This window comes from Anser cygnoides, chromosome 19 (assembly GCF_040182565.1).
Source record: "Anser cygnoides isolate HZ-2024a breed goose chromosome 19, Taihu_goose_T2T_genome, whole genome shotgun sequence".
Classification (NCBI taxonomy): domain Eukaryota; kingdom Metazoa; phylum Chordata; class Aves; order Anseriformes; family Anatidae; genus Anser; species Anser cygnoides.
Genome location: NC_089891.1, coordinates 63559 through 185454, shown reverse-complemented (window position 1 = coordinate 185454; position 121896 = coordinate 63559). Strand labels below are relative to the sequence as shown.

General features: G+C 44.8%; 1 protein-coding gene across 4 annotated transcripts; it reads left to right on the top strand.

The window, feature by feature from the left end:
- Positions 1–224: 224 nt before the first annotated feature.
- On the top strand, positions 225–117543 carry GAS7 (growth arrest specific 7). 4 transcript variants are annotated; one of them, XM_048054954.2, is made up of 14 exons: positions 225–508; positions 43304–43424; positions 62632–62703; positions 64833–64918; positions 69070–69123; positions 79124–79213; positions 81288–81403; positions 86389–86463; positions 89838–89916; positions 93109–93237; positions 99618–99741; positions 103185–103264; positions 106379–106477; positions 107200–117543. In XM_048054954.2, the coding sequence occupies exons 1-14, from the start codon at positions 326–328 to the stop codon at positions 107311–107313; spliced, it is 1422 nt and encodes a 473-aa protein (XP_047910911.1). In that variant the 5' UTR covers positions 225–325; the 3' UTR covers positions 107314–117543. The 4 variants fall into 4 exon arrangements, with proteins under 4 accessions (XP_047910911.1, XP_047910910.1, XP_047910913.1 ...); XM_048054953.2 differs by having other exon boundaries at positions 226–508; positions 43301–43424; XM_048054956.2 differs by lacking the exon at positions 225–508 and adding an exon at positions 37674–38620.
- Positions 117544–121896: the final 4353 nt, after the last annotated feature.

Below are 121896 nucleotides of genomic sequence, written 5' to 3'. Positions count from 1 at the left end.
CTCTCCCTTCCCCCTCTTTTAGCCGCCTCCTCTTCCCTCCCCCCCCCCCCCCGCCTCTCCCCCTCCGCGTCCTGCAAGCCGGTAGCGCCCGGGGCCGCCGGGCGCTGGGGCTTCCCCGCTCTCGCCCGTGCTCGGCGGCCGCCGCGCCCTGGGAGCAGAACGGGGCGGGCGCGGGGCGCGGCCAGCGCGGGCCCTCCCGCAGCCCTGCGCGCCGTGGGGCGGGCGGCGGCGCCCCGAGCGGGCGCTGAGCGACGGCGGGGGCCGGGGCCGCGCGGCGGGCGGCGGGCTGCGGGCTGCGGCGGGGCGCGGCCGCCTGGCTGGCAGCATGTCGGGCTCGCGCTGCCAGACGCTGTACCCCTTCTCCGGGGAGCGGCACCGGCAAGGTCTCCGCTTCGCCGCGGGGGAGCTGATCACGGTGCTGCAGGTGCCGGACGGCGGCTGGTGGGAAGGGCAGAAGGAGGACGGGCTGCGCGGCTGGTTCCCGGCCAGCTACGTGCAGCTTCTGGAGGTAGGAGGAGGGCCGCGAGCTGCGCCGACAGGGCGGCGGGGGAGCGCGGGCAGGGGAGGGGGGAGCGCCGGCGGCCGGGAGGGAGCCGCTCGGCGGGCAGGGCCGGGCCGGGCGGGCCGGGACCCGGAGCGGTCCTGCAGCGGTGCCATCGCCGCTCCGCACTCTGCGCGCCGGGCACTGCCCGGGGCTGAGCCGCTGGCCGGCTGAGCCCCGAACGGCAGCTCGGCTCACTGGGGAGTGCCAGCAGTGCACGGGGCAGACGCACGGCAGCACACCGGCGCTTCCGTCGGGGACCCACCTCGGCATCAGTCAGCCCTGTGCCCAGGGAAGGAAAAGAGCCCTGGCCACCCAAGAGTCGGAGTGTGCTTGGTGCTGATAAGGACCAGAGAAGGAGGAGCCTGCCCAGTCCTGCTGCGGCAGCAAGAACCTTTGGTACCCACAGTTGTAGCCACAGAGTGGCAGAGTTCAGGCTCTACGTTGAGCTGCAGGCTCCTCTGGACACTTCATTCACAATTGCTAAACAGCAGCAGAATTCAGTGGTAGAGGTGATGCAGCTCCTGTTAGTCATGCAGGATGGACCAAATGCTGGGCAACTTCCTCTCCCCTTCCCCATCCCTCTCCCTCTCCTTTTTATTTTTTTTCACTAAACATATCTTGGGTTTATGGTGTGGAAGATTCAGATGTGTCCCTTCTGTTGCCACAGCTCCCCAGCTGGCTGGTGATACCTTGCTGTCAGTATGTGTGGCATTGCCCCAGAGAGCCTCAGAGATCCTCACTCAAAGGTCATAATATTTCCATCAGGATGCTGATCAGCTCATTTAGCGTCTGCGCTCTTCAGGGCCATGACATCTAGGGCACCAGCTGTATTCCCACAGAACTGCTTGCTTCTGAGTTTATTATTTTCTTTCCTTTGGAAACCAGACACAATTTGGGTGTGAAATACACATCCACAAAGAGTGCCTTCACAATCTTGCATTTCTGAAAGTGAATTTTGAAACAACTTGTACCAAAGCAAGAATCTGCTATGAGCCCATCAGCTCTTCCCTTGATGACCATGCCCTGGTTGCCCAGGGAAGCGGTTGAGTCACCATCCGTGTAGGTCTTTAAAAGACGTTTAAATGTAGAGCTTAGTGATATGGTTTAGTGGAGGACTGTTAGTGTTAGGTCAGAGGTTGGACTGGGTGATCTTGGAGGTCTCTTCCAACCTAGATGATTCTGTGTGTGATTCTGTGTGGTGTCATTTGGAACTTAACCTAGGATGTGAGTATGTGTTCCTGCAGTGACAGTGCCGATGTGGTTAGCAGTGCAGGGCTTTGCAAGTCGGCCTCTGTTTGTCGTCCAGATTTGTAAGGAGAAATATATAATTTGCAGGATAGCCTGCTTTGCTTATATGCAAGGAAGACACTATCTGTCCCAGGCTTTTCATGCTCACCTTCTGGGAAATCCAGAGCGTCAGGACACACAGCCCTCAGCAGAACCAGGCCCACCGAGGTGCATGTTTTGTGAGCAGAAGGTTCTTTGTAGTAGGACAATATTTTGCCTGCAAATTTGCAATTGCCTTTCTGATTCTCTGGTCCAAATCAATAAAATATCCCTGGTATTTCAATGAAGTTTCTGTTTCTCATTCTTACCTGGAAGGACAGAAAAGGGGATGCAAAATTTCCACCCTCAATGCTAGAAGAGTGAGGCCAGAGACTTTTCACTGCCGCTGAAGCATTTGGGATTTTTTTTTGCTATAGTTTAGGAGTGTGGGAGTCCTTTTGTTTGTCAGTTTTGCCACCTACAAGATCATTTACTGAGATATGTGAATGTTTGTGGTCTTTTACATTGCCAAATATTTACACATCTAACCAGGAATTTAGACATTGTTTGAGGCAAAGTGTATCATGAGATGAGACAAACTTTGCTCAACAAAGGCAGTGGGAAGTCATACACAACGGTTGGTTTTATATCACCTCCCTCTTTCAAACTCCTCTCTTCCCACTTAATTCTGTGTGTGTTATGCTGTGCTCAGAATGGTGCTTAGAGCTCCCAGTTGTGCCTCTCTGACCCTAGGTTCGGGTATGACTGAAAACTTTGTTGCTGCCTGATGGTCCGTGCAGCCCAAACTCCCATCTCTTGAATAAACCTTCAGAAGGAAGGTAAGAAAGACGACAAGTGCTGAGAGGTGTTTACTCTGGCATGTTTTCTTTTCCTCCAGAGGTTGTTCCTAATAAGGTCTATGGACCAGTGTTAATAGGTAAAGAATTCATAGAATCATAGAATCATTAGGGTTGGAAAAGACCTCCAAGATCATATGGTCCAACCTTCCCACTACCACCAATATCACCAACTAAACCATGTCCCTAAGCACCACATCCAACCTTTCCTTGAACACCCCCAGGGATGGCAATGCCACCACTTCCCTGGCAACCCATCCCAATGCCTGACTACTCTTTCTGAGAAGAAATGTCACCTAATTTCCAAGGTAAACCTCCCGTGGCGCAACTTGACGCCATTCCCTCTAGTCCTATCACTAGTTATCTGCTAGAAGATAATTACTTTTTAGGTAGAAGATAACTACCTTTCAGGTAGTTGTAGAGAGCAATAACGTCTCCCCTGAGCCTCCTCTTCTCCAGACTAAACAACCCCAGTTCCCTCAGCCGCTCCTCACAGGACTTGTGTTCAAGGCCCTTCACCAGCTTCGTAGCCTTTCTCTGGACACATTCCATGGCCCCGATGTCCTTCTTGTACTGAGGGGCAAGAGCTAATTAACTAAATTTATGGGACCACAGGTAGCTAGCACACATTGCAGTTAAGTGGATGTGTGAGAATGAGAAAATTCTGTTAGTGTGTCACTCTCGTGGCTCTGTGCAAGTAGCCTTTCCCTGATGTTTAGGTGTGTGGTTAGCTTGCTCAAGGACCTGATCTAACTGAAAGACACCACGACAGAAATACCCTCCTTTTCCATTCTCTGATCCAAGCTGCCACTCAACCACATAGACACTGGAACTGGCACCAGGGAGGTGAGGAAAACACACAGCCAGATGGAGCCATGAACATGATTCTCCTTTCAGTACCAACCTGCACTCATGTTGTCTTTGAGTGCTCCAGCCCTGCAGCTTTTGGTAAGGTTCAACACTATGTTGTGAGGTAAATTTTTTAGCTACACACTTCTGTTGAAAGAGGAAGATACAATCCTTCCCTTGGCTCTGCCCTCATTTCCCCATTCCTTGTTGTTCACTCTAGTGGGTACCTGTACTCCTCTCTCTGTAGACCCATAACTCATTACCCTTAAGGATAACTGGCTGAATATTCTGCCACAGCAGTGAATGAACATGGCTCGTGGCATTGTCCAAGGCCAGGGCTGGCAGGGTTTGCCCTGCATGGCACATACTGCTTCTCCTTGCAGCAAAGTCTGTCAGGTGGCTGGCTGCTACCCAAAGGAGATGTCCTTTTTCTGAAGCCTTTGTTACTTTAAGGTTGTCACTGTACACAGATGGGTAAGCTGGATTTTCTCATTCACACTACTTCACATTTACCAACAGTGAAATTTCCCTTAAAGTCTGCTCTTTGTTTTGTTCCTGAGCTGAAAGAGGAAAGGGAGAAAGGAATGAAGGAAAGCAGCTGAAAGGGGAGTCTCTTCTAGGGTTGAGTGGTTAGTTTTTCATCCAGCCTGCAGCATGCAGGTTCCTTCTGAACAAATGAGGAGGAAGGACTGTTCCCAGTGTTAACTCTGACTTGGGAGGAACTGTACTGCATCAGCAGCACCTATCTCTCTTCTTGGCCAGCAGAGCTGTGGAGCTGCCAGTGTTGATCACGAGGAGCGTCTGCATGCTTCTGCATTGCTCTGGCTGTCTTACCCAGGATTTGAGGATAGGTCATGCAGCTCCTCTTTGTATGCTTACTCACACTGAATGGTAGTGCTAGACTCTTGCAATGAAAAATGGGTATCTGTGCCTGGTTGTTAACCAGGACTGGTTTTAATGGCAAATGAGGAGTTGGACAGCTCTGAGAAAACCATGAAGGTGGCCTGTGGGAAACAAACTCCAGTGCTAGAGATGGGCATTCCTGAGGAATGCCTTTGCCTCATGGGTTCTCCTGCTGGCAAAAATGTATTTTCAATTCATTCATCACAGGAGATCAAGGAAAGGACTGAAACTGTAGTAAATGTGACGCAAGAGAGGCAAAGGGAGGTCAAGAGGTTTGGCAGTCTTCGGTTCCTACTACCATGGTTGCTGCAAGCCCGCAGTGGTGGATTAGAAGGAAGTGATGTCTGGGAGGTCCCTGTTATGGCAATGGTAGAAGCAATGAGAGCTGGAGGATGAGTGGAATGTGTGCGGGGGATAATTAGGATAAAAGATGTCTATAAGCTCTGGAGAGGATACAGCTGTAATAGATCAAAAGGGATCCAATGGAAAGCATGTCCTACAAGGAGAAGCTGAGGACACTTAGTTTGTCTAGTTTGGAGAAAAGGAAGCTCAGAGGTGATCTTGTTCTCCGCAAGACTCAGAGGAGGGGAGACGGAGGTGCCAGGCTCTGCTCCCTGGTAACCAATAATAGGATATGAAGGAACGGCTCAAAGCTGTGCCAGGGGAGGTTCAGACTGGATGTTAGGAAAAATTTCTGTATTTTGAAGGTGATCAAAGACTGGAATGGGCTTCCTAGCAAGGTGGTTGATGCCTCATGCTTGTCAGTGTTCAAAAGGCATTTGTATAATGCCCTTAATCATATGTTTCAACTTTTGGTCAGCCCTGAAGTGGTCTGGCAGTTGGCCTTGATGTTTGTAGGTCTCTTCCACAAGAAGAGAACACGGGAAGGGACTAGCTCTGTAATGGGATTCCAGGTGGACTCCTTTAGGCCTGGTCTTTTGGTAGCAGTCAGGGAAGCTGCCTTGGTCTTGTCAGAATTGCTGAGCTGAAACGTATGTCTGGAGATCACCTGGTCCTGCTTCACTGGTGAGGTTCTGAATACATGCAAGGATGGAGACTACACAGCCTTTCTGGGCAATCTCTTGTAGTGTTTATGTTTAAATGTGATTTTCAGTGTTTTAACTTGTGCCCACTGCATCTTGTACTTTCAGTGGATATCAATGAGCAGAGACTGTATCTGGTTTATTTTTTAGTGCCCCACATAGATTTTTATACACATTGATCCCTCTCGAGCCTTCTTTTCTTGAGGCTAAATAGTCCCAGTTCTGTATGACAGATGCTCCAATCCCTTAAACATCATTGTGGCCCTTTGCTGGAGTCTTTCCAGTATGTCCCTGTCTTTCTTGTACTGGAAAGCCAAGTACTGTTTCTTGCACTGTTGTACTCTTGGAGATAGTAGGTTAATGGAGAAACAGGACCCAGCTTTTTTTTCTCAACAAGAGAATCAGTTCACACCAGAGAAGTCTGAAAAGGTGCTGCTAAATTCATATGGATTAGCTCTGACTGAGCTTGATTTGTGTTCAAGTAACATCCTTCTTCATACTTGAGAGCTTGGGAAAGAGGGATATTGTTGTCTGTGATTCATATCTGATGGAGTAGATATGCCATCAGCTCCAATCTTCACCCTGCCTTTGGTGATTTATAGCTATGAAAGCAACGAGACTTGACAGTCCAGGGACTGTCACCTACTTCTTCTGGCTATTCCCTCATTCTTGTGCACTTTTTTTTTTGGTTTAACCTTTTGACCATTTGAGCAGAACCATGGAGAAACTGTATCAGACTGCTGCACTGTCCTGGTTTCAGCTAGGATAGGGTTAATTTTCCTCCTAGTCGCTGGTAGGTGCTGTTTTGGATTAGGATGAGAAGAGTGTTGATAACACCCTGATGTTTTAATTGTTGCAGAGCAGTGCTTACACTAAGCCAATGACTTTTCAGCTTCTCGCTCTGTCCTGCCAGCGGGCAGTCTGGGGGTGCAGCAGGAGCTGGGAGGGGACAGACCCAGGACAGCTGACCCAAACTGGCCAAAGGGGTATTCCATACCATCTGACGTCATGCTAAACAATATATAGGGGTGGCTGGCTGAGGTGGGGGGACTGGCTGCTCAGGGACAGGCTGGGCATCAGTCAGCATTGTGCATCACTTGTTTTGTACACATTATTATTATTAGTAGTACTATTATCATTATTATTAGTATTTTCCTTTTCTGTCCTAATAAACTGTCTCTATCTCAACCCACAGGCTTCATTTTCCTGATTCTCTCCCCCATTCTAGAGAGGGAGAGGGGAGGGTGAGTGAACGGCTGTGTGGTGCTTAGCTGCCGGCTGGGTTAAACCACAACATGCACTCATGGGGTGAACAATTTTCCTTACCATGCTGATGCAAAAAGGAATCTGTGCAGCTACAGGCCTTGTGTAGTGCTTCAGACCAGCTCCATCACAGCAAACACAGGTGCAGTGCAGGTGGAATGTGGTGTACGATACAGTGAATGACAATTCCAGGATTCCTTTACAGCTGAAAGCAACAAAATACTTCCTAAACAGAGGCTCCTTGCCCCATCTGCATGAGGTATGCTTAGCATGATGATGTGTGTAGACAGGTCTCCGCACAGCTCTAGACCTGAGAGCAATTTAGGACAAGCTTCAAGTGTGTCCCAGTTTGTCATAGCCTGTGTTGGTGCGGGATACCATAAATGTCAAGAAGGAGAAGGTGAGGTTAGAGCTCTGGAGCATGTACTCCAGAAGGTGTTTTGCACTCAGGCCCTCTGGGGGGATGCTGGCTGTTGCATCTGCCTTTTCTAGAGATGTGACTTTTAGAGAGGTGGGGACATGTGTCATTCAGTCACATTTGCAAGTGGTTTGTTTTAAAATCTATTTTGGGTACTGCTTTTTGTGTTTGTGGTTGGCTAGAAATCACTTATATAAGCAGCAGCAGTAGCAACATATGCAAATTTGCTGATAATTGTCAGCAGTTTTTATAGCTTCAGCCATCCCACAGATGTAAGTCTTCATGTGAAGCACAGTTTGTGCTTCCAGCATGGATGGAGGTGGCTCTGGAATCTAACTGAGCTAGCTGGACTGAGTAGGATTGAGAGCTGCCACTGATCTTGTCTGCACTTTCACACTTTACTGGAACCATGTTACATTTTGGAAGGAAAGAATCACGTGTTTTCCCTGATGCGTGGTGCATCTGCAGGCATCGGACAGTATTATGCATTACTTCCACTGCTGTGTAATATTCAGGAGGAAACTCATCTTACCTGTGACACACAGACATGGAAAAGTGCAAACAGCTGAGACAGGAGGTTGTGGCACCTTTATCTGCAGGAAGCATGGCATGGCAGGAACTGCTTTATTCGTTGTACGCAGGTAGTCATGAAAAACAAGTATGAAAGGAGTTAATAGAGACGATAATGCTTTTAATTTATTTTATAATGGCAGAGAAATTGTAGAGAATTTCCATGCTGAGATATATCTTGCTGTAAACTGGTATCATCCAAGGAGACAGTGTGCTTAAGGAGAAATGAGAATCTGCAAGTTGATTAGCAAAGAAAATTCTACTTCATGACAAAATGCAACTTTGAAACATTCCTGTGAAACAGAATTTTGATGAAATCTTTATTCTTAGAGAGAAAAGATTATGTTTTTATTTCGCTTTCTTCAGTTTGATGTTGGAGTGTATTTTGAACAAAAACACCCCAAAACATTTTGTCAGAAGGTTTCCCGCCAGTGCTAGGAATGAGCATTGCTGTAGCCAGTGCTGCAGTGTGGTGGCTGTGCTGCACGTTGCCACAGCGAGGGCTGGTGTGAGCAGCTGCAGGAGCTGTTCTCTGCTGCAGTGGGAGTTACATAATGTGTGTGATACAGCTAGAAGAGAGATGTTGGCAGCTTTTGTAGTAGAGCTTTTACTTGATGACCATACAAATAAGGGTGAGGCTGCGTATGCAAAGTACCTGCCTGTCTCTGAGTACCAGAGGCCTGGGCTTTTTATATGTGGCGTCTATACTTCCTGCATGCGGCGATGGTGCTTTGTTTTCTTAGCAGGTCTTTCTACATCCTTTGGCTTAGTTACCTGACATTCCCTCATTCCTCCGTCTCTCCCCTCAAAAGGTCAACATAAAAAGTCACAGAGAGCAACAAGGACATAGGGTGATATGTGATGATCTTGGGTAATTTGTGGCTGCTATCACTGCTTTTTTTGGAGGGTACTCTGCGGAATAAGTAGTAGTTCTCTTACGTAGTCCTGTGTGATGGGAGAGGAATCTGACCTTTAATTTAGGGTGATAAGGGTGTGAGTGCTGAACCCTTCTGTGGTTATCAAGTGGCTAGCAAGTGAGCATGGCATCATGCTCAAAAAACCCACACAGTGTTCCGCTTCTGTTGCTTCACACTTAACAGTTAAGTTCCTTGGCTGAGCAAGTGCCAGGCTGGAACTGGTACTCTTGTCTCCTGCTGGCTCTGCCCAGGGATGCCTGTGGTACCTGCTTGTGCTTTCTGACTGCCCTGCTGCCACTGAAAGATGGTGCTGGGGAGAGGCAGTAAGCATGGCTGAAGAGGGGTTGGCATTTCCCCATGTCTACCTCTTCCAGGCAAAGAAAGATAATTTTGGTTCTTCCAGGGCAGGGATGATTCAATTAGCCAGCATGTTTCTGTAGTCAGTGATACATGCAGCTCTGACCACACAGGCATTTTAGTTTCAAAGTGTCATTTCTGATTTCTGACATCTGTGACTTTCTGTGGCTGTAACTTTTCAGACTTGAAACTTCTGGTCATTGGACCATTGACATTTCCGAAAAACGTGAACAAAACAAAACAATTATTTTCTCATGTTAAAAGAGTAAAGAAATAATGTTTTGTTACCAGAACATTACTTTTTGATCAAGGTTTTTGAGGTATTTTAAAGCCTTGTGAGAATGTGCAGGTCCTAATCCCTAGCTCTTAAGTGTCATCTATTATATGTGTTGTGAAAATTTTCTTTGACTGTCAAAGTTATAGTTAGAATTTAAAAACTGTATAGTACCATAAATACTCAAAAACCTCTGAAAGGAAGGGTCTTGTTGATAGGTGTGGGATTTTTGTGAGCTCTTTTGCCCTCTGCACGAAGGGATCATGTAGAAGCTGAACTCATGGATGCTGTGACTGTAGCGTGTGAGAACAATCAAATCTCTTGCCTTGCAGAAATTGCACAGAACAGAAGTTGTAAAAGTGTTTTTCTTTATCCTTTTCTAGAAGATGGAAACAGGTCACAGAAGGCTTATTCCGCTCATGTCTTTCACCCACGGATTACAAAGGGTGTCTGAAACCTCTCACTGCTGATATCTGCCTGGCAGATGTTGAAGATGAAATGAATTGCCACTCACCTGCATTTTAGGGGTGGATATAGAGTGAAGATGAAAAACATAGATCATTTTAAGACTCAGTTAAAGACTGCTTAGTTCACTGAAGAATTCCCTGTTCATACTGTGCTCTGGGACACACATCCTGTGGAAAACCAAGAGATTTCTGTAGTGATAGTCTCGTTTTCTGGTGTGGATGCAAAATGCATGTTCGATGTCCTGAGGGCTGCACTGCAAACAGCATCCACTGAATATATTACACAGTATGTTACACTGAATACTTTTTAAAGGAATAATGGGAATACGTTGGATACTCACTATTTTCTAAAAAGAACTTTATTTTGATTTCCAAATTGGTAAATTCAGCCCTGAAACCAAGACCAGAAGATACTTGCAGATTTGGATTTTTTCTGCTCATTTCACTTTTGCATGTGTGGTGACTGGGTAGAATTAACTGGTCTTTTTAATAACTGGGTTTTTATCCATGGTTGCTTATTCACAGATTCACAGATTTCTCTAGGTTGGAAGAGACCTCAAGATCATCGAGTCCAACCTCCGACCTAACACTAAGTACTCCACTAAACCATATCCCTAAGTTCTACATCTAAACGTCTTTTAAAGACCTCCAGGGATGGTGACTCCACCACCTCCCTGGGCAGCCCGTTCCAATGCTTAATAACCCGTTCGGTAAAGAAGTACTTCCTAACATCCAACCTAAAACTCCCCTGTCGCAACTTTAGCCCATTCCCCCTCGTCCTGTCACCAGGCACGTAGGAGAACAGACCAACCCCCACCTTGCTACAGCCTCCTTTCAGGTAACTGTAGAGAGCGATGAGGTCGCCCCTGAGCCTCCTCTTCTCCAGGCTGAACAAGCCCAGCTCCCTCAGCCGCTCCTCGTAAGACTTGTTCTCCAGACCCCTCACCAGCTTGGTCGCCCTTCTCTGGACTCGCTCGAGCACGTCCATGTCCTTCCTGTAGCGAGGGGCCCAAAACTGAACACAGTACTCGAGGTGCGGCCTCACCAGAGCCGAGTACAGGGGCACATGTATGTTCCATGGAGCACGTTCTTATCATCAATACACCTTGTTTCTGTGTTTCCAGAGTCTTAAATGTCTGAGTATGTACTAGGGATTTGTTTTCATTCTTTCACTGAATACCGACCCTATGTAAAATCACAAAGATAGGGCATTCTTCTGTTTTGGAGAAGTCCAGTAATAATAGTAACAAACAAGTATGTGATTCTGCAGCATTGCGTATAGTGTCTGTATTTGGAAGCGTTCGGGACTCTTGCAGTTGTTTTCACCATGGCCACATTGTAACTCAGGGCAGCAAGGGTGATACTTCTAATATTCCGTATGTTCATCCAGTTTGTGCCATCAGTGGAGCATGGGGAGCCAGCCTAACGAGGGTAGCAGGCAAGCAGCACTGCTAACTTGTGTCTTAGAATATTTGACATAAGGCACTGATATTTTTGTCCTTGATTTCTGGCACTTCCAGGGAACACTTGTTCTGTGAATTTTTTTCGGAATCCAACATTTATGGGATGTGTCTCACTGTGCATACATGGTAGATTTGCTGGAAGCCTCCCAAAAGCTTGGGTCTTGTTGTGGTGGCTGATCCCTACTGTGCACATTTCCAGTAATGGTTCAAGGCTCTGCATCTGGGCAGAATTTGCAGACAGAGAAGAAGTACCTGTTGGGGAAATCTGAAAAAAGCGTAATGGACTTGACGGTCCCCATACTGTGCTCTGCACATAGTCATCAGCTTATGTCAGTTTAAAATGTCTTTGGCCATATGTAATTACAAATTGTACTCCCTTGTGTTGGTATGATCCACTTATGATCTAGTGCAGAACAGTGTAAAATCAAGGCCAACAGTTTCTTCAGTTAGTTTTTCAAGAGCGGGGTGCTTCTGCAAGTGTCTCTATTGAAAAATTAAAAAAAAAATAGTTTGGCTGGATTTTTTATTTCATGCCACTGTGTAAACCTTTACTTATTAAGAGGACCTCTTGTAAAGGACTGGTGTGTGGCAGGAAACCTGGGCCATCAGCTGTGCAGATCTGCACTGTATGTGCAGTGTAGGCAGGCAGGCCAAGCCCATGCAGCATGTGGCTGCAGGCAGAGCAGGGGGTTTAGGCATGGGAGTGCACCTCTACAGTGAGAGCCCTTACATACATGCCATACCAGCAAAAGTGCACTTCTGGCTGGTAAAACTTATTCTGGCTGGGAGGCAGGGCAGGCTGTACACCAGGTGCTACAGATTTGACACTGCATGCTGGCTGCCAGAGGACTTTCTCTGTGCACACTGTGGTAACCATTTGGGGGAAGCACTCCTTGTTCCTGCTAGTAATCCAGTTTTCCACATCACTCTATCAAAATAGCTTTTGTATTAGTCTAGTACATTTGTGGTTAGCCTTTTTGCTGGTAAACTCTTAAAGGAGGATGCCATGGGTTACTCAAGAACTATCACTCTGTATTTTGTAGAACATATACAGCAGTGGAACAGGCCAGCACCTTTTAACATATGCCTTTCTTAATGCTTGGAAACAGTCTATGTTGCTGGTATGGGCCCCTTTGCAATGAATCTAGGCTGACTGACAGGTGGCTTTCAGAGACCTTTGGTCTCTGATCTTTGAACTCCTAGGCAGGTGCAGACCCAGAGGTCAAAAATATTTCCTTGGCATTTTTGGACAGCTGTCAGGCACTTTGTCCTGTATTTGGTAAGAACAGACTCTTTGCAGATTCTTCTTGAGCCACAGATACTTGCACTGTGATGCTGACAGCAAAAGCACTGTAGCCTTCTAGTGCTGGTCTGGGCACCAAATTTCTTTACTGCACGTATCTCCCAGGGCTTTCCCAGCCCAATGACAACTTTAAATAGCCCTTTGCACCTTTGCTGCTGCAGTTTCCAGGGTGTCTGGTGGAAACGGAATACATTCAACATCAGTTGTTTTGTCTTGTATCGCTATGTGTACACCTATTGATCAGTTCCATGCCTTTTTCTTTTGCTCTGTGTTATCTTTTTCCATGGGGAAAAAGAAAGCTCAATGAAAGGTAATTAAAACTTAAAAGTTTGTGAAGACCTGTGATGGTCAAGATGTGGAAGGAAGACGTGAGTGAGCTTTCCACGGCATTACCACAGAGTGCCTGCTCCCAGGTAAGGAAAACACGCAGCTGATCTGAAAGCTGCAGGGGGACTTCCTGGCCCAGCTGCAACCTCACTTGCCTCTCCTACATCAAATGCAGAGCTAGACAGCATTGCTAGTAAGAGTGCTGCTAGAAGACGGGTGATGCTGCAAGGTACATTACATATAAAAATGTGGAAGCTGCCTCTGGGCTGTACGCCTCACATGCAATTGTTAAGTTATCCCATTAGCACTGCATCTTAGCCTTGGAAGTGTCCTCTCACACTCAATGAGTCCAGGAATGGATAAAAGGGAGAAAAGCTTGAGAGTGAGGAGGGAGGCGCATCACAACATAATTAAGAGTCCCAAGCTGGTTTTACTTTTTCCCATATTTGTCCCTATCCTTTATTTAAAACTCTTGTAAATATTCCTTACATTTCAGAGACACGTCTGTTAACTCAGAGTTACATTTCATCTCTTACTAAGCCTACTTTGTGCTTTCTGGCATTTCAGCATTGCTCATTGCCTCTGTTAGCCTTCTTACACTGATTCAATCAGAGACATGATCAAGCAGTGCTGGAACTGTTAAGGAAAAAGCAGTAATTGAATGGAAAGCAAGAATGAAGTTAAAATGAGGCTTCTACTCTCACGAGAGCACACGGTGCTGCCAAAGGACCAGCTTCTGTGGAAGAGGGAGAAGCAAGGATCTTTGAGCTGATGGACACTGTTTGGAACAGGAATTATGTGTGTAGGACTCCAGTTATTACTCCCGTATATAATACTTAGCATTTCTCACTAGTGTAGTTTGCTTGCTATGATGTTACTTCTTTATTGTACTTATCAAAGTTCTTCAGGCTTTTGACTGGAGTAGCTTCATGTATCACTTGCAAATATTTACAACACACTTCTCACTCTCCTTTTCTTGAATTAGTTGAGAAATTAGCTGCATCATCAGACCTTTGTGGTTCCATTGCTAGACTTTTGAGTTAAGAAGACTACCTCTTCTTTTTTTCTGCTCCTTGCTCTCTGGCTTATCAATTTTTTATTTTGCACAGTAGTTTTCTTGCTCCTTGACTGCTTCTTTTCTTCTGAAAGTTTCACAGAAGGAATGAATTTTCACAAGCATACTTCTGATAGGTGGTCTAACAGAAGATGCCGGCTCTCCCAAGAGTACCTAACAGATAGTCTTATGCCATCATGGCTATAACATTACTATCAAGCATATTCTTTCATTCTGCTTTTTTTATTCTGATAATGTATAGGCACTTTCAGAATGTTCTTTTAAATTGACTGGTTGGATCTGCTTTGTTTTCCTGATCCTTTCTAATTCACTTATTTAGCGCTTCATTCAGCTTTCCAAAACAAAATTCTGCAGTTGCTGTGTGCTCACGTGCTCCTCCTCCTTGAGCCAAATGCCACAAAGCCACAAAGTCAGATCTACAATGATAATCTGATGTATGACAAAAGTAGTTGCAAAGGAAACTTCCTTCAGTTGCTGTAGAGGTGAGACTTGGCTGTAGAACAGGAAGCGTCACAAGCTGTCAAGGTTCTGGTAGTGGGGGTGAAGGAATAATTAGCATGGAAGAGTTTGGGAGAAAGAATGGAGATGCAGAGTAACAGAGGTTGCAGGGGGGTGACAAAGAACGAAGGATTAAAACAGTTTGAATTTGATAACGGTATGGCAACATGCCGTGCAGAAATTGCACAGAAGAGGAATTATATTTCCAAGGGGCAGGCAAATGCTTAACTTGGAAAACAATAGCTAGAAACTGGATTGATGAATGTAGTGTATTCTGCAGTCCCAGAGAAATCTGTGTCCTGTCTGCAGAATTCTGTTTAAAAATCCTGCTGAGGGCTGTGTGTGTAGCACATGGCTGAGTAGTTCCAGCACTGCCCTTGTAATGAGCTGCCTGAGCAGCAGATTTGCTTCTCCTCTGCCAGCTGCTGTATAATAGGGCTAATTCATTACCCAAGGCCAAGTAATCACTCTCAATAGCTAGATTTAAAGGAGAGCCTATGACTTATCTCATTGTGCTGTGAACTGATGATTATCACAATGATATCTGGCACCAAATGAAGACCGGAGTTGAACTGCAGTGTGTTACGGGATGAAGAATGGAACTTCAGGTATTTCCAAAATGAAATCATATTTAAATGATCTATGGGTCCTTTTTGGAATATCGTTTTGAAATGAAACTGAGTTTGTGTCGGCTCCCATCTCAGCTGCATTGCCCCAGGGTTTGCTGGATTCCCGCACTCTTGCTTCCTCCTCTGCCCCTAACCAGCAGGATTTACCAAGTCTGAAAATGGATCATTGGTGAGGTACAAAGCCCTCCCTCAGTGCTGGCCAGAGACATTATTATGGTCTCTACCTCAGCTAACTGGGTTCTTCTGGTGTATGTCTTCATGGCTGTGCTAGAAGCTGGTGGGTAGCTGGTGAAAATCACCATTCCCAGCATCCTGTGATTGGTGTAGCTGTCCAGTGTATACGAAGCAGGGTGCTGCACAGCTTGTCACTGGAGGAGGTAGGAGACAACATGGCATCTTCCAACATCTCTCTCATTTATGACCACCTGTTCTGGCATCTTCTCATCTTTGAGGTGGGACCTGACATGTCTCAGATGTGGGAATCTCTGCTGGAGCATGACAGGAGATCTTCTGACCATATCGGAGCACCATAAACAGGAAATGCACAGCTAAAAACAACCTACTGACTGCAAGCAGTCTGTGAAAGGTGAAAGAAGCTGAGGGCTCAGCTGCTACACTCACTGTGACTCAGGGAAATTTATGTGAAGTACGTACTCACTGAAAGCTACAATTTTTGCAGTACTTTTTCCTCTAGTAGGCTGGAGAACTTGATCACAGAGGTCCATTCAGTGATGCCCAGCAAAGTTCTTCACATCACAGCCTCATAGGCTTGCACCTGTGCACTGCTCCTTCTGGGTGTCCAAGTGAGTACCACTCCAGTATGACCAGTATGAGCAGGGGAACTGCCACCTTCCATGTGGCCATGACCCAGTGTTGCCCAGGCTCCCTTCTCCAGGCCAAGAGCTGCTCCACACGTCTTCTGGGTTGAGAGAGTGTTAGTTTACAGCCACGTGGAGATCATTTCAGATACTCAGATCACCTTGTTAGATCATTCCAATGGGTGTCATATGGGAAGCTGCCCCCATCTTGGCAGTTCTGTCCTGCTGGTTGTCGATTTGCCAGCAGACAGGTTATGTGGAGAGCTGGGCTGGCTCAGGCAGCAGGTGGATTCTGCCATAGCCTCAGCTGTACAGAGCTCTTCTCGGGAAGGGTTGTTCTTCGTCCCCATTTTCTTTTATTTTGGTTGACCTCAGTGGACTCTGCATGAGTCTTGGAGTCTCTGAAGCCAATGTGTCTTTCTTGTTTCTGAGAGTTAAATATGAATAGGCCTGTTCTTGCTGTCTTTCAGTTTTCCTGCAGTACTGGAGGAGGTGCTGGTGCTGACATGAACAGGTGATCAGGGAGGGCCAACTGAGGGCCATGCACTGGGTCTTGCGCAAAGCAGCAGTTCCTCAACCATATGCTTGCATCTGAAAAAATGGTGATTTTTGGAACATAGGTAATGCGGCTGGCTGGCTGTATTAAATGGAGTGGCTTTTTGTTGGGCAAGTTATGGATCTCTGGAAATTGTTCTTTTGGGACATTAGGATCAGAAGTTCTAGTTGCTTTGCTTGAAGTGATGGAGGATCCAGTGTTTGCTTGTGATTAGAGGGGAGAAAGTTTAAAAGTCTCTTTTCCCCTCCTGATGGAAGGGAAGTGCTTTGGGGAAGTTGATTCGAATTGCTGTGCCCGGGCTCTTCCCTTGCTGTGGTGGGATGGAAGGTTTCCTCCTCACCTATCCTCATGCAATCTTCTGCTGTTTTTTTTGTTTGGTTTTTTTTTTTTTCCTCTTAAAACTTCATGCTTTACCCTCCATGCATCTTTTCCTCCAGTGCTGAGAAAACTTAAGGAAAGAGCTGTAGCACCTTCATCATTCCCCAAAAGCTGTCGTGCCCTGAAAAAAAAAAAGTACTAAAGCTGTACCGGGTACTCTGATGCCAGCTTTCCAGCTACATTCCACTGGGCGTACTAACTCATAGCCTCTGCCAGCAGTGTTTTCAACGCTGTCTTTATGCCTTCTTTGTTGCGTAGGTGAGCCAACTGGAGAGCAAGGTCAGGCAGGAGGTGCAGGTGATATCAACAGACAGCCTTATTTTCCACCATTTAGGGGCCAGTGAATAATAAAGGATGTGTGTCTGAGGTCAGGGCATCTATCTCATGGGAGGGCATATTTTTGCATAGGAATTTTAATCTGCCAAACCTGCCCCATTCCCACATACCAACACAGAGCTAGATGTGCTGTGTCTGCTTTGCTGCTTGCCCTGGACTGACAGGGTTTTTGTTTGCTGCTTTTGGGTGTTTGAGAGTAAACAAATTGCAAGTCCTGTGTCAGTGCAAATGTTCCAGCAGCAGCACTACATCTGTCCCCTGGTCCTTTTAGACCCCTGATAATCCAAACTATTGTCTCTCTTGTGTGTTATCTGAATAGCAAAGTTATCACCCATTGTCTTCAGTGGCTTGTTGACCACGGGGCTGGTCACATCCCATGCTACTCTTTAGAGCTACTGGTAGAAAAGTTTAACTGAGGAGATTTGCAGTCCAAACAGTTTCTTCAGTTTCAGTGTGCAGAGACAAATTTATAATTTTATTTCTATGATAGCACGTCATTGTCCTAAGTTATAACAGTGTGCCTGGGTAGCCTCACCTTACCCCATACTCCATATAACTCTGCATTTCATTCCCACATCAGCAGGAGGAAATTGCTCTACAAGAGTGGCTGCAATGGAGAGACTGGCCCTGCAAGGATTTGCAGCTGCCATGCATGCACGCAGCAGGCACTGCCTAAATCTTAGCAGAGTTTGGAGCAAGTTTTCTCCCAAATGCCTGTGCTTGGGGGAGGGGGCTATGTGTATGCACAGGCCTTTCTGCATTACCCTACAGCTTTTGCAGTGGGATCTTTCATCAGAGGTCCAGTTTGTTCTCTCGATAACTGTAGGAAAAACTGTGCAGTCACATGGCCACACCTGCAAGCAGTGAGACCAGTATTGCAAACTGCAGGACATGGTTATACTCAGCACTGCTGGAGCCTTGCCAGTCTGTAAGGGTGCCATAAACGAACCTCTCTCTCTCTCAAAAAAAAAAAAAGCCAATCTGGTCTGTGTTGATTTAGCTTGTGTTGAAGATATCTACTACAGAGGTGCTGAGACAAGAGCCACTTTCAAAAAATGAGCATGGGGACCAAAGCCAAGAGTTTTTGAATGACTGGTGATCTGTGGTACCTTGCTATTGTGTGCTCATTGGGTCCTTCTCTTGTGTCCCCAGCATTCAAGACCTTTCAGTCTCTCTGAGACACGCATTGTGTATGGCAGAACCAAAGTCAGAGTCATTAGACCTCTTTTTTGAAAATAAAAGTGGTGCTGGCCAGTAACCTTTGCCTTGCTCTGTGTGGTGGAGGGCTTGTGTGTTCCTGTGTTGCTTATTTAACAGTGCAGCTCTCAGCAGCTATTGGTGCTATCTGACAGGGTGTCTGACATCTGTATCCCAGTGGAGAAATGCAACATGAGCATTGTCAGGACTGTTTGGCTTCGATGCAACAGACAGCTGTCATGAACAGTTCTACCTGCCATGCAGGGCACATAGCAAATGGTCATGGTCATGGTTTATCATTGTCACCTACCCTTTTTTCAGATGGTATGCAGTCTGAAGGGCAGCTTGTTATGGCTTGAGAAAGCAATGCATCTAAAACCCTTATAAATACTTCCTTTTATTTTAACAAATAAGATTACAGCTTAGACTCTAATAGAGTCTGTACACCCAAGCTGTGTTATTCTGCTCTGCAAGGAGCAGCAATTGTTTCTTCTTGTCATGTAACTTATGACTGCCTCAATTGTCTTATCAGAATATTTCCAAGGAATTAGTTGATCATTACAACACAGGACACATTTTTTCCTCGGTTGAAAGCTTTTTCCTTTATTTATGATGTTATCTTCCTTGGCAATTTCTACATTTTATTCTCAAGGTGAGAAATTAATTTCTAAATTTGTAAGCCTTCCTTTTTCTTTGGTGTTGGTTCTTTTTTTTTTTTTTTTTTTTTTTCCTCTGCTTGGCATCAGCTCCAGAAGTAGGAAGGCAGCTTCTTCAGTTGAAAGAAATAAATATATCACTCCAGGAAAGAGCAAGCCAAATCTGAAAGCTGTTCCTGTAAAACTAATTTTGATCTCAGCCCTGCCTCCTGTCTAAAGATTTTTCTCTTTCAGTGGAGACCATGAAATGTCACATTCATTATTTTTGTTCAGAGCATGCTGAAAACATCTTTCAGCTCTAGAGACTCCCTCTTAGGAGCGTGTTCTAAGGGATGAGAACCACAAGTTACAGCAAAGTTTCAGTTCTCTGTATTTTTAAGCAATATTATTCTGAAGAACAACAATATTGAGTGTGCTGCTATGGTGTAGTAGGCTGTGATTAATTAGACACAGATTCAATATCTTTGTGTGTGCAAAACTACTAGAGTGAGGCCAAAACCAGGATAACCTTCCAGGTTTCCCTCAGATAATGCAGGCTTTGTTTTTCTTTGCATGGTGAGATCCTGCAGCTGTGCAGGATTCACGAGGGAAATTCCATCTGTAATCAGACCAACTATTCTCTCTTAATCCAGTCAATTACAGAAATTTGGGATGGACCACGTAAAGGTTCTGTGGCAGGAGCACCACTGCACCAGTGAAGGTGGGTAGAGACAAACCTATGAGGTCTGTAGGAAGGTGGCATGTATACAGTCGTACACAGACACACAGATCCTGCTGATCTTGGGTTGTCCATAAACTCTCAGTGTTTTGGTTCAGCAACAGGCCCTGCAATATTCAGTCCAATGTGAGGGATGTTTAGGCTCAGACAATCAGTATTCAGTTGACTTCAGGTGCTTTAGCCTGGGTGGCTTAGCAAGGGTGGAGAGCTGGCCTAGACTGGCCTCCCCTTCAATCCTCTTCTGCCTCGTTAATCCCAGCCGGCATTTGGTAGCAGGTCTGTGCTACCTCCCTGTATGAGCTGGTCCAGGTCTCTCAGCAGAAAGTGGCTCACTGTTTTCCCAGGGTTGCTTTTTAGCTACGTGTGCTCACAGGACCACTGAGCACCAGAGCCCATTCAAAGTGAATGTCAAGAGTGGGGATGGGAGCAGAGCAGGACACAGCGCTCAGGACAACTCACTGCTCCCTGGTACTTTACCGTGTGGTTGCAGATGCTGGGTTTCCAGGGTTGCTGAGATCCCTTCCTTGTCTCTCTGTGACTGGAGTGGTTGGGGGTGAATCAGTTTGAGCACACAAATTGCAAAGTGTTACAGATGTTACCAGAGCCAGATGTCCACCTGATCACTAGCATATAGGTGTGGTGCTCAAGCAGGTTAAACTCAATCATGTAAGGGAGGCATACAGCCTTTGTGTGCAGATGTTGCAAGACATGCTGGCTTCTCCAAAGGGGTTTGAGTGTTGATTTATGCTTAGCACAAAGCTGCCCAATATTCACCAGTGGGAAAGGACAAGTCCTGGGGCTGGTGTGCACTAGAGCTCCTCCTACCAGCTGTGGTGTCTGATGTGAGGCTGTGCAAGAGGGCCATATGCATTTGATGTCCATTGTTGAGGGGGCCTCATGGCTTGTTAAAAGCTGTAGGGAGAAGAGACTTGAACAACCACCTCTTGCAGCATGTGAGCAGCTTGTGTGCAGGAAGTGGGAGATGTGGCTTCTCTTATTCAGAGTGGGTTCAAGCTTGCACTTCTCAGTTCCTTGAGGAGCACGTTAGCTGCCAGGCTGTGCCATGAACATCCTTCTGCCTGCTGGGGAAGGCTGGCCGAGTGCAGTCAGCAGGCAGGAGCCTGCTGCAGGCGACACAAGTAGGGCGAGCATGGGGAATCCAGAGGGATGGCAGGTTTCTCATAAGCTTTGAGAATTGTTTCTGCTGTGATGGTCCATTGTAAGTAGACAGGTGAGTGGTCCTGGAGGAGAAGCTTCTCAGTTGGGAAACTTCTTAGTAACATGTAGACAGTGAAGAACAACTTCATCTTTGCTTGAAAGAGACAAAATGGAGTTACTCAGACTTCTTAGGAGCCAACTAATAAAGAGGTACTTCTGGGGTTGTGTTTTTTCAAACAGACTGTCTGGAAGGAGCTTGGTCCTCCATTTCTCCCTAGTGGTTACAGGAGCACAGCTGTAGGCACCTATATTCACTCAGATAAACTCTACAGTGCTGAACTCAGGCAGGAAGTTTCACCAGCTCTGAGTATTGACCTCCCTGTGCTCAGAACCGGCTCTATGACTCTCTCTATGAGAATCTACACTGAAATGTAATTTTCTTGTCTTGCCAAACTGTTCTTCCTATTGCTAACTCAGAGTGCAGGAGCCTGGAGGAGTTGTTACCAATCTGTGGTTTGAATTCAGCATCTGTTCTGTGTTGTCATGCTTCTTTCCTAGGCATGAGGCCAAGGCTGGTGTTTGTTGTCCAGGAGGTTGTGGGACCTGCCTGTACATGAAAGGCTTTGCTAAGGCTTCCAGTTCCTTTCTTCATAGACATGGCTGTTGCAACAGTACATGAAAATGCATTTTTTTAATTTTTTTTTTTTTTTACAGGGCAGAAAGTATCTCTCAGTATGAATTGTAGCACTTTTTGTTGAACCTAAGTGCTTTGTATTCCTGCCTGTGTCTCCCTGAACCCAACACAAGTATTCAGGTGGCTGGGTGCAGCACCACAGATGTCACAAAGGGGTTGGTCCGTGGACTTCATAGAATAGAATAGTTCAGTTGTGAAGGGACATACAAAGATTATCAAGTCAAACTGCCTGACCACTTCAGGGCTAATCAAAAGTTAAAGCATGTTATTGAGGGCATTATCCAAATGCCTCTTGAACACTGACAGGCATGGGGCATCAACCACCTCCCCAGGAATCCTGTGCCTGTGTCTGACCACCCTCACAGTAAAGACATTTTTCCTAATATCGAGTCTGAACCTCTTCTGGCACTGCTTTGTGCCATTCCCGCATAACCTGTCAAGGAGAAGAGACTGGCACCTTCGTCTCCATCTCTCCTCCTTAGGGAGTTGTAGTGGTCACCTACTTAGCCCCCTTTTCTCCAGACTAGACAAACCAAGTGTCCTCAGCCTCTCATCATAGGACATTCCTTCCAATCCTTTTACCAGCTTTGTTTCCATCCTCTGGACACTCCCAAGTATCTTAACATCACTTCTATATTGTGGAGCCCAGAACTGTACAGAATATTCAAGGTGAGACCACAACAATGCACCTTCATGCAGGGCTTCAGGAGTGAAGTGAAGTGGTGCAGATGGTGAGGCACACTGGCATGGGCAAGCTGCTGGCAGAGGTGATGTCCTAGAAGCTTGCTTTTTTGTGTTTCCAGGAGGGCGTTTCCATTGCTCCTAGATTAGCTGTATCAAAAACTGTGCTACAATAATCTTTTCTTTTTCTGCTCTCCACAGGGTAGTAGCTTGCTATCAGGAAACTTTTGGCCCTGTATGTCACATCGATTCTAAGTTCAAAATAGAGTATTTTTCACTGAAACACATGATTTCAGGCCTTAAGAATCCCATCTGAAGCAGTGAGATATAATTGCAAGACTCATTAGATCTTTCATGCTTTGTCTACATTAAGCTTTTGCAATCCCCAGCTTCACGCTACCTCAACTGCAAATATGACTGTGGTTCATGTGCAAAAGTTACTAGCAGTTCATGTGAAAAGGGTTGATAGTCTAGGAATTACTACTCGTTGAGGTAATTTTGTCCAGGTTACATGAGAGCAAAGGTGGTGCTGAGAAAAGGTTAAGGTGATGTGAGAGTAAGGCTGGAGAGTGGGTGCCTTGCTGGGGTGCTGGGCTGGACAAGGAAACAGGCAACTCTGTATTTCAGCCTCGTACAGAAACCCTCAGATGTTGCAAGCATGTATGTGCTGTGCAGCCTAAGGGCTTTGGCAGAGACCACTTTGTACAAATCCAAGGTCATTGATCTGCAAAATTCTTTGAATAATACAGCACAGGCTTGGATCTGGGATCATACCAACCTCAATCTGAGTTTTTACCAGGTCTCTTTAAACAAGGGCCTTGTATCTATCTCTCTCACTCAAGTACATTCATTTTTACTGGCATTTTTAAAGGCCATTATTTAAGTGGGGTGGGGAAGGTCTACTGGATCACTCCGGAAGCTTTTCTGCTTCATGATTCAGACTGGATTGAAGAAATCCTCTCACATTTGGCTTGTGGACGCAGAATTGACTGAACGCAAATGAAAAATGACTGATCTCAGAAGTTATTGATAAATAAAACTGAACCTAGGCCTTTCACATCCCTTTGTAAATGTCCTGGTTTGTGTCTCTGCAGGGAGATATTACTGGTTTGATGGTCGTTAAAAGTCTTGTACTTTTTCTTAAATATCAGGATTAAGGAGAGGTAAATCCCATATGCTGGTGGTCTCTGGGGCCTTATTCCTAATTGCTGTCAGTCTAAATGGTTGATTTTACAGTTGAATCCATTTTATTCCTCATAAATTATTCCCCAGAGGACAGAAATGAGGTACTGTTAAGCAGTTTCTCAATAATCACACCACTTAAGCATCAGAGTCCTGTGGAAGAAAATGATTTGTGATAATGTTATTAAAGTCCGTGTTATGCATGCAGTCAAAAAAGATTACATAGTCCCCACCCTAGTTCTTTAACTTTCAGCTCCAAGTTCTAGCATTTTCTAAGTAGCATTTTCTTATATTAGATTTTGTTTTCTTTTCAGTACGTAATCTCATACTTGAGATAATATTTCCATTTTAAAAACAACTGCATATATTCCAAGTCACCTCAGGCAACGTCAGCATAGTGTCATCATTGAAAACAGCTACTCAGGGAACATATGTATATCTCATACTGTAGTCACAGGCTCACTCCTCTGCTTCATTCAAGTCTCAATAATACCTTCATTATTTCTGAAAAACAGTTATCTGGTCTTTTTTTAAGGATGTCCAAACTTGAGTATTCTCTACAGGCTGAACCTGCAATTTAAATCCATTTTTATCCTACTTATGATTAAGAGGAAAATAAACCATTATTTTTCTTTTTTCAGCAGCTTTGTGACTTATCTGAGACACTCCACTCTTGCTTGTTCCGTCTCTATATTAAAAATCTTTTGCTCTTCCTTTCAGGTCATTTTTTCCAGATCTCTGATTTTTACTCTCTTTTGGACTACCCAATTTGTTCATATCTTAAAGAGTGAAGCTCAGAACTTGGCACATAATCCAGTTTACCAGGTTCATGTCTCTAAAGCTGCTGTTTTCTCTTCCATCCCAATAAGATGTTTGTCTTTCGAGTAGAGTGTACCACTGTTGGCACCTCTGCAGTCCCACTTTTACCTTGGGGCTAGTGTTCACACACATAATCAGGTTGGTTTAACAGATATAACTGTGACAAAGTGGTGTAAGCTTTTAATTAAATCCTTATTTCCTTCTCAGAGTTCTTTAAAAAATGTTAAATAATTTATTCCATTTTTTTGTTCTAGAAATTGGAATTAGACTGGCTGTTCCATGACTCCATCTCCTTCTTTTCCAATTTCTTCAAGTGAGACACTCTGTTTTGCCTTTTCTGTGTTGCCAGAACTTTCCCTCCCTGATCTTCCACAGATTCCCAGAGATGATTAGCAAAGGCTCTCATACTTATGAGCCAGTTTTTTAAAAGTCTTAGGATGAATTATTCAGTATCAGTATTCTGTGTCTTCCTTCCCTGTTGCAGGCGAAGATTTTAACTCTTTGTTGCTAGTATTAACTGTGACAACCACTTGATCACAGATGATTTTTTCATTAGCAGATGACTTTGTTGTTGAAGATACTGAACACGATCATCCATGGGTAGCTTTCGTTCTCTGCTGTACAGCAAGTGGTTCCTTTACTTGGTCTTCCTCTTAATACTACTGCATTTATAGAACATTTCCTGTTACTGTTAATGCTTTTTTTTCTTTTTCTGATTTTATCTAATATTACATCCACATTTCTTTAGTTGTTGTAAGAGTAACTGTCAGCTTATTTTCCATCTAAAAGCAGTCTCAGAGGTTCCTTTCCTTACATGCATAGCACCAAGCACAAAGGGTTCCCAGTCCCAGGAATTCTGGTGCTACCATATAATAACCAGTAAATACCAGTGCTGCAGTAAAATGCACTGTGGACAAAAGAGGAAGATGTATATTGAAATTCTGAAATCCTTAAACAAGAATAACTTGCTGGATGTAGAACAACTAAGTAGATAGATTTGCTTTGCCTGCTTTGCGAGCCAGTGAGGCTTGGTGATAAATCTTGAGTAAGCAATGCATTGTAGTGTCTGGACATTGTGGAAATGCATCCTTGCTGAAGGATAGTCTTGGGGGTAAGAGGCCAGCCTTCTTCCAAATGTGTATATTCAGTTCATGATTCTGCAGTGAGCTTTATATGCAATGGCAATTGTCAGCCATTTTTTTCTAACAAGTTCCTCTATCCTTTTTGCTGCATAAATTAGATTGAGGTGAAGCAAAAATGCATCCTCATAGACATATGATTGGAGGCTTGAAGTATGGAAAAGTCCAGAAGGGAATGGGGTGTCTAGAGGGAAATATGGCAATTTTAAAATGAGGAGATAATTAATTTCCTCTAAATCAGCATTAGTAGAGAAGGGGAATGACTGAGCAAAGGGGGAGTGGGGGGGAGGTGGCTCAGTGATGCTCATGATGTTCTTCTGAGGCTGTTCTCAGTTACAGGGTGGGGCAAATTACAATTCATCAATGACTTTTTCCAGGGATTTCCCTCCCACTGGCTCTTTTATGCACTGTTTTCTTGTACTTGCATTTTTCCAAGATGAATATCATCTTGTTATTTCCTGTCCATATTGCTGCCTGCTCCACTTTTCTGTGTGCGTCTGTTCTGGCTGCAGCTGATCAGCTCCGATTGACGGCTCTCACTGTTCTGGACCTGCTTGGCTGCAGCAGCTTCCTGGTGCTTTCTTTTAGGTCTGCCTTTGTCATCCTTGGTATCTGCAGCCCTTCCCCCTGTCTGCAGTGTGCTGGGTTAAATTTTATTCTCATAAATGGGCCATCCCAGGACTAAATGAGTTTTTACAAGTGTGGTTACCCAGGTATTCTTCTCAGATGAAATGCTTGTACTGTGCAGTTTCATTAAAAAGAGGTCTGAGCTCCCTTTGGTGTGCGAACAGATGGGAGCAGTAGCTCTGAGGACAAGAAACTCTGTGGTTTCTCAAATGCTTCAAGGTATGCTGCTAACTACGAAGTAAACATGAACAGACCCTTTCATGTCAGCATTAGTGGTATGTCAGAGATAAGAGGCATCCATGTTGTCAAAGGTTGCCCAGTCTATTAAGATTGTGGCTCACTTTATAGCCCTGTGTATGTGGCATGTGGGAGAGACCCAGGTGTCCTCTTCCAAATCAGAAAGGCCAATCTACACAGGAGAGACGGAGGGGGACAGCAGCCACAGAGCACACTGCACTGCCGAGGCCTCTGCGCATCAGCCCAGTCCTTGCTAGAGCTGCAGAGGCCAAGTCTGTGTGGTGGGGCTGGGGGGGGATGTGTGGCTCTTGCCCGGCAGCCAGATCCTGTGCTGCTTTATGTGTAAAGGGACATCTTCAGAGGCAGCTGATGCTGCTGTGTTACTTGCACGTCACATTTGCACTTTTTCCAATATGTGTATTGGGAAAGAAGCTTTTAGGTGAATATAACATCCTCTGATGCCAGTCAGCCTCTCCACCTGTGCTGGTGTGTCCAGACTGCCTCACGGGAGGTGGAAAGGCAGCCAAGCAGAGGTGCTTGTGGTCATGCTCAGCACATCCTGCCATGAGCACCCTCTGATGTTACTGAGACTGGTGGGGAAGGAGGGCTTTGCTCTAGTGACATCTTTGTTCTCCACTGGGGTGGAAAGTCCCATGCTTGCCCCTCTTCAAGAAGGGTCTCCTTAAAAAAACACTGGGAATGCTGCAAAGGCGCATGCCACCAGGGCTGTCCTTGCAGGAAGTGCCTGCTGAGCCTGGCAGGACACCCTTATCCCAGCTGCAAGGGGCAGCAGGTGTTGTCTACCTCACCATGGAGCCCCAAAGCCCCAGCCCTCCCCTTACTGCCCTTGTCCCCTGGCATGCGGCCACCACAGGCCCCTCACACCAGCCCTGCTCCCAGCCAACTCCCACCCAGACTGGCACAGCTCCATGCGGTGTCTCCCCTCCTAAGTGGCCTCTGGCTGGCTGCAGCGGCTTGGTGGCAGGCAGGCCGTGGGGTCATGGCGGAATCATGGCTCTGACTGGGGGCACTGGCTGGGGCTGCTGCAGCCTGGCTTGGCCTTGGCAAGTGCTGGGAATGGCCTTCTCTTCTTGCTTTTTGTTTGTTTGCTCATTTATGAAGAATTATACCATTCGATAGCAGCAAAAAATAACAGCTAAATGTCATGTCTGTCTTCATATGCTTTACTGCAGTTACCGGCAACAACAGTTACATTCCCTTCGCCTGAGAGGGATTATGAGGGAGTGCACAGAAATGTGCATCTGGCAGCACTTTGTATCTTGTCTATTCAATTGTTTTTTCTGCATCTGAGTTTCCCTAAGTTTTGGTTATGGAAGGCCATCTAATGCAGGGAATAGCAGGTAGGAACTGCATAAGAGATTTCCTCTGCAAGGAAGCACCATTCAAAAGAAGTTAAGGACAATTGTAAATAAAAAGTCCTGTCCAGGCTGCATGCAAAAGTAGCTGGGGCTCTGTTTGGGGATCCTGACCTACCACAGCACCAGGGAGAAGCAAATTTCATTTTAAAGTGCAGGAAAATGTAGCAGCAATATGCCCAAGTCTTAATAGCTGTGCTTAAGGCCTGGGGCCAGGAACAGAATCTGAATCAACTATTCCAATTTTGTTTTAATTGCATAGATTTTGAGATAATATTTATAATAAAAACATCTTATTAGAGATGCAGATCAACATAAGGTTCTCTGGGACCTGGTCCCAACATTCTTCCTAACAGTGGGCGGGTTTTTAAAGTCTTTTAAAAAGTAATTAAAGAAAAATATCAACAACTAACCAACATTATCCTTTGGACAATCTCAGAATATCGTTTCATTAACTTCTTTTGAGAAGGAGAATGCACCAGCTCTGGAAATCTCAGCAGAAACTCTACTATGTTGTTTTTACTTCCTTTTCTATCTTGCAGATAGGTTATTCATGTGTTCCAGAATATTTTTGTAAATATCCATTCCTGGCAAATAACAGCAGCAGGGGTAGATGGTCCCGTGCCTTAGCTTTGCTGTGTGTGTATGTGTGCACATGGGAGAGCGTTTAGCTCTAGCACATAATCTTAGAGAGGATCCCTTCCTAAAAGAACAGACACTAGTTCTTAGTTGTTAAGAAGTTTATTTTGTCTGGGAAACTGCAGAGCACAGCAGTAGAGTCATGCTTGTTAAAAAACAAAACAAAACAAAAAAAACCAGCGTTGTCTGAGAAATGAAGCACATAAAGCCATGCCCTGACACAACCCCTTTGTAAGTGGTGTATGTTTGTCATGTTACGTTGTATAAGTACATTGTACCCTTGAGAGAACAAATTTCTTGCACAATGATTTGTAGATTTTTCATAGATTTTTCATTATTATTTTGTTTTTACTCATAATTTTTTCTTTTTGCACCTTGTGCATTGCTGGAGTGGAAGAGTGTTCCAGCTTCTGTGCAATCCACACAAAAGCAAGCGACTCTTCATTGCTAATAGCTACTGTGGTGACACTACATTCATGTTGTACTCCTGTGAGATGCTGGAAGCCTGTAATCTGACTTGGAGAGGGGATGTTTTGCTGCTGGGGGCAGTTTTTTTATTGTGTTACTGCAGTAGCTGATACTGGGTTTTGTTCACCTGACTGCTGTGCTCAGGGTCAGATGGAGTGCTGCAGGAGGAGGGGATGCTTACAATTCCTAGGATCTATGGAGCTGTAACAGAGCTGATGGACAGGTCAGCAACCAGCTGGGCAGCCCACAGGGAACTGGCAGGAGGCAGGGGCTGCCCTCCTGCTTGGGCCTCAAGGTGGGGGGTTTCTAGGTGCAGAAAGTCAGGTGGAGGCGGTGGAGGTTTCTCTACCACATCTTCTTTCTGTTTTTGTTTCTGTTCAAGTTCTGTGTTTTTTTTTTTCTTCCTATTTAAACAGTTACTTCTTCTCATTTGTCTTCAGATAAAACAAGGCATCTATTTTCAGAAGTAGTGTGGCATTGTTTGGGGACAGTCATAGGAGGTAGTATGGCACATCCTTACCAAGGCCATGGTGGCTTGGGGCTGCCTTCTAGTTCTAAGTGCATGCATTTTGCAGTTCATCACAACATCTTGTGAAATATCTGACTATGGAACTGCATCTAATCTGAACTCATCCATGCTTTTTGGCTCTGATTGGACAGACTGGGCATATCCCTGCATGCAGGTGAGCGTGGGAGACTCAGAGCTTCGTTCTGGGCTGATGAGAGTGTGTTCTGTCAGTGCATATGGAAGAGGGAGCTTAGCCAGGCTGAACTTCCCTGCAACGTAAGGACTGCAGGTCCTGTATAAAAACATTTGGCATCATTCCCAGATATTTTTTCAAAACCAGCTGTACTCACAGGATCCTAGGAGCACAGAAAGCAGTTGTGCTGCCATGTCCTTTGCTGGTGCTCAAGCCTGTTGTGGATATTTCTCTGCCTGCCTTTTCTGTGCTGCAGAATTAGGGCATAGGGCATTGCTGATACCAGAACTCTGCAGGGCTGTGAGAGTCACGGGCACGCTGAGTTAAGCAGTGCAGGGAGAGGGGACAGACTGTAAATTTAAATCGTTCTGGGAAATTTATTATTTTTTTTTTAACTGCTTCTAGTCTCCATCCCCAGTGTAGAGCACCTGGAGCATGCAGTGTTGAGCTGCCTCTTGAGCGTCAGATTGTCTTCCTGGTATGGCATGCTCTGCAGTTACTCAGAGGGGGATCTGTCATTTCCAACTGTAGACAAGCAACAACACTGCAGCTGGCCTGACCTGGCCTTGTGACTGTCTAGGCATATGCGGGGTGACTCTTACAGTACAAGGTTGTGTCCAACAATGGGCCTGTTGTCCCTGGCTGCCCAGGACAACAAAGTCCTTCAGAGCACTTGGCCCTGGTGCTCTGCCTTGTACGAAATGCTTATGTCAGGGATGGAGCTGGAATATCCCTCTGGAGCACAGCAAGTGGAGGAGGGTGCCACGTGCTGAGCCACGCTGGGCTTCTGGCTCCTCCTGGGCTGCCCATGTCATGTCCAGCCCAGAGCTCATGAAATGCTGGCGATGCCTTAGCCCCAGGCTTTCATCTTTTCCTACCCATTCCCACACTGAAAACTGTGGTGCAATAACCCTTTCCTGGGGAACTCTTAGAATCTAGGCAAGCCAGCTCATGCCAGCCAGTGGCAGAGCTCTGTCTCAATTCCTACTGAGATAATAGGCCTGCATTTCAGTAAGCTCACGTCAAAGTTTGTAAGCCAATTGTATGTGGGAGCATGCAGAGCTTTGGCATAGAGATGGGACCCTGTCAGCTGCCATCAGCTCTGTATCTCTTGAGAAATCAGCTTTGTCCCAGCTGGACACATCCTGTTATTTTGACAGCATGGTGGGAAGACATCATGGCTTAATTTCCTAATAACAGAAAGGTAGCAACACAGAGCGCTCAATATGCTGCATGTTGGTGACCCAAGCTGGCTGTGTACTAACATATAAACTGTTTACAGACCTCCATAGCCCATATTGGCTCTGCTAGCTAGCAAATTAGATGCCAGGTATTAACTCTGAACAGCAAAAAACAATACTGCTGAAAACAAGAGGAGCGGGAGAGTACTAACTACTTTATTTCTATTTGGGAAGAAGAAAAAGGAGTAGAGATGTTTCAGATAAACTCCTTGACTGTTATGGGATAACAGACTGCTCGGAGGGATTGCTTCACATTTGAGGGAGGCAGTTTGACACAGCTGTGTTTGGGAGTGAGTGCGAGGTACCACCTCAGTCCTTCCTGGCATTTTTGCTCTTGCCTTTAATTTCTGCATGGCATGTATGTGTATTGACTTCCTGTGGAGCCTCGTGGGGATGCCAAGATCTTTCTGTTTTCTCTTCAGAACCTGGTGCCTTTGAATGGACATGGTGTGTGAAGTCTTTTCTTAAACTTGTTGCTGCAGAGCTGGGCTTCTGCAGGATGGAATGAATGCAAGGTGATGGTCCTCCATTTTCCTGGGGCAGTAACAGGGGTCAGGCACATGTGAGGTATCTCTCTTCATCATTGCTCAGCTTTGTTTTGAACTGGGATTATTCCACCTCAGCTAACTGTCCTCCACATCATCAGCTGGAAACCCCACACCAGAGGCTGGGAAGTTTATGTGCACTCTGTCAGGGGCTGCTGAGTCTGTTTGACCAACAGAGGTGAGGCTGCCAAAGCTACATACCTCTAGGTGCAGGCAGCAGTGAGGCTAAGCAGTAGGTATACAACACTAATGGACACATACAGTATTTAAATACGTATACATATAGCCAGCCGCACAGATCCAGACAGACAGAAACATTCAGCACTCACACAAACAGCACCAATAATCTCATCCTTTCCCCCATGTAGCTGAACAAGATAAAGGTCTATTAGTAGGGAATACATACATATATGTAATGTGAAGCCTTCCTGTAACTGGCCTGAGGCAGTCTGTCCAGGAGCTGGCAGTCTACTTGGGAGATGAGCCATGGATCCTTTCAACTCACACACAGAGACACACACGAGCAAATGGGTCTCAGCCAATTCCCAGAACTTAGGGTCTGTGGAAGAGACCAGGACTGGACCTTTTGGTCCCTCTAGTAGCCAACTCAAATAGCCTCTGGTCTCTCCAGTAGCTCGTCCAGACTTACGGCTGTTTTGATACCTGGGTAGTTTAGCTTGATAAGCACACACATGATACAGTGGTACTCCCATGTCTTCAGTTGCTGGCGCTCCAGATGTACTTGCCCTTGTGACTCATGGTCCCCACTCCAGTTGCTGGCATTAATTTGTACATGCACACTGAATGGAGAGCCCCATGTCCAGGATAACAGTTAGGAAAGGAGATTAATAAAAAGACAGGACAGACTACAGTGATCAGATGCAGGGCATGAACAGACAAATGTAGTGACTGGTCACCTGTTTACATGCAGCTAACACCTTTCATCCTCTTACGCCTCTATTTTCCTGCACTAGTTCCTCCCCAAACCACCTGAATTCCCCCCTTCACCTACCTTTGTTTCTTCTCCTAAATATCCCAAGTCTTGCACAATCCCAACAATCCCAAGGTATGCTTCGCTTGCATCCCATAATGAATCCTGTACCCCTGTAGGCAGTACCACTTTGTAAGATGTTCTACAGAGCGTTTCCCTTTACTCACTGTGATAGTTTTCACTCCAGACAATGGGGCTTATTGCTGTCCTGTACAGGGGAGGAGCCGTGCAAGGGTGCTCTGTTTGTCTTATTTGGTTGTTGGGGTTCCCCACCTGTCATTGTCCCTCCGTTGCTGTTGCTGTTCCTCTCTGCCCCCTTGTGTGTGTGTAACTGAACCCTTCATCACAGCAGTCTGCCTGGTAGACACCTCCTTGGCCATTTGTGTGTTCAGCCTCCCCAGGCCGCACCACCCAGGAGTGCCAGCTCTTGCTGCTGCCTGTGGTGACCACCCGCAGCTTCTTTCCCATCCTGCTTCATTGTGGCCATCACCTTTTCATGCACAGCTCAGCTCAATAACACTAACCAGGAGGAAGTACTCAAAGAGAACAGGACATATTTGTCCATTAAATGAGTTTTCATCCATTAGCACAAGAAAGAAAAACAGTAGACCATTTATTTTCCTAGGGGTGATTTTTGAGCTCTCTGTGGGTATATTCATTATAGCTGTAGGAATACATGAGCAACGGTAGCTGTGGTTACCATGCTCTGGACAGGCTTTCTCATTCAATGCAGACACCATTCCTATCTGGCTGTTCAGTGCCTGCCATGAGGGTGGTACTTCGTTTCCCCTTTCTTGGTTGCTAGTTCAGTACCAGGACTCTACAACTTTGTCAAATAGTGCTAAATACTGTCACAGAGTGGTGCTCACAGTGGCTGTGAGCACACTGAAAAGGAAGCATAGGAAAGTGATTAACTTGCTTGGGAGTGTGATGAGAGCTCAGGCAGAGCAGCCAGCAGCCAGGCTGTCATCCTTTGCAAACTGTGCTCACCCTCCTGCCACACCTGCTGTTCTCCAGATCAGAAGCCATCACAAACCTTTTATTCTCTTCTGTGCTAGCTACCCTCCCTAAATCTGGGCCCCACTCCCATGCTCTTTTCCCACACTGAATCTCCCCCATGCCCCATCTTTCTTATCCTTCCTACTTCTTACATCTACCTAGGGAGGTTCAGGTTGGAGATTAGGAGAAATTTATTCTCAGAAAGGGTAGTCAAGCATTGGAACGGGTTGCTCAGGGAGGTGGTGGAGTCACTGTCCCTGGGAGTGTTTAAGGAATGGTTGGACTTGGTAGTTAGGGACATGGTTTAATGGGTGACATTGGTGGTAGGGGGATGGTTGGACCAGATGATCTTGGATGTCTTTTCCAACCTTAATGATCCTAATCTTAATGATACCCAGCTTCATTCTCTTCAGTCAGCAAATTTATAGTTGTTGCCAAGTACCTTCTTGAACTGCTGCTTTGCAGGGGAGTGACCCCTGTGTGCAGCAGGATCTGGACCAGACTTGGTGCCATGGGTCTCATGAGACAGGCTCAGCTGCAGCTCACTGCTGTGGCTTCTTCTGGTTTGGCCTCTTATGTGACTTTGTGCACCAGATGCACGTTGAGAAGGAAGGGAGAAGACTGAGCTGCACTGGAGTGACTTGGCTTTATCAACTCTGGCTTGACAGCCCCTGTTTTGAAAGTGTCTAGGAGGGGTTCATGGACCATAGCATTTCACTTCCCACCTGTTTTGGTCTCTCACATAGCACCAAGCCACAAAACATCACGCAGCCTGTGTGCCCAGGTCATATATCCTTCAGAAACAGTTTGCTTTTCTCAAGTGTAGGGTATTGGCAGAGGCGAGTATACCAGTCCCAGAAGACAAATTGCCTGCAAGCACAGTGCTCTTCAGTGGATCTTAGCTTAAAGCAGAGTTCTGGGCACAACTGTACCACATCCAGGGACCGGGGTGGGAGAGGAGAGGAATTCTGGCAGCTGTGGGTCTGGCTGGGAGAGCAAGCCCACAGTGAGGAAGATAGTACTGGACTTCAGAGCCAAATGGGAAATGGGTGTGCAGAGCTTTAGGAGAGTTCACCCAGAGCGGAAAGCTGTCCACAGGAACTCACTCCGTGGTCCTCCAGTGGAGTGTCACAGTTGTATGGGGTTGGTGGGAAGGTGATGGAGAGCTCATCTGAGGAAACAGCAGCTGCACAGAGATGCTGATATTTTTTAGGAGGACAAGGGATGAAGAAGAGTTTAGGGTGGCATGGAGGAGAGTTATCAGGGCAAGGGATTTTTTTGAGAAGAGAAAAATGAGAGCTGTCCTGTTAGACTGACATGTGGGGTATGTACACGGCTCCAATCTAGTGACACAAGAAACACTGAGATGCCCTAGCACTTGGTACAGGCAAAAGGACTTTTTCTCTTCGAAAGTGGGTGGTGTTACAGAAGGTGACCAAGGATGAGGCATGGTATCCTGTTGTGGTTTAACCCGGCTGGCAGCTAAACACCACACAGCCGTTCGCTCACCCTCCCCCCTCCCTCTCTGGGATGGGGGAGAGAAACGGGAAAGTGAAGCCGGTGAGTTGAGATAAAGACAGTTTATTAAGACAGGAATATAATAATATAAGGAATATAAGGAATATAATAATAACAATAATAATAATAATAGTGATAATGATAATAGTATTAACAATAATAATGTGTAAGAAAACAAGTGATGCACAATGCAATTGCTCACCACCCGCTGACCGATGCCCAGCCTATCCCCGAGCAGCCGGCCCCCCCCACCCCGGCCAGCCACCCCTATATATTGTTTAGCATGACGCCAGATGGTATGGAATACCCCTTTGGCCAGTTTGGGTCAGCTGTCCTGGGTCTGTCCCCTCCCAGCTCCTGCTGCACCCCCAGCCTGCTCGCTGGCAGGACAGAGCGAGAAGCCGAAAAGTCCTTGGCATGGTGTAAACACTGCTCTGCAACAACTAAAACATCAGCGTGTTATCAGCGCTCTTCTCATCCTAATCCAAAACATAGCGCCCTACCAGCTACTATGAGGGAAAATTAACTCTGTCCTAACTGGAACCAGGACAGATATCCACCCCTTATTCCATACCATTTATGTCATGCTCAGGTTACACTCTGTCCAATACATTCTAATTAATCACCATTTTCATCTATGATATGTAGCAATTATGGTAGTGATGACATACAGTATTATATAATAATTAACATACTACAATTCAACTCATGGGCTATTCTCACCCAGTATCAAATCCCCTTGAGGTACACACCGGACTTCCCCATTCTTTTGCATTACCCACCAAGTGCATCCAGGTCCCTGAGCAAAAGCAATTCCACGAATGGGTTTGCCTTTTCCTGTGGCAGGAGTAGCCCAGACTGTTTTACCCAGCATGTTTCTTACGTGCACTACAGGAACTTTATCCCCTTCTACAGTGCGTAACAGGTTTGATTGGGCAGGTCCAGCTCGGTTGGCAGATCCCCTGGTATTGACTAACCAGGTGGCCTTTGCCAAATGTGTATCCCAATTTTTGAATGTCCCAGCACCCATTGCTTTCAGTGTAGTCTTCAACAGTCCGTTATATCGTTCAACTTTTCCAGAGGCTGGTGCATGATAGGGGATGTGATACACCCACTCAATACCATGTTCTTCATGACATATCCAAAGAAGAAGAGGGCCATCAGCTGGGCTGCAGGGTCGGGGGGGGGGTGTGTGGGCGGGGAGGCAGTGGCCATGTCTGCACTGCAATCTCTCTTGAGTTTCTGCTGCAGAAACGGTGTCTGCAGGACCACCCAGGGAGGGCAACTTATCCCCAGTAGCCCTGTGCTGTTAGATTCAGCTGAACTAGGAGTTGTGTTGGTTGCCATAACAACTGGGAGAGCTCATATGACCCGTTCCACTTTCTAAATATAAATCTGTTTCACACAGTGTACGTGACACCATGGAAACCAAATGTTGAGCAAGAAAGATTGCATAAAAATGAACAAAACACGGGATGACTCAACGTACTAGAGAGAGAGATTGTGGGTAATGCTGGAGGGATTCAGAGGTGCACCGGATATTTCCCTTTACCAGGGCATGAGTTAGTGTGTCTGTGCCTGTGCCGAGCCTGAGGAGGCTGTATGGGGCACTTCCTAGTGCTGGGATCTTCATGTCCAACTCAGGATAGATACAGATCTCAATGTAAGCATTGCTGCTGCTGAGTGTTTTCTGTGGACTTGTCACACTAGCAGTCCTGTTTACAGCATCAGTTGCCTTCAAACACAGACCCTAGCTCTTTGGCTTCACCATATCGACCTTATTTCTGCTTCACACCCTCGAGTAGACACATACATTTGCCAAGTTTGGTATTTATGAAAACTGCAGTTAGACAGAAGTATCAGCTCACTAGTGTCATTACAGGGCAAGCTTTTCCCCCCAGAGGACAGGGGACTGTTGAGATGCACGCTTATGTTGTGGCAGCTTTTCTCTGCTGTGTACCTGCATTGCTTCTTGCAGTTTCCACTGGATTTTTTCTGTCTATTCTCCGTTACCAGTGGTACTCCAACACCAGGCAGGACATTGCAGGGGAGCTGCTTAACATGGCTTTGTAGCTTTTCTTTCTACTTTGACACTGCAGCAGAAGTGCAGTGTGACTCCAAGCAAGTGGCGACAGCAGGTAACACTGCATTTAATTCTTACCTTTCTCAAAGCTAGAGTCATCCTCTTGATTTGCTTTGAGGCTGGGTGCTCTGTTGTAATAAGACCATAAAATCATAGAATAATTTAAATTGAAAGGGACTTTTAGAGGCCTTTGGTCCAGCCCTTTTGGAGGTCTTTGATCAGATTGCTCAGGGCCCGCATTTGTGGTTTTGGGATTGTTTTGTCTTACCTTGGGTTGTGTGTTTGGGAGAACCACTGGGCTGTACTCTGCCAGAGTGCAAACACATCTCCAGAGAGCTCAGGGTTTTAAGTGCACAGATGTTTCCTCCCTTGGATCCGTCTCTGAAGGGGAAAGGGGATTTCCTGCAGTTTGAAAATGGGAAGTGATTTTCCTCTGTTAAGCAAGGCTGAACTCAGGGGGTCACTCAGCATAGGATGGACTGATGTGTATGGGCCCTTCATTCTCTGTTTCCTCTCTTAGCTGCATAAAACCCCTCTTCATTTTCTTCTTTTCCACTACTGGGAGTGGATCAGATTGCCCCACAGTCTGCAAAGGAACAGGGTGAGTTGTGCTGCTGCTAACTTGATCAAGAAGAGAAAGAAAAGTAAAACAAAGCAGTCAGAAAGTCAGAAGAGCTGGGCAGAGGAGGCATTGCCACTGCCAGTGTATCATTGCCTCCCTGCTGGACCTGCATGCCCTCTTCTGAGCTGGCAGACCTAAACAGCAAGTAGCTAGGGCTTCCACATGCAGGCCATGACTGGTGGTCTTTTTTGTGTGGAGCCTCTGGGATGTCTAACCCACTTCTCATTCTCTTCAGGAATGCTTCTAAGCAATATGTGTGTAACAGCAGAGAAAGCCATGAAACAGTGTGTTTCATGGTCAAGACTGCAGCTTCTGAGTAGGTTGTGATGCTTTGGGGTGGCTGCTCTGACATCCCTAATCCGATGCCTGTGAATGCTGCGGGAATGTGTAGTGGACAGATTCATGTGCTGTGCCTTAAAAAGCACATCCTTCTGCCTCTTTGTCAGTGCTGTAGTCCTGGGTTAGGTGGGTTGACCCAATAGATCTGCTCTTATTTCTTATGCTCACCTTTGCTAGCTCTCTGGTACGTGCTTTGGTGTTGAATAGCTCCAGTGCCCACTCTGCTTTGGGCTTCCTTTTGTATTTGCTGCAAATTTCTGGTTCCTCTTTGTTGTGCATACACCAGAAGACTCCTGTCCCTGTGCTTCTGCAGACAACAAATGAAAACCATTGCTTCCATTGCTTGTCGTGAGGCGTGGGCGGGTGGCTCTTGTCTACCATTGCATGTATCCCTGCTGTATGGACTTCTGATTCTAGAAAATCTTGTAGGAGGGAAGTGCTTGTGTTCTTGGTTTTTAATGTTTTGAGAGATACTGGGTCTCTTTTCTAGGCTCCAAATACAGATGCAGAAGGATTTTACTGGGTTCACACATTCCCCTCTCTACTCACATTGTTCACATTTCCTGTTTCCTCTATGGTGTGTTGCAGACATCCTTTTCAGGTCCAAATCTGCCTGTCCACCACCATGTAGAGGCTGGTGACACTCCCAGAAATGACACTGAGGGGAGTGGCCTAAGTGTTTCTCTTAGCTCAAATGCACTGTGGGAGTTGCAAGATTTGAAAGCCAGAAGGGATTGCTGGTCCACTCAGCCGGAGCTTCTGCACAGCCACCTCAAGGGGATTCAGGGTTCCATCTTTTTTCTCTGATTGGAATAGAGCAGATCTAGAAAGAGGCACTTAATCTTGATGGAGGAACTACAAGAAGTGAACAGCCTCCTGGTAAGCCATTCCAGTTGACAATTATCTTAATGACCGAAAGATTCTTTTCAATCTGAGCCTGTCTAGTTGCAAGTTCCAGTAATTATCAGCTGTTCTGTCTTCGTCTGCAGGTTCATAACGCTCTCTGCTAAAAATGAAACCTCTTCTCTGTGTAGATTGTCCTCTATTATGATTTACAGTTCTCTTAAACTAACATGGCAATAATTCTCCTAAAAATAGTAACAAGAGATCAAAGTAATAGCACAGTCCTGCCAAGCTGTTCAAGGAAGAGGCGTGCAAGCACATGTGCCTCTCTTCTTGTGATACGTGGACGGGGCACAGGGTGTGTTCTGGTGGAAGCTGGGCTTGGGGAGGTTTGAAGTGTGTCTGTGCTGTGCATTGCCAGCTTTGGAGTTGGGCTCTTGAACGCCATCTGCTGGTCACCTCCTGTTTCTGTTCTGCCTTGTGGCCTCGCCTGTCTGGTCTCCTCGGGCTGGAACAGGATTGTCTCTCATTACATACAGGTTAGTCTGAACTCCTCCCATGTGGGTTTGTAAATATGGTCCAAATTTAGCTGTGCTGATGCTGGAAAAAGGGAATGCAGAGGGTCTGGATAGGACAGGATTGTGTCTGCCAAGCAAAACAGAGTGAGAAACTCTGTACTGTGACACTGATCTCCTCTTTTGGCAGAGCAGGGACAGTGTGCTGCCCCCATGGACTTCACAGCACACTCATTTCTAAAAGGAGTGTGCCAAAACTATAAACTACGATGCATTTTATAGGCCAGCCCCATATGCCACAGCCCCACACAATGTAGCCCAGATCTCTCCTAGAGTGTGGGGTGGTGAGGAGTAGAGGACGAAACCGAGTTTTGTTTCTTCATTCCTTCCTTGTGCCATTTTCAGTTCCTTTTTACCCCATAGAGTATCACATTGGAGCAGAGCCACCACAGGAGTGGGATTGCGTGCATGAGAGGACTGCTCTGGGAGGAGTTAGGGACTCTAATACAGAAGTGGTCCGTGTATCCAGAGGTTCTTCTGGTGGGGTAAATACTGCACAATAGTGAGCTACTGTTTGGAATCATATTGCTCCCTAAAACAGATGAAAGAGATCCACATATCCGTAGTTCATATACATCCAAGCAGACCAATGTTCCATTGTTTACTAGAACTGCTGCATTTGGCAGTGCTGGAGTTTTCCTTATATTCAGTCCTCTTGACCATCATTCACAGGGACTATTGTGCACTCAGCACTTAAGCATTTGCAGAATCAGAAGCAATGGTAGAGACAGTAACTCCAAAATAGAATTAGTAACTGTGAAACATAATGCTTGTGTGCTTTTTTGATGTGACTTTATCTTCTAGGCTGTGGAATTTCAATTTTATTCCGTATGCTTTTTTAAACAGCAATGGGGGTCATTAATTCTGTGATGGAGAGAGTTCAGGAGCTGCCCCTGGAGCATTACTCTGTGCTGTCCCTTGGAATGTGTTGGGAGAGAGAGGTTTTGTGGTTCAAAAAAATAGTCAGGAACTATCTTTCTTTCCCTTCTGTTTTGACCTTCCCTGCATATGTTCATTGACCTTGAACCTCTGAATGTCCTTCAGCCCTGGCTTTCTCACCAAACCTACCCATGCTTTGAATAAGGACTGCGTATGGGTAAGGTGCAAGTACAGCCCCTCAGGAGGTAGTCCTGGAGACAGAAATCAGCCAGATGTCTTCTTAGACGTTAATACAGTTACTACACTGGTAAGACACACTCTTTCCAAGAGTCCTTTTTAATTCCCAACGTTCCCATTAGGTAAGGGTGTGCAAAGGGGTGTCTGAGAGAGACATGAGATGAAAAAGCTCCTCTGTATGGCAGGAAAGAGCACACAAACTGAGAAGGACCCAAAGTCAGCTTGCACAAAAATGCTTTTGTTTGTAAGATTTGTGTGAGAAGAGTACGTGGTCGGTGCCATAGACACAGCCACTCGTCTGCATCATCTATGTGAGCAGTGGGATGCTTCCAGAGACATTGTGCCTGGGGAGCCTGCAGTGAATTATTTTCAGTCTTGATTGAGAACTAAATCAAACAAAAGATGTTGCTGGACATTGAGTCCATACTGCAGGTACCGTAGCTGTGTGAGCAAGTCCTTTTGGTGGTGCCAGTAAATGGCTGTAAGGAACTGGAAATAAGTATGTGTTTGTTGGAATTGTTAGAAGTCTCATTCCTTAGTGAAAAAGACAATTCTGTAAACACCCATCATGTTGGAGAAGAACTCAAGATACCTCAGAGATAAAACAGGGATACCAATTTTTCTGTCATATCCATGAACTTTAGTGTTTTCATATATTCATATTCATATATTCATATTCATATACATATATTTAGTGTTTTCAATAGGATTTAGAGCTTTCACAGAAAGCTTTACGAAACATGGAAGTGTTTCCATGGCATGTATGGAGGGATCCAGTCCCTATGGTCACAGTAGAATAGGCATGGCTGTGCTAGTTTCATTAAGATGGGAATTTCATTTAGTACATTTCTAGGCAATAGTATAACAACAATAAGAACATGTGCCTTTGGACCGGCTAATGTGTGAGAGGTTTTTCCCTTGCAACCTAAGCTGATATCAGCAAAAAGTAAATATCAAATAGCAACATAAACTGTGAAAGCTTCTGCTTTCTCACATATAAAGCAGGGTGATAACAGATACAGATACAGAGATGTAAATTGATTTAATTGAACCTCAGAGAGCAGAAGAGCAGGAGATAGGATTAGATGACAAAGATCTTACCACTGTCCTAGCCATAGGTATGCAGAATAGACATGTGAGTCATACACCTTATATAGAGTCCCTTAGTATCTGCCTAGCTAACTTGTCAAATTCATCTTGGGTCAGCTGATTCTCCCAGGCTGTATCTTTGCTTAGGAGAGGAGCTAAAATCTGAATCAGCATAGGCACAATCTGTGCTGCAGTGTGGAGGTAGTGGTTGGACCTGGGTCCATACAGCTGCCTTGCAGCCTGTGACCTGCCTGTGCAAGAATGCCTGATGAGGCATAAATGGAAGACCATTCTTTAGTTCGCTGCTCCTTCAGAGCCATTGTAATCAGTTTTCTCAAACTGAAAAGAAACAGAAAACAGACATTTGGCTCCAAAACCATTAAATGTCCTGTTTATTCTGGGTTGGAGCAGATTTGAAATTTCACTCAGAATATGAATTTGTAGAAGGACACAACATGTTTTTTTGTTTTGTTTGTTTATTTGTTTCTTTTTCTGATAGTAATATTCATATGTCTGTCAATGTTTGAATGTTGTGTGCAGAAGCTGAAGGTCTGCCTGCCCTCTGAATGTGGCTGCTTGTGAGTTTAGTGCAGTCATTTCTGACCTGTCCTCCACAATATCAGAAGGCATATCCTGGAAGGAGATTTGCTTCCATGGAATAAATGATTGCATTTCACACATTTTTCCTTGCTTTCTTATATTTCTTTGTTTAAGGGCAATGCAAATAAACAAACAAACAAACAAAAATCAGTATATGCCTGGTTTGCCTTAGGGATTAGGGGAAGACAGGGTGAAGCTCTCTAGATGTGAGCCAGGAGGAAGCTGTTGGGTTCATAGCTGCAGCCCTACGAGGCTGCAACTGGCAGTCTTTGACCACGTATCTTATTTTCCCAGCTTGGCCCTATTCAGTGTCCCTGGTTGAAGGGACCAGACAGGGCTTCAAGCCATCTTTGTGATGAAACCCTCTTTGCTATTCTCACAGCTGCTGTAACTCCCTAGCTTCCAAGGAACCACTGGAGCCGCTTGGAAGAAGTGATATCACCAGGTGATACAATGTGGTGCAGACAGTTACTTGCACTTCAGCTTCACCTCTTTCTTTTCCTTGCAGCCTGAACCCCAGCACACTGAGGCTTGCAACTGAATTGGTGAAGAGATGTACAGCTGAGGTGGCACTTGAACCCTCATAGCAGTTCTGTGTGTGCCTGGAGAGCAGGTGACAGCATGATGCTTATCTCCTGCTGTTCCTAATGGTCTGGATCACTCATGGTGATCTGGGTCCTAACAATCAGGATGATAGTCACTGGATGATGTGGATCCAGATTACATCTGGATCAGTAATGTATGCACTGATAATTACATCCATTATCAGTATATAATCATCATACTGATAAATGTACTTCAGCATGTTGTTCCTATAGGCAACAGGCATCTGCAGTGTTTCATCTTCACAATGTCTGAAGGTGATGATGCCCCTGTAAATTAAATTGGGACAGCACCTTTATGACCAGCACTTTGACCTGCCAGTATGTCTACATGAAATGAATGAGAGTGCCACATGCATGTCTTTCTTTCTCAGGCACTTGATTATTTTCTGCTTCAAGTTTTATTGTTTAACAAGAATGCTTTTCTTGGACAGGTCCGGGTGCTCATGGAACATCAAATACAGAGGGGTTTCATTTCCCTCCCAAAGGATGTTCTGTGTACCCAACGTTCCACGGGAAGATTTCTAGGATATAAATCATGTTCTGGATGAAACTAGGACAGATAAGGAGAGAAATGGACTAAAAGTCTTTGGGTGTTTTGCAGTCTCTAGAATGCTAAACCATATGGTCTCTGTCCCGATGTGTGTCTGGTTAGACTTTAAATTACCTAGATATTGACTTAAAAGATCGTGTTTTTTCTTTTTTTTTTTTTTTTTTTTTTTTTTGGTCCTCAGCAGAAACCCAGAAAGGCAACTACTCAGCCAGGAGAAGATACCTTGAATGGCCATCTTCCCCCAGGCTGGCAGAGCTATATGTCTCCCCAGGGCCGCAGGTACTATGTGAACACCTTCACAAATGGTAAGTGGAGGCTCCAGTAGATGTGTCACACTACCTGCAGAGATCTGCTGCAGGAAGTTGTCTCTCAAGTTAATTTTGATGGCTAGCTACACCTAGTGAGTCAAAGAAATGAATATATGACCCTGCCACCATATGAAGGAAAATAATGTAACTACATCTAGTGTTCTGGTCCTCTCTCATGTTAATTCTGACCATTAGAAGATATGTGAAGCTTTTATAAAAGATAGGTAATGTAAAGTAGGAACAACTCTGCCGTAAATGATTCAGAATATAAAATACTGTAATGATTTAATTTTTATCACATTCTTTATTTCTCTTTCCTTCAGCTGCAGATATGTGTATCTATATATGTACACATATGTAGAGTTATTTAATAGAATGTCACATATCACCTTTAGAGAAAAACATAAATAGTTAATTGAAAAGTTGCTCGAGTCAGAGTCACCTTCCCTGTGGAGATAAAAGAAAAGGCTGTGCAGTGGGATATCAAAGATACACTTTTCAGTTTATATTTCAGTCTTTAATTCACTGTCTTGCTAGTAGAGTAACAGACTTAACTCACAATCTTATAAACTGCTCAAGAACTGTTAGACTTGTACCACTTTTGGCTTACACTGTCTACCTTCTCTGGTCATGAGCTTATAACAGCATTGCAAAACAGGGACTTGTGACCAGCAAAACCAGATTTCTGAAGCAGAAAGAATGACAGAATGACAGGGGAGGAGAGGACGGCAAGAGTTCGCTGTGTTCATAATATAGTCAAATCCATCAGGAATCACCATTGACGTTCCTCTTTCTGACTCACTGTGAGGGCAAGGAAGAGCAATGGGCTGTCACAGTGAGCCTCATGGTCCGTTCAGTGACTGATCTATTTAGCTGAAGAAGCCTTTGGCTTACAAGTCTGCGAAGTCATTATTTACCTTGGTTTTATGCACTGACATCTCACAGGGCCCTGCAGAAGTCACATTACCATTAAACACTCATATATAATTACCGTAAAACACCTTCACTTTGAAGCACGGTGTGCTTTGGTTCATTGACATGCATGAACCTGCATGTCTGCATGGCTCCCCTGCATGGCTGGGGAGGTCAGTAGGAGTTAGATACCCTGTCCCCATTGCAATTCAGAGGTGGATAAGGTGGTGATTAAGCTCAGTCCTGAGCCAGCATGGCAATGGACGCTTACTCACATGCATTGGCTTGAGGTCAGAAAAAGCAGTAAGAAGCAGAGCCTGGTTTTCATGCAATAAACACTCTTGTCACAGTAACGCTATCCCAGAAAAGCAGATGGCCTGAACTGTTTCCACGTAGTCTCAGACAGCTTTTTACTATCCTCACAAAAGTTACAGGTGATATAGGAAGAGACAATAGCCACAGCCTGCTTCAGAAGTCGAGGGCTGGAAATCAAGTTTTCACTAAGAAGTCAGGGTAGCCCTGGCAGAAGCAGACCAAGGAGGTGGTAGAATCTTCATCCTTGGATGTTTTCAGATGGCTAGACAAGGTTGTGGCTGACATTATCTGTTGTTGGCAGTGATACTGCTCAGAGTGAACAGCTGGGCTAGAGACTTCTCGCTTCCAACCTGTCCTGCTATTTGCAAATTCCTGTCTCACCTACTGCAATGGGATTGCTAGGCAGCAAGGAATATGGCTTTCAGAGTAACAGAATAGAAGAGAGGATAGAAGGGAGATTTCTGTGTACATGCCCTACAGCATGTACAGGGGCACTGTACATCACCCTTCCATCACTCCAGTTTAGCTGGTGTTCTTGGCCAGCTCAGTTCCTTTCAGTTTGCTCAGTTAGAATATGCTGCTGCCTGTGTGGATGTTAATGTTTGCTCGTTTTGGCAGTTTGATGATCTTGCCTGGGAGTTTTTTTTTGCTCTAGCTGGGCTATATTGCATTGTCAGATTCACATTGACAATGTCTGTGCTTCCTCAAGGTGAATTATTTGCCAAGAAAGTGTCCCCTGTGGTGTCATTTAGGCCTCAGACAAAGCAGAAGATGGATGCAATCTCTAGAACTTTCTGTTGAAGCATGTGATGAAGCCTCATCCAGCCTTGGATTAAGCAGCTGTCAGTACAGTGTTTTGATTAAATCTGACTAATTGGCTCTGACCTTTGTCCCTCCAAAACTGGTAGTGCAGGACTGTCCATAGACCGATTGTCCAGTCTCATGTTGTATATGCACTTTCTTCCTTGACTGTGCTGCAGAGTTGGAGCTGCTGAGCCATGTAGTCAACACAAAGTCACATTTGGCATGTGAGGCTTGTTTAACAGTGGGATTGTACCTTAACACTCAGAAAGTATTCTTTGGCTTTGAGCCAAAGCATAAGTAAAAGAGAATATGCTACAAAACTGCAGTCCCCATCTTTGCTGTGTGGCAGATCTGTATTGGCATAGTTAATGTTTGTAACAAGTTTCATAGACTGGACATCTCACTGACTACACCTGCTCACTTGTCTTAACTGCTTGTTTGTCCTGTAACTGCTGCAGCTGCTGCTGGCAGTATCCAGATAAAGACTGACAATATTTGTAATGGCAACATGGTGCCAGCATACATTTCTGTCACAGTTTCATGTACCTCCTTCCTGCTTTGCCTTCTTGGCACCATTGTTTCAGCAGTAGGATCTAGGTCTCTTTTCCACCAAGGTCTTTTCTTTTGTGTAGAGGCACTCCTAAATTGGTCTCCCTTTATTGTAGCTATTACCAAATGATGAACGTATGCTGGAGTGTTTGAGAGAGACATCACTGTTAAGTTTCACAAGTACAGTAACTTAGAGGCTAGTAGCTATATTTCTAGGAAGTAGACGTTCCTGGTTGGCTTTCAGTTTCATCCATATGGTTAAAGGTGTTTTTCTCACCATTACCAACAATGGCAGCAGATGCAAAACACTTGGCTAGTGAGGTTGTAACCATTTTTCAGATCTCCCAGGAACCAGTTGTCTTTTTATTAAGATGAACAATAAGAAAGTGTTTCAAGACCTCTTCAAAATTCTTCACAAATTTTTATGCAGGCTTTCTTGTGAAGGGATCTCATTAATAGATACAGCAAGGTATAAGGTATGCTTAGGAAGCTGTGTACCACCCTGCCAGGAGAGGACAGTATTCCAGAGTGATAAGGAAATGAGAGAGAAATTTCTGGGTTATTTTTACTCTAAGTGGTTTAATTGTGGTTTTCCTTTCTTTTTTACTTCTGTCTTTCACAGGCATCTGTAACTGCTTTGTTGAAACTAGATATTGTGAATAAAGTATTACATTAGAATTGTATGTTAACATAGCTGCACTGGAAGGTGAGTTTTAGACAAATGGATGACACCAAGGCATTGTTTATTGAAGGTTACAGCAGATGTTTCAGTCAGGAGGATCTCAATTAGTACACTTTCTACTCAGCCCTCTCAGAGCCTTCTGTTGCATGGTAAAGAGCTGGCACCAAAGGTATGGATCCTCTGACATGCAAAACACTATGACATATACTTGGATTATAAAGGTTTATAGGGGCCTTGTTACACTGCAGTGTACTGAAAAATTAGTTTTTTTCTCCTCTATTTGTAGCCTTCTGTCAGAGAGGACTTCAGTTTTCAGTCCCAAAGTGAAGGCTCTGACTTCAGAGCAGTGTAGGTGTGTCCCTGTGTATGTCTCATGTCTACTGATATCAGGTTTCACAAAGCTTCTTGTTCAACAGGAAGAAACATGAAATTGTCCTGGGAAGGCCTCTGCAGTCGCTATCTGTGGTTCACCAAAGGTTCACTCCCTAGCTCCTCTGAAATGTCCTGTGGAGTTTCTTTCATGTATAGAATCTGGATCAGGATCAGAATCACCCCGTCATATCAAGGGTGTCTTCTCCAGGTGCTGAAGCACCAAAATTGTCTAAAGAGACTGTACAACTTTAGCTTTGTTACATTGGGTTGTACTTTATGTAGACTTTTCTTTTTTCTTTCTTTAATCTTTAAATCCACAAAGGGATTTCTATATCGCAACCCTGGTCTGAACTCCACTTGGTGAGAGAGTAAATGATTTCAGAGAAATGACAGGGTGTTCTCCTAGCTTACAGCAGGTATCTCTGACTGCTGTGAAAACTGAAGTTTGTGTTTTCTCTTAATTAACTTATAATATCCCTCCTACCACAGGTTCTGTGTTATTTCTCTGTGCCTCTCCTACCCACTGAGGCTGAGCTAGGCAGTGAAGCTGAAACAGAGGGAAGAGGTTATCTACTTCAGCTCAGTCATGCAGAAATTTGAGAGGAGAAACTAATAATAACTAGAAAAAGCAAACAGCTGCTCAGTGGACAGAGTGAAAGATGCTTTCACAGGTAGTGATATCAAGGAAAAGCAGCCAGAAAGTGAATGGAAGGATGGGCAGCCTCATCCCCATGACAGAGCATCCAGGAACATCCTCAGCTCTCCTCAGCTTGAGAGTCCTGCTAGCAGTTCGTTTGACTATTGCCCATGTTCCATACACACCCTGGGGAGCCTGCGCAGCCAATTCCATCCAAGGATGCAGCTGCTTGGCCTCTGGCTACAGCATACTGCTGCAGGAGCTATCTTTAATCCCATCTCTGCCAGAGTCCAGAGATACCCAGACTTGGCCTACAACAAAACTCAGCCAAATGCTAGTGTTACACAGTGGCTTTTTTTGTTTGTTTGCTTTATTTTCTTCAAGGCTGATGTTAGGTAAAAAATGTTAACATTGCATTTTTGGTTGAAAGGCACTCTGCTGGGTCTCCTGTAGCCTGATGCCCATGAAGAGCCCAAAGCTTCTGCTTTGTTTATATACATATCCCTTATGCATTCCTATCATGCACACTCCCTCTGTTTGTCCTTTCCATTATATTGTCTCTCATGCATGAGGTAGAATACAGTCACTTAACTCAGCCATATGCTAACCATATGTGGAAGCTCCAGGCACTGAGTTCACTGTCTATTCATTTAAATATTTTATTTGGACATCCCCTGAGTGGCATGTCCTTCTCTACAGCACTCCATCTGTCCTATGTGCTCAACCAGTTGCCCAGTGAGTCACTAGGAGGCATATCCTGAAGTGGAGTAGGTTGGGACTATTCACGAAATTCAGGGCTGTGGCTGAGCCCTGGGATGGGTAAGAGCACAAAACTTCCATGACACGCTATGTTGAGGAGTTGCAGAGGGAATCATCACCTTACAGAAGGTGAATGCTGGCAAAAGCAGGCTTTCTTGGCAAGGTTACAGCAGTTTTAGCACTTCCATCATCAACAAGAAGTGATCAGATGAGGCATGCACCCTCTCAGGTGGATTGGGGGATTGTGGCTAAACATTTATGCATCCTCAAGGCAGGGCAGGGCTGTGAGCAAAGACTCCATTTGCAGCAGGGCCGCTCTTTTACAGAGAGTCTTAAAAATAGCAAAGACAAATTGGAAGCTGGCTAGAGGGAAAGCAAATTAAGGGGAAAGGGGTCATAAATAACTATGAAGGTAGTGCAGAACTGTTTGGCAGATCATACTCAAAGAGCAGTTCTCAATGGTCCCTTGTCAAAGGGAAGTTTGCACAGAAGGAAATCCTGCAGGGAATTCCCTAGGCTTCTCTCTAGTCAGTATTTCCAGAAATGAATGGCATGTTGACATTGAGAGTACTTATTCAAATGTTAACTTTAAATGAAGCTGGGAGAGAACATCGTGTTCTGCACAGAACAAGCTCAGAATTCAGAATCATCCTGCAACTGAGGATACATGCTGAAAGTGTAAGAAGCTGTTCGATAAAGATGTGCGTAAGATTGGAGATTTCATCAGAAATAATTAAGTGACAAAGGCTGGCAGTGGAGCAGCTCACAGACAAAGATGTAGGAGCTCTTGAGGATCTGAAATCAAATCAGCAGGGTTGTGCTATTAGAAAAGCAGACAGCATTTTCCATTGTATAAAATAGGAGTGTTGTTTGTGAGGCATGAAAGTATTCCTTCAACTTTACAAGGAAATTATGAAGCCTCAGCTGGAATATTTTATCTTGTTTGAGCTCCACACTTCAGGAAAAATGTAAGCCAGTTGGATAAAGTCCAGAAAAGAGTGTCGAGAATGATGAGAGATGTGGAAAATGTGGCCTGTGGGCACATGTGAAGAGATTGGGTCTATTTGCCCTAAGAAACTGAAGATATGAATGAGGACATGGAAGTAGGCTGTTTTGCAGTGCTTGTGGTGACAAGAGGATACAGTAATGTGTCAGTTGCAATGAGGACAACCCTAACTCTTCCTGGCTCTCTTAAGCTAGTGGAGTGTGGGAGCAGGGAGTTGCCTGGGATCAGTGTCACTGCAGATCTGTAAAAGTAGGTGGCACAAAACTGTGAAAAGTCATGCTGGCCTTGGTTTGGAGTACAGCAGGGACCAAATGACTTCTTAAAATCCCTGTCAGGCCGTTTTTTTCAGTCTGTAAAGCCTAACCTAAATGAAAATATTAATGTAGAGGATGACAAATGCCTGGTACTCACATGGGAGTTGTTTTTTATTCAATATTGTTGGGTTTCCAAGATTTTTAAATACGTCATATATAACTACACTATTGGCATACAACTGCTGTTTTGCTTTTCCTGCTCCTCTAATTCAGAAATAACCTTAATATAAGTTGAGAAGAACATCTGCTGTGCTTCATGTCATGTGTCCTTATGTGTACATGTGCTGAATATTCCCACTACGGTTTGGGGCAGATCCTCATCCTCCCTGGACAGTCCTGCCCTCCTGCTCCCTTAAAAAAGGCAGGATTAGTCAGTGGTCCTGCATCCAGGACAGCAGCACCGGTGGGCTCCACACCTTGCAGTTGATCTGCTGGGATGGGTGCACAGACAGAATCCTGGAGGGAACATAGGCTTTGAAGAAGGTCAGGGAGTAAAAGCTATACAAATTTTGGTGCAGTGAGGTTCTATACTGCTCCTCACCCTGAATCCTTTGTGTAGTTCTGCTCCTTCCTCCTGAAGATAGGAAGTGTTGGATGGCCAGTCCAGTTCGACAAATTGCCTTTCCAAACATGACCAGTACTGCACCACCCCTGCTGCTCCAACTGGCTGTCACCATTTGTGTCCTTCCTCACAAAATGCAGGGCCCTTTGTTAGATTAAATAGGCTTTTTGCTCTTGGTGCTTGAGCTATTCAGACAAGGGAACTCAAGATATGCATTCCCAAACCTGGGAGCCAATGGGATTTTAGGGGGAAGTAACATGATGATTCTTTCGAGCCTTCAAAATACAGCAGAACCTGCCACTATTATTCCGTCAGCTGCTTACAACATTTAGTGCCCTTCTACATTGTGATTATTGGTCTTGTGTCTTATCTGACCATACTAGCGTTTCCACTGAGAGTGATCTGATTTTCATTGTCTTTGCATGATAAACACAAGGAAATTGGTACTTAACTGGAAAGAAATAGAATTTATGAGACAGTGTCCTTACCCAGAAAAATATGTTAGAAAAAAACTGTAATGAAAGAAGTGGGGCAACTCTTTATCAAACAAACAGATCTGCACAGGTAAATGAGCTAGCCGACAGACAACATATTCTTGTCTATCTCCACCTGCTGGCCAAATCAGATAAACATTCCACATTTATCATTCTTTGAAGCTGATTGGACTCAAATCCTGAAGCCATTCTAAAAGCGTCCAACCTGTAAAGGTCTGCATAATGAAAAAATTTGTTTTCACAATATAGCCTGCTGTAGGAAGGTTGAATACATTACATTTGGAATGCTGGGCATCTATTTTGTGCAATGTCTACAGCCATCATAGCTTGTAATGTCAAAACATAAGGAAAAGTAGAGAGATGACTAACCACTCTAAAACTCCTGGAAAGCTGTGATGGTCCTTATTTTGCAGACTTTGCATCATTCCTGTGAGGAATCATGCTGTCTGGAAGTATGATCAAGATATCTTTACTGGGATTTGGGGGGTTAAGCATATGTACCAGCTTTCTGTTTAGAATTTGACACAACCAAACAAGGATGATAAACTGAAGGAAGTGTGTGCAAAGGACACTCATCAAAGTCCACAGCACTGGCTGGGCTCAAGGAGTGCTTACTGTAGTGCCCTTAGATAAGTTTCACCATCCCCATCACTGTCTGAGTGGGGCAGGATTTGATTCACCTGTCTGAAGGTACTGTGCATGGGTGGACATCACTGGATCTTCTAATCTCACTGTTTATCAATGAAAAGAAATAATTACTTTCACCTCTCAGTTATCTTCATGTTGTAGGCATCTAAAATAGCTAACATGAGCTACACCCTAAAAGTGACTGGAAGGCCAGACAAACACCTCTGCAGATCAGACCAGGGAAAACATTCATAGGGGAGCAGGAAGCCTTACAGGTTTAGGGAATTGAAGTAGCAGAAATATCAGAAATATGACCTCTCAGGGTAGCAATGATTGAGAAAAAAAAATATGTCTGCAGAAACTTTCATTGCATAAGTACTAAGAACAACCTAGAAGGTCACACGGAGGCTGGAAGGAAGTTAGTGGAAAGGCAATGCAGACTTTATAAGTACAGCTTCAGAGATTATCTCTGGGAGGAGAACACCTTCCCTGTAGCACACTTTGCCTCATTCAGTGTAGCCACAGCGTATAGCTTATAGCAGGACAGAGGAACAGTTTAGTGTTCCTCTAAAGAGCTGTAAGCCCTGCTGAAGGCTTTTCTGTGTACTAGAAACTGCTAGGTATGATCTGGAAAACACGTATCTGTGTATGCAATACTCAAAGGTTTGATGCAGCAGAGGGAGGGGAAAAGTTTTTTTCTGCCGCTGGAGCAATGAATGGGAGAGAAATGGTTACTGTGAGAAATAACTGTCTAAAGGTGAGAAAGTCCATCCCAGGCCTGCAGCATTGGATGTTCTTCGGCACTATGTCCCCTGTGCCCTTGGACAATAGTATTCTGCCTTGGATTATTTTACCTATCAAGTTTTAGACTTTAAAATCTCCTGTGTTTGGCTATCCCCATGCTTACAGTCTTCCAGTTTCTTCAACCTTAGCCTTACTACTCACAGCCACACAGTCCCTTGCACCTTCTGCAAGCCCTCTATGACGTGCACTCAGTCCATGTTGTCCGACATTCACCACACATTCCAAGGTAAGAGGAAATGGCTATTAGAAGCCAATTGATTATAAGCAGCCCCAGACCCTCATCCCCCTGTCTTGAAGCTCCTGCTGCACTGTAGTGAAAATTTGGGCAGGGGCATTGGTGCTTGTGACTCTGGATGGAAAGGGCAGGGTGTGCAACCCACCCTTTGCTGGCCTGGTCCTTCTCAGCATCAGGGAAGGGGTTGTCGGGATATGTGCTTCTGCTTTCTGGGGATGTAGGAGGGTGTTGGCAGCCACAGGTGAGGGCAGTTAAGTGGGAAGGGAGTCATCACAGCCCACATGGGTGGGTTTAGGAGTCCTCTTTGCAGACAAGGGGAGAAAAAGGGTAGGAGGAGTGGAGACAGTGGCAATCATCCTTGTACTCAACTCCCAAATTTCTGAACCAACCAGACACCCCTCAGCACTCCAATTCCCTTATTTGCTTTAGAAGAAAACCAGAACATGGGAGTTCTTGTTATTTCTTCCTCATCAGAACTGTACTGCTCTTTCTATTATTTTTACCTCACCAAATAGTGGTGGTCTCCATCCCTGGGGAGTCAGCTCTCCATCTGCACTCCCGTTGGTCTCGAAGTTCAGCTCCCGTGTTGACCTGTTGGGAGAAACATGAAATAAGGCCTCCAGAAACTGCCAGTTATCTTATGGCCTTCATATTTCATGTGAACTGGTTCAAGTCCTGGCTTGATAAACATTCCATTGCTCTATGCAGTCTCTTCTATCTCTGCCTGTGACTAAGGTGAGGAGTTGTTATTGTGCGTTATCTTACTGAATGGGGAACTGCTATTGTGTGTTATCTTACTGAAGAGAAGCCACTAAGTGTTTAAGTGAAGTGCTGTAGACCCCTGCTGGGTCCTCAGGACCTGTGTCCATTTTATCAGTTCAGCTGAGATTGCTAGTTGCTCCTGTGTACAGGGATGTCCCATCTGTTCCCTTCCTAAGACAGGTACCATTGCAGCAACTCAGCTAGAAGCTCTGTTGTTGTGCTGGTATTACAGGAAATAAATGTTTCCAGGCTGGTCTGGGTTGCAAAATCACAGTGTGTGAAGCTTTCAAAACTTTTCATGTATATGAGCTGATGGGAGGACTGTGAATAGGAGGATATCCTGTCTGAGACAGAGTGCAAAATGGACAGGGTGCTGGTGTTTACATTCAATGTTGAGCGCTTCTGAACAACCTGTGGGTGATTTGGAGGCAGGTGCAGGTAAGATGAAAAGATATCTGCCCTGAATATCTCCTACCTGACAGTCCCCATCAAAGAACTACATTTATTTACATGCTGCTGTTTCACAGAGTTGGCGGGTGGCTTCTAATTGGCATTTTTCACAACCCAAAGCAAGAAAACTAGCACTGTGGTTTGTTTTTTGGCTGCATTTCTACACAGTGGTTCAAATTTAGTTCAGGCAGTGTTAGGACTGCTTTCACCTTCATGCAGTTTTATTAGGGCTGAGCCTCTTCCCTTTCCTAGGGCTACACTGGCATCATCTGAAAGAAATGGGTATTTATATAGTAATTCCCTAGTATGACATTTTCTTATCAATAATAATTGCAGTTCTGTGTTGTGATTTCAAATGAGAGAAGATGTGAGTCCATGCAGAGGGAGAAGTGATGGGGAAGGACAGGAAAGCAAAGGAGTCAAGAAGTTAAGCAGCAGTCAGGATAGGAGGGTGGAGATGATAACTGGTCTCTGAAAGGTGTAAGGAATAGTGTGCTTCACATAGCCTCTTAAAACCATCTTCTTTGCATAGATAATATTTATCCATCATTAAAAAAAAAGTGGAGAGAGCAATCTCCTTTGCTTTAACGTTCAGTTAATCCTCTTTTTGATATGAGAGTGTAGTAAGGCATTGGCTGAATGGTGCTGGCAGAGCAGATGAGACTGCATATAACCTGGATTGTAACAGAATGTGGAGGAATTTCTAGGCTGCATGGCATGGGTGGTCTTGGTGTGTTTTTTGAATGGAGAGCCTTAGAATTAGATTGCCATGCCGAGTTTGAATGCACTGTGTGCCTGGAGTGCACAGTTACTATGTCATTAGCCATATGGTTGCTCAGTGTCTTTGGGAGTGGTTTACTACTGTGTGTGGGTGGTAGATTTAGCTGGAAAATATTTGACTATGCAGAAGAAATTCTCAGATGTGCTGCAGCTGTGATACCTCTTGCATTAGTCAAACAATAGTACTCCATCTACATTGTCCATCACATTAAAGATGACTTACATAGTTATGACACAAGTGTTTGTGTGGCTTGCTGCCGTCTTGCCTTCTCAGCTGAGGTCAGCCTTACATGGTGTGTTCTTATTTCCAGGCTTTTATTGTCTACAATGTTTTGTTCCTCCCATTTACTGAACAGCTTTTTCTTCCTGGAAAGCAAGAAGTCTGCTTTCATATTATCTTGATCCTGATTAAGGCCCATTTATTCTCATCATCACAAAAATCACCACTAAAATGCCACCTGCAACACCAAGTTCTAGGACATGGACTTTCAAGCAGTCTGAAAAGTGTAGCGGCAAGTAGTTATTTCCTTGAAAAGAATCTTGAGAAGTCCAACACTTCAGAGGCTCAGGAAAGTTTTCTCTGTCTGCCTGAAAAAATAGATACTACCTAGTATTCTTCTGGTACCACCAGCCATCTTTTACCACTGACTTGACTAACCCGCCTTGGAATCTACAGCTGGAATGTCCATGGCTCTTTGTCCTTCTTGCACCTTGTCCATGGACCATTGTCATGAATGGTGCCTGGCATAACATACACAGATAAGAGATAGTAACAGTGGCTGCGGTCATGTTTTATGCGGTACCATTGCCATTAGGACACTTGTTTGGTTAGAGAATACCCACAGAAACTCAAAGGGGCTTCTGCATGTTTTGAGGTTCTCCATCCTAAAATATATAATTCACTACATCTGTGTCTCCTAGCTTCTATGCAATGCCAGAGCTGAAAGCACTGTAACATTAGGATGTCACAAGCTCAACTATCCTTTTCTAAGACACATAATTTTAAAGAATTGTAAGCGCATAATGCAGGTTAAATTAAGAAGCACCAGGTGTAAAGGAAGCCTCCCTGCTGCACTATAATAAGCTAGACCTTAATCAAGAACATGAAAGCAATTTTAATAATGCTGCATTTCACTGGGTAATTGGAGTGTGACAACAGACTAAACAGGAGAAGTTTCTGACCTGCAATCATACAATTATGTTTGCATTTTCACTGATTTTGTTGTGAGAGGGGGAGAGAAGTGGGTAAGTGCAGACAGTGACCATTCTCTAGAGGAAGTGCATGCGAGATCTATGCTGACGGCCTGAGCACAGCCTGGAAAGAATCCAGCTAAGGGTGACTCTAAAGCTATTAGTTGGTTGGTTGGTCATTTTGTAACTTCCAACCTTTACCAAATCTTGAACTCTTTATTTTGACAGAGTAAACAAGAATTATTTTATCTTTGCTTGGTTAGAAAGCAACTGCAAAGCAAGCTGAAAACATGTCGTTTCTTTGAGGGAGATGGCCCAGAAATTCACTTAGATAGGCATATTCCTGGAGCTTCTGCCTAGTATACCTTGTTGTGTACCTCAGCACATCAGCCTGAAACTCAATAAAGTCAGGTGCAATTCATTACAGGGGCTCTTTCCTGTAAGACAACAAGTACTACAACACCGGAAAACAGTGAGGATGTTCACCATTCACAGACAAATTTTAGTTCTTTTCAATTGCTGATTGCCAGACCTGAAGTAAGAGATCAGTGGATGGAAGGAACATAACCACAACCTTCTTCAGTATTTCCTCTGCCTAAATATTTTTCCAGCTCTCTGAGAGAGTTAGGGAGCTTGGATGGATTTAGTCTGTAGGTTGGGCTTTTTCTTTTGTATCTCACCAGCCATAGTCAACACCTACTCCAGCTAAACTTAAGAACTGCAGCTGAGACAGTAAGTCCTCTATGGAGACGACTAAGAGATGTCAAGCATTTCTATTATGTCTTTTCTCTTACAGATAAAACCTCCTAGTGACAGTTTCCCTGTGATACAGAATGCCCTAGCTAAAGGGTGGTGTAGTAACCCTACCCTGGTAAAGTGGCCTAAAACCTAGGAAAGCAAAGTGTGTCTCAGTAAATGCTGGAAACAGCATTATTATCACTACCACTCTTGCAACATAGGGTCACTTTTGTCTGGCATATTGTTTGCAAAAGGAGGTGCATGGTACTCAGTGTTCATTTTAAAAGATATTTTGAAAGATGAAATAAGGACTGTTGTCAGCGACTTCTCCCATGCTGCTGAGATAGTAACAAGCACCTCCCCTGTCAACACATAGACATAAAATTTCAAGAACTCTTCCATGGTGCCTGTCTCCATGGCAAAATTTAGGGCTGGAGAATAAAAACTATATTGCAGCCTCAGTCTCTTTGGAGGCTGCAGGATAGGATGGAGCTGGATTTCAGTTCTGACATGGCAACTCCTGCTGAAATAGTTCATGTACTACAGAGTGCTCTGCTTTCAGCACTTAAGAGATTGAATCTCATGTTTCATGCAGGTGCAGGGAGATTTGCATCTGTCAGTTCTGCGTGCTTTTCCTGTCTCTAATTTAAAATAAGTATGAGGATGGAAGTAAAGATCAGGGCCTTGGGAGGCCCGTGGGCTAATGTTACTTTGCAGTGCAATGAGAAGACACCATGTTGTTGACAAACTCATGCACATGCTGGCTGGTTGGGCCTTTTAAGCTGATGTTACTGTAGCCCTATAGCGTTCAGTACTGCAGGGCTCACTGGGCCAAAATGGTGGAGCACAAGAGAAGAAGCAGCTGCTGTGATAAATCAGGAGATTCCTTATGCTGTAGTCTGCAGGAGGTCAGTGAGGGAGAGACAGGATGAACTGATGCAGAGGTCAGACCTTCTTGTTTAAACTAAACAAAATCTCCTTGTGCTACGTGCCCTGTATGGAACCGGAGGAAAATATTTTCACTGTACTTACATTCACCTATTCCTTCTGTTTTACTCCAGTCTCAGGGCATTGTGAGTGATTTCCCCTCCTCACATGCACAAGCCTACCGATTCCCCCTGCCTTTCTTTAGGGCTGTTTTCCCCCACAATATCAAGGAATGAAGTGCCATTAAACTCTTTCTGATTCATCACAAATGTGGGAAAGATTTTAGCAAGAAAGGGGAGGTAAGATGCAAAAGCACTGCCATCAGTTTGTTTCTTTCTGCCTAGGTGAGGTGTGCTTCCAGAAAGCCAGATAGAGTGTGTCAGCTTCAAGCAGCCTGGAGGTTTGGACAGTGGAGTGCAGTATTATGCAGTTAAAGGAAACCTGTTTACAAAGTAGGCCTGTTTGCACTCCCTTTGACTCACAAGTCCAACCAAGTTTTGCACTTTGGGGAGCCACAGACAGGCAGAAAACCTTGCAGAAAGCCTATAAAGATGCAGTGGAGCAGCAAGGAAAGAATAGGAGGTCTGCAAACTGTCTACACAGACAGGAGATTCCTACATGCCACCAGCGAGTGCAAAGTGAATGCAAAAAAGATGGGGTAAGACTGGGCAGTCTGTTTTACCTTACCACAAATATCACTTCTAATTCTGCATCTTATCAGGAACTGTGTGAGAAGCTTGCAGGGTTTCTTCTTGTGGCATTGAGGAGGGACAGGAGAAAATTTCACTTGCTGTTCTTCAGCCACGTCAGAGTGACCTGTGCAACTTATCACGGAATCACAGAGTGGCTTGGGCTGGAAAGGGCATTAAAGATCATCTAGTTCCAAACCCTCTGCCATGGGCAGGGACACCTCCCACCAGGCCAGGTTGCTCAAAGCCCCATCCAACCTGGCCTTGAGCATTTCCAGGGATGGGGCATCCACAGCTTCTCTAGGTAACTTGTTCCAGTGCCTCACCACCCTCAGAGTACAGAATTTCCTCCTTATATCTAATGCAAACCTACCCTCTTTTAGTTTAAAGCCATTACCCCTTGTCCTATCACTACACTACCTGTCAAAGAATCCCTCCCCAGCTTTTCTGTAGGCGAGATCCTGCACAGCTTTACAATATTTGAGCCAGACACTGTATTTGGAGCTGCTCAGCAGTACAGTTTTCTTGCTATTAACTAGAACAAACTCAAAACCTATCTATAAAGATGTGAGATAGCACCAGCAGTTGGGTGACACCTTGTACCTGATACAGAACCTAAAGACAAGGGAAAGTTTCTGCACAGTAAACAGACCCAGAGGTCCTCTAGCTTACTCTGTCCCATTCTCATAGTTTGGCCAATGGAACTATGGAACATGTAGCTCCTAAAATGCACTACAACATAACACCATGCAGAGATACTAAACCTATTCCTGAAAGCAATGTGAACACATTCAGGGAGTATTATGCAAACTTAAGGCTTTTGATTAATGTTTGGCTTATGCCGCATTTTCAAACTGTAAATCAGCTGCTTTGACCTCAGAGGATTAATGGAGAAGGGACACAAAATGCCCTCTTCAGCTGTTACACTTTGATCCAAAAATCACCCACACTGGGGCCTCTTCAGAAGTTGTGTTTCCTGACTAACATAAAGACCCAGAGCATGTGTCTCTTTGAAGGCCTGACACATCATGCCATTTCTCATTCTGCCAAACAGATGCAAATTGAGCTTTTTTCCAAAAAACAGGTTTCCACTTTCATTTGGGAGAAAATGCTTAACCACATCTGTGAAAACCATCTTTTGTTTTGTTGTCATGCATACCTTGGGTCTTGGAACTATTTTTGCTCTTACTATATCATTTCTGTGTAGACACAGCTTATGTGTCAGGATTGAAGGGAGGGCAGGGACAGGTGACATAGTGGGGGTCTGCTACAGGCCACCTGTCAGGAAGACCAAGAGGAAGATGCCCGCTACTGATAGATAGGAGCAGCCTCATGTGCACAAGCTCTGGTCCTCATGGGGGAATTCAATCAACCTGATTATCTGTTGGGGGAACAGCACAGCAGGGCATAAGCAATCCAGGAGATTCCTGGATTGCACTGTTGATAATTTTCTTCTCCAAGTGATAGAGGAGCCTATAAGGGGAGGTGCTATGCTGGACCATCTTCCAGCAAGGAGGAATGTAAATCTCAAGGGCAGACTTGGCTACAGTGACCATGAAAAGGTGAAGTTCCAGATCCTTAGGGCAGTGAGGAGGGTGCACAGCAAAATCACTATCCTGGACTTCAGGAGAGCAAACTTTGGCCTGTTCAGGGTTCTGCTTGTTAGAGTAGCATGGGACAAAGTCCTGGGGGGAAGAGGGGCCCAGGAAAGCTGGTTGATGTTTGAAGGTCACCTCATCCAAGCTCAAGAGTGATGTGTCCCAGCAAAGAGGAGCTCAGGCAAAAATGCCAGGAGGCCTGCATGGATGAACAAGGAGCTCCTGGACAAAGTCAAACACAAAAAGGAAGCCTACAGGTGGTGTAATCAAGAACAGGTAACCTTGGATGAATAGAGATGTTCTCCGAGCAACTAGTGATCATGTTTGGAAAGCTAAAGCCCTGATAGAATTAAATCTGGCCAGGGACATAAAGGGCAACAAGAAAGACTTCTACTAAGTATGCAGTGATAAAAGGAAGACTAGGGAAAATATGGGCCCACTCCAGAAGGAAATGGAAGACCTGGTCACCCAGGATATGGAGAAGGCTTAGGTGACTTTTTTGTCTTCACCAGCAAGTGCTCTAGCCACACTATCCAAGTTGCAGGGACTGGGAGAATGAAGAACTGCCCACTGTAGGAGAAGATCAGGTCTGAAACAATCCAAGGAACCTGAATGTGCACAAGTCCATAGGACCTGATGCGATGCATATGAGGCTCCTGAGAAAACTAGCAGATGAAGTTGCTAAGCCACCATCCATCATAATTGAAAAGTTGTGGCAGTCTGTTGAAGTTCCCAGTGACTGGAAAAGGGGAAACATAACCCCCATTTTTAAAAACAGAAAAAAGGAAGGTCTGGGGAATTACAGGCCAGTTAGTCTCACATCTATTCCTGGCAAGATCATGGAGCAGATCCTCCTGGAAACCATGCTAATTCACATGGAAAACAGAGAGGTGAGTGATGACAGCCAGCATGACTTCACTAAGGACAAATCATGCCTGACAAATTTGGTGGCCTTCTATGATGGAGTTACAGCTTAGGTGGATAGGGGAAGAGCAGCTAATGTCATCTACTTTGATTTGTGCAAAGCATTTGGCACTGACCTGCATTACATCCTTATTTGTAAATTGAAGAGACATAGATTTGATGTATGGACCATTCAGTGGGTAAAGAACTGTCTGGATGGTTATACTCAAACGAGTTGCGGTCAACAGCTCAATGTCCAGGTGAAGACTGGTGACAAGTGGTGTTCTCAGGGGTCAGTGTTAGGACTGGCATGATTTAACATCTTGGTGACATGGACAGTGGGATTGAGTGCACCCTCAGCAAGTTTGCCAATGACACCAAGCCGTGTGGTACAGTCAACACACTGGAGGGAAGGGATGCCATCCAGAGGGACCTGGACAAGCTTGAGAGTTGGGCCTACATGAACCTCATGCAGTTCAACAAGGCCAAGTGCAAGGTCCTGCACCTGGGTTGGGGCAATCCCAAGCACAAATACAGGCTGGGTAGAGAATGGGCTGAGAGCGGCCCTGAGGAGAAGGACTTGGGGGTGTTGGTTGATGAAAAGCTTTACATGAGTTCTGAGGCTTGGGAAGAAGGGGAGAGAGTGCAAAGCAAGAAGCAGGGTGTGTGTCTTCAAGGATGTGAGCATGATAGGTTTGGGAGGATGGCACCTTCTCCCATCTGGGAGCTGCAGTTCCTGAAGTAAGGAATTTGGGATCCCCTTTCCTGAAATGAAGAACCTGAAGCAACCCTTGAATACATCTGCATGTGTATGTATGTGAATGAATGTATATATGAAGAGAGAGGAAATGGTTCTTCCTTCTTTACCCAGTAGCCCTCTTACAGTTCTTGAAGAATATGTTGCCATCTTTTTTGCTGCTCAAATAAGCACTTACTTAGGATAGGAAGCCATATGTGCCACCCATACAAGTGCTGACTGACTGCCCCTATGCTGTTACACACAAGGGCTCTCTCAGCATCTCCTGTCCTGTTGCCACTTGCCCATTTCCATCCAGAATATTGAGAGATGTAGGATTTCAAGCTTTGGCAGGGATGGCTGTTGGTTGGGTTCTGAGAATCACAGTTTGAAACGAAGTGGTCAATGCAGTGCTTTGACTTGATTACACTAACTTGCTTATTTTCTTAGTTAATTGATAGGCAGTAGTATTTATTTTTGTTTGATACCAATATATGTATTTCTTTTCTAAAGGAATGTTGCTGTCTTGGGCTTTTGAGCTAGACTTTTAAAGAAGTTGCTGTTCTAACTCCACTATCTGCCATTTGCAACTTCTGTGAAATTTTGCAATTAAATCCTCTATGCTTTGCATGTGGCCAAAGATAATTTTGCATTTGATGAGAAAATTAGCAGAATGGTTAAACTAGAGGAGAATAAGAAGGAAAAAGCAGCAGCAGCAGTCTTTTGAGTATCAAAAGTGGTATGACATAGAACCAAACAGAAAAAGAAAATTTTGCAAGGGAAATAGCTTTTTTGAGGGGAAAAAAAGTGCTCTGGTCTGTGTTTACATCGCTAAAACTATGTCTTTGAGTTGCATTCCACGCGGAGAGCAGGTTGAAAGGCAATGCCACCGTTTGGTCTTTGTACCCAGGATAAGAGACATGGCTGGCTGTGCTGCAGTTGCTGTGGCTGGGCAGGTCTCCTTGTCTGCACGGGGCTGCAGACAGGATCCTGGGCTTGATTTAACTATACCTGGAAATGCTTTCTGCATGGATTGTGATCTCTGCTTGCAGCTGTAGCTTGCTGTCTTGCTGAGTGTGGCCCTGGAGTAGACCTGCACTGGAAGAACTGGTGATGCTACTCTGAATCTATTTCCACTGATTCTAGCAGGCTGCCAAGTGAGTGGGGGCTGGGAAGCAAGGCAGGAAGGTAAGGGAAGAGATGGCGAGTGCAGAGAGGTGCAAACACCTTACTCATGGGGTGAGAACCTGGATCAGAGAACAATGAGAGTCAGACCCATTTGTACGTGTCATAGACATGTAACTCTGCTGGGTGTGCTAGGCCTCCATCATCCTTACATTGCTGTTTCCCTTCAACAGAGACAACCTGGGAGCGGCCGAGCAGCGTGCCTGGGACTCCAAAGAGCCCTGTGACACAGAAGAGTCCTGCAGGTACTGTTTGTTGCCATGCCTGACCACTGCCTTGGGTGAATCTCTTTCTCTACAAGTTAGCAAAGCAAATGAAAATGCTGTGATTGAATGGGATTTATATTTAATGTACACAATTGTGTGGCAGAGCAAATGTGGTGAGGCTTTCCCTTCTGACACATTTCCCTGCTGTTTCCTAACTGACACATCTTCCGGCCTGTCTGAAATGCCTGCTCTGAGCTGAGGTGGCTCCTTCCTTGGAGCAATGAGGCAGGTTGGTGGCCCAGCAAGGCACTGGAGCTGCAGGCTTCAGGAAAGAAGGACAGACTGCCTTTTCCAGTCCTGCTTTCTGCAGGCTCTTGAGAAGCAGCAGGCTGCAGGGAAACCTGAGACGGCTGTAGCTCCTTCACACAGGGAACATGGGCACAAGGAAGTCTTGTAGCATGTGGTAACTACATTTCTGTCAGCTGATAGTAATGCAGTCTAAAGAACGTTTTTTGCCAAAATTTTTCAAACTGATGCCTGTCTTTACTGGCCGAGCCAAGTGGGAAGCATGCTTTAAGGATGCACATTTTGTTGTAACCAAAGGATTCGTAACTTGGCTGTGTATCTTCATTTAAGCCTACTATGAACATTATTCTTTGCTCACTATTTTCCAAAAGTAAAGCACCCTACAGCTGTGTACGTAAATCATAAACATCTTACAAAGCTTGCTTTCTTGAAATAAACAGCCCATCTCCATTAAACCAGTGCTTTTACATAGACTAATTCTTCAAACACATAATTTTACCAGACTTGGCTATGGGAACCGTTTGAGTTTTGGTCCATTGATTGTGGTCCATCCATCACTCGGTGGGTAAGGAATTGGCTGGATGGTCATACTCAAAGAGTTGCGGTCAACAGCTCAATGTCCAAGTGGAGATCAGTAACAAGTGGTGTTCCTCAGAGGTCAATGTTGGGACTGGTACTGTTTAACATTTTTGTGGGTGACATGGACAGTGGGATTGAGTGCACCCTCAGCAGGTTTGCCAATGACACCAAGCTGTGCAATGCAGCTGACACACTGGAGGGGAGGGATTCCATTCAAAGGGACCAGGACAGACTTGAGAGTTGGGCCTGTGCAAATCTCATGAAGTTCAGCAAGGCCAAGTGTAAGGTCCTGTACCTAGGCCAAGGCAATTCCAAGCACAAATACAGGCTGGGTGGAAAACGGATTAAGAGCAGCCCTGAGGAGAAGGACTTGGGGATGTTGGTTGATGACAAGGTTGACATGAGCTGGCAGTGCGTGCTTGCAACCCAGAAAGCCGACTGCATCCTGGGCTACATCAAAAGAAGCATGGCCAGCAGGGTAAGGAAGGTGATTTTCCCCTTCTACTCTGCTCTCATAAGACCCCACCTGAAGCCCTGCATTCAGCTCTGGGATCCCCCAGCACAAGACTCTGGGACCCCCAGCACAAGAAGGACATGGAAGTATTAGGAGAGTCCAGAGGAGAGCCACAAAGATGATCAAGCGGCTGGAGAACCTCTCCTACAAAGACAGGCTGAGGGAGTTGGGGCTGTTCAGCCTGGAAAAGAAATGGCTCCGAGGAGACCCTATAGCAACTTTCCAACACCTAGAGGGAGCCTACAGGAAGGCTTTGGAGGGACTCTTTGTCAGGGAGTATAGTGAAAGGACAAGAAATAATAGCTTTAAACTAAAAGAGGGTAGGTTTACATTAGGTATAAGGAGGAAATTCTTTACTCTGAGGGTGGTGAAGCACTGGTACAGGTTGCCCAGAGATGTTGTGGCTGCCCCATCCCTGGCAGTGCCCAAGGCCAGGCTGGATGGGGCTTTGAACAACCTGGCCTGGTGGGAGGTGTTCCTGTCCATGGTAGGGGTTTGGAACTAGATGATCTTTAATGCCCCTTCCAGCCCAAACCAGTCTATGATTCTATGACTTGGGGCCTCTTTTTCTTGACTCTTCCAACTCAGTTAACTCCTGTCATAACTGCTGATAAAAGCCTGCTGCAAGATGCTGAGAGGAGAATGGGCCTGTGTGCTGATCTTCAGTAGAGTACACACATTTATATTCAATTACATGATCAGTTTTTAAAATGTGTAGTTATGCATTTGCTACCTACAGCAAGCCTGCTCACTCTTCATGTTCTTACAGTGAATGGCTACCACATTTCTGGGACGCCAGTACACCAACTAGACTCTGGTCATATGAGCCTCCGGAAAGCCAGTGGGGACCCCCAGGTAAGTTTTGGGGGAAAAAATTCAAGGAGTGGTACAAAGACATGTGGGTGTCTGCTTAAGTAGTTTAGGAGTCTGTCAGAGTAGGATATTTAGAGTAGAGGCATTTTCTCTAAAAAACTGTCAGATCAGTCAGATTCATTACATCTAGAAAAGTCAGTCTTCGTGTCTAACTGCCAAAACAATACAAAATGCCAAAATACTTTGAATTTTTGTGCCCTATCACTCCTTTCTGAAAAATCCCTCAGGCCACTTCAGTCACTGTTAACAACCCTCCAAAATTTCCTGCCCTTCTAGCCTAAAATGTGGGCCTGCCTCTCTAGATGTGCAGATCTGTCCTTGTCTTTATCTCAGTGTATTTTCTTGCAGCTTGTGGTGGTTTTACTCGGGTGGGTAGCCAAGTTCCACCACAGCTGCTCTCTCACTCCCCCTCCTCAAAGAGGAAGGGGAAGAAAATATGATGCAAAAGGGCTCAAGGGCTGAAATAAGGACGGGGAGATCACCCAGTAATTACGATGGACAAAACAGACTCAGCATAGGGAGATAGTAAGATTTATTGCCTATTACTAACAAGCTAGAGAAGTGAGAAACAAAGGAAAGAAACTAAAAACACCTTCCCCCAATCAGCCCTCTTCCACCTCCTCCTCCCAAGCAGCACAGGGGAATGGGGGTTGTGGTTAGTCTATAGCGCTTTGTCTCCGCCGTTCCTTCTCGGTCACTCTCATCCCCTGTGCTGTGGGGTCCCTCCCACGGGATGCAGTCCTTGCCGAACTGATGCGGCGTGGGCTTCCCACAGGCAGCAGCTCTTCAAGAACTGCTCCAGATATGGGTCCGTACCATGGGGTCCATCCCTCAGGAGCAAACTGCTCCAACCTGGGTCCCCCACTGGCAGCAGCTCCTGCCAGCTCACCTGCTCCTGCATGGGCTCCTCTCCACAGGCTGCAGGTCCAGCCTGGAATCTGCTCTGGCGGGGGTCCTCCACAGGCCGCAGCCTCCGTCAGTGCAGGTCCACCTGCTCCACCGTGGTCTTTTCCATGGGCTGCAGCATGGAACCCTGCTCCACCGTGGTACTCCATGGGCTGCAGGGGGACAGCATGCTTCACCATGGTCCTCATTGCAGGGGACTTTCTGCTCCGGTGCCTGGAGCACCTCTTCACTGACCTTGGTGCCTGCAAGACTGTTTCTCACTCCTCTCACTCTCCCAGCTGCTGTGAAGCAGCATTTTTTTCCCTGTCTTAAATATGCTCTCAGAGGTGCAAACAACATCGCTTATTGGCTTGGCTCTGGTCAGCAGCGGGGCCTTTACCTAATATGGGGCAGCTTCTAGATTCTTCTCACAGAAGCCACCCTTATGGCCCCCTGCTACCAAAACCTTGGCACGTAAACCCACTACACAGCTCCAGCCTTCCCTCCCAAAGACATTATTCACAAAGAATTTGTCTGAAATGTTTTTCTCAATTACTTCATCCATTTCTGTGTGTCCTTTCACAGGCCCTCCTCTGCGCCTTACATAGCCTGTGCAACACCCATCTCATCACCTCAGGCTAGTGTTCAAGATGCTGAGTCGACAGCCACTCTCCTCTGCCTGTTTGTCTAAACTTTTACTAAATATCCTTGCACTTTTCATTGCACCACCTCTTGTCTCCAGGAGAGTATTCCCTGCATTTCGTCATATGCCACAGGCCCCTCTTCCAGCTCCAGCCCTGAAACTCTTCATTCTCAGCCAAAACTGCAACAGTTGAATAGGTACTAGGTAGCACTTTTGTGCTTCCCTGCCTGCTGGCTCTTTTTCCCTGGTAGTACAGGACCTGAGTTCTCTTTTTCATTTCTCTGTTAACTGCTAGGTTCTCCTGTAGTGCAACTATTTAAATACTGACAGTGAAATGCACGTTTTGTGTGCAGTTACCATGCCGAACTGGATTGCCTGTTGCTCTTAGTGTCCCTCTGTTTTCTTGATCTAAATTTTGTGTTGTCTGCTCACTGTCCCCCTTTGCCTTCACCCTCTTTCTTGTCCATGGCCTGCTAGGTACTGGCCTTCACTGTTGCCCCATCACACCACGGGTGCTCTTTCAGCTGAGCCAGTATTTCTGGTTTTACTTTCCTAGTGGATTCATGACATCTCCTGTGATATAGTCTGTCATTTCAGGTTCCCTGTTCTTTCCACATCCATTACAAACATTTCACATTTAATTCCTACACTGCTTCTTCTCTGAGCAGTTTACACAGACTAGAGACAGAGCACATGGAAACCTAAACGAGCTCAAAACCATTTTAAAAGCTGACATAGTGCATTACTGTACAACCCTGTCCACACGCCTGCTGTGTCTCCCTCAGAGAGCCCAAATAAATTTGCAAGGTGTGACTTCTCTTTAAAAAAAGCAATATTAATCCTTGTGCAACAAATCTCATTTCTCAAGATATCTGCTATACATGTATCTTGGTACACAGGTCAGATTAACTGACTCCCCCAAAACCTTATTTCTAACATTTGCCTCTTTTATGGTGCTGAGTCTCACTCAAGTTCACCTGTTTGCCTAAAGTCATCTTTTTGCTCAGATTCACATTTGAGGTACACATGGAGTCTATTTTCATGCACTGCTTTGCTTAGCTGACTCAACCATCACACTGACAAAAATTCTTTTCATGCTTTCTTTCATTCACTTCAGAAGCCTCCATGATACTTTATTTACATTGCTCTTACATTACCAGCTTTCCCAAACTGAAGTCCTGGCCTCATTTGTGCTTTGAACTTTTAACTAGTTTTGCATCTGTAACTAGCTGCTGGTTGCATTAATACTAAGAGAAGCTTATGTCCACACCCATGTGGGAGCCTGCTGTTCCTGGGAGCTGTGGATGCTTTTGCAGAAGAGTCCTTAGTAAGGAAAACATCTGACCATATTGCTGTTGGTTGCAAGAAGGTGTTTTTCTAGTGCTGTTCTCTAGGCCTTTAGACTCTTCTACAGACTGGCCTGTTCCTCTCCTACCTCTGTCTTGGGCCATCCCAAGCTGCTCTGCCTTGACTGCCTCCTTGCCTGTTCTTGGCACAGGCTTTCTCCTGCTGGAGAGCAGCTTCCAGACATTCTCCAGGGCGCTTAGACCCGGGCAGCAGCCATCATGCAAGCAAATGCTGGCAAGATCCCTAGGGCAAGCTGAGCTACATTTCTTGGAAACAGGTCAAGGGGGAAAAAGCCACAACTGAGAACAAAACAGAACTGTACTGTGCTGGGCACAGGGCCAGGCATCGCTTACAGCTTCCTAGAGAGCAGCTAAATGCTGCTGGTTCAGGTTGTCACAACCAGCACAAATGGAGCAGCAGAACTGCCTGGCTGGTGTGTTGCAGGCCAGCAGCAGGCCGGTGTGAAACCTCACATATTCAGCCCTGGTCACTTCGCTGTTGACGTGACTTCAGCTGGACATTAAATTTCAAGTTGTAGCTCAAAGGAAATGCTATGTTCAGGGGCTTCAGCACAGCCCTGGCCCAAGCTAGCTCAGATACATTCCCCTCTACCCCACTAAGAGTATCCCCAGTCGTCCCCATAGTCTTCATAGCGGGTGGCAATCCCCAGAACACAGGAGCAATGGGAGGGGGCCAGAGCAGTGTGGGGGCCACAGCACAGGACCACGATGGTGGCGGCAGCTCACGTGGGCTCGCACGCAGTGGAGCGGATCCTGCCGCCTCCGAGCAGACAGCCCGGCTGTGACACACACCATGCTGCTCTCACGCCCAGGCGGCGGGGCTGCGCGCACGGCGAGCAGCACGGCGTGCACTGCGTGCGCTGTGCTGGGCGCGCCCGCGTTGCCGCCGCAGCGCCGACTCTGCCCCCGGCCGCTCCCTCCGGAGCGGCGCGGCGGGGGCGAGAGGCGGAGCGCCGGAACGGTGTCGCCCCGAGGGCTTGGGCGGGAGGCGGTGGGGCCGGCGGCCCGCCTCAGTGGCTGGCAGCGGGCTCCGCCGCCCGGCCCGGCCCGGCCCGGCCCGGCCCGCCATTGGCCGCGGCGAAGGGGCGCGGCCCTGCCGGACGGCAGCGCCGCCTCCAGCTCCTGTGCCGTGCCGTACCGTGCCATGGAGTCGGCCTAGCGCCCACCTCGCACGGCTCGCGCCCGCCATGCTAGGCTCCGAGAGCGCCCTTGACGATGCGCCCCACTTTTCTCCACAGACCCCGGGGTCCCCGGCGGCGCCGCGGAGGCAGAGCAAGGAAAGCAGCCTGACGGTGAGTGCCGCCGCGCCGGGGTGGGCTGCCGGCCCCCTGGGGTGGCCGCGAGTCGCCTTGCTGAGCGCTCGGAGGCGGACGGGGCCGAGGGGTCTGCGCTGCGCGCCGCCGTCGACGGGCGCCACGCCCTCGGGGTGAGGGAGGGGCGGGTCGGTGGCGGCCGCCTCGTCAGCCGGGGCCGGAGCGCTTGGGGCTGATCCCGGGGCAGCGCGGCAGGAACGCGTCGAGGGCACCTGCGCCTGGCGCCGTGCCCGGCTGTGCCTTCCTAGCCCAGGGGTGCTAGGCGCTCCGGCGTCGTGGCCGTAGGGCGAGCGGAGGCGAAGAGCCAGGCTGCCGGAGGTGGCCGGTGGAAGGACGGGTCGTGTTGCAGGGAGGAAGTTCCGGATGGACTTCAGGAGCAGATTCTTCGCCACGAGTAGTTTTGCTGTGTTTAAGTACTAAGTCAGGGCCCTGAGAAGTCTTGGGATTTCCACCGAAAGGGTGGAACTCCACCTAGAACGGTCCTTGTGGGTCCCTTCCAATTCAGGAAGTTCTGTTCAGTTGTTTTCATCCTTGGAGATTTTCAGAGTGCACATTCCTGCGTGATTTTTCCCTTCGATTCTAGTGATTCTGGGATGACCAGGAGGTAAGAAAATAACTGAAAAAGGGAACAGGCATTCTCTAAAGATTCTGGCTGTGAATCAGGTGTCCTGAGAAAATTTACTATGCTTTTAACCGTTCTTCCCCTCTCCCTGAAATAGCCTGAATAGTTGGAGAAGCACTGAAAGGATAGAAAAATGCGGGAGATGGGTCGTTGCCCTGCTAGAGAACAATTTTTGTCATTTCAAAGGCATCAAAGGTATTTTTCTATGCCATAGCAGCTGAAGATTTCTGATACAGGCTAAGATTTTAGGTATCAGTATGAAATTACTGAAACATTGCTTTTCATAATAATAATTAAATATAGTTGGTTCAGTTAAGATGTTCTCAGTATCGGGTTTATAAATCTTAATATATTTTGTATGAGTGATGACCTCATCTGGAACACAGTGTGCAATTCTGGACTCCTCAGTACATGACAGATGTTTAAAAACAGGAAGGATATCAAACTAATGGAAGTGGCTGGAAGTACAATGGTTTATTTAAAAGGATATAATAAAGATAAATAAGAAGGTAAATGAATTGCTGTGATAAAGGAGAGGGAATAAGCATGCTTGTAATTGTGAGCATTGCCAAGGTATAAAATCCAAGACAACAAAAGGAATGTTATAATTTTAATGTTTAATGTTATATATTATGGTTAACTGTTACTACAGGAAGGAGGCTATTGTCTGCATTGTTACATACAGCTTGTTGATTTGTCCCTTGGTGAGTATGATTCCCTGGGTTTCTGGTGACAGGAGCAAGGGTTTGGAAGGAGCATGCTCAGGTTTCCCCTTCTAAGTGCAGCGCAGGTCAGTCATTGCCACATAGCAACATTTTTCAGGAAAAAAAACAGATACGCTGTTGAGGATTCTTTTTATCAAAATCAGTTGTTAAACATTAGAAGATGTACTGTTAATTAGAGTATTGAGAGTGTGGTATGTCATGAAGTGAATATGAATCTGTTGGTTTGGGCAGATTGGCAAATGTCGTGGGGAATCTGCTGATCTGCTGTAGGGTCTCCAGGTGGCTGGGATTGGGAATGTGTCTGAGCCACCTAATGTACTCTCAGCCTCCTCCCTGTCAGGGTGAGAGGGGTAGGAGCAAACCACAAGCTGAATATCTTGGCCAGAGGGTTGGGACGTGGCTTTCGGGTAGATTGCACTGTAATGCAAGAGCAACATAAAAGCGAGAGTGCCTGTGTTTCTGAAATACTTGCTGCTTACAGGGTGAAGACTTAGGCTTTTCACTGTCATGTTTGTTGGCCTGTGTGCCATCTGGTAGCATCTACAAAGCAATAAAGTGTTGTGTGTTATGTAAGGATCCCTGTGTGTGCCTTTCTCCAACAGAAGTCCAAAGCTTTCGAGTATAATGAATCAGAGAGGCCAAAAACAATCTAATTTTAACAGCTGATTACTCCAAGCCATTGCCTGCATCAAGGAAGCATTGTTAAAAACAGCATTCTCATATGGACTGTAGAGCAATGTAAATTCCCTCCCCCCCTCCGTTATGTTTGTTCTGCACTGCTCCAGCTGACTTTGGGATACTCTGGTTAGCAGAGCTTCAGGGTATGTTCCTGACTGGTTCAATGTTTTTTCTTGGTCTGTAGCAGTGCTCAGGCAGAACCTCTTCTTGCAAAGAGGAGTTTGGTCATTAACTTCGGAGTTCTCAATCCAGCAAACTCCACCTAAACAGAAACCCTGTGATAGGTAAGTTGCAAACATCAGATAATGACACTTGATCAGCAGCTGTAGCCTCGCAGAGGAGTGGGACTTAGTTACTGACTTTCTAGGAATGCAAGTGCCTTCTCTACATTCAGAGTGCAGTTTGGGAGAATGACTTATTCTTGCTTCTGGAAATCCTGAAGGCAGGTGTGGTCCGGAGTGTTTCAACAAGATGAAGGATATGATGATTTTGGTAAACAGCTATTACCAACACTAAGAGTCTGTTTTCTCTGGAAAGGAAGCCCCTGATGAGTTGTATCATAGACTGTTATGAAACTGACATTTGCATAAATTGTTGATGCTCACTTAGGAAGCAGAAGTGCAGGTCTGTGGTTTGCATTGATTTTGCAGTGACTTTCAAGGTTCAGTCGTTAGTTTTAGCCGGGATGGTTTGCTGTCTGCCTTCTGAAGAGATAACCCTCTGGACAAGAATTACCTGTGAAAGCTGAGGTTCATGTAGCGGAGGTGAGGGAGAGTTAAATGGAAAAGGTAGAATGGGATACCATGTCCTGGGAGAATAGAGTTGTGTTTCATTTAAAAAACTTTCTGAATATATCTGATGATGCAGTGATTTAGCATCAGGCAAAAGACCATCAGTGGGACTGATCTGGTGAACCAGTGTTTTTTTTCATCCGTCTTTCCTTTTAGAAACAACAAAAGGAATATTTCAGAGAGAGGTTTGTGAGGGGAATGAGATGTGGGGATGAGAGCTAATGGCCTTGTCCTGCTCCGCGCCTGCCCAGTCATCCCTGTCCTGCTGAGATACATTGTGAAGTTTTAGAAATGTTTGGAAATTCAAGTCGAAGACTTCTTGTTTAAGTGTAGGAAAATCTGGTGATGAAAGGAAAGAAAGAGTCATAAGATTTTCTAGACAATTGTTTATTGTTTTAGTAATATTTCTAGAGTTTTGAAAATTGTCATGCTTCCTCAGGGACTTAATGTAGGAAAGTGTAAGTTAACTTTACTGCACAAATAATCTTTTTTCTTTGCTTGTTTTTTTTAGGATTTCAAAAGCTTCTGCATTGTACTTCTTAAATTCTGACACCAGTTTCCTTCTGGATGTGGTACTAAACGTAACTGATGTTTTCCAGCCAATTCAGCATCATTTCTATATAGTTAAGCATAAACTTCTGAGCAGTGAAGAATGTTTGATTTACTAAGAAAACTTTGAATCGGAGAATGCTCTTTGAGAAAGACATGAATTTAACCCTACTTTCATCACCTGTTGATCTGTACTCACTATTTCTCTTCCTGCCGTGTACATGGAAGTAGTGTGGTGCATTCAGTCCATATCAGTGGGACACCTTCACCTCTCCGAGTGTGGGAATTTCTGGTGATTTTATTTATTTATTCAGCATATCAGTGACGTAACAGTCTTAGTAAGTAGCTTCCAACTGACACAGGTTTAGTTTTTGTCAGGCATGTGCCATTTTTAGCAGGAAATATGAATTTCCATTGCAGTTTCCTTTCTCAACTAGCATTGTATGTGCTTCTTGCCATCTGTCACATCTGTGTCTTGATGTGCACAGAGGGGTGATGCCCAGTCATCTGGTGAAGGTTGCAAAATACAATTAGGAGGTGCATTCCACGCTGCTCCTTTTCATCTCTTGTGACAATGTTGTGCCCTAGAAATCTGCCTTGAAAGCATTATTGTCTTGATGGCAAGCATTGGTCCTTTGCCAGTAGAAATAAATGATCTTGGTCCACACAAAACTTCATTCAGTAGCATATTTCCATGGGGGACATTCCTTGACATTCTCTGCAGTAAGAGGATAATCTGATAGATGGAAACCAGAATAGATTCTTTCACCATTGCAGTATTGATGCTCATGACTGGAGATGTGAATTGTTGCCAGTGTCTCTAAAACCTCCAGACAATCTTTTCACCTCTTTTGCTTTCTGCTGCTGCCTATTTTTAACTTGAGGCACAACCTAAGTAACTGTAGCATGGCAACCCGCTCTTAGGAGGCGGTACCTTGTCCTGGAGACTCATGAGGAGTGTTGTGTAAGCACATGCTGTAGCTGTGTGCAGGGCAGCGTTTCATGCACACTGTGTCTGTCACCAAAGTTTTATTCAGTGAGTGCGAGATGCAATATCAAAGCCAGAAAGTGTTTAAAACTGTGCCTCCCATCCCATTCCTCAACATGGTTACATATAACATTTTCGTTGCTAGCAATATTTTACATTCTTTGTCTTTTGCTACCGGATGACCTGCTGTCTTTCATACTTACACCAAGCAGTTCACCTCTATAACAGAGCAGTTGTGTGTAGGTTTTGAGGTCATTTTACGTTTTAAGGCAAAAATATGATATATCGTTTTATTTGAGAAATGGTCAGCAGGGAAGTATGCTAAGGTACAAGAGCAGCCTGTGATTAGCAATAACATGGAATTTGGCAATCTGTGAAGTCAAGCAGAGACATAATGTTGTCTGCAAAGTATGTTGTCCTTGTGTGTCTTTTTGGTACTGATCCAGGCTGGTGCTTGTTAGACACTGTCTGAAGCTAGTGATTTGCTTAGGGTCTTTGGCTGCTATTTTTAAGACCTTTGCACTGATCTATCTGAAACTTCCTGATGGGGTGAGAGTTGCTGACCTCTCCTTGCAGGGTGTTGAACTAGTGTACGCTGGCAGCCCCTTGCACCTGAACTTTCCAGTGCCCAAGATCTTCTCAGCAAACCTCTACTTGGGCTGGCCACAAACAGAGGGGAGTTGTGGGCTCCTCTCTGTGGCTGGGCTATTTCCAGGGGATGGTGGACTCCGCTTGCAGGCTTTTAGAACTGGTCCGTGGATGGAGAAGGGAAGGTAACTCAGCCTACCTAACCAAAAAAACAGGACAAGATAGGCTTGCAGTGCTGTCTTGAGATGACTGAGCTGACAAGGAACAGGAAAATGTTAGCTGAGGCAGGTTTACTCAGTAAACCATTCCTCAGAGATAGGCTTAGTGCTGGAGGCTATGTGGTGAGAGAGATCAGCATGGGATAATGCAGGTGCCCCTCACTGCACCATTCGCTCTGAACTGAGCCAGAGTTTTATGATCTGTGACACTTTGGGTGGCGGAGTGTGAAGGAACTGTGTGTTTTCACCTGCTCCTATTGTCCAGGGTAGATGGATGTTGGTAACATGTGGCCTGGGTCCTGAGCCTGCTTTGAAATAAGAATTGGCATGCTCTGTAAAGAATGAATGACCCTTCTGAAGAAGGAGGTTGGAGAAAGATGTTGGATTGTGTACAGGACAGCCACTGAAACTTTGGTGCAGGCAAACAGTGGAAGAGTCAATGTGGATTTGCAGGAACAGTTTTGTATCAGCTAAAGGCATTGCTGCATTGATATGGTGTGGTGGGTTTATACAGAGTCAGCTCTTCATAACAGGGTGCTGTGTCCTTTTTGATCCCTTTTGAATAGTCCAAAGGCAGATTCACGACCTATAAGCATTAGGTTTAGGTCTGCCTGTGCAGCTGTGATAGCCCTGCCCAAATCCTTTCTTGGTTTTCCCTTGAATATTAAGTAATTCGAATTACTTACAGAGTCGAAGGGGGAAGGGGCTAAAACCAGGCACGCCGGTGAAGACCTAAGGGAAGGTACGCTAGAATCAGAGGGGCTGGGTGCCAGTGAGGTCCTTCGGGCAGATCCACAAGGTGCTGAGTGTAAGGAGACGCACCTGAAGTGCTTCTACACGAACGCACGCAGTATGAGGAATAAAATGGATGAGCTAGAAGTCCTGGCCCAGTCCTGCAACTACGATATCATCGGCATAAGCGAAACCTGGTGGGATGAGTCCTGTGACTGGGGTGTTGCGATAGATGGTTACAGGCTCTTCAGGAGGGACAGGCAGGGTAGGCGAGGTGGTGGGGTGGCGATATATGTGAAGCAGGGGCTGGACTGTGTGGAACTTCAGGTCGGCGATGGCAAAGTTGAGAGCCTCTGGGTAAGGATCAAGGGACGAACGAATAAAGGGGATGTCGTTGTGGGAGTCTATTACAGACTGCCTGGCCAGGACGATAGCGCCGATAAATTATTCTTTACAGAACTAAGAGAGGCCTCGAGATTAACTCCCCTTGTCCTTATGGGGGACTTCAACTTGCCAGACGTTAACTGGGAGTGCCACACGGCTGACACGAGCAAGTCCAGGAGGTTCATGAAGCACCTAGATGATAACTTCTTGGTGCAGGTGCTAACGGAGCCAACTAGGAAAGGTGCCCTCCTAGACCTGTTGCTAGAAAACAGAGAGGGTCTGGTGGGAGATGTGGTGATTGGTGGCCGCCTTGGTCAAAGCGACCATGAAGTGGTTGAGTTCAAAATTTACGGTGACAGAAGGAAAAGTGCCACCAAAACCTCATCCCTAGATATGGGGAAAGCGGACTTCAGGCTGCTCAGGGAACTAGTCAGCAAGGTCCCCTGGGAAACTGCTCTTGAAGGCCTCGATGTCCACCAGTGCTGGTCATTCTTTAAACGATGCCTCCTAGAAGCACAAGATCAAGCAATTCCTAAATATCGCAAGTCAGGCAGGTGGGGCAGGAGGCCGGCATGGCTGACCAGGAACATTCTAATGGAGATCAGGCGGAAACAGAGAGTGTTTCGCTACTGGAAGGAGGGCCAGGTGTCATGGAAAGAATACAGGGATGCTGTTCGTGTTTGTAGGCAGAAAATTCGTGTGGCCAAAGCACACCTAGAGTTGAAGCTGGCTGTGTCTGTGAGAGAAAATAAAAAGGGCTTTTTCAGATATGTGAATGGAAAAAGGAGAACTAAAGAATACATAGGGCCGCTCCTTGATAGGGAAGGTCTCCTCACAGACAATGACACAGGCAAAGCAGAGACGCTTAACGCCTTCTTTGCCTCTGTCTTCAATGCCGATGATGGGCTTCGGGACCCAGGGTGCCCTGAGCTAGAGGACCGGGACGGTGGGGATGACAAACTCCCAACCGACCCTGAACGTGTGCGGGATTTGCTACTCCACCTGGATCCCTACAAGTCCATGGGTCCGGATGGGATTCATCCCCGGGTGCTGAAAGAGCTGGCGGACGTCATCGCGGAACCTCTCTCAATTATTTTTCAACGATCCTGGGAATTTGGAGAGGTCCCGGTAGACTGGAAGCTGGCAAATGTTGTGCCGATTTACAAGAAGGGTCAGAAAGAAGACCCTAGCAATTACAGGCCTGTCAGTCTCACGTCAGTGCCTGGTAAAATCATGGAGAAGATGGTTCTCGAACTTATTGAGGTGCACCTGGGGGACAAAGCAGTCATTGGTCCCAGCCAGCATGGGTTTGTGAAGGGCAGGTCCTGCCTAACTAACCTGATTTCCTTTTATGATAAGATCACCCGTATGATGGACCAAGGGAAACCAGCTGATGTGATTTTTTTGGACTTCAGCAAGGCTTTTGACACGGTTTCCCATAGGATCCTACTGGACAAAATGTCCACCATACAGCTAAATAAAAACATCATACGATGGGTGAGCAATTGGCTAACGGGCAGGGCCCAAAGGGTTATGGTAAATGGGGCTGCGTCAGGCTGGCGGGCGGTCACCAGTGGGGTCCCTCAAGGCTCCATTTTAGGGCCGGTACTTTTCAATATTTTTATAAACGATCTGGATGTAGGAATAGAAGGTATTTTGAGCAAGTTTGCTGATGACACCAAACTTGGAGGAGTTGTGGACTCGAATGAGGGTGGAAAGTCCTTGCAGAGGGATCTGGATAGGTTGGAGAGCTGGGCGATCACCAACCGCATGAAGTTCAATAAGAGCAAGTGCCGGGTCCTGCACCTGGGACGGGGAAACCCTGGCTGCACGTACAGACTGGGCGATGAGACGCTAGAGAGCAGCCTAGAAGAGAGGGATCTGGGGGTCGTGGTAGACAGCAAGTTGAATATGAGCCAGCAGTGTGCCCTGGCGGCCAGGAGGGCCAACCGTGTCCTGGGGTGCATCAAGCACGGCATCGCTAGTAGGTCAAGGGAGGTGATTGTCCCGCTCTACTCTGCGCTGGTGCGGCCTCACCTCGAGTACTGTGTGCAGTTCTGGGCATCACAGTATAAAAAGGACATGAAACTGTTGGAGAGTGTACAGAGGAGGGCTACGAAGATGGTGAAAGGCCTGGAGGGGAAGACGTACGAGGAACGGCTGAGGTCACTGGGCCTGTTCAGCCTGGAGAAGAGGAGGCTGAGGGGAGACCTCATCATAGTCTACAACTTCCTCGTAAGGGGGTGTCGAGAGGCAGGAGACCTTTTCTCCATTAACACCAGTGACAGGACCCGCGGGAACGGGGTTAAGCTGAGGCAGGGGAAATTTAGGCTCGACATCAGGAGGGGGTTCTTCACAGAGAGGGTGGTTGCACACTGGAACAGGCTCCCCAGGGAAGTGGTCACTGCACCGAGCCTGTCTGAATTTAAGAAGAGATTGGACTGTGCACTTAGTCACATGGTCTGAACTTTTGGGTAGACCTGTGCGGTATCAAGAGTTGGACTTGATGATCCTTAAGGGTCCCTTCCAACTCAGGATATTCTATGATTTTATGATTCTATGATAATCCCCCCCCCCCCCCCCCCCCCCAAAAAAAAAAAAAAAAAAACAACCAGCAAACAACAGACAGTTACATTTGTGATACTTTTCCATCCCTAATTTTGGTTGATTTTTTGATTAATATACAAGTATCATTAGTGTCCAGTGAACCTGATGGTACAGTAAGAGGGCCCAGCAGGAGTTTTACAGGAGCGTTATTTAGTGACAGTGAGACCTGACTCTTGCTGGTGCTTCACTTGAAAAGGGCTTAGTTGCGTCCAGAGTTTTCTGCAGCATGTTCTGCCCTAGCTGTCACGTTCTTTGCTTACACTGTGCTTTTATCAGGCTACATTTTCTGCTGTGATAACTTAATGAGCACTTTTACATTTTTGTGCCTTTGTTTAATGTCTGCATGATGGGTTCTGTCTCAAAAATTGCTGTGCGCTTCTGTGCACTGAAGCTTAACTGATTTAAAAGTTTCTATTCCTTTCTCCAGGAGCACCACTTTTATCTGTAAAGGTTTCTGATACAGATTGAAGGGCTGTGTGCTGAAAAAATAACACCTTTTTTGTAATCCTGTAGGAAACTAACGTAACCAAAATTGCTGATGAGATTCCACCAGGGAGGTGGTGGAGTCACTGTTCATGGGGGTGTTTAAGGAAGGGTTGGACATGGTACTTAGGGACGTGATTTTGTGGCTGATACTGGTGATAGGTAGATGGTTGGATCAGATGATCTTGGAGGTTTTTACCAACCTTAATAATTTTATGATTCTATGCTATGCCAGTAGCAGTGCTTTCAGTACTCTTCTTTGTTTATATTATTTCTTGTGTTCAGAGCATGCTCAGGGTGTTTCACATCAGGCATTTTTCCACAGCTTTGTAAGAGATCTAGGAGAACTTTGTGTATGGCACTTCTGAATCAGGCAGGTTTTCCTCTTATGAAACAAGTAGTTTGTCCTTTGAGCCAACGCTAATGCTTGCTCACAGGAGCTTTCTGGGAATACTTAGCTGCTGTTTCCATGCAACAACCAATTTTTCTTCACTGACATGTTCAGTGTAGTTTTTTTGATTGGTGTGCATGTATATAATCTTTCATTTGCATATTTCTCATCAGCAGCTAAATTTTATTACCTTCTAACTCTCTTCTGCTTTCCTTTCTTACAGATAAACTGTGTGACTTTCCCCCACCCTGATGTAATGCCAGAGCAGCAGTTGCTGAAACCTTCTGAGTGGAGCTACTGTGATTATTTCTGGGTAAGTGGGCAGCCAGCCACATGCCATTTTGTCATTTTTGAGCTTCAGAAAAAGTGGAACAAATAGCTTGATTTCTGGTACAACGTGAAGGAGAATTTGGGCTGAACTGCAGCGTGCTAGGGCAGTGCAAGGGAGACTGAAGAAGCCAGTGAAGATCACATGGAAGCCATTTAACCAGGCTCAGACATGTGGACAGTTATTTGAAGAGTGTCCAGAAAGGCAGCATGAGCTGTCAGGAGATAGTTTTGGTCGGGAAATGGGTAGTATGTACGGCAAACCTACACATCTCAAAATACCTCAGCCAAAAGAGCTGTGCAGCAGGAGGGGGGATGACGGACAGGGAACATTATTTCATTGTTTTCAGAGCACAACAGCTATGAATGCACATGGAGGCTAGAGGTATCCCATTTACAAATTCTATGCAAAATTTTTAAGCTCCATCTAACTGGATGTGGAGGCAGATGATAAATTACTTTTTTAAAGGATGAGATGTGTTGTGTGTATGTGCCAAGGTTTTGGTAGTGGCCGGACTGCAGGGCTGGCCTCTGTGAGAAGAGACCAGAAGCTGCCCCTGTGTTAGGTAAGAGCCAGTTCATGAACTTTTTTATGAATTTTGCATGTGTTTTCAGTTATCAGTCACTGTAGTGTTTCCATTGCTTAAAAAAATCGGTTTCAATTTTGAAACAGTGTAGTTATAACTGCAGCAACATTCCCCTTGTAAGTGCTCAGTGTTGTGTGAGGCATGCACAGCAGATTATGACTAATGGCAGTAACTTGCTAAAATACACTAGCATGCTTTACAAATGGTCACGTAACCAAATCATTAAGTGCTTCTTCAGTTTCTTCCAGTGTTCTGATCCCAATAAGCAACAAAGTTAGAAATGGCTTATAAGCTGATTTTTTGTGTCTTTCAGAAGATACCACCCTGCTTGGTTCTTTCCATTTAAGTTTGATAACTGCTTCGTTGCTTGGTTTAGTTCAAATCCTACCCTCAGTGGAACTCGAGTGAAAGTTGCCTTTCTTCTTTATCCTCCCATAAATCTGCTCCCAAGTCTTTCTTTTCAATCAGCCTTGTGATCCATGATCTGGCCATGACTTGCCTTCCTTCAGTCTACTCCATTCTTCCAGTCTCAGGCTTGTAACAGTGTGTTGCCCAGTGCCTGGTGTTGTGGCCATACATCCTAAAGTCTCATGCTTTGACTAATGTGGCTTTTTTCTTGGTGCAAATATACAGTGCCCAAAGGTATTGGAGCAAAAAATGTAATCCTCGCAGAAGTGTTCTGGGGGTCTGTTAGAAGAGGGTGGAAATGAAATTCTGAAATATGGAAAAACGGAGATAGGAGACAGTTAGTCCTTGCAGCAGTGCTGAAGTTGGTGGAGCAAGGAATTAAAAGGGCCATGTACGGGGAAAAAAAAAAACAACACGGTGAAAGATGGGATGGACTGTGGTAAGCTATTGAACAAGTTAGTGTTTTGCCTTGCTTTACAGCAAATCTGTGCAGACTTGGTGTTGTTTTTTTGTGTGTTTTGAGTGCAAATTGGCATAGAATTTTACAGTCTATTATAGGTAACTTAAGACTGCATTACCCCTGAATTGGGCAGCAGAGTCCTCCCCTTTCCTGTGTCAGTTCCCTTGTACTGGCTCCAGAACCCATTTTTAATTTGCAGGGTGTTGAGTTGTCAGGGCTTATGCTTGCCAGAGTCAGCCCAGGAGAATTAGCAGGTATGAAAGGCCATGGGCAGAAGGGAAGGCAATACTGCTGCTTTGGCCACCACAGCCTTAAAATAACTAGCTAGCTTAAAATAACTGTAAAACCTCTTTTTTTTTTTTTTTTTTTTTTTTAAGGGGGAATTAGAGGAGAGGGAAGGAGAAAGTATTGGAATATTCCTCCAAGAGGGACTGAGGCGTTGTGATGAGAATTTTTGTCACAGGAGGTCCTTTCTGCAAAAGGCTCTTCAGACACCACTGCTGTGTGCTCCTACTCCTCAGAGAGAAGTCAGATTGCCACTGGGAACTGTGTGTCTGTGCTTTTGTGCCCCATATCTTTTGTCTGAGCTTCCTTTTTCCTTCCAGGCTGATAAGAAGGATTCACAAGGGAACAATACAGTGTCGGGATTTGAAATTCTTCTTCAAAAACAACTTAAAGGGAAACAAACACAGAAGGAAATGGCAGAGTTTGTTCGAGAAAGGTAATTAGCACTTTGCTATCAAATTGACTATTTCTGGCAATGTTTTTTTCATAATGTGGATATTCTTCATATACATCAGTCACAGAGCTTAAACTGGTAAAACTGTAAAAGTTATGCTACCAATTCATAAAGCACATAAAACACTAATGTCTATCAACACATTTATGGGCTGAGGCCTACTGTAAGAAGTTCAACAAGGCCAAGTGCCAAGTCCTGCACGTGTGGCACGACAACCCCAAGCAGTGTTACAGGCTGGGAGATGAGTGGTTAGAAAGCTGCCTGGCAGAGAAGGACGTGGGAGTATTGGTTGATGGTCGGCTGAATATGAGCCAGCAGTGTGCTCAGGTGGCCAAGAAGGCCAACAGCATCCTGGCTTGTATAAGAAGCAGTGTGGCCAGCAGGTCTAGGGAGGTGATTGTCCCCCTGTACTCGGCTCTGGTGAGGTCGCACCTTGAGTGCTGTGTTCAGCTTTGGGCCCCTCACTACAAGAAGGACACAGAGGTGCTCGAGTGAGTCCAGAGAAGGGCAACGAAGCTGGTGAAGGGTCTAGAGAACAAGTCTTACGAGGAGCGGCTGAGGGAGCTGGGATTGCTTAACCTGGAGAAGAGGAAGCTCAGGGGTGACCTTATCACTCTCTATAGGTACCTTAAAGGAGGCTGTAAAGAGGTGGGGGTTGGTCTATTCTCCCATGTGCCTGGTGGTAGGACGAGGAGGAATGGGCTAAAGTTGTGCCAGGGGAGGTTTAGGTTGGATATTAGGAAAAACTTCTTTACTGAAAGGGTTGTTAGGCATTGGAATGGGCTGCACGGGGAAGTGGTTGAGTCACCATCCCTGGAGGTCTTTAAAAGACATTTAGATGTAGCCCTTAGTGATATGGTTTAGTGGAGGACTTGTTAGTGTTAGGTCAGAGGTTGGACTGGGTGATCTTGGAGGTCTCTTCCAACCTAGATGATTCTGTGATTCTGTGAACACTGTGTCTTCCCCAGCTCTCACTTGTGTCTCAGCTGTCTCAGTCATACTGCATATAGTCCTTCCATTTAGATGGAGGGAACAAAGAAAATGAAAGCTGCAGAGTTGAGAGTAAACCAGGATATGGGAAAAACAGAGTAGAGGTGATACTTAGAAATAAAATATTTTGTCTAAAAAATAGAGAAGCACCAGTGATGAGTGGAGTTCTTCAGGGGTCAGTACTGGGTTGCAGTTTAACATCTTTGTAGGTGACATAACCAATGGGATTAAGTGCACCCTCAGCATGTTTGCCGATGACACCAATCTGTGCGGTACAGTCAACATGCTAGAGAGAAGGGTTGCCCTTCAGAAGGACCTGGACAAGCTTGAGAGCTGGGCCTGCATGAACTTCATGCAGTTCAACAAGGCCAAGTGCAAGATCCTGCACCTGGGTTGGGGCAATTCCAAGCACAAATACAGGCTGGGTAGAGAATGGACTGAGAGCAGCCCTGAGGAGAAGGGTCTGGGGATGTTGGTGGGTGAGAAGTTCAACGTGAGCTGGCAGCGTGCTCTTGCAGCCCAGAAAGCCAACCATATCCTGGGCTGCATCAAAAGCAGCATGGCCAGGAGGTCAAGGGAGATGATTCTGCCCCTCTACTCTGCTCTTGTAAGACCCTACCTAGAGTGCTGCGTTCAGCTCTGGGGCTCCCAACATAAGAACATGAAGCTGTTGGATCAAGTCCAGAGGAAGGCCACGAAGATCAGGAGGAGGCCGGAGAACCTCTCCTGTGTGTGAGCACACAATGTACTTAAAAAAAAAAAAAAAAAAGAAAAAAGGCGCAGCTGGAACTAATAAAGTTAAGACAATATGGATCAAAATGCACTTAGAAATTGTGATGCTTCTGACTACACAGGAGTGAAATTCTGAAAGCTTTTGAACAAGTTCGTGGAAACAAGAAACTATTTTTTCCTGTGTGAAACTAGAATAATTTTATAACAACCGTGGGACTTCCCAGAGACAGGATCACGGTGTTCAGGACTCCCTGTATATCCGTTGTGTTGGTGTTTCACAGTAATCACAATGCAGTGTTTGGAAGGTAGGCATTTTGGTCAAGTTCAGGAAGCATTTTTTTCCCTTTTTGAGGTATACTTTTGTCTTGTGTTTGTCTTTTGCTGAAGCTAAGGTGCTCAAGATGTTTTTGCCGCAAAAGGTGAAGGGACACCAGGCTGAGGGTCATTTTTGGCTGGGGTTGTTGAACAGTAGCCTTTTTACTGTGATTTGAAGAACTACTGACTCCAACAACTTGTTCCTTCCTGCTTGTCAAGGCAGCCTGTCCTTTCAGTAGTGCCAAATGACAAATTTGTTTATGCCCTGAGATTTCAGTCCTTCATTTAGTTTAGCCACACAGTTATGCCTTTTTTTTTTTCGTATAAATGAAATGTTGGTTGTGCTTGGGAGGAATATTAAATAATCTACACTTCAGGTAGTTTATGTGCTTGTTGAGGATTTCTCATGCTCACGTGTCAGTACTAAGTAATTCTCTGGAGATTCAGAAGGTGCTTCCCCCTTTGCCCCAGAGTGAGATTGATGGGACTTCTGGAGGCTTTTGCTTCCCTTAGTAATGGGCTGTTGCCCGTTCCAGGCTCCACAGGGAATAAATATTTCTTAGAAAGTGCCCACCTTTGCAGGGAGCTAGATGCCCTTCATCTCTCATAGCTTTCCTCTGGCACATTGCAACTGTATTTATTGGTGTTGGTACAACAGATGCAGGAAGCAGCATTGGTGGGGTGGGGTGAGGGAGAGCTGCAGGCTGGAACAGGGCAGCTGGGGACCAGGCTCGGGGATCAACCAGCTTGGAAACAAGGTCATTCTTAGGGGTTCTTTCAGTACCTGAAGGGTAGTACAAGAAAGCTGGAGAAGGACTTCTTACCAGGGAGTGTAGTGATATAGAACAACGAGTAATGGCTTTAAACTAAAAGAGGGTAGATTTAGATTAGATATTAAGAAGAAATTTTTCACAATGAGGGTGTTGAGGCACTGGAACAGGTTGCCCAGAGAAGCTGTGGATGCCACATCCCTGGAAGTATATAAGGCCAGGTTGGATGGGGCTTCGAGCAACCTGGTGTAGTGGCAGGTGTCCCTGCCCATGGCTGCTGGGTTTGGAACTTGATGATCTTTAAGGTCCCTTACAGCCTAAACCATTCTATGTTTTGATGCAAAATTAGTGGATTTTGTTTGTTTGTTTGTTTTTTAAATGGATGTTTTCTTTCGTGAGGTGTTTTAAATGAATGTGAGAAAAGTACTGGCAGATAGTCACGTGGGTGAGGGGAGACAAGCAGTGTTGAGGCTTGGTTACTGTGTTGCTGCTGGCAGACCTGACTTGTTCTGCTAGTTCTTCAGCCAGACCAAAGACCTGTGGATGTTGACCAAGGTTTGGGCAGTTAGTCATTGACAGAGACTGTGAACTGATACCTCTGAGTGACAGAGGCGATTTCTGTGTCATGTTCTTGTAGAATTGGCCTTGAGCTGCTGGCTGGTTTTGTTCTCACAGGATGAGGAGTAAAAGACTCAATGTGCTGGGTGAGGTCAGTAGTAGTGCTGTGCTGTAATGCTGCAGAGAGCGGGTAAATACCTTAGGCCTCAGCCAGCTGCATCTTGGGATAACATTCAGACCATATTTTCATCATCCCAGAGTATCAGACACATCTTAGCTGGCCAGAGGGACTCTTCTTGTCTTGAATGTATTATGCGTAGCAGTGTTTGTTTGACTAGCTACTGCAGAATGGTATGCCAAAAATATCCCACCTTCTGTTTCCCTTTTCCTCTGTCTATTTGTAGCTCAGCACAGAATCAGGAACTGTTCCTGATTGGTTGCCACACTGCTCACTGTCAGAGATGCTAAACAGAGCAAACTTTTTTTGAAAATCAGAAAGCAGTTCTCACTAGTTAGGAGAACCTTGCAAATGTTTGACTCAGCAAAAATGTCAGGGGAGCTTGAGCTGGGTTTCAAGCAAGATGCACATCACCTCTGAACCAGTGGCTGTTCTTCCCCTCCCTGCTGTGCAATAAGCATTTACCCCCATTACCTCACTCAACATCTACTCTAGTTCTTCTCCCTGCAGCCAATCCCATAGCAGTCACGTGCCAACAGCTACTGTCTTTGTCACCCCCACTGCTGGCAAGCTCAGCTCCTCTTACTGGAATGATGATGCTGAGTGAATGCAGAGAAGGACCAGGATCCTGCTGCAGCTACGGTTGGGATAGTTGAAGGGCGGGGGCTGCAATCCTGCACGTAGTATGCAGAAGCCTCTGCCATGTCTTCACCAGCTTTGTCATCTGAAACAGGGAGAAGGAAACATTCTGTGTTCCTAGGGAAGGTGCGGTCCAGCACCCCAGATTCAGGGACCATGGGGAACATGGAGTAGCCATTTATGTGCTGAATACTCGATGCCATGTCTCCACTTGGTTTCCTCCTCTTTAATCAGGTAGAGTTGATCTCTATCCTTTTCTGCTGGTGAATTTCTGAATATTTGTTCATCCTTACCCTCCCTAGGTCACATCTTTATTCTCGTGGGAGACCAGCCTCCAGTGGTTGAGTCTAGCCTGATTATCAGTGATGTGGCATTGCTCACATAAAATTTTTCTGTATAGCTGCATTCCCTCATCTTTGCTTCAATGATGTGTAACCTCAGGTTTAGCAGCACACCGAAACACATGCTTTGCAAGTGAGCCCAGTTTTGCAGACAGTCCGTGTTATACAGTGGAAGCACTTGCTCCTTGTTGTTTGCACTCCAGAACTGTAGATTTTTCTCTTTTTATCATGTATGCTGTCCTGCATATATCCATGCTCTTGCTGCTGTATTTTTAGCGTATGAAAGGGGGAGAGAGGGATCCTAAGACTAGTGCTGAAGACTGCAAGGAAAATTCCTGTTACAAGATTCCTTGAAATGCAGAGATTTTCCTTAAATTATGTGTGTGGGTTTCTGCATTAATGCTTGCTTACTGCTGTCTTTGTATTTTCTCTCTCTCTGTGTAGGATAAAGATTGAGGAGGAATATGCTAAAAATCTGTCCAAACTGTCTCAGAATTCCTTGGCTGCTCAGGAAGAAGGGTAAGTTTGTCTCTGTGACTTTTGTAGAAGACAAGAATTTCTAACATAAGTCATTCCTCCCACACAGGTACATGCATTTTTCCTGAGCTCTCCTATTCAGTAGAGGTATATCTAGCGTAGCATCCCGTGTGTGTTGGGGAAGACAGAATTGTTTTGGAGTATTTTTCTTTTGAAGATACTCATGGTAAATTTTTAGGAATACCTATATAGAACCTTGCATTTCCACTGGTGTGTTTAATGCTATCCTTGTTTAAACCAGCAGTCGTTCCTCTAGGGATTAGCATGTGTACATGCTAAATTAATTTGGATATGGAGGAGTATATGTAATATATAAATATACATACTGCTGAAAGCATGTTCACTGCAGAAAATGGAAGGATCAAAGAGGCCTTGGTGAGGAATACAGTGGGATGTCTCTGGCACCAGTGCTCCTTTCACTAACAAAGGCTGAAGAACAAACCACAGTGTAACTTCGGAAGTTATTGAGAAGATAATAGACAATGCATTTTGGCTGGATTGCAATTCTTTGGTAATAATGAAAAAACGATAGTACTCCTGAAGGATTAAAATAGTTAGCTGTGTCTATTCCAATGTAAGCCCTCTCAGTACTGAAAGCCAAGGCTGGAAATAACTATGCTCACCCTAGTTCAGACACAGCGTGTTTCTTCTGGGAGTGAGGCTTCATGGCTTGTTTGCTCTGCTTCCAATAGCCAAGGACAAAAAAGAAAAGAGGCCAGCCAGGGTGGTACTCGTTTAAGCATCTCCACTGACCATGGTTTCTGTTCTTTCTCTTTTAGGGGCAGGTGTCAGCCGGCTCCTAACAAAGCTAACACTGCTTTCTTCCACATCCTCCTCGTACTATCTACTACCCTCAACAGGAGAGAGGTGGAAGGCCTGAGAAAGCAGAAGGGGGAGAAGAAGCAGGAGACAGGAGATGAAAAGAGAGAGGGAATGAGAACTGAAGCTTAGAAATGTTAAAGTAGGGAATTGAAGGGGGTGAGGAGCAGAGCACCCCTGGCAGTGCTCAGAGCTCCCTTTAGATGTACAGGGAGCCAGGAACACCGCTTGGTGGTGCTCTGCCTGGAAGGGTGGCAAGATGAGGGAATGGAAACAAGTCCTCCTGGAATTTCTCCTCTTGGTGCTGTGCTGGCCATCATGGTTAGGTCCAGAAAGAGGTTAGTGAGAAGATCCTGGGAATTGGTGAGACCCAGAAAGGGGAAAATTTCCATTTAAAAAAGTGAGGTAGGAATACCAGCAAACAAGAGGACTTGAAGGAGTCAAACATGGGACTTAAACCCAGCATTCTCAAAATACACGTTTACCAGGGTCTCCCTCTCATTCTTGAAAAGGTGTGAGTCAGGGGACCTCATGAACTGCTCTGTGAACGCAACAGTTTCTGCTGCTGTAATACTCCACAGAGCATTTTTTACCTTTGCTGTCCAGCCATCTGTGGAATTAACTGTGGAATTAACTTAAAATATGGGCTCTATTCCAGGATCCTCTACCCTCCTCTGGTGGTAATAGCACCCACCATCGTTTATGTGAATGGGACATGAGGGTGAGGAGTAGGGTTGATCTGTGTTGGTGTGATCGTTCCGGCCAGGCTGCTGTGAGTATAGTGCTGTTGCATAGGCACGTAAAGCAATAAAATCCACAGTCATTTAACTCATTGTAGTTGCTTAAGAGACAGAAGATGCTTAGCATGCTGAAATGCCTTCTTTATTTTAATAGATGAACTACCATCATGCAGCTCAAATACCTAATACCAGTAACAAATAGACAATGGGAGGGGACTTCGGGATTTAACTAGGGAAGGAGAAGAGTTGGGAGTACTTACCTAAGTGAAGCATTCTCAGAGTGTTCAGCTGCAATGGACACCATGCTAGACTCAACTTAGAGGAGGAACAATGACAGAGATTACAGATCATTAATTTGAAATTTCTGATGAAACATTTTTTTAGGCTACAAAGAAGAGGCAAATATGACTGTCTCTGGAAAGAGGTTTATGGGATAGAGAGGAGATGGGAGATTGTAGATCAGTTGGCTTTATATAACCTCAAGAAAATGATTGAATAAGCAGTCAAGCTTTCTAGAAGCACTTAATGGAAAACAAAATGATGAGCAATTATTTTGGATGGATACAGAAGAAACTGTGCCAAAGCAACCTAAGTCCCTTTAGTGACAGAATAACAGGCCATGTGGAAGAAGGAGTCAGCATCATAGCTCTTAATTTAGTGTAGCTTTTGACAATGGGAGATTCTTGTAGGCAGGCAAGAAAAATGTGGGCTAAATAAAGGCTGAGGTGCAAAACTAGGTATGAAATCCTACTTGCTACTTACAAACAGAAAGTAGCTGTGGAGTGAGAGACCACAAGGTTTGTCCCAAGCCCAGATTCTTTTTTCCATATTTTCATTAATGACCTATCATAGAAGAAAGAATGGGTTTATTGAAATCAGAGATGATGAGACAAAGCTACGAGGGACGATGTAAAATTTGAAGAAAAGATTGCAGTTCAGAGTAATTTTGAAAAACTAGAGAAATTAACTGAGAGAAATTGAGATGCATTTCAGTAAGGACAAAGTACCAAGTTTTTATACTTTCACATGATGTGAAAGATACAGTTACATAACAGTTTGTGGGAGAAGGATCTGGTTATAGTGAATCACAAGCTTATTCATCAACAGCTTCATGCTGTTGTCTGAAAAAGAAATCATATTGAGATATGCAAAAGAAAGAGTGTCTCATAGAAAATATTTTATTACCAATTTAGCAACTGGAAGACCTCTGCTGGAAGTCAATGTATTTTTTGTTATGACACATTAAGAGGAATCTAGGCTGCTGGAGATGGTCTAGAGGACCATCGTCTGGAAAATAACTTGTCTGAAGGAAAAAGAAGGTGGAGAGAGAGACCCAATAGTTTTCAAATACTTCTTCACAGAGAAGTAATATAACCAGTTCATCAAATCTAAGATATAAAACAGAAGAGGCAATGGAAAAACTGCATTAGTGAAGATCTTAGGTCTTTTCCAACCTTAATGATTCTGTGATTCTATCTATGTTAAGTATTAAAAAATAGAAATCTTGTTGTGGCAAGGATAAGATAGTGGAGTATCTTGCTTAAAGAGACTGGCATCTCTGTAACTCATTACGAACAGTGTTTTCAGAGATCTTCCACATACAGTCCAAATACAATTCTTCCTTGGTCACAGAGATCAGTTATCTTCTCAGATTTCTGCTTTCACTTTTCCATGATTTTGCAGAGCATGATATGCTACAAAGCTTTGGTATGTCATATGAAGCTGTATGATTAGTCTTGCTGGGACGATATACAGAAAACAGGACACTGATCGTTGTTGCACTGTGGTTTTTTTCAGCACACTGGGAGAGGCTTGGGCTCAGCTAAAGAAGAGTCTTGCTGATGAAGCAGAGGTTCATCTCAAATTTTCTTCTAAGGTAAGTAATTAGTTCTTCCTTTTGCAAAAATCTTTGCCCTGTAATTGATACGTGTGTCCCCTTCAGTGGGTGTTTCTCTAGTAGGGAAAATACTTAATGCATATGGTACAAATTCTGAAGAACTAAAAAGCTGGTGAATGAGCTTTTTGAAACTGTCCATTTTTTCCTGTCAAAATCGTAGCTCATTTAATCCACCTGATAAGTAAGCTAAAACACTTCTAGCCTTAGTTTTTCATTAAAAGAAAAAAAAAGATTCTAAACGTTATTCACTTAGATATCAAAGTTCCAGCCTGTTTAAGTAAAATTTCCTAGAGCTTGTACAGATTACTTCTGTAGAGGGAGAAATTTAAAAAAAAAAAAAAAAAATTGGTTTCTCACAAGAATCTATTGCACCTGTCTGCAAGGAAGAGAAGCAGGATTCTGACTTCATGTTATTAGTGTTTCTGAAAACTGTGGTGAGAATTTAAACTTAGTGTTATTTTTAGATCTTCTTTCAAATGATGCCCAGGGAGATTTCTTGTACAAATTATTGTATTTCATCTGTTTTTTTTTCTACCATGTGACATATTCTTGCATCATGTTACATTGTGTTAACCTCTGTGGGTGATCATGTTCAATATCGATGCAGATATCTAAGCACAACAGCCATGTTCTGGAGGAAAATTATAGCTCTGCAGTGTTTGTAAGCGATTATGCAGATGTTACTCAGGCAACCAGCTGCTGCTGGTAATCCACTGCTCTGCTTCAAACTTCTACTTCAAGGTTGTAATTAGTGAAATACTTTTTGCTTCCTGTTGGCCTACTGAATTGATTTCCAATGGGAAGAAGTGTACCCTCGGTGTTGTGTGCATGTTTCTGCTTAAGTCTCTCCCATAGTGGTGCAGAGATATAAGGTCTCTGCCCTATACCTGATAACTTCTTTTAGCAAACGTTTTGAGATTTCAAGTTCTTCGTAGCATCTTAGCCATTTAGTGATAAGTAGATGTCAATTTTGTCTATATACAATAAGGCTTTAATTCTCATCATCTTAGGAAACCAGTTCATGTTTTTTTGTTTGTTTTTCATCCACTGCATGCATTATAAAGTCTTTTAGCAAAATATTTTAACAGAAAAGAATAAATATGGTCAACTATAATGCAACACCTAAAAGCCTCAGCCAGTCTGTGTGATAGCGTATGGTATGGCTTTACAAGACAGAAGTTCAAGTAGCACAATTAATGATGCCAGAAGGAAGATGACAGCCATCACTGAAAAGCCTCTGTGACTTCCTGCACACAAAAATGGAGAAAGCTGTTTTGTTCACATTTTGAGCCTCTTGGTGATGCATTTCCCATTTTTTTAAGGATATCAAAATTTCCAGTCCCATTATAAAATGCGTGAAATAAACAAATGTCTTTATTTTTTGTTGGGCAAGGAGAGCTACCACTGAAATGTACTCCTGTTTGGTGTCTCTAGCTCTGGGGAGTTTTATGAGGGTCTTTACAGCAATGCCTGCTTAGTCAAGTCAAGTCAAGTTGCCATCTCTCTTACTGAGGATGACTGACTCATCTTGGGTTGTTTACCGAGGTTAATTCATTTATTGGTAGGGGAATCCGAAGGGCTTTCAGAGAGTTTAGCCTGTTTGAAAACAGGCATCTCTATCAATTGTGATACGTTGCCTCTGGAGTTCATAGAAACTATCCTGAACTTCTCTCTGTGCCATTTCTTACTTTCATTGAGCACTGGAAATGCTTCTGGCACAGCTGTAGGTTTGTACCTCAATATTGAGAGAGCCTTTTCACAACTTTGTGGTTCAGGATGGTGGTACAGATCTCTGTAAGCTTGTCTGGGGTCATCCTGATGAGAGTGTCATAAAAATAGCATCTAGAGTTTTCTAGTCCAGCTTCCCAGTGAGAGCTGGCCTATCACCCGCAGTGGATCAAGTCAGCTACATCTTTGTCTAGCAAAGTCTTGAATATCCCTAAGGACAGAAATTTCAAAATGTCTCTGTTCAGCCTGTTCCAGTGCCCCACTACCATTCTTGCGATACTTTTTCGTAAATGATATTCAACCTGAACCTTCCAAAGATCAATTTATGGCCATTGTCTGTTTTGTCTGTCATTGTCTGACATTGCCTGGCCCTACAAAGAAGAATTTGTCTCTTACCTTTGCAGCTGAACTTCGTGTAGTTGTAGGTGATAATAGATTACCTCGGTGCTGCTCTCCACCTGCATTATCAAGCCTAGCTTTACTAACCTCTCTAGGATGTGGTGTGAGGCCTTGGCTGTCTTTGTAGAATCTCCCCACTAAAAGGCTTTACTGAGCTTGAATGAAGGAAGTTTCCTTCTCCATTAAAATAGCACTGCAGAAAGGCTAAAAATACTTGGTTTCGGGGACTGTTTAATATTGCTCCACTGTGGGCCATGTGAGGTGATTATGGACTCACTTGTGTTGAAAGAGCCCAGCATCTGCATTGAAGGGACAATAGAAAAAAGTAGTGGGTTGCTTCTGGGGAGGTGAAATATCTTTATCCCTTCAGAGCGCATTTCGAAGAAGTCAAAGAGCAGTGGGATACAGACTCTGTCGGAGTTGAGTATTACTGACTATAAAGCCCTGATTGTAAGAGACAAGTACTTGCAGTCATGTAGGAAGTCTTCCTGAGTCCATTTCACAGTGATTTCTTGCCATTACTTCGAGGGGTTCAGCTAGGCTCCTTTATACTTAGCATAAATAAATAAAATGTATCTTTAATGCATCTGTTTAAACTGTACAAGAAATGCAGGTGTGTAACTTCAATGTGTTGAGTAACCTTACTGCAGTCAGGTTTAGCAGGTTTTACTTGTGTACTTTCTGGGAGGTAAGTTGCATCAGTTAGGTCAGAGTTGGAGCACCTCAGTACTGTGATAATTGTCTGAAGTTTGATCTTATGTCTAAGAAGAGGGATACAGTTTAACAGGGGAGGAAGACAAAATTTCTACCTTTCTGCTTCCTTCAGTAAATACTCACTTAGCAGAGCTGCCTTGTGAGGAGCTGATGTTTGCAGCAGCATCACTCCAAGTTGTCTTGGGCACAAGAAGTGTTGCAGTAAACCACTGCCTGTGTCTGCAGCATTTGTATTCTTAACTCTGTCGTGAGCTCTTCTCAGCAGAAGAGCCAGGAATTACTGCCCAGCTCCTCATTATCACCATTTCTTCTTTATGTTTTCTTTTTCAGCTTCAGAGTGAGGTAGAAAAACCCCTGCTCAACTTCAGAGAGAACTTTAAGAAAGACATGAAGAAGTGTGACCACCATATTGCAGACTTACGGAAGCAACTGGCCAGCCGCTATGCAGCAGTTGAAAAGGTGGGAATAGAACAAACTGGAGAGTTTGAGATACTGCTGTCTGGGACAGAAAAACAACTGCAAGTGGAAAGTTTCTATTTTACGATGAAAAACCACAGATTTCTGCTGAGTGCTTTCTGCAGTTGGTTATTCTTTACTGGGCTGCAGGCATAGTTTGGTGTTTTGGGAAAGTGGGTGCTGCAGACAGTGCTAATGTGTTACTGCCAAAGTAACTTTTTGTTGCATCTTCTCCTTTCCAATTTGGGATAATATATTTCTAATACATTTGATGAAAATACTCTTGGCTCATGTGCATCCAGAAGTCATATGTATTGCCCACAAAATGTTAAAGGCATTGCACTAGAACAGCAGCAGGGTCAGGCTAAAAGCTTGTATGGCTCAATATCCTCTTGTACAATGGCCAGAAGCAGATGGCCAAGGAAGGGTAGCCTTAAACCTGGCACGATAATTTGCAAACCTCCTACTTCCAGTTTTATGTGCCTCACAGCAAACAGCAGCACCCTGGTTTCAGGGACTATTTTAATATGATCATCCAGTAGTAGCTGAGGTCATGACTAAAAGAAACTTTTGTCTACAAATAGTTCTGTCTTCTCAGTAGTTGGCAGGAAACAGATACCTGTGGCTCAGCTGCCAAGACACTTACCCCAAATGGTGTGGCTGTTTGTTACAGTATCCTCAACCAGTATACTCTTGGGTATGACCTGGAGAGGAAAATGTCTCTCTCAGTTAATGCAGGAGGTTGTTTGGATTTCCATTAAGGACCAGAGTGCACATGAGAAAATTTGCTCAGGGGCAGAAGTGTGGCAGGATACACAAGATTATTAGACTGTATGTATGCACGGAATGCATTTTGCTGTAAAATTCTTAGTTATTTACCATCACATCTGCAATGAAACACAGTCCTCGGTAGGATACTGAAACGAATGAATCAGAAATAGGAGTCTAGAGAAGGAAGAAAAGAAAAATGCTGTGTCAGCAGTTTGCCTGAAGCACACAGCTTCTCACCATATTGCTTTCCTGCAGCTCCACCTTTCGACCTACCAAGCTAAGACCAATGTCTATAAGTGAATTGAAAAATTCAAGTAACACCTCAAAAGCATTGTAAGTTACAGGAAAACTCCAAGGTGCTAACAATATATAGTTATCCAAATTTAGTTTTAGATGCTGGAGAAAGAACAAATAAGACCTATTTTATAACAAGTGAAATAGTCTGGACAAAGCAATTTTTTTTTTTAAATATATTTAGGCACCCTCACCAAATGGGGTGACAGCATGCATATATGGTAATTATAATTCAGATGCTTCACTAATTTGCTGGTATAATTTCAGTAATTATACTGATAAATCAGGTTTTAAAAGCCTGAAGAACTTTAAAGTAAGGTAATTAAATTATCAGTTGTAAACAGGTCTCAGGTTATTGATTTCTATGTTATGAACTGCTGTAGTCACGAACCTGAACTAGTTTTTCTAAAATAAGTCTAAGATTACCTATTGCTAAAATTTCTGATAAATATATATTGAAACCAGAGGGTAGTTGAAAATAAATTCTACAGTGTACTTGAAATTCTTTCAACACCCACTTGCCGAGGCGACCGGCTCCGGGGCAGACGCGTGCTGCAGCGGAGCGCGGGATCGGGACAGGCAGGGCTATTTTTCGGGCATCGAGCCTACGTGAGGGAGCCGCCAGGCACCGGCAGCCCTCGTGAGGGAGGCTGACGAGGCGTAGGCGGGGCCAGCAGCGACAGCGTCAGCTCCTCCCCCCGGCCGTTCAAAGGCAGTCCTTAGGGAGCGCGAGCGACCAGGAGCGCGGCGAACAGGGCCAGCAAACAGGGAGTGACGCGGTGGGAGTGACGCGGCAGTTAGCGAGGCAGTTGGCGCAGGCAGGGCGGGCAGGGAGGGTGGAGCGCTCACACCCGCCCTTAGGGACAATTCCTCTAACGGCACTCTCCTGTCAGCTGGGCTACAATGGTCTCCACCAGGCACGGTGCCTTCTCTAGGAAGTCAGTGCACACCCAGACCGACTGCCCGTCCAAACATGCGGCAGTTCAGGTCTCCGGATGCGGGGAGTGCCTGAGCCTCTTGCTGCCATCGGCGGGAGGCAGGGAGACTGCTTGCGTGAGGTGCGAGCAGGTGGACGACCTGGTCCGCATGGTGGCGGAACTCAAGGAAGAGGTGCAGAGACTGAGGGATATCAGGGAGTGCGAGCGGGAGATAGACTGGTGGAGCAACTCCCTGCAGGACCGGAGGGAGAGGGACCAGGGTGAGACGCCCCAAAGGGGGGTGGACCCCCTGCCCTGTTGCCATCGGGCAGAGGGAGGGGACCTGCGAGTTGAGGAGGAATGGAGACAGGTCCCTGCTCGACCTCGCAGGAGATGCCCTCCCCTGCCGGCACCGCCTTCCCAGGTGCCCTTGAACAATAGGTTTGAGGCCCTGGGGCTCGAGAGACCCGTGGGTGAGGATGAGGTAGGAAGCCTACCCGGGAGGATGCCTGAGGTGAGGAAGTTGACTCCACGCCTCAGGACTGCCTCCACCAAGAAAGAAAGAAGGGTGATTGTTGTGGGCGGCTCCCTCCTCAGGGGAACGGAGGGCCCTATTTGTCGGCCTGACCCCACACATAGGGAAGTCTGCTGCCTCCCTGGGGCCAGGGTCAGAGACGTTACCAGGAAGCTTCCAAACCTGGTTCGCCCCTCTGACTATTACCCGCTTTTGATAGTCCAGGCTGGCAGCGATGATGTTGAAAAGAGAAGCCTCAGGGCCATCAAACAGGACTATAGGGGGCTGGGACGATTGGTGGAGGGAGCGGGAGTGCAGGTGGTGTTTTCGTCTATCCCTACGGGGGAAGGGAGAGGCACGGAGAGGACGCGGAAAGCTCATGTGGTTAATAGGTGGCTCAGAGGCTGGTGCCAGCATAGAAATTTTGGGTTTTTTCACCATGGGGAGCTTTACTCGGCACCCGGCCTGATGGCCCCAGACGGGTCTCTATCTCCAAGGGGAAAACGGATCCTAGGCCAGGAGCTGGCGGGGCTCATAGAGAGAGCTTTAAACTAGGTAAGAAGGGGGACGGGGCTCAAACAAGGCCTGTTGGAGCTGTGCCGGGGGAAACAATGGCTAGGCCGGGGAAGAAGGCGATGGCCCAGCTGAAGTGCATCTACACTAATGCACACAGCATGGGTAACAAACAGGAGGAGCTGGAAGCCATCGTGCAGCAGGCAGGCTACGACTTGGTTGCCATCACGGAGACGTGGTGGGACCGCTCCCACGACTGGAGTGCTGCAATGCCTGGCTATCGGCTCTTCAGGAGGGACAGGCAGCACAAAAGGGGTGGTGGCGTGGCTCTCTACATTAGAGAATCTTTTGATGTTGTGGAACTCCAGGCTGGGAATGATAAGGTTGAATCCCTGTGGGTTAGGATCCGTGGGAAGGCCGGCAAGGCTAGCATCCTGGTGGGGGTCTGCTATAGACCGCCGAACCAGGATGCGGAGACGGATGAGGAGTTTTATAGGCAACTGGCAGAAGTTGCAAAATCGTCGGCGCTTGTCCTCGTGGGGGACTTCAACTTCCCGGACATATCCTGGAAACACAACACGGCACAGAGAAAGCAGTCTAGGAGGTTTCTGGAGAGCGTGGGAGATAGCTTCCTGACGCAGCTGGTCAGTGAACCTACCAGGGGTGGTGCCCCGCTAGACCTTCTCTTCACAAACAGAGAAGGACTGGTGGGAGATGTGGTGGTCGGAAGCTGTCTGGGGCAGAGTGACCACGAAATGGTAGAGTTCTCTATTCTTGGCGAGGCCAGGAAGGGGACCAGTAAAACTGCTGTCTTGGACTTCCGGAGGGCTGACTTTGAGCTGCTCAGGACGCTGGTTGGCCGAGTCCCTTGGGAGGCGGTTCTGAAGGGCAGAGGAGTCCAGGAAGGCTGGGCGCTCCTCAAGAAGGAAATCGTGATGGCACAGGAGCGGTCCGTCCCCACGTGCCCAAAGATGAGCCGGCGTGGAAGAAGACCGGCCTGGCTCAACAGAGAGTTGCGGCTGGAGCTTAGCAGAAAAAAGAGGGTTTATAATCTTTGGAAAAAAGGGCGGGCCACTGAGGAGGACTACAAGGATGTAGCGAGGCTGTGCAGGGAGAAAATTAGAAAGGCCAAAGCTCATCTGGAGCTCAATCTGGCTACTGCCGTTAAAGACAACAAAAAATCCTTTTACAAATACATCAACGCGAAACGGAGGACTAGGGAGAATCTCCATCCTTTACTGGATGCGAGGGGAAACCTAGTTACTAAGGATGAGGAAAAGGCTGAGGTGCTTAATGCCGCCTTTGCCTCAGTCTTTAGCGGCAATACCGGTTGTTCTCCGGACACCCAGTGCCCTGAGCTGGTGGAAGGGGATGGGGAGCAGGATGTGGCCTTCGCTATCCATGAGGAAATGGTTGGCGACCTGCTACGGAGCTTGGATGTGCGCAAGTCGATGGGGCCTGATGGGATCCACCCGAGGGTACTGCGAGAACTGGCGGAGGAGCTGGCCGAGCCGCTTTCCATCATTTATCGGCAGTCCTGGCTATCGGGGGAGGTCCCGGTTGACTGGCGGCTAGCCAATGTGACGCCCATCTATAAGAAGGGCCGGAGGGCAGACCCGGGGAACTATAGGCCTGTCAGTTTGACCTCAGTGCCGGGGAAGCTCATGGAGCAGATTATCTTGAGGGTCATCACGCGGCACTTGCAGGGCAAGCAGGCGATCAGGCCCAGTCAGCATGGGTTTATGAAAGGCAGGTCCTGCTTGACGAACCTGATCTCCTTCTATGACCAAGTGACGCGCTTGGTGGATGAGGGAAAGGCTGTGGACGTGGTCTACCTTGACCTCAGTAAGGCTTTTGACACCGTTCCCCACAACATTCTCCTCAAGAAACTGGCTGCTCGTGGCTTGGACTGGCGTACGCTTCGCTGGGTTAGAAACTGGCTGGATGGCCGGGCCCAGAGAGTTGTGGTGAATGGAGTCAAATCTGGTTGGAGGCCGGTCACTAGTGGAGTCCCCCAGGGCTCGGTACTGGGGCCGGTCCTCTTTAATATCTTTATCGATGATCTGGATGAGGGCGTCCAGTGCACCCTCAGTAAGTTTGCAGATGACACCAAGCTAAGTGCGTGTGTCGATCTGCTCGAGGGCAGGAAGGCTCTGCAGGAGGATCTGGATAGGCTGGAGCGATGGGCTGAGGTCAACTGCATGAAGTTCAACAAGGCCAAGTGCCGGGTCCTGCACCTGGGCTGCAACAACCCCAAGCAGAGCTACAGGCTGGGAGATGAGTGGCTGGAAAGCTGCCTGGCCGAGAAGGACCTGGGAGTATTGGTGGATAGTCGGCTGAATATGAGCCAGCAGTGTGCTCAGGTGGCCAAGAAGGCCAACGGCATCCTGGCCTGTATAAGAAGCAGTGTGGCCAGCAGGTCGAGGGAAGTGATTGTGCCCCTGTACTCGGCTCTGGTGAGGCCGCACCTCGAGTACTGTGTTCAGTTTTGGGCCCCTCGCTACAGAAAGGACATGGACGTGCTCGAGCGAGTCCAGAGAAGGGCGACCAAGCTGGTGAGGGGTCTGGAGAACAAGTCTTACGAGGAGCGGCTGAGGGAGCTGGGCTTGTTCAGCCTGGAGAAGAGGAGGCTCAGGGGCGACCTCATCGCTCTCTACAGTTACCTGAAAGGAGGCTGTAGAGAGGTGGGGGTTGGTCTATTCTCCCACGTGCCTAGTGACAGGACGAGGGGGAATGGGCTAAAGTTGCGACAGGGGAGTTTTAGGTTGGATGTTAGGAAGTACTTCTTTACCGAAAGGGTTATTAAGCATTGGAACGGGCTGCCCAGGGAGGTGGTGGAGTCACCATCCCTGGAGGTCTTTAAAAGACGTTTAGATGTAGAGCTTAGGGATATGGTTTAGTGGAGTACTTAGTGTTAGGTCGGAGGTTGGACTCGATGATCTTGAGGTCTCTTCCAACCTAGAGAAATCTGTGAATCTGTGAATCTGTGAACAATTCAGATCCTAAGGAGAGAAGTAAGTGGAAGAAGTATCTTGGTGATACTGGTTAAGAGAGTTGGAAGAAGCTACAGCTCCCTTTTGTTCCAGAAATAATGAGAAAGTTACTAAAGAACATGACAGTCTGATGATGCTTTTTGTACAGTAAGGCAGATAGGCAGAGACCTATGGGAGAGTCCAGATGGTCAGTGAAAAATCCTAATAAGGCACTTCTTTGAACACCACATGGTGTCCTAGGAACTTGAATCCTTGTACTTGAAACTGGGTTAGAAACCTGACTTCTTACTGACACATTTGTATGAAAAAGTCATAGATGTCTGAAAGCAGTTGGAAGCTCTTTTCCTGTAAAAACATGTGATCTTCTTTAATTAATCCAAGGCCCGGAAGGCCTTGACGGAGAGACAGAAGGATCTGGAAGCAAAAACGCAGCAGTTGGAGGTGAAGCTCAGCAACAAGACAGAAGAGGAAATTAAAAAGGCAAGGCGGAAGTCCACTCAGGCAGGTGAGTACCTGTGACCAGGGGCCATCAGGAGGTAAGTGCTGCACCAGGAAAGCCACCAAGAAGATTGTGGCAGGAAAAACTGGGATAGAACTGCCTGTCCATCTGCATTGTTTTTTTTAAGATTCCAGCTATGAAGTCAATGTGAAGCATGGTATGGATATGTTTGGTTTTAAATCCTCTGAAGAGGAGAATTCTCTTCAAAGAAAAAACTAAGCCGGGTTTTTCTAAGTCAGACTTCAGAAAATGATGGATGATTTCAGTAACTGGCCAAAAAGAAGAGTGAATTATACTTGTTTTCTAAAGGTGTGCTAAGATAACAGTGTTTGCAAAACTTTAAAAGTCAGATTCAAAGAAGCTTGTAGTAGCCTGAAGTGATTTTGAGATGGAATTGGGGTACAGTAAACTTATTTAGCCTGCATACACGCTTCAGATTTCAGACAGAAACATCTCTATTGTGGCTTGATGTTGATCTTGCTGAGACAACGAGATGCCTGTCTCCTACCTGAGGTCTCTGTTTTTAAATCCCTTAGGGTTTTCCAGACATGCTTGTAACTTTTTCAGGTTGTATTTAGTTCAGTTGAAAATCTGCCAAAGGAGGACCTATTGCCATTCAGGTAGCAGACAGGTGCTTGTCCAGAATGCAGCAGACCTATAGTTTAGGCTCTCTCAAGTCAGGGTTATAAACATACAGTTGCCCATCCACAAAGAAGTGTAAGCAAACTATGGGGTGTTCTGGGATAAGATTGCTCTGCGTCGCTCCTGTTGAAGCTGGGTTAGTGTGCAACCATGAAGGCAAGTTTTATGGGTCCAGAAGGAGCAAGCAAGAAGGAGTCTGAATCTTCCTGTCAGCTAGGGCATCCAGATGGCAAGCAAGGAGTTCGGGGCTTTTCTTGGTGTGATCGTGGATCTGCAAATTCACACTTTCAGGTATATTCAAATACTCTACCAAAGCACTTTTAGCCCCAGGAGCTCTCAGAGGGACAGGCACACTACAGGCTTCCCCTCCACACATCATGTACAGAGTATGGAGGTAGCGTGGCCCACCCCATATCCTGAGTTTTTCTGAACTTCTGGCTGAAACATAGCACTGTTTACAGTTCAAGCTAAGTACAGTCTTAGCTTTTAAACTTATTGTCAATTTTTCACAGCTCAGTGCCATTTATTACTGCAGTGAAAGAGAACTAGGTGGTACCAGCCTCTGTTCTCCCACAGAAAGGACCTTAGCCTTTCCTGATTCATGTGCAGCTCAAGTTCTGGAGGTTTGTCTTCCAAGTGGTGTCTACACATGGTTCTTGTTTCTCTCATGGGACAAGCCTTATCAGTCTTTGATACCATCTTCATAGATTTTTCCTCTCTGTAGAAGTTCCTCAGGTAACCATTGCATACACCACAAGTACTGGCAAGGTTAAGGCCCATATGACTAATCCTATTTACAGTTGTTTGGGGGACTGCATCTGATTTTTTCACTTGTCTGAAGTTCCTGTCAAAGGTAGTTACAGATTTTTGCTCAACTGAGGATGTTTCTTCCTTAAATTGTAGTTCCTTCCTTGGTTATTCTCTAAGTCACAGTTGCCCCCAACCATGTGGGTGCCTGTTACACTGCCTTTTTCACAGAAAGTGAACTTTCTGTCTATTTTTCCTCTGTTACTTAGTGATTAAAATGATTTGTTTAAGGAATACTGAGAATATTGTAGCGTGTGTTATACTGTAGTGAAGATGAAACTACTCGATGTGATTTGTGCATGTGTTTTACGGAGTCAAATCACTTCCATGGGATCCATGTGCATCCCTGTTCGTGCCTTTGATAAAAATATGTTTTAACTAGGGCTTCTGTGGTTCATCCTTTCATAGGTCTGTCTTGGTAGAGTGGTCCTTAACAGTTTTAAAACTCTAAGGCTTCTCTTGGCTTGTCTGGGTTCTGAGGACACTGATGAGAGTCATTTACAGTTTGACCGTATGTATAGGCAGCCATCTGAGGAGAAACAAATGCTGTGTTAGTGACAGGAGGCTCCTTGATAAATGTTCTTCTTCTGTCTCTCTGCAAATTCACAACCTCTCTGTTCACTTGGGTCTTCAGAAATTGTTTGTAATAGTTATTTACCAAACAAACAGAGGAGAGATGAAGATAAGAAGGGAGTAACCAAGAGTTTGGGCTTGAGTCCCCCCATCACTGTCCCAGACTGTGCCACTGTTACAGTGCATGGAAGGGGGAGGACTGGCCTTATCCCCACAGTTACTGCTACCCAGCAGCGTTTCTGGGGTGCTTGGGATGTACACAGCAGCAGCATTAATGATCTAGCTTTGAAATTAGGCCTGCTGCAAGTGAATGGTAGGACTAGAGACTTCCAGATACCACTTCAAACCACACCCTTTCTATAATCCCACCACTTACTGATAAGTGATGTTGCTTTTTCCTTCCTTCCATGTCATATGTTCTATGACTTTCATGTTTCTGGCTGTATAGTGACTCAGATTCACACAGGTGGGTGGAGATTATAGACTTTGGTTGCCACACCAAGTTTTAAGTCCATGAGGCTCAAATTTTCAGATGCATTTACTTCTTTGACACTTCTCTGGTCTATGTAGTCCTGTTCTTAAAGCTCAGTTCTTCCCTGGTTTCTGTATAAAGATCTTTTTATACCTAAAAGAACTGTATGAATTTGAACTGTGGACCAAGACATTACAACGATTAGTGAAGGAATAACTGAGCCTCGTTTAAAGAAGAAAGAGAATATACTAGTCAGAAAGTGGTAATCTCAAACGTGCCACCCACTTTACCCTCTTTGTCAGAGCAGAGCTCTACAATGGAGAAAATTTCAAGTAACGCAATAAGGTGTGATTATTGCCCTGAACAAGAGAGGAAGCCAGAGCCAGACTGGAATTGTGCATCTTCAGAAGAAGGAGAATATGAGAGTGTGCAGCTCAGTTGAGGTTGCTGCAAAAAAGCTTCCCTTGATCTCAGAAAGCTTGAGCCTGATGCTTCTCTCCTGTTTTAAACCTGTCTTAGAATGCAGTCTGAACTACAGAGCTGCTATCCTGCAGCTCCATAACTCAATATTATGATTTCCCATTTTAATTATTTATTTTTTTGATATAATTTTCTATGACCAGCTTTAATTTAACTGAAGTAACTATCTTTCATAGTTCTGGTCATTATATAAAATATTACTTAGTGTTCATATTTTCATTTTAAAATTTTCTCTTTCTCCTTCATGGTTTCTCACCCCAATCACTTGATCTTTAAGCAGACATCAATTGCATACATTTCGTTCAAATTGTTTTTATTGTGCCTAACAAATACCATCTAACAATTGTGTTCAGCTCTGCCAGGACTGACCTTCAAAACTTTTTGATCCGTATACAATACATGAACTACAACTTTCTTTTAAGCTTCATAATATAGGCTAGAGAGGACTAAAGTGTTGCTGTCTTGAACTTTTCAGGAGATGATCTGATGCGTTGTGTGGATCTTTATAATCAAGCACAGTCCAAGTGGTTTGAGGAAATGGTGACCACCACTCTGGTATGTAACTCTGTTTAGCATCTTAAGTTTATATAGCATTGCAAAGTTGTAATATCAACGTTGCAAGTTATTAAAAGCTTACTTAGCTAGTTACAGGGAAAAGCATTGGGAGAATTAGGTGATAACTCTCCTGTGGTATCTTGTGTTCTCAGTTCTAAGAAAAACATATCATTTGCGGAAGGCAGAAATAATTGTTTCTTTGCAGAAGACTCTAAACCAGTTCAGAGCTGCCTATGGGCTGGAATGCTGGAATTGTCCCCAGGAAGGATGAAGTAATGAGCAAGGAATACATGGAAAGACACACATTAAATCACTGAATCCATTTATAAATTAATGAATTTTTGTTTCTATGATTTTAAAGTTTCTTCACAAGTATTGCTGGCTCAGTAGAGATATCATTTAATTTCTTACTGTTCTTATTCTCTGATGCTAACACAGCTCACAGTATTCACCCTAAGGGCATATGCCTTCAGGATTAGTCACTAGCATACAAAGATACTCTTCTAGCTTTGATGTGCTGTATTCCTTGAAATATGCATACGTTAGCTTTAGGGCTCCTCCCTCATGCCATTCCTTAGAGCCCTTCTGAATGACAGCCAGTTACTTTCAAAAGTGGGAAATAAAAATATCTTCTGTGGGTATTTTCCTCACTGGACAAACACAAAACTTCAGACTCCTCCTAATAAGAAGCAGAGTCAATTGCTCAGCATTTAGAAGTGTGTCAGTGCAATATTTAATGTGCACTGAATAAATAAAGGCAGATGGGGCATGGAAATTCAGGAGGCGGATATAGTCCCAAAAGCAGAACAAGAGAGGAAAAGTTGGCAGTTCCTGTATGTAAGGGATCTGATCCTCCTCTTACCTGCACTCGTGTTTTCTCACTGATAAGTGCCAGAGGTGTGGCCATATGTAAGTTGCATATTTGTTTCTGGGGAATCAGTACAACTCAAGTGCTTTTGTCATAGCCTGTAGCCTGCACAGTAGGTTGGTTTGTTGTGAGATGGAAGCTGAGAAACATTTGAATATATGTCTCAGTATAATCAATATAAAATCTAAGTTCAAAAACAATCTGCATCTGATCTGTTCATATACAACACACAGTCAAGAGAGTCGGAGTTTGAAGATTTGAGTTTCCTTGTGTGCGTTCTTTCAGGAAGTTTGTGTTGCACATGCAATGCACATTCTTTGTGTCGCATGCTCATCAGCATTAGGACAATGGGTTCTGTTTCTTGGTCCCACATACATGTGCCCTAAGTAAGGGAGTCTGAGTTCAAACTGGCCCAGTTTTTTCCATAAGCTCAGTACGTCAGCCAGCAACATCAGTAGATAAGTTTTTCAGTCCTGTGCATACCATGAGCTCCTTTGCTCTTCTAATTCCCCAGGCAGATAGTGTGCCACCTGAGATTTTCGTGCTGTAAATCAGGGATCTGTTTCCCACAAGACATTTAACAAATAGCAGTAAGCACAGTGAAGGCAATGAAGCAGCCTGCCTGCTTGTGTATGCTGAGGCTGCACTCACCATGGTGCCCAGTAAGCAGACATCAGAAATGCTCTCTGAATGCAATTTTGGTTTAAAGATTTGACCCCACTAATGTACCTGTGGATGCAGAACTTTCTAGTAATACATCAGAGGGGAGTGTTAAGCCCATTTTAGTTTGTATCCTTAGAGATAGACTTCTGTGGCATGCTGCTTCTACTACTCCCACGCAGGTGGCCAAGGAAAGGACTAAATGCAGATTTTGACGCACAGTAAGAGTATCAGAATCCAGGAGGCATACTGCCCTCCCCAGTCCTAGCTGGCCTTCAGAGAAGAGGGAGGCAGAAAAAAAATCAACAGGAAAGTTAGAAACCACCTGTCTTTTCAACTAAAGCGTTGCTGGGCTTCCAAGAGCAAGTGCCAGGTCCTGCACCTGGGATGGGGCAACCCTGGCTATACGTACAGACTGGGCGACGAGATGCTGGAGAGCAGCCCCGAAGAGGATCTGGGAGTTGTGGTTGACAGCAAGTTGAATATGAGCCAGCAGTGTGCCCTGGCAGCCAGCAGGGCCAACCGTATCCTGGGGTGCATCAAGCACAGCATCGCTAATCAGTTGAGGGAAGTGATTCTCCCTCTCTACTCTGCGCTGGTGTGGCCTCACCTCGAGTACTGTGTGCAGTTCTGGGCACCACAGTACAAAAGGGATGTAAAACTGTTGGAGAGTGTCCAGAGGAGGGCAATGAAAATGGTGAAGGGCCTAGAGGGGAAGATGTATGAAGAGCAGCTGAGGTCACTTGGCCTGTTCAGCCTGGAAAAGAGGAGGCTGAGGGAAGACCTCATCATGGTCTACAACTTCCTCACGAGGAGGAGTGGAGGGGCAGGTGCCAATCTATCCTCCTTAATCACCAGTGATAGGACCCGCAGGAATGGTGTCAAGCTGAGGCAGGAGAGGTTTAGGCTACACATCAGGAAGAGGTTCTTCACGGAGAGGGTGGTTGCCCACTGGAACAGGCTCCCCAGGGAAGTAGTCACTGCACCAAGCCTGTTGGAGTTTAAGAAGCGTTTGGACTGTGCACTTAGTCACATGGTCTGAAATTTTGGGTAGACCTGTGTGGTGCCAGGAGTTGGACTTGATGATCCTTATGGGTCCCTTCCAACTCGGGATATTCTATGATTCTCGCTGCCAGCTGGGCAAGGTGGAGATTTTTCCCAGCCCATCATCTAGTGAACAGATAAAACTGCTATCAGGTGTAAGGCCCTCTGAGTCATACACCTTGACATGGTCTCCTGCTTCCCCAAGGAATCACCGGAGCTAACTTCAACAAACATGCAAAGCTTCTTGCAGGAAACAGATTCCCTCTTGGCTTGCAGTATCCCTGAAAACAATGCGAAGTTTTACCCTTTTTTTCTGTCCTTTGGCTAAGGCTAAAGTGACTTCTGTTGCTTGCTGTCTCTTCTTTGCAATTCAGGGGGAACCTCAGAATTCAGTTCCAAAGCATGACCCTGGGGCTGTATTGCACTGACTGGGGCTGTATTGCACTGACCTTTTGTATGTCATCCTTTGGGAGGCTGGGCCTTCCAGATCAGCTTCCAAGAAAAATGTGCACTTGATTTTTTTTTTTTTTTTTCCTCTTCAGGAGCTTGAGAGACTAGAAGTTGAAAGGGTGGAGATGATTCGGCAGCATCTTTGTCAGTATACACAGCTGCGGCACGAGACAGACATGTTCAACCAAAGTGTAAGTCTGCTTTTTGTTTAATCCCTTTGGTCTTTACTGCATTTCATCTGAGCTGAATGGTCCCTATCCTGATCTGACTAACTTGGTACCAAAAAGAGATGTGGAAGTAGTGCATGTTGTCAGCTTGTTAAGTTTGCAGCAGTACTGTAGTGCAACCCTCCAGTCCTGTTCCTCCAAGACTTCCTGATCCTGCTTACATTTCATACTACTGGATCACAGCTTTTAGCTGGGGTATTGAAGTTCATTTGACCAGCATGAGCTGTTACCAGCTCTGCCAGCAACATATGCTACACCTCAAGGTCATTTTTTCTTGCAATGAAAGATGGTAAATAGACAGTTTCACTGTTGGGAGAGGAAGTATATTTTTCATTTTTAAAAAGTCTAGTTTTCAAATATTTAAACACGGGAGGTATGCTGACCTGCAATACATGGTTGTATTTGATGTAAGGTATAGCTTGCAGATCTAGAGTCAAGAGACTGACTGGCCAGTGCCTGGTATAGGAAGCTTGTCTCTGCCTGACATTGCAGGCCTGCCTTTTTTCTGCTTCCTGCTACAAGGCTTCCCATTCTGGCCGTTGTCCCCTGGCCTCAAGTACATGCAGTTCTTAGTTGTCAGCAAATGCCACACAGGCATGCCCAAAGCAGTTCTGCACTTCAGAGCAGTGACTGTATCCACTTGAAATGCACCCTTGACATTTTGATTCTTGTTTTGTTTATTTCAGACAGTAGAGCTCGTGGATCAGTTGCTTCGGAAAGTGGATCCTGCCAAAGACAGGGAATTGTGGGTAAAAGAACACAAAACTGGAGATATCCGACCTGTGGACATGGAAATATAGACTGTTCTTATAGTTGTACGTGATGAATTAACCAGGCTAATGTTTTTTTTAGGGGTCAGAAGAGCATATGGAAAAGGTTGTTCCACTACCAGACACCTTGTAATTTATGCCTGTACGGGCTATCTCTGTTACATTTAGTCATTAAAATGGTTTTCATTGTGCTAACTAAGCCTTAAACACCAAACATTCCAAGGTGAAGAAAACAGGTGTGCACTTCCCACCAAAGGTTCTCAATTGCACGCAGCTTCCAGAAGAAATCTGCTTTCTGGTACAGAGAGAACTGTGTTCTTCAGTGACTTTGTGCTATATCCCTTGCATGGCTATCATATATAGTATGTTAGAACAACAATGCAGTGTCTCTTCTGGCCAGCAAGTGGGTAAATGAACATGATGCAGGAGGCAAGGAAGCCCTAATCATGAACCCCAGGTCTGTTACTGACTGCTTTCATGACCACAGGCAAGTCAATTAACTTTCTGGCTCCCCCATCTGTAAAACTTGCATATCTTGCAGCAACGTTGTGCAAATACATTTATTTCATATAACAGTTTCCCACCATGGCCCTTTTCCCCCATATCTATAGAGAGGACTCTTGTTCTTCCTGTTTTATACTCCCTCTCAGGGATACATAAACCTATTATTGTCATTGTTTCTGTTCTAGGCCAATTGATAAAGTTGAAAGTGTTATTTACCAGGAAAGACTTTATTGTGCTATACCTACCTCATTAGCTCAATGACAGAATTAGCTCAATGACAGAAAGAAGTTATATACCAAGGAATAAATGAGATGCTCAAAACCTTTCCTGCTTATGCGGGATGTTTTTTCATGGTGTCTTTTTAAAGACAACTCTCTAACATTTTGTTTGGGATTCAAGTTTAAATTGCCCTCTGTTGGTTCCTTCAGTTGAATATCAGAGACTTTAGCTATATTTAATTACCAAGTTCATGTAGCTAAATTATGCTTATCTTTTTAGATCCTGATTTTCAAAGGTACCACGTATCTGTGATTCTAGACTGCATTAAGTATAGCTGTGGATGCCCAGCACTTCTGCATCATCATATATTTAAACACAGTTTTTTCCTTACCAAAAATTCAACACAGCTTTTGGCACAGTGTTCGGAGACTTTTTTAAAAGGTGTTCATTTTCTTCTTCCGCTGTTATTTCTGACTGATTGATCAGTGTTGCTGTTAATATATTAGAGGGCCCAAAAGTGGAGGGGCAGGCGCCGATCTATTCTCCTTAATCACCGGTGATAGGACCCGCGGGAATGGTGTCAAGCTGAGGCAGGGGAGGTTTAGGCTACACATCAGGAAGAGGTTCTTCACTGAGAGGGTGGTTGCCCACTGGAACAGGCTCCCCAGGGAAGTAGTCACTGCACCAAGCCTGTTGGAGTTTAAGAAGCGTTTGGACTGTGCACTTAGTCACATGGTCTGAAATTTTGGGTAGACCTGTGTGGTGCCAGGAGTTGGACTTGATGATCCTTATGGGTCCCTTCCAACTCGGGATATTCTATGATTCTATTATTTCAGCATTTTATACTCAAGATTCTTGCTTTTATATCCAGCAGAAACTGGTTGAACTGGTTGCCCAGAGAGGTTCTGTAGTCTCCCTCCTTGGAGATCTTCAAAAGCCACCTGGATACTGTCCTGGACAACCTGCTGTGGCTGGCCCAGCTTTGAGCATGGCAGTTGTACCAGATGACCTTCAGAGATCTCTGCCAGCCTTAACCATTCTGTGATCCTGTGAAACCTTGATTTTCACCACTATAGCCTTTCCTCATTGTGTAGCGTGGTATTAGCTACAGTATCCAAAACTATACTTTTTCATTTGATCCACAGTTTTGCCCTACTATATCTCATTATTAACATCTCTTTTCCCCCTTACCAAAATTGTGTCTTCCGCTTGGCTGTTATTTTAAGCTTTTGTTCACCAATCTCAGAGTATTTAAATTACTGTGCTGTGATTAGAGCACTGAGAATTAATCTTCCCCTTTACAAACACAAGCTGAAATGCAGAGAAGTCTTATCTGAAATACTTTTTAAAATATTGCTGCAAGTGATTATTTTTCTGGCTTGTCATTTCAAACTGAATTCTGTTGCATTTTCATAGAGTGGCTTTTTCTTTTTTTCAACCACCTCTTTACCAGTATAGATTCATAGAAGAAGAATGAATCACCTTTTATTCACCTTAAAAAATCTGATATTACAAGTCATTCCCATCTTGCAAAAGCAAATGTCTCTTCAGCACCCTTCTCTGCTGTGTTGCTACCCTTTATAAACCTTTGCACATTGGCAGGTGCGATTTTGTGACTGCTGCATTCTCAGGATCACTCTTCCTGTTGTTGCTGATTGTTAGACCTGACACCTACCATACTGTCTTTCAGTTACACACTTCATAATCTGCAGTTACAATTTTATTCTCAGTGTTGGAAGCATCCAGCATGCTGATGCCTGAACCATAGTTTGCCTAAGTGTCGCTCTTTGAACTGTTAGACTACACACATTTTACTTCAAGTCTTCTTATGCTGCTTGAACAGGGAAGTTTTGTGCTGATAGGGCTTTTTCAGTCTTCCTGTTCATTCACACTCTGTTCTCAATATGATTCTTTTTGGCATATTGATTTGTACTTTTCCTATTTCTACCATGCACTTTGGAGGACAGGCACTTTTTTTTTTTTAAACCACAAATTCATGGTGAGCTTTCAAAACTTTAGTGGCCAAAATTTACTGCTGTACTTGAGAGCCACGTCTAAAGTCAACCCCTGTATTCTAAGCCTCACTGCAAGTTAAAATGAGCAGTCTTGATGACATCTCATCACGTTTTGATTGCAAAACCAAACAAGCTAGTTGTGCACTTTAAATGGTATTCTCCTTAATAAATGTCTGAAATACTCTGTTACCAATTATAGTTTATTTTTCCTCCTTTTTTCACAGTTGTTTATTATTTTATCTGCTTTGAACTGGAAATACTGTCCATTCGCACAGGTTTCTCTGAGGGCTGAAATGTATTTTGGTTCCACTTCTATGGTTTTCTTAAGCTGCTCTCAATTCTCAGTTGCAGTTTCTGATTACTTGGTTTTTATTGTTGATTTTTAATTATTTCCAGGCAGTTTTCCTACTTCTACTTTTTGGTCTATTTGAAATGTTGCAGGAAAGTGTGAGCTGTGTAGAATGATAATTCTCTTGGTGGAGGCTGTATCTTTGTTTTTCTTGCATAAGATGAGGTGTGCACTTGTGTCTGGCTGTTGTTTATTTGATGGCCCAGCAAACCCTTACATGGAACTGCTCTGTACTCAGTGAAATATTTCCTATATAATAAGAATTTTATCTTGTTATTGATGGAAGCATTAGGGAAGTTTTGCTGTTGCTTGAAAACAATGTGAATGTTATTTTCTACGAATGGTATTCCATTGTGGTACCACATTGCAGATTGCAATCAGTGATACTTGGCCCATTACCTAGTCTGGCTGATGGATCTTGGACAGTGTGACACCTTACAAATCAGCGACTGGTGGAGATCCTATGCTTCTGAACAGCCAATATCTTTAAAGTAGTAGTGGCATGTTTGAAGGGAAGCATGGATGCCTGCCCTCATGTTTGTTCTTAACAAGATTACTCTGGGAGTTTCAGTATTGCTCTATTCATCATCGAGTTGCAAAAAAAGTCTCTTGCCACCATAGGTCCTGAGCTCTGGTGTGATCTTGTTTTTCTGGCAGATGGGTCAACACACGTCATACAAGTTTTTACTGTTCTAGTTGCTATAGGTACCAGACTGTTTTTTGTTGTTTGATGCTGTCTTGCGTCTTCATATGGTTCCATGTTCACAGAGCAGAAGGTGGGCTTTTGATTAGTATTGATTGCTTTTACCTAAAGAAGCACTATTAGTGGGAATTTGCCTTTAATTTTCATCTGGTAGCTCCACTTGCCCTGTTTTTTTTTTTTTTTTTTGAAGCTGCCTGTGTTTCAAAGGCCTTCCCCTCCTGCATAGCTCCCTCTCTAGGATTAAGCAATGTTGTCACATACATACTTGTATCATGCTGCCAAATTTCTGGTTCCCTGGTGATCTCCAGTTCAAGCAGAGCTTTTGAGTTCTTGTCTGAGCTAGAAGGCTCTATGATCTCCGGTGGCTTCGAATCCCTTGGGTGTCCTGACTCCGGTGCTACAACAGGTGAGGTGTTATGCAACTGTTATTTCAGCTACTGTACGGAATGCCTACATTTTATTCATTGTCTATACCAGTCTGCCTGTATATTCTAAGGTATATTCTTCTGGTACAGTTAACTCAATAGAAAGTCCTTGCAAGTCTTTCTCTGAGGTATTCTTTTAACTTTTTTCCTAACAGAATTGATTCTGGATCCAATGCTGTTAGCTGATTTCTGTTTGAGTTAATGAGATGAAAGTAATGAGTCATTTGCAACACTGGCCAAGTGCACTCTCTCCATCACTGGCAGGATTCCAGTTGCTTTCATAGAGCAAGATTCAAAAAGGCCTTATTCTCAGATATCCAACCTGCTCCAGATTCACTCACATCCATAACTCTTGTTTGCTAGTCACCTCTATATGTTGAACTTGTGTTGTAAGTCTTCAGTTGTTCTCTTGTACGAAAGCTATTTCACTGGTAGGCTACTCTCCATCATCTTTGAAAGGTCATGGAGAACAGGAGAGGTGTCTGAGGACTGGAAGAAAACCGATCATTGTATCATTAAGGTTGGAAAAGACATCCGAGATCATCTGGTGCAACCATCCCCCAACCACCAATATTACTCACTAGACCATGACCCTAAGTATAACATCCAGCCTTTCCTTAAACACCCTCAGTGATGGTGCACCACCACCTTCCCTGGGCAACCCCTTCCAATGCCTGACCACTCCAAGAAATGTCTCCTAATTTCTAACCTGAACCTCCCCTGGCGCAATTTGAGGCCATTCCCTCTTGTCCTATCGCTAGTTATCTGCAAGAAGAAGCTGACCCCTAGCTCCCCACAACTTCCTTTCAGGTAGTTGGAGAGAGCAACAAGTTCTCCCTTGAGCCTCCTTTTCTCCGGACTAAACAACCCCAGTTTCCTCAGCTGCTCCTCATAGGACTTGTGTCCTTCACCAGCTTCATTGCCCTTCTCTGGACATGCTCCAGGGCCTTGATGTCCTTCTTGTAGTGAGGAGCCCAAAACTGAACACCGTACTTGAGGTGCAGCCTCACCAGAGCCGAGTACAGTGGGACAATTACCAGTGTGAGCTACACTATTCCTGATACAAGCCAGGATGTCATTGGCCTTCTTGGCCACCTGGGCACACTGTTGGCTCACGTTCAGGTGAGCATCAACCAACGCCCCCAGATCCTTTTCCTCTGGAAGCTTTCCAGCCATTCTGCCCCAAGTAGTCAATGTCACTCCAGTCTTGAAGAAGGGCAAGAAGGAGGACACAGGAAACTACCAGCCAGTCAGCCTCACCTCCATCCCTGGAAAGGTGATGGAACAGATGTCATCTCCAAGCACGTGGAGGCTAAGAAGGTCATCAGGAGTAGTCGGCATGGATTCACCGAGGGGAAATCATGCTTAACCAATCTGAAAGCCTTCTATGATGGAATGACTGGCTGGATAGACTAGGGGTGAGCAGTGGATGTTGTCTACCTTGACTTCATCAAGGCTTTCAACGCTGTCTCCCGTAACATCCTCATAGGCAAGCTCAGGAAGTGTGGGATGGATGAGTGGACAGTGAGGTGAGTTGAGAACTGGCTGGATAGCAGAGCTCAGAGGGTTGTGATTAGCGGTACAGAGTCTACTTAGACGCCTGTAAGCTAGTAAAGCTAGTAGTGTCCCCCAGGGGTCAGTACTGGGTCCAGTCTTGTTGGATTTATTCATCAGTGACCTGGATGACGGAATAGAATGCATCCTCAGGAAGATTGGTGATGACACAAAACTGGGAGGAGGAGCTGATATACCAGAGGGCTGTGCTGCCATTCAGAGGGACCTGGACAGGCTGGAGAGTTGGGTGGTTAGGAACCTCACGAAATTCAACAGGGGGGCTGTTAAACTAACAGATTAAGTGATCTCTGGAGGTCCCTTTCAACCTCAGCCATTCTGTAATTACTTGATACTGGGATCTTTAGAGATGGCTTTAATTTTTAATTTTTATTTTTTAATGTTAAAAGATCATAAGAGCATCGAAAGACATGTGGAAATACTTCTTATGTTCTTGGAACACTTTTTTCCTTCTGCAGCCCTACTTGAGCTGCTGTGGGGTAGCTGTATTTCTTCCATATTGCACAGTAACAGTATATATTCAAATCGTTCGTTCTTTCATGCGTAGCAGGTGATGTGCAAACTTGTTCTCTGTTTCTCTTTAAACTTTATGTATATTCAGTTTTCTGTTGCAGAATTAACTGCTTTTTGTTAATTTTGCTATCCCATAGAATCATACACCATGATGCAATGCAAGCAAGCATAGCTGTTTTGGGACAGTGATCTGCCTGCTAAGTCACTTTATTTTCTCATATTTTATTTTCCTAACAGGAATTTTCTATAAAGCATTCACAGGAAGCTTTTACATGGTGATAGCAGTCGTAATTACTCAGACCTTCTCAGAACATCTTCAAACTTGTACCTTTTTTTACATCGTTCTTTAAATATTTGCTGGAAGTGAGCCTCCATAGTCTTTATGCAGAAATGTACACTCTTTTGACCTGCTCTTTGGAAGTGCTTAGCTGTCAGAGGTTTCTAGGAAGTCATCAGGGCACACACAGGTGATACCAGAGACTTTGAAAATAAGGGTATTGAATAGGAATTCACAAGCTTCCTTTTTTTTTCCTCTCAGTCTCTCAATGAGGTAAACATTAAGAAACGAGAATCTCAAATACTTAATGTATGAGACTTAGCTGCTGTATGCAGTTCTCAACAGCTGTGTGTAATAGGCTATTGTAGGAGCATGGCTCTAGAGCCTACAGCTCTCCTGTTGCTGCTCTAATGATCCAATTCCCAAAATAAGTGAAAAAGTGGCTCTGACCATCTGTTTGTTTTATCACAGAGAGAGAGGGAGAAAGAGCATTGCTTACCCAGGTGGGTCCTTCACTATGAAGCACCTTAGAAATCCAAACCAGCACTTTGAAGGAACCCCTGGAGTGAGTAGATGTGGCTTCTTGGTGTGATCAACTGATTGCTTCATTCTGAATAGAAAAAGTATTTGCTATTTCGTAATAGCCAGTGTGCTGTTTTGCACTAGTGCAGCCTGCTGGGCCTATTCCTAGAGATAGGAGTCAAGAGTTTGATGTCCTGGAAGCAGTCCTGGTCACTCTTACATTTCTACTTTGCAAGAACAATGTCTTTTTTCCTGATCACTGAGCCTTATGTAAAGTCTGTAGGCGTTTTGCTATCCAGCACATGTTCAAACAGAAGAATCAGGTCCCAGACGTAGTGGTTTCCGAAGCATTGCTGTGAATAATTCTTCCTGTATGGGCATTCCTTCGGTACGGTGTTCAGGAGCAGCTGACTGGTGTCCTTCTGTGCATGGTGGAGGCATCTGACATTTTGCAGAGGAGCATGTTGGTCCCTCTTAACCAGGCGGGTGATAGTCACAGGCAGATTCAAATTAAAAAGCGTACACATAAGATAGTAAAATATTTAATTGCCCCAATGAAATTTGAGCTTGATGCTAGGCACTCATCTTCCTCAGAACCCTGACGGGTCCAGTAGAAGGCTCATTGCTGAATTTTGCTTAGCATATGAAAATCAGTAATGAAATGTTCCCTTGTATCTCTTCCTTGATACAGGGCTCTCTGACTAGCATGTGATTGTGCAAGCAGGAGACTGATATGTGGCAATAGCACACTGATGACTGCAGAATGTTATTTGGATTTGGCAGTAGTATGATGTCCTGTGCCACGGCACTGAACTGGCTGTGAGTCAGGCAGAAATCTATCAAGCCTCGTGTGCAGGTATTCTCCAGGAGCTTGGAGAACACAGTCTTTCTTTTACATAATTATGATGTCATCTTTCACATCAGCAAGTCCTTGTCTTCCTCCTGAGAACTGTTGTATAAATATTATTCATTACATTGTCTCATAGTAGATCTTATGTAAGAGGGCATCTGTCAATTTTAATTTCTTCAACTTCATTGTTACTACCCCCCCCTCCCCCTTCGTTACTGACATACACCAGTTTTCAAGATCTTTTCTTTGATTTTGAATGTTCATAGAACATTTCTTTTATGTGTTGACCAAACTTCACGCTTCTGGATATTTTCTGAGGCTGGTAAGTGCTTGCTTTTTGGAGATGTTGTTTTGGGTTTTGTTTTGGAGTTCTCTAAACAGCCACTAGGTTTGGAAGTGCAATGACTCCTTTTTGTGCAAGTCACAGTTTATCTTTTTTCCCTGGAGATTTTTTCTGAAGGGACCAACACATAGCAAAATTTCACTTAAATTTCTAATCCCATGTGTTCTCAAAGCAGAAACCTTTTGTGCCTAATGAAACATCTGTTTCTAACAATTGTACATGGACAAAATCTTTTAGAGACCAATAAAATTTGTCTTACAGTAATAGCATACTAATTACATAAAAATACAAATTTGAAACATTCAAATTTAACTCCCTCAACTTACATTAAGTTGAACTGTTTCAGGTGTATTGTAAGAGACAAACTCAGTGGATATTAAGAACAAAAGCTTTTCAGCTGCTATATTCAGGTTCAGTGAGTGGACAAGAGTATAGTTTTGAATATATATAGTCTTTCAGAGCTACTGATTTCATAAATAACTGAATAATGGCTTGTATCACAACCCTACTAAAACTGAGCTAGTTGTTCCTCTTGAAGTGCCTCTTTAAATTGTACATGCTACAACCATATAAAATACACAGATTGACCCTAAAAATTTTCAGAACTTAGGAGCAGCCAGTATGTACAGATCTGTGCAGGAATCTCAACCCTTCCTCCTTGTTCTGGACTGTGCACTCTTTTAGGGCATTCACACTTATATATTCCTGCCTTTATGTCACTGATCATTTACAGTCTAACACAGGCATCATAAAATCATAGTGCTGAAAATGGAGAAGGAAATGTTAGCCATGTTAGACTTAACTGCATTGAAAGACAGTTTTAACTTAATTTTCTGACACATAGGTATAGTGGTCTCAGTATAAGGGTCTCAGTAGGGAATAAGCAGGCAGTTCTGCATAAAATATAGTTGAGTCAAGTAGCATTTAGGGCTTAACTAATGCTATTTTGTAAAAACAAACCTTGACTCTTCTTTAAAGCAGTTGCTTGGAACAATTTTTCTGGTACTGGAAGTCCAAAGCTGAACAGTGATTTCAGGGATCTCACATCCGCACGATGTGACAATCTTAGTCATTTGAATTTGGGAATGCTTGACCTGAAATTCCTTGTTCCTTTGGAGGTGTTTTGATGGGATGACTGAGATTTTCAAAAGAACATAAGGAATTTTGATACCCATTTACCACTCTGTTACTTCAGTATGACAAAAACATTCTTAGGGACAGAAACCTCTATTCGTTAAAATGAAATTTAAAAACAAAAAACAAACAAAACCCCACCACCAGCAGGTTCTAGTATTGGGCAAATGTTTTCTTCTCTTTAATTTCCATTTTTCCAGCAGCCCAAGACAGTGAAAAATCTACCAAACGGTTTTGCAGACATTCTGGCAGCAAGGATTCAAGGGTAGGCCAGATTACCAGTCATACAGTAAAACAGAGTTTTCTGCTAAAATAAGATTGCTTGTTTGGTCCTTTTTGTGTAATTTGCTAAATACATTCTAAAATTTTAGAAAAGATGTCTCTTGCCACTACTAATTTCTTTTTAAAGATGTTTAACCAGAGTTTTGTAACATTCCATAAATTTTGGCTGACTAGACCTCTTAAAATAGTTTATGTATCATGCAGTCTCTGTCTGGGTAATTAGTAAATCTTGCATCATTGTGCAAATTGTAGGATGAGGTTTGTTCCATAAAGGTACATGAAGGAATCACCAACCTGAAGAAGTTGAATGCAGAAAGCATTTAAGGGGCAGATCTTCAGCTTGGGTATACTGGCAGAGTTTGGTGGAAGCTACTATATGTCAGTATGGATCTTGTCCTTCAATATCGAAGGCATTTCCACAACATAATGTTTGTCTTCTGTAAAACAATTTCATATGGTTAAACTGTATTTTCCTCTATTGTTCTGCAAGTTTATATGCACCACAGTGCTCATCTCATAACCTGTAAAATAAACTGTACAGAGACACATTGAGCATGGAATTGTATATACCAGACTGTTTTTTTCTTCTACCAAAGTCACACACCTTTTGAATGCAATATCGTCAAAGTACACCTGGGGTGTCATATGCACATTTACTGCTTTGTTGATGCTAGTGTAACATAGCTAGAATTTGCAATCACATCCATCAGGTGTAATGTACTTACCCATATCCTTTTCAGACCTTTGCATGATATTCAGATGAGTACAATTGTTAAAATTTCATTTTTATATAGAAAACTATTTAAAACACAGTAGTTAAGTGGGTTTGATTCATAAACAGGCGTGAAAGCAGCTGCCATGAAATGGGCATAGTTTAAGTGCTCTGTAAGTGTTCTACACACAGTCCTTTAGCTGCAAGTCCCATGTTTACCTTGAAGTTTAGATGAAGAGAAAGCATTGTTGTAAAATGTTGTTAATAAATTGTTCTACTTTGAATGTTTGAGTTAACATGCATGCTGGCAGGTCTTCTAACAAAGTCAAAGTCAACCTTACCAAAATTCTGTCTAGTCCAACAACTGTCTCCAATGTGGGATGCTGCTGGAGAAGCAGAGCACAGAACAAGCACGTGTCACAGTTCTGCAGAGCATGAGCTCACCCTCCCAGCAGCATGTGATACACTGACTTTGGAGGTAAAGGCATTGTCCACACATCTCATAATCCTCACTGGAGCTTCCTCCTAAGAATTTTTCCAGGTTTGATCTCATGTAAAAATTTACTTTCTTCACCCACCTGCAGAATAGTCCTATATCTGCATGACGTGTTTTTAAAGATAAAGGAATACAGGAGTTGCTAGTAAAGGAAATTCCTAATACATTGATGTGGTAAGTAGTTGAAGAGTTGTGCTTACTCTTCATGGGAAAGGAAGAGACAGGTAAGGCACTGCAAAAGTTCTAGGCTGAAGCTTGGTTTTCAAAGCAGTACATTTGCACTTTGCCCAAAGTAGCCTAAATCTGCTAAAAAAAAGTCTCAGAATGCTGTTTCAGGTGTTGGTGCATGGTGTAAACCATCTTGGGGAAAGCTTGGCAATTCTTAACATATTGTGGTACACTTCATTGCACCTTATCACCAAACAGCATTTTCAAGTGTGGAGGACAATACAACTCTGAAACCGCAGATGAGGAGATACCGTACAACTTGTGACATTTGCTGTGCTGGTGTGGTGGCTCTTAACTGTTACAGTCAAGGACCAGAGTGGATGATCGGGCTGTCAGCCTCACAGTCTATGACATTTGGATATAAAGGACAGAAGATTTTACTTCATTTTGGACACAAACACCTGTCTTTTGCAAACAATAATTACTCAAAAAATTACTCAAAATAATTACTTAAAAAAATAATTACTCAAAAAAGCTTGGATTTCACAGTACAGTAACGCTTTTGACCCTCTCACATTCCTCAGAAGTAGAAAAAAAGGTGGAAGGGCATCAGTGAAGTGATTTGATTTCAGATTTCTTTCGCAACTAATAAGTAGATATGCTTTATTCCTCAAGCCCTTACCTAATGCTTCAGACATTCCTGTTACTTATAAATAAAATCCTGTCAATTCTGTCTGCATCTTCTGATGTTTCCTAATCAGCAACATGATTTGGAAGTTTCTGGATAAGTCCTTACAAGTTAAAAGTATTAAATGGAAATTGGAGGCTGCATGGACACCAGTGATTTGAATCAGGTCCCATTTGTACTAGGTGCTGTTCCTCATCACCTTCATTATTTTTGTGTAGGGTTCCACCTTTCCTTCAGGGCTGGAATAAGTTAGGCTTGTTGAAGGTAGAATTTTGGAGCAATTCAATTATTAAGTGACCTGAGAACAGTATGCTTCCTGTGTTGCTGTTTATGGCCATGTACCACAGGCAGGACGCATAAAGTCCATTTGCAAGTCTCTTCAAAGGCAGATTCTGATCTAATGGCCCTACTGACAGATCCAACGGGAGCCCTGCTAGTCAAAGAAAAATGCTTTAATCAGAATAGTTTTTGTTCTGACAGTCCTAAAAACTGCAGGGAATGCAAACTGCACTGTGTCAAATAGCACCTGGTAGGCTCTGGGCAGGAGGAGTCTAGCCTGTAGGAGATCATTTCTTAACCTGGCTGCGTACAGGCCAGTTAGAGGAGGTCTGGGGGAGTTCCCCAATGATGTGCTCCCAGTGGCCTGCTGCCACAGGGACATCTGAACTCAGAGATCATATTATTTAGCACATAATCAGTAAGTAATGAATGATGGCTTTTACTTGGCTCTGCTTTGCACAGAATATTTCAGGATTAAGCCTCACTTTTGGCTACATATACTGTCCAGTATGCATCCTTTGCTGATGAATCTAAGCATTAACTTTTGATGTTTTATGCTGTATTCCTGTTATTGATTTTGGACAGTCATGCAACTTGCATAAAAATGTAGCATTTCAGATACACCTGTTTCAGGGCTCTGACTGTGCAGTGACCTTCCTGTGCAATAAAGGCACTGTTCGTTCATTGATTTGAGAAAAATCTTTTTGATTTATTTGTTATTTCAGACAGGGCCTTCCCACAATGATAATACATTGTAGATGAATATTGAATACAGCCAGTAAGCCTGGAAAGCTGTGCAGAGTTAGCATTTTTATCACCAGGAACAACTGACCCTTTCGTCACAGAAACAATACATTGTCACCTGAGGTGAAATGTTTATGTAGGTCTACCTTTTAAAATGTTATTTCTGCATTTTCTTTCCCATATGCCTACTCATACCATCCACAATTTCCAAACAGCCAAATCTTGGGCGTGTCTAGAGCCCCAGCAATGTTCCTACAGATAAAAGCAAAGTTAATCTTTTATCAATATAATCCCACTCTACCGAATGGTCAGACAGAAAGCATTGCACCCTGGTGCTTACTTACTTATATTGGTCTGGACTCTGAAGGATGTCCAGTAATTATTTCCTGCCTTGAAGTAAGTGTTCTCAAGTCCTTCATGAGGTGTACTTATTTTTTGACTCGTGTGATAAAAAATGAGTAGTCAGTAGGTTAGTAGAATTGAACAGCAACCAAGGTAAATTTCATTAACTGTGTTGTATTTGTGAGACATCAACCTTGTACTAGTCATGTGCTGTAGAAATAATAAACAACTCTTTTCCTATGCACATTTTGGGGTTTTGCACCGGAGTTTGTGGCCTAGAAGCTAAAGGCTTAATTTAAATGCCCACTACTAACTCACCTGAAGGGATGTGTAGCCTTCCTCTCAACAGCTCTCCACATCTGTTCCCAGCCTGTATTAGTTTTCAAGTGTATCTGTACTTCCCCTCTCTTTTTTTGTGCCCTGCAGTTGTGGGTTTCCCTCCCTCACCCAAAGTCTAAACGAGTCAGGAAGGCTTTTCTTACCCCCAAATCCTTAACGCTAGAGGCATTTAAATTAACCAACAGATCAAGTGAAAGATGATAATTCCTCTCAGGCTGCACAGTCAAATTGCAAACCCTTATGCCTCAGAATGCTATGGATGTCAGAAGTTTGCATTGCTCTGAAACAGATTTAGTTGCTGTGAGAAAGATTTTACTCCAAGCATTGCTTAATCCAGAGATTCAGCCTCTGGTCACAGCAGGTCCTGCAGCTATATGGACCAAGGCAGGAGTTTGAAGGAAGCACCACCAGGCACGTGCTTGTGCACCCTTCCCCTGGCTATATAGGGCTTTATATCACTGACAATAGAGCTGAAAGAAGTAGAAATTGTGAGTTTCAGTAATGTGGCAAAATGCCTCATAGCCTCAGTTTTGCGTGGATTTTGTTGTTAAAACATGACGTGCCCCAGCAAAACCCTTCCACCCATCTGCTTTTGCCACATAGGTGAACGTAGCAGAGTCTTGTTCTATGTATGTGCATTTACACCTGATCTGTGCTGATCTGTTTTACACATGAGATCTGAAGAGTTCAGATTGAGAGTCACGGGCTCTGTCTCTGTTAGACAAGAAACACCCCAGGTGCTTGACTAATTAAAAGATTAGTCGTAGAGACAAACAGAAACAAACAATCTACTTAGGACTAAGTTTTAATCTATTTAGCATAATAAAGATATCTTTAAAAATACCACAGAAAATGATTCTGCAATTTCTCATGAGCATAGGGAAAACTGCTTCTAGGTGTTTATTTTTAAAATACAGGAGGTGGAGTTATGTCTGGCATAGGTTTTCCACAGACTATTTCCCTTCAAGCAATTTACTACCTGAGGAAGAACCCCAGAATTATTTGCTAGGGCCCTTTTGCTTTCCCTCACAGTTCAATGCCATTTACGCCTTTACAGTGCAGATTTTGTTTTTTGGAGTGCATGTTTCTGTCTTACACAAGATGTCAGTGTGTCTCTTTGCCTTACAGGGTTTCAGA

Excerpts from the sequence above, each read along its gene's own strand:
- GAS7 (XM_048054953.2), top strand. The coding sequence starts at position 326 with ATGTCGGGCTCGCGCTGCCAGACGCTGTACCCCTTCTCCGGGGAGCGG. Across the intron at positions 64,919-69,069 it reads AAGCCAGTGGGGACCCCCAG|ACCCCGGGGTCCCCGGCGGC; the intron begins GTAAGTTTTGGG and ends TTTTCTCCACAG. Across the intron at positions 86,464-89,837 it reads TTGGCTGCTCAGGAAGAAGG|CACACTGGGAGAGGCTTGGG; the intron begins GTAAGTTTGTCT and ends GGTTTTTTTCAG.